At 46.0% G+C, this 144,179-nt stretch overlaps 1 protein-coding gene across 1 annotated transcript; it reads left to right on the top strand.

Annotated features, from left to right (window-relative positions):
- The first annotated feature begins 45,301 nt into the window (after nucleotides 1-45,301).
- CST7 (cystatin F) lies at nucleotides 45,302-111,705 on the top strand. Its single transcript, XM_063919793.1, has 4 exons — nucleotides 45,302-45,433; nucleotides 82,963-83,123; nucleotides 83,210-83,326; nucleotides 111,495-111,705. The coding sequence occupies exons 1-4, from the start codon at nucleotides 45,364-45,366 to the stop codon at nucleotides 111,615-111,617; spliced, it is 471 nt and encodes a 156-aa protein (XP_063775863.1). The 5' UTR covers nucleotides 45,302-45,363; the 3' UTR covers nucleotides 111,618-111,705.
- Nucleotides 111,706-144,179: the final 32,474 nt, after the last annotated feature.

Genomic DNA, 144,179 nt, shown 5'->3' with positions numbered 1-144,179 from the left:
CATGAAATTTCTGAGCCGCCATAGCGCTCCGAAATCATGTACTACCCCGAAGGCGTATCTGGAATCGGTGTAGATATTGGCAGACTTACCCTTAGCCAATTCACATGCTCTGGTTAGGGCGACCAGTTCAGCAACCTGGGCTGAGTGAGGTGGGCCTAGCGGTTCCGCTTCTATGGTGTCTTGGTCATCTACGACTGCGTATCCAGTACACAAGTCTCCCGAGTCTGACTGTCTGTGACAACTACCGTCCGTGTAGAACGTGAGTTCTGCATCTTCCAGTGGATTGTCACTGATGTCAGGCCTTGCGGTAAAATTTTGGGTCAAATATTCCATACAATCATGTGTATCTTCCTTTGCATTAAATCCTCCTTCCCCATCACTCTCACCTTCCACCCTTTGTGTCTGACCAGGCACACCTGGGAGAAATGTTGCAGGGTTTAATGCACTGCATCTCCTTATGGTGATGTTTACTGGGGCCATTAATGCCAATTCCCATCTCGTAAACCTTGCTGATGAGACGTGTCTGGTTTGGGCAGAATTCAATAAGGCAGATACCGCATGCGGTGTATGGATTGTGAGGTTGTGGCCTAGCACGACATCTTCGCTTTTTGTCACTAGCAATGCTATCGCCGCAACGCTACGCAAGCATGTGGGGAGGGATCGCGCTACCGTATCTAGCTGAGCGCTGTAATATGCAACTGGCCTGCTGGCATCACCGTGTTTTTGTGTTAGTACACCTGCTGCGCACCCAGCACTTTCTGTTCCGTATAGTTCAAAGGGTTTCCCATAGTCTGGCATACCTAGTGCTGGTGCCTGCGTTAGGCATTGCTTGAGTCTCTCAAATGCTGTTTCAGATTCGTCTGTATGCGAAATCCGATCAGGTTTGTTTGAAGAGACCATTTCCTGCAAAGGTAGCGCCAATATGGAAAACCCTGGGATCCAATTACGGCAATACCCACACATTCCTAGAAACGTCCTGATCTGTTGCTGGGTTTGTGGCAGTGTCATGTCTCTAATGGCTTGGATTCTATCAGCGGTCAGGTGTCTCAGTCCTTGTGTTAGACAGTGTCCCAAATATTTTACCTTAGCTTGGCATAATTGCAACTTGTCTTTGGAAACCTTGTGACCTGTGTCTGAAAGATGAAACAGGAGCTGTTTCGTATCCTTCAGGGATGCCTCCAATGAATCAGAACACAGTAGTAGATCATCCACGTACTGTATCAACACTGATCCACTCTCCGGTTGGAAAGACTGTAAACAATCATGCAAAGCCTGAGAAAATATACTTGGACTATCTATGAAACCTTGGGGTAACCGAGTCCATGTGTATTGGACTCCTCTGTATGTGAATGCAAACAAATATTGGCTGTCAGGGTGCAGAGGTACCGAAAAGAATGCGGAGCAGAGGTCAATAACAGTGAAAAATTTGGCAGTGGGAGGAATTTGCATTAGGATGACAGCTGGATTAGGCACTACGGGGAACTGACTCTCAACTATTTTGTTAATCCCCCTTAGATCTTGCACTAGCCTGTAACCCCTCCCCCCACTCTTTTTAACAGGGAAGATGGGACTATTTGCTGTGCTGGACGTTCTTACTAGAATGCCCTGTTGTAGCAAGCGCTCTATTACTGGGAAAACTCCTAACTCCACCTCTGGCTTCAGAGGATACTGTGGGATTTTTGGAGCTATCCTACCATCTTTTACTTGTACAACTACTGGAGCTACGTTTGCCATTAATCCAGTGTCCTGTCCATCTTTTGTCCAAAGTGACTCTGGTATCTGAGATGTCATCTCTTCTACTTGGGATGGATTCCTATTTGTCATAATGGAATGTGACATTAATTTTGATGGGGAGTCTAACATGTCTCGTACTTCCTGAGCGTGATTCTCAGGGATGTCCAAGAATACACCTTCAGGAGTACAATAAATGACGCAACCCATTTTACATAGTAAGTCTCTACCCAGGAGATTAGTTGGTGCCGATGCAGCCAGCAAAAAGGAATGCTTGGTATGCAAAGGCCCTATTGTAATCTCGGCTGGTTTGCTAACAGGGTAGTGCTGGACTACTCCTGTTACTCCCATGGCTGGAATTGTCCTACCAGTGGTTCTCATGCCCACTGTCGAATTTATCACTGACTTGGCCGCCCCTGTGTCTACAAGAAAGTTTAAAGTTTTACCAGCTACATTGATTGCAATTTCTGGTTCGCTTCCAAGACTAGCAATCAACTTAACTGGGTGCAGATTACAGGTATGGCCACACCCCTATTGGGTATGCTGACCTCCCTGAATCCCGTTGGCAGCAACTACTTGTGAGGGGGTTAGCTGGGAACTACCAGAGGCATGCCAATCTCTGTTCGGGGGATATCTTTTTGTTTCCCCTGTATGTGGCTCAAAACTCCGCCTCTGTGGACCCTGCTCCCAATGTCGTGTGTTGTGTTGTTGTCTAGGGGGTTGAAAAGATCTTTGTACATTCTTTGTTCTACATTCTCGTGCAAAGTGTCCCGGTCTGTTACAAGAAAAACATGTTATTACACTTGCCTTACCCACAGGATTCGGTGGTACATACGCAGGCTGCCTTGTGGTCAGCGCCTGTATACTTACGGACATCAACTTATCACTTTGCGATTCCCTGTGCCTAGTGATATTTCTGTCGTGATCAATAGCAGCCTCTCTCAATGTGGACACTGACAGACCTCGCCAACATGGCTGCGTGGTCTGTACCCTAGCTTTTAATGTTTCTTTCAAACCATCCATCAGTACAGATACTGCTACTTCTCGATGGTTTGGGTTGGTCTTAATGTCTTCTATACCAGTGTACTTTGCCATTTCTAATAGTGCCCGGTGAAAATATTCTGTTGCCGTTTCGGACTCCTTTTGCTTAATGGAAAATATTTTATTCCATTTAACAACGGCAGGGAAATACTCCTTTAGCTGTAAATTTATCCTTTTTACATTATCCTTGTTGTACACGTCTGTAAGCGGTACATCTTTATCCAATGCACAGTCAGCTAAAAATTGAGTTGCGTCAACATTGGAAGGTAAACAAGCTCTTAGCAGTATCTGCCAATCCTTGTTGTTGGGTTCTACAGTGTTACCTAGATCCCTGATGTATTTTTGGCTAGCAACTAAGTCCTTTCTGGGGTCAGGAAATTCGGACACTATTGTTCTTAATTCCATTCTGGAAAATGGAGTGTACATGGCAATGTTCCTTATGGGAGTGGCTCCAGACACATCTGTTTTTCCATTGGGAACTGCTATTACCCTTACAGGAGCAATTCTAACAGCCTCTTCCTGTGTAGATTCTACAGCTTGTTGTGATACAATTGTTTCAGTGTAGTGCATGGTGCCGTACTTACCCGTTGACACGACCTCACCTATCCCTCCGCTAGGGGCTTTCACTAATCTCGTGGGTGTCGCTGTGCCTACTGTGGTCTCTGCTATGGTGGCTGCAAGAGAGAGAGCTGAAATTGTTGCTGAATCGTCTTCTTGATCACACTCCTGAGGAAGGTTCAAAACAGGGTACATCTTGCACGGGTTAATACTTGCATGAGTTATTTGGTTAACATCATTAACATTTACAGGGTTACTAAGAGTTTGTGTTTTACAACCCAGTGCGTTTCTCTCCGCAATCAACTTCTCTCCTGCAATGTATGGTGGAGGAGGAGCTGTGGCTATCAGCTTCCTGACTGCCCCAGATCCTGCCGCCAGAGCCAAACCTCTCTGTATCTCACCTTCCTGGTGCCATAACTGTAAATAATCATGATGTTGAATTCGTCTCTTTGCTGATTTTACGAGACATATCCTCCTCCTTAAATTTTGTAACACTTCTGGACTAAAGCTACCTATTCTTGGGAATTTGTCCCTGTCTTGTACAGTCATTCTCTCCCATTCATCACATAAAGATTCGGTGTGACTTCCATATTTTTCACACATTACATATCGTGCCGACCCAACTGGTCGGTTCACAGAATCAACCTGAACCAAGGTTGATCGCCCCCTACCTGAGCAACTGGCCCCCATAGTCTGCAGGTGTTGCTTAGTCCTCCTTGGATCTCTGTATCAAGGTTTTCAGCAAGCCTTTACAGACAACCAAATTACTCCCCAGTAGGCCGGCGGTGGCGGTTTACCGAGTACCCCACTCACTCGCCCACCTCGACCAATACGACCTGATCACACCGACGTGGTGCTGGCGTACTCGATACAGGGCCCCTATGGAACCTTCAGTTTACTGGAACATATGAGGGTTACCCGCAGGACACTTACTCTTTCCAGTAAAGTTGGGGTTGTTAGATAGTTCCTGAGTGACCAGCGAACTTCCCTTCCAAAAATAAAAAATTACACAAATCACGTCAGAATGTACAAATAGCGTTTGTGACCACTTTACTCTAATGGTATTAGGTCAGATTACTAACTACTGCACACAATTACGTGCGGTCCAATCGTTCAGTACACAAGCACTACTTGTTATGTACTGAAAGATCAATGGAATCGATGTTTCCGGCCGCGATTCCTTCAGCAAGAGCTTGTATGGCCTATATGGGTTCTGCACCAACACCCCAGGCGTTGTGCCACTGGACTTTTATAGCGGACCTTTTACCTTACGACCTCCTGGTCTTGTTACCTTATGGTCCGCTATACTCTAATGCTCAAATATTATTTAACCAGGGATGCCTCCCTAGCCACCGTATATGTCACTTACACGTATGTCCCTTGACGAGTACCCGGCTTTCCTTTTGGTTCCACCTTAAAGTTGTATAAACTTATGTATACAAAACCACACTCACTCAACACATGTACACTTTGTTTCTATATCTATTTCTGCGCAGAAATTGTCTTCAGTCCAACAGTGTTACCAATTAGGAGCAGGATCTGTTAAACTAAATTTCAGATTTTTTTTTTCCAAAAATAGATTTGCGTTATTTACCGCTTCGCGTTATCTACCGCTGTGCGTTACTTATCGCCTTTGCGCTAATTCTCGCTTTGCGCTAATTCACCTTTTTCGTGACTTGAGCTACGTGAGCGTAACCAGACGCTACGTTGCGTAATGTACGCTGCGTGCGTCTGCCTTTTGGATTGCGTACGCTAGTCTTTGTTAGCGACACGTGTACGCAATGCAAAGATCCACCGTAACACAATATATACTTTTATCAATGTAAATGATCCCTGATCATCTACCGCAATCCACACTGACTGCCTTGTATCTCAGACAAATCGTGTGTTGTTCTATACTTTAACTATTACCTCTATTATGAAATAACAGCAAATCTCTTTTTAGCACTTTCTATCAACTATAAAAATTGGCAAACAGGAATAGTGATATACGAAATTGAAAAAGAAATGCAGATAAATGTATGCGTGCGTGTATACGCAAGACAGAAGAGAAATAAAACAGTTTTTAAAAGACACAAGCGTTTTGTTCTTACTTCCGGTTCCCGGATTCCTTCAGCACTCTTTATCTAAGCGAAGCAGACGCTTATCCCGTCAGCACTGGGAGACAACCTCCCACCCTTTGCTGGGGGATAATGTCTGCTGATCTACCTGGTGCAGATATGAGAAGGATAGGACGAGTCCCCAATTGACAATTCTAAATTCCGTTGTCGTATAAACAACCCTTTATGAAGTCTAAGAACACTGTACGCTGTTTGCTTAAGAAGTACCGTAATGGTACGCTAGTTGCGTAACGATCGCTCAGCCGTAGGCGAGACGCTCAAGCGTCACGTTCGCTCACGGCCCAGTGATCACAGGACACGTTATTGGTTATGACTAGAGTAATGATTCGCTATGGCGTAGCATACGCTCGAGACCACGAGGAGGTCACCAGCGGCGCTGATGCTCACAACGCTATACCTTTATGTATAAACCTTATACCAATGAAATACACAGAATACCTTAATGTGATTACAGGGTGTAAGTGCAACCTTGTGTAACCTGACTAACTACAAGGCTGCTTGAGCGTCACCGACGCTCAAGTGAACACTTAATACTATAGAAAATACACAGATACTGGTTTAGGTTCCAAAGCCTATTAACTGTATTATATCTAATGTATTTGAAAAAGGGGATAACAGTACAAATGATACACTACAATATAACAGAGACTTCCTAACCACAGAACTAAACAATAAATACAAAAAGACAATACTACACTGACCTAAATGCAATACAATACAATACTATCTAATACAATACAATACAATACTAGCCTAGTCTAGGGGAGATATGAGAGAACAGAACAGAGAGAGAGAGAGAGAGAGAGATGAGAGAAATTGGCTCACAGAAAGACAATGATTACGGAGAGAAACTTACGCACAAAGGGTATGATCGCCTGCGCCTCGATATCCAGCTCCCGGCTATCAGCAGATAACCGTTGATGAGAGAGTGAGAGCTGGATGTGGTCGGCCTGCCTATTTATGCCCCACACACAATGCAATCTCATGGTCCTACAATCCCATTGTCCATTGGCCGAAGGAATTCGGCCCTGCATCATAACAAAAGGTCATAGGGTGATTCATACAGGTGGGCTGTGACGATTTCCAACAGCTCAGGTGGGTGGGAAACTGGGTTTCCCGCCGCATACCTGAGTATGTGTAAATAATAGAAATGGACATAAACTTCTTATGTCCATAACTATTCGCACGAGCGATTAATACGCTCCAAACCAACACCGGAATATTACTAATTAAATACTCTTCCGATGGGTACCAAACACTGCTGTATGATTCCTGTCAGACCCTTCGTACAATACAAAGAGGGATTCCTTTAAACAGGGACCTTCTATTTTAACCAGACTTTCAGAATCTATCAAGGTGACCATGATCTACAAACTACATTAATTGTGAACATTTGTAACGAATGAGTCGCACGCTACGACTACATAAACTCTACCGTAAATACGCATACCGCGCCTGCGAGTGCACGCTATTGCGGGTATGCGCCTTCACGGGAGAGCGTACGCATGCGCAGCGCGGACCAGTGTGCGGTGCAAATATGGCAACGTGCATAGAGACATTTTTCTGACTTTGACAAAGGGCTGAGCATGAAATCTCCCGTACTGCAGAGCCTCGTAAGAGGCCACCATCTTCCCCAGAAGGCGAATGCACAGATGGACCGAAACCCGGGCTAGCTTCAGGACATCCCGGACCATTGTTTTTCCTCCAGAAGTAACACCCTCTGCACTTCTGTGTCGAGGATCATTCCCAGAAACCTCCTGGTCAGCTCCAAATGTAACTTTGGAAGATTCAGGATCCAACCGTGTTCCCTGAGGAGACAAGTCATGAGAACAATGGACTGCAACAGCTTCTCTTTGGACGATACCTTTATTAGCAGATCGTCCAGATACAGAATTATATTCACCCCCTGTCTGCGGAGGAGAACCATCATCTCTGCCATCACCTTGGTGAACACCCTCGGTGCCGTGGAGATGCCGAATTGCAGTGCCTGGAACCATAGGCGTGCGCAGGGGGGGTGCCTGGTGCGCACAGGCACCCCCTAATGTCTGGCACCCCAATCTCACATGCCTGATGCAGCGATCGCCGAGCAGACTGATTACTGTCCCCTCTGTGCTGCACCCTGTCAGGACCGCATTACTGACCGGACGCCCGGTTAATCAAGGGTGCCACTGCCAATGGCTTTCAAACTCCCGGCTCCACCTCCATGTACAGAAACAGCATAATGTGAGTGATGACGTCATGCTGCGCGCACGCCCACCCGCCAGCCTCTCTTCTTCTATGCCATTGCAATCCCAGCCGCTGATGAGGAGTAGCATGCAGCCAGCGTTCCTCTCAGGAAGACATATTCAATACTGGCAGGCGGTCGGCAGCAGCAGTGACACGTCACTTGTTTTTCCAGCAGCAGCAGTACTAGTCTGCACTGTCAGTGAGTGACTGACTTGTAACTTGTAAGTAAGCTGCTGCAGCCTGTAGGGGAAAGAGAGGGGGACCCAGACCAGGATGAGGAGGAGCACTGTTATTACAATGGGGGTAATTCAGACCTGATCCCAGCAGCAAATTGTTAGCAGTTGGGCAAAACCATGGGGGTAATTCTGAGTTGATCGCAGCAACAAGTTTGTTAGCAATTGGGCAAAACCATGTGGGGGGGGGCAGATATAACATGTGCAGAGAGAGTTAGATTTGGGTGGATTATTTTGTTTCTGTGCAGGGTAAATACTGGCTGCTTTATTTTTACACTGCAATTTAGATTTCAGTTTGAATACACCCCCCCAAATCTAACTCTCTCTACACATGTTATATCTGCCCCTCCTGCAGTGCACATGGTTTTGCCCAACTGCTAACAAAATTGCTGCTGCGATCAACTCAGAATTAGGCCCCATGTGGACTGCAGGTGGGGCAGATGTAACATGTGCAGAGAGAGTTAGATTTGGGTGGGTTATATTGTTTCTGTTCAGGGTAAATACTGGCTGCTTTATTGTTACACTGCAACTTAGATTTCAGTTTGCACACACCCCGCCCAAATCTAACTCTCTGCACATGTTACATCTGCTCCACCTGCAATGCACATGGTTTTGCTCAACTACTAACAAATTAGCCGCTGCGATCAGGTCTGAATTACGCCCCCTGTATCTGCATTATTAGGATTGGTACAAGTGTGGATATTTTATAGTGCGCTGACCGTCAGTAGATGGTGCTAGACACGCCAAAAAGGAGGTGCTAGACACGCCCAATAGGTGGTGCTAGACACACCCCTCTGATGGTGCACCCCCTAATAAAATGTGCTGCGCACGCCTATGCCTGGAACTAAAAATGACTGTCTAACAGTGCGAATCGGAGAAAAACCTTATGCGGTGGCCAAATCAGAATGTGGAGGTATGCATCCTTGATATCGAGGGATACCAGGAATTCCCCCTTCTCCAGACCTGATATCACCGCCCTCAGGGACTCCATTTTGAACTTGAACTCCCTCAGAAAGGGGTTTAGTGATTTTGAGTTCCGAATGGGCCTGACCGAACCATCCGGTTTTGGTACCACAAAAAGGTTCGAATAGTAACCTCTGTTTTGCAGATTTGGAGGAACTGGTACAATGACCTGTGACTCTTCCAACTTTTGAATGGCTTCCTGTAGGGGGTTCACTACGGCTGGCCGGCGGTCGGGCTCCCGGCGACCAGCATCCCGGCGCCGGGAGCCCGACCGCCGGCTTACCGACAGCTTGGCGAGCGCAAATGAGCCCCTTGCGGGCTCGCTGCGCTCGCCACGCTACGGGCACGGTGGCGCGCTACGCGCGCCACACTATTTTATTCTCCCTCTATGGGGGTCGTGGACCCCCACGAGGGAAAATAATTGTCGGTATGCCGGCTGTCGGGCTCCCGGCGCCGGTATACTGAGCGCCGGGAGCCCGACCGGCGGCAAACAGAAGACCACCCCCTGTAGGACAGCTCTGTCTGCCAGCAAAACTGGCAAGCCTGATTTGAAGAATCGGTGAGGTGGGAGATCTTGAAACTCCAGCCTGTACCCCAGGGACACAATATCCTGAACCCATGGGTCCAGGCTCTAGGGATATTTATACCACTAATGGCTATCATTTATACCACTAATGGCTATCAGCTGTTCATTTGATCCTTCATCATACATGAATTAAACCATAAAACAAATAAAAACATATGTAATGTTAACCTCAATATGTTTCTAAAAAAGACTCAAGTCAAGCAATCATGATAATACCTAAGGCTAATACATAGTAAAAGACTCAAGTCATAATTAAAAGTTAATACTAATACAATAATGCCCTGTTTCGATATATTATTAAATTCAGTTGATATAAATTCTATCTAATAGCAAACCATAGAGAACGAAACACTTAGATAATTTAGTTATAACTCAAATATAAAGATGGACTTTTTAGATTATACTACAAAGTATTTTTTATACATGCGTAAATCAATTAATACCATAACATTTATTATTAGTAATTATTGGGCTATTTTCACTTCCCTTCTGATGATAAATAAATAAATAACTTCTTCCCTCCATATGATTGGGTGGGTATTTATATTGATTGATAGTAACATGAAGGAGAAAACGTTGATATATACCCTACCTAAAATGTCGATAACCAGATTAACTCATGAAAAAGGGGGGGGGGGGCAGACGGGGAGGAGAGGGAGGGAAGGGGGGATAAGACACAATTCTCGAAAAAAAAGCAGGGGGTTGAAGGAGAGAGGATTTATTAGATGGAACTCTTAGAAAAACTCTAATTGATTGTAGACTAAATGACAGTATTGAGCTCTAGTGACTCATTCAATCTTTCTGGAAAGATGCTGTTCATCTGAAACATCCAAAACACCTCTTGTCTACAGAGTTTCTTAAATCTATCCCCTCCCCGTAAAGTTTGTGAAATAAATTCTAAACCCAATAACTTTAAACATCTGGGATCCCCATTATGAAAAGTGTCATAGTGTTTAGACATGCTATGCATCTGAACTCATTTTAGTATGTTTCTCCGATGTTCTAAGAAACATATTTAATTTTTCAGAGCCCGAGTGGTGCGACCTATATACAGTATTGCTGGTCGCAACCACATACTAGCATATAGATCACATAAGATGTATCGCAATTAATAAAACTCTTAATTTCAATCACTTTTTCTGTTTTATCTAAAGAAATTTTCTGAGACCGAATTAATATGAAATTACATGTTAAACATTTATTCTTTCCACATTTATAACAACCTTTAAGCTTTTGTTGATGTTGTCTTAACCACACTGTGTTATTTGATGTATCAGTGTTTGATACTTTAACAGATCTCATGGCCGTTCCCATCACCTGAAGATAAAAAGTGTCCAAAAACAAAAAACGGCCATGGGAACCAGATTCGCGCCCAGCTATGCCTACCTCTACATGGGCGAGGTCAAAGACCAGCTTGTGGGGGGGGGCTTTGATGCAAATCTGGTTCTCTATGGCCGTTATATTGATGATCTTTTTATTATTTGGGATGGGGATGTCACTTCAGCTACATCTTTTGTCACTCACCTTAATTCGAATTCTTATAATCTGTTTTCACTCACTCCTATCATTCCCACAGCACTACTGTCTTAGATATCTCACTAGAGATAAAGGATAATAAGATTTTTACTACCAACTATACCAAGGAAGTTGGGACGGATGCATATTTACATTTTATAAGTGATCATTATATGCCATGGAAAAGAAGCATCCCTAAAAGTCAACTGCTACGTATTAGACGTAACTGTTCGGATCTTGAATCTTTCAATATCAATGCAAAGAAATGACTTACTCCTTCATCTCTAGGGGTTATCCAAAGTTACTCATTCAGAAGGCATTAGCAGAGGTTAGAAATACTGAAAGAGATGTCTTGTTGGTTTCCAAATAGAAAGACGATGACACCACAAGCCAAAGAGAGGAAATAGCTTTCATCTCCACATTCAATAATTGTCATTCAGAAATTAGAAATATTGTTTCAAAAAATTATCATATTTTGAAACAGGATCCTTTACTTCTCCCTTCTTTAACACAGGAACCCCGATTTATATTATGGAAAAATAAGTCACTCAAGAACCTTCTGGCCCCTAGCCATTTGAGATCTGTTAAATAATCAAACACTGATACTGTACATCAAATAACACAGTGTGGTTAAGACAACATCAACAAAAGCTTAAAGGTTGTTATAAATGTGGAAAGAATATATATTTAACATGTAATTTCATACTAAATCGGACTCATGATTGATAATGATTGAAATTAAGAGTTTTATTAATTGCGATACATCTTATATGATCTATATGTTAGTATGTGGTTGCGACAAGAGATATTTAGGTCGCACCACTCGGGTTCTTAAAACACGTTTCTTAGAACATCGGAGAAACATACTAAAACGAGTTCAGTTGCATAGCGTGTCTAAACACTATGACACTTTTCATAATGGGGATCCCAGATGTTTAAAGTTATTGGGTTTAGAATTTATTTCACAAACTTTACAGGGAGGGGATAGATTTAAGAAACTCTGTAGACAAGAGGTGTTTTGGATGTTTCAGATGAACAGCATCTTTCCAGAAGGATTGAATGAGTCGGTAGAGCTCAATACTGTCATTTAGTCTACAATCAATGAGAGTTTTTCTAAGAGTTCCATCTAATAAATCCTCTCTCCTTTCCCTCCCCCCCTGCTTTTTTTTCGAGAATTGTGTCTTATCCCCCCTTCCCTCCCTCTCCTCCCCCTCTCCCCCCCTTTTACATGGGTTAATCTGGTCCTCGACATTTTAGATAGGGTATATATCAACTTTCATCTCCCTCATGTTACTATCAATCAATATAAATACCTCCCCAATCATATGGAGGGAAGAAGTTATTTATTTATTTATCATCAGAAGGGAAGTGAAAATAGCCCAATAATTACTAATAATAAATGTTATGGTATTAATTGAATTATGCATGTATAAAAAATACTTTGTAGTATAATCTAAAAAGTCCAGCTTTATATTTGAGTTATAACTAAATTATCTAAGTGTTTAGTTCTCTATGGTCTGCTATTAGATAGAATTTATATCAACTGAATTTAATAATCTATCGAAACAGGGCATTATTGTATTAGTATTAACTTTTAATTAGAGATGAGCGGGTTCGGTTTGTAGAGATCCGAAACCCCCCCCCCCCCCCCCCCCCCCCCGAACTTCACCAATTTTACACGGTTCCGAGGCAGCCTCGGAACTTCCCGCCTTGCTCGGTTAATCCGAAAGCGGCCGAACGTCATCATCCCGCTGTCGGATTCTCGCGAGATTCGTATTCTATATAAAGAGCCGCGCGTCGCCGCCATTTTCACTCGTGCATTGGAGATTGAACGGAGAGGACGTGGCTACGTTCTCTGCCTGAAAAGCTCCATATCTGTGAACATTGTGCTGCAAATATCTGAGCTCAGTGTGCTGCAAATATCTGTGCTCAGTGTGCTGCAAATATCTACGTTCTCTGCCTGAAAAGCTCCATATCTCTGCTCAGTGTGCTGCAAATATCTGTGCTCAGTGTGCTGCATTTTGATGACCAACAGTATATAGTTGTACAGTAGGCCATTGCTGTATCTTGCAGCTCTGTGTCACTGCAAGTATCCATTCCATATCTGTGCTGCATTTTTGTGAGCAGTATATATAGTAGTACAGTGCAGTATTTTGGTGACCAACGGTATATAGTTGTACAGTACAGTAGGCCATTGCTGTATCTTGCAGCTCCGTGTCACTGCAAGTATCCATTCCATATCTGTGCTGCATTTTTGTGAGCAGTATATATAGTAGTACAGTGCAGAACTTTGGTGACCAACAGCAGAGGCGTAACAAGGGTAGGGCGAGTGGGGCACGTGCCCTGGGTGCCTTGGCAGGCCCAGGAGAGGGGGGGCGCTGCCAGCGGCCCGGGCATCATGACCCACTTGCCCCCATCACGCCGAAATGTGAGGGGAGGAGAGCACAGCGTCTCTCCCTCCCCTCACCGCCGCTGCCAGCACTAGCAGTGCTGCCAGCAGCACTACGTGTGTCCGGTCTCCGGCGGCGTTAGCCAATCAGAGCTTGTGGACCGGCTCCTGATTGGCTGCCGGTCCGCGAGCTCTGATTGGCTAGCGATCCGGTGCCACACAGCCGCCGGAGACCTGGAACGGTGAGGGGAAGGAGAGGCGCTGCGCTATCCTCCCCTCACATATCAACAAGCGGTGAGTGACCGGGGGGGGGGGGGGCCACAGTGGGGCATGTATCTGGCACTGAGTGGGGCATGTATCTGGCACAGTGGGGCATGTATCTGGCACTGAGTAGGGCATGTAACTGGCACAGTGGGGCATGTATCTGGCACAGTGGGGCATGTATCTGGCAATGAGTGGGGCATGTAACTGGCACTGTGGGGCATGTAACTGGCACTGTGGGGCAATGTAACTGGCACAGTGGGGCATGTATCTGGCACTGAGTGGGGCATGTATCTGGCACTGAGTGGGGCAATGTAACTGGCACTGTGGGGCAATGTAACTGGCACTGTGGGGCAATGTAACTGGCACAGTGGGGCATGTATCTGGCACAGTGGGGCATGTATCTGGCACTGAGTGGGGCATGTAACTGGCACTGTGGGGCAATGTAACTGGCACTGTGGGGCATGAATCTGGCACTGTGGGGAAATGTAACGCACTGTGGGGCATGTGTCTGACACTGTGGGGCATGTATCTGGCACTGTGGGGCATGTAACTGACACTGTGGGGCAATGTAACTGGCACTGTGGGGCAATGTAACTGGCACTGTGGGGCAATGTATCTGGCACTGTGCGGCAATGTATCTGGCACTGTGAGGCAATGTATCCGGCACTGTGGGGCATTTATCCGGCACTGTGGGGCGTTGTATCTGGCACTGTAGGGTATGTATCTGGCACTGTAGGGCATGTATCTGGCACTGTGGGGCAATGTAACTGGCACTGTGGGGCAATGTAACTGGCACTGTGGGGCATGTATCTGGCACTGTGGGGCATGTATCTGGCACTGTGGGGCAATGTAACTGGCACTGTGGGCAATTTTCAGTGGCCACACCCCTTCTGGTGCGTGGCCACACCCCTTCTGGTGTGTGGTCATGCCCATTTTTTCATTGCTGTATCTTGCAGCTCTGTGTCACTGTAAGTATCCATTCCATATCTGTGCTGCATTTTTGTGAGCAGTATATATAGTAGTACAGTGCAGCATTTTGGTGACCAACAGTATATAGTTGTACAGTACAGTAGGCCATTGCTGTATCTTGCAGCTCTGTGTCACTGCAAGTATCCATTTCATATCTGTGCTGCATTTTTGTGAGCAGTATATATAGTAGTACAGTGCAGCATTTTGGTGACCAACAGTATATAGTTGTACAGTACAGTAGGCCATTGCTGTATCTTGCAGCTCCGTGTCACTGTAAGTATCCATTCCATATCTGTGCTGCATTTTTGTGAGCAGTATATATAGTAGTACAGTACAGATGAAATGCCATCAACGTCGTCAGCCAAGGCCGATGCCCAATGTCATAGTAGAGAGCATGTAAAATACAAAAAACAAAAGTTCAGTAAAATGACCCAAAAATCTAAATTAAAAGCATCTGAGGAGAAGCGTATACTTGCCAATATGCCATTTACGACACGGAGTGGCAAGGAACGGCTGAGGCCCTGGCCTATGTTCATGGCTAGTGGTTCAGCTTCACATGAGGATGGAAGCACTCATCTTCCCGCTAGAAAACTGAAAAGAGTTAAGATGGCAAAAGCACAGAAAAGAACTGTGCGTTCTTCTAAATCGCAAATCCCCAAGGAGAGTCCAATTGTGTCGGTTGCGATGCCTGACCTTCCCAACACTGGACAGGAAGAGGTGGCTCCTTCCTCCATTTGCACGCCCCCTGGAAGTGCTGGACGGAGCACCCACAGTCCAGTTCCTGATAGTCAAATTGAAGATGTCACTGTTGAAGTACACCAGGATGAGGATATGGGTGTTGCTGGCGCTGGGGAGGAAATTGACAAGGAGGATTCTGATGGTGAGGTGGTTTGTTTAAGTCAGGCACCCGGGGAGACACCTGTTGTCCGTGGGATGAATATGGCCATTGACATGCCTGGTCAAATTAAAAAAAAAATCACCTCTTCGGTGTGGAATTATTTTAACAGAAATGCGGACAACAGGTGTCAAGCTGTGTGTTGCCTTTGTCAAGCTGTAATATGTAGGGGTAAGGACGTTAACCACCTAGGAACATCCTCCCTTATACGCCACGTGGAGCGCATTCTTTAGAAGTCATTGACAAGTTCAGAAACTTTAGGTGACAGCGGAAGGAGTCCACTGACAACTAAATCCCTTCCTCTTGTACCCAAGCTCATGCAAACCACATCACCAACTCCCTCAGTGTCAATTTCCTCCTTAGACAGGAACGCCAATAGTCCTGAAGGCCATGTCACTGGCAAGTCTGACGAGTCCTCTTCTGACTGGGATTCCTCAGATGGATCCTTGAGTCTAATGCCTACTGCTGCTGGCGCTGCTGTTGTTGCTGCTGGGAGTCGATCATCATCCCAGAGGGGAAGTCGGAAGACCACTTGTACTGCTTCCAGTAAGCAATTAACTGTCCAACAGTCCTTTGCGAGGAAGATGAAATATCACAGCAGTCATCCTGTTGCAAAGCGGATAACTCAGGCCTTGGCAGCTGTGTTGGTGTTAGACGTGCTTCCGGTATCCGGCGTTAGTTCACAGTGACTTCGAGAATTTCTTGAGGTAGTGTGTCCCCGGTACCAAATACCATCTAGGTTCCACTTCTCTAGGCAGGCGATACAGAAAATGTACACAGACATCAGAAAAAGACTCACCATTATCCTAAAAAATGCAGTTGTACCCAATGTCCACTTAACCACGGACATGTAGACAAGTGGAGCAGGGCAGACTCAGGACTATATGACTGTGACAGCCCACTGGGTAGATGTATTGCCTTCCGCAGCAACACCAGCAGCGGCGGCACCAGTAGCAGCATCTCGCAAATGCCAACTCGTCCTAGGCAGGCTACGCTTTGTATCACCGCTTTCCATAAGAGGCACACAGCTGCCAACCTCTTACGGAAACTGAGGAACATCATCGCAGAATGGCTGACCCCAATTGGACTCTCCTGTGGATTTGTGACATCGGACAACGCCACCAATATTGTGCGTGCATTACATGCAGGCAAATTCCAGCACGTCCCATGTCTTGCACATACATTGAATTTGGTGGTGCAGAATTTTTTTTAAAATGATAGGGGTGTGTAAGAGATGCTGTCGGTGGCCCGAAGAATTGCGGGCCACTTTCGGCATTCAGCCACCGCGTGCCGAAGACTGGAGAACCAGCAAACACTCCTGAACCTGCCCCGCCATCATCTGAAGCAAGAGGTGGTACTGGTAACGAGGTGGAATTCAACCTTCTATATGCTTCAGAGGATGGAGGAGCAGCAAAAGGCCATTCAGGCCTATACATCTGCTTACGATATAGGCAAAGGAGGGGGAATGCACCTGACTCAAGCGCAGTGGAGAATGATTTCAACGTTGTGCAAGGTTCTGCAACCCTTTGAACTTGCCACACGTGAAGTCAGTTCAGACACTGCCAGCCTGAGTCAGGTCATTCCCCTCATTAGGCTTTTGTAGAAGCAACTGGAGAGATTGAAGGAGAAACTAAAACAGAGCGATTCCGTTAGGCATGTGGGACTTGAGGATGGAGCCCTTCATTCTCTTAACCAGGATTCATGGGTGGTCAATCTGTTGAAATCAGAGCACTACATTTTGGACACCGTGCTCGATCCTAGGTTTAAAGCCTATGTTGTATCTCTCTTTCCGGCAGACACAAGTCTGCAGAGGTTCAAAGACCTGTTGGTGAGACACTTGTCAAGTCAAGCGGAACGTGACCCGTCAACAGCTCCTCCTTCACATTCTCCCGCAACTGGGGCTGCGAGGAAAAGGCTAAGAATTCCGAGCCCACCCGCTGGCGGTGATGCAGGGCAGTCTGGAGGGAGTGCTGACATCTGGTCCGGACTGAAGGACCTGCCAATGATTACTGACATGTCGTCTACTGTCACTGCATATGATTCTGTCACCATTGAAAGTATGGTGGAGGATTATATGAGTGACAGCATCCAAGTAGGCACGTCAGTACGTATACTGGCGGGAAAAAGAGGCAATTTGGAGGCCCTTGCACAAAATGGCTTTATTTTACCTAAGTTGCCCCCCTCCAGTGTGTACTCCGAAAGAGTGTTTAGTGCAGCCGGTCACCTTGTCAGCGATCGGCGTACGAGGTTACTTCCACAAAATGTGGAGAAGATGATATTCATCAAAATGAATTATAAACAATTCCTCCGTGGAGACATTCACCATCAATTGCCTCCAGGAAGTATACAGGGACCTGAGATGGTGGATTCCAGTGGGGACGAATTAATACTCTGTGAGGAGGTGGATGTACACAGTGAAAGGGGTAAGGAATTGGAGGATGATGATGAGGTGGACATCTTGCCTCTGTAGAGCCAGTTTGAGCAAGGAGAGATTGATTGCTTTTCTTTTTGGTGGGGGCCCAAACCAACCAGTCATTTCAGTCACAGTCGTGTGGCAGACCCTTTCGCTGAAATGATGGGTTTGTTAAAGTGTGCATGTCCTGTTTATACAACATAAGGGTGGGTGGGACAATTCCATCTTGCACCTCTTTTTTTTATTTTATTTATCTTTGCATCATGTGATGTTTGGGGCCAATTTTTTTAAGTGCCATCCTGTCTGACACTGCAGTGCCACTCCTAGATGGGTGTGCCGCCCACTTGGGTCGCTTAGATTAGTCATCCAGCGACCTCGGTGCAAATTTTAGGACTAAAAATAATATTCTGAGGTGTGAGGTGTTCAGAATAGACTGGAAATGAGTGGAAATTATGGTTAGTGAGGTTAATAATACTATATGATCAAAATCACCTCCAAATTCTATGATTTAAGCTGTTTTTGAGGGGGGTTTGAAAAAAAAAACACCCGAACCCAAAACACACCCGAATCCGACAAAAAAATTTCAGGGCGGTTTTGCCAAAACGCGCCCGAATCCAAAACACGGCCGCGGAACCGAATCCAAAACCAAAACCCGAAAAATTTCCGATGCACATCTCTACTTTTAATTATGACTTGTGTCTTTTACTATGTATTACCCTTAGTATGTGCTCTTTGTTCCTTTGGTTACGTGATAACACATGCTCTAACTACGCTGCGGTTCAGAGCCAGGAAGCTGCTGAAGATGCGTGTCACAGATTCCCCGCCTGTTGATTACGAGCAGCTAATCATGTGACTGCATTAACATTACAATTAGGAACGAATTGCGTTCCAAAAACCCGGAAATTATTTGTCAATACATACCAAGAAAACGATGTCACGTGTTCCGGGTAACAACTATGACCCGGAAACAATCTGTATGCTGTGTAAATAAAAGTCTCCTTTCCATTATTAAATTTGATATCGCTCATTAATTTACGAGCAGGTAACAATATGACAACATTGCCTTCATGATTTGAGGACGAATCATGACCTCTAATTGAGTAATTAATGGAAATATTTAAACACTGAAAGTAAGTCATGTGACTGCACGTGACACGGTGAACCCGGAAGTGATTCACTGATAGATCGTGAATAAATGTTTTATTTTATAAATGGTAGGTATTATCATGATTGCTTGACTTGAATCTTTTTTAGAAACCCATTGAGGTTAACATTGCATATGTTTTTATTTGTTTTATGGTTTAATTCATGTATGATGAAGGATCAAATGAACAGCTAGCTGTAGGCTAATTGATAGCCATTAGGGGTATAAATATAAGAAAGAAAAGAATAAGAGTGCGCTGTCAACGGCAGCCAGTAAAAGGGGGGGGGGGGTCAACCCCTAAAAATTATACCAATAGTAAAGAAATGTATACTGGCGCCGGCTGTAAAACCAATAAGGGACGGTAAGATATTAGAATAAAAAAATCACATAATTTTAATAGACATTGAACCATTAAAATCGTGAGAATAAACACAATTTTTTATGTGTTCCCAAGTCAGGGGATTAGGACCACTTGGATCTCACCTATAAAATATATTGTGTGTACAGTCTCCGGTTGTGTCTCACTCCTCAATAAACTTTGGTTCACTTTAGTAGTTACCCAGTCCTTATGGATGTAGTCCCCATGGATCTCAATTTTGCAGATAAAGATCCAATTGGCAGCAGGGGTGATTCCAAGTTCCAGTGGGCTGATAATGTCCAAATGGAAGCAAGAGAGTCCAGTTAATACCGGAGATAGCAGGTGGATCCAGTACTGGTGGTCAGTGTCCTTGGCTCAACGCGTTTCGCTGGTCAAATGACTACCAGCTTCCTCAGGAGCATCTATCACACTGGCTGCCCTTTGGGGTTTATATACTCCCTTCATTATACTGGGAGTAGGAGCACCTGATTCACTTCCTAATGCAATTTGTAAAACGTCCCAAAAAAAGAATAACATTCTTATACAGAAGGCAATCCTATTCTACAGCCCATACAATAGAAGTTCTATATCCAAAAAACGAGTGTTTTAAGTACCTGTTTGATATAAAATACCAAGTGACACTTCCTGGTCACATGACCGTGTCCGGCCACATGATCCGGATATCCTATCAGTGTTAGATATTACTCAGAATTCCTTGTTTGTTCTGACCACGTGATCGTTTCCGGTCACGTGATCGGCATGTTATCTCCCATTACAGCCGCATCATGGAGCTCACTATCATGTGCTGTAGTCACATGATTCGAAAGTGACCTATCCTATCGCGCTCCATGTTTACTAACAATGGCACTGCGTTCCACGGGCTATTTTTGCGTTCCAGACCAGCCCGGTCCCAGGAAGTGTCACTCTGCATTGAGAGTGTATGTCACAATCATATAATATTACCATATTTTGGTTTACAAATGCTAAAACTATCCACAATTAGCAGTTAGCATATATTATTAGGGATAACATATGTAGAAATTAGACAAAAGATATATACAGAGATTAGACAGAAAAATATAGTGATGGAGATAATACTAAAAGTTGCATATTGAGAAAATTCATCATTATAATAAAGATCCAGACGGTCCACATCTGACTAGTACTTGAAGGTTATTATAATCATTCACATTACATTCACAAAGTCTAATGTTGATAAGAAAAACCAAAATTAATCCTTAAAAAAACCCATTCATAATGGCATTTCATAATAAATAGAAAACAGCATAGCATGTATAAATTATCAATCAGTGGGTGCCTGATGATATATAATATATATTTTAGTTTATTTTACTTATTAGTCCACACAAGTGTGCATGTAGCACACCACTCGATACTGTGCACATGCACACATGTGTAGAACACATGTATTTCTTATCACTTAATCGGGCAACCTCTTAATATCCTATTCACTATCCTAATAGAACTACCTATAACTACGAGAAAAAATTAAAGTCATAGAGGAAAAGAAGGGGGGGGGGGACAGTCAAGTACATTCAACAATACAGATATTTATTAGTAGTATATTGATGTTTTATATCTTCTACTGTGTTTATATTTATATTGACTAATGTATCTGACTAGGAGAGAGGTATATCGGATTACAATTATCCGCATATCTTAAGGGATGGTATTAAGCTCCATGTTTTCATTTAATCCATCTGGATGGAGGGAATTAAATTTAAGCATCCAATATATCTCTCTACAACACAGTCTATTGAATCGATCACCTCCCCTTGGTGTCGATGTGATGTGTTCAATGCAGACTATTGATAAGCTTCTTGGGTCCCCTGCATGAACCTGACTAAAGTGACGGGAAACACTGTGCTGAGAATATAGCTTTATGATGTTCCGTCGATGTTCCATGAACCTCACATGTATTGGTCTTGTGGTCCTCCCCACATACTTGAGGCCACAGCCACAGGTAAGTAAATAGACTACGTATTTAGTATCACAATTCATAAATGATCTACGGTAATGTTGTTCTTTGGTATCTGCTAGTGTTAGTACAGTGGTATTTTTTAGCATATGTGTGCAGGTTATACATCGAGATTTCCCGCATCTATAGTATTCCATTGGTTTGGTAGGTAACCATTCAAGGCCTGTAGATATAGATCTTTTTTCCTTTCTCTCTTCTCCCAGATGACTGGGCGCTAGTATGGATTTTAAAGATCTATTCTTTTTATATACAATTTGTGGCTGAGAGGGCAGAATCTCACTTATTCTAAGTGAGATTCTGCCCTCTCAGCCACAAATCTCTTAGACAATGTAAATATCCTGACAAACTCTTGCAACAAGCATTTAAAGATGTAAGCTGTATGGACAGGGCTAAACTACTATCAACTAAAATTAAGACCACTGAGAACCAGAAAGAGAAAAAAGACGAGAGACTATTTGCTTTTGTCTGTAAATACAATAAATGTGCCAGTGAAATAAAAACCATAATTGTTTAAGGATTCTATAATTTCTTGAAATTATGGTTTTTATTTCTCTGGCACATTTATTGTATTTACAGACAAAAGCAAATAGTTTCTCGTTGTCTTTTTTCTCTTTCTGGTTCTCAGTGGTCTTAATTTTAGTTGATAGTAGTTTAGCCCTGTCCATACAGCTACATCTTTAAATGCTTGTTGCAAGAGTTTGTCAGGATATTTACGTTGTCTCGAGAGTCCATTAATTCATTCGCCTGTATGGTGAATGTCTCAAGGTCAGAACAGATGCGTCTCAGGCGCATTAGTTGGCCTTTCGGTATATTGTGCTTCCAGGGTGCATAGTGTGCACTCTCATAGTGCAAGTATGAATTGGTGTTAACTGGTTTAGTAAAATTTGAAGTGACAATTTTATTATTAGATATTTCGAGGGTCACATCCAGGAAGTCTATCCGTTCACTGTTAGAGGTGTGAGTGAAAACTAAATTATAAGTGTTAGAGTTTAGATGAGTGATAAAAGAAGAAATAGAAGATCCCCATCCCAAATAATAAATAGATCATCAATGTAACGGCCATAGAAGACCAGACTCGCCTCCCAGCTGCTGCCCCACACCATTGAGTCCTCATAGTGACCCATGTATAGGTTAGCATAACTGGGGGCGAATCTGATCCCCATGGCCGTTCCCATCACCTGAAGATAATACTGCTGGAGAAACAAAAAATAATTATGTGAAAGTATAAAAGAAATAGAGTCTACAATAAAAGCTTGGTGGTCCATGCTGAGATCGCCATTCCGGATAATTTTTTGGAAATCACATCAATTCCAACTTGATGTGGAATGTGTGTGTACAACACCTGTACATCTAATGTTAGAAAATAGTAGGGTATGAATATCCCTAGAGCACACTGGTCTAATCACCTTTAAAAAAGCTGCAGTGCTTGCAGCGAAACGCGTTAGGTGGCATCTTGGGTCACCCTCACAATATTGTCTGCTGCTCCTATGTGCCCGGACCATCACTGGACCTCTACAACTTTGCAGAAAAATCTGGAGGAAACTTTGCTTTGGAGTCTAAACATTGTCCCTCTACAAGGAAAACACCGCATTCTGGCGAGGACCCCGATTTTGGACACCACTGTTATACAGAAGGGACGTTCACAAAGGGACTACACCTCCAGCGGTGCCAGTTTGGTAAAGTTACTCTAATGGGACTGCAACATCAGCTCCTTGATTACTTTTTTCCACCCATCTGCAGTCCAATTCAATTATTAATAGGAACGGGCACCCATTATCATTGTGACCCAATTTTACTCTAATTTGTTTTTATTGTGTATGTGCTTATTAAATGTGCAACTGTTTAATTGAACCTTTTAAATTGATTTATTTTGAAGCAGTAGGGCTGCTACCCTCCTTTTTTTGGTATTGTGTACAAAGTCCTCTGCGAGCCGAGACAGACATGGAAGATATCCCTGCAGCCATCAAACTCAGGTCTTTCATGGATTCTACCATAAATCCTGCAGAATCCTAAATGTTCCGCAAAAATAATTCAACGTCACTTTTATCCAATGTATTTGAATCTTCAAGTAACGTGCCTAATCACTTTACTATATATTTAGAAATCCACGCACAGGCAATAGTAGGACGTAATATCGCCCCTGAAGCAGTGTATATGGATTTGAGCGTAGTGACAATTTTGTGATCAGCCAGTTCTTTTAATGCGGTAGATCCTGGAACAGGTAAAACCACCTTTTTAGACAGTCTGGAGACAGACGCGTCAACAATGGGCGGGTTTTCCTATTTTTCCTATCCTCCTCAGGAAAGGGAAAAGTAACCAGAACCTTTCTAGGGATCTGAATTTTTTTCCGGGTTTTCCCAGGATTTCTCAAATATAGCGTTTAATTCCTTAGATGCAGGGAAGGTTAGCGAGGTTTTCTTATTGTCAGTGAAGAAAGCCTCCTCAACCTGCTCAGGTGTTGTATCTGCAAAATTCAACACATCTCTAATGGTCTCATTCATCAACTGCACCCCTTTCGCAAGAGATGCCGCCCCCCGCAGCACATCCCCATCACCGTCTGCCATGTCAGAATCAGTATCTGTGTCATCCTGCATAATCTGGGCAAGAGCACGTTTATGAGAGTGTACGCTAGGGGGCCCTGAGGTAACAGAACCGGACCAAACTGCCATAGAGTTCTGTAAGACCTGAGTTGCAGTTTCATTTTGTGCAACCCTAGTAGAAATCTGAGAAATCATACTTTTGATAGAGGGTAACCACTCAGGCTCCCTTGCAGGGACCTGCGCTAAAACAGTACAATCCTGATCACATGGAATGGGCTCATCCTGAGAGGAATTATCCTCTGCAGCATATGACACAGAGTCCTTGGACATAATTTTATGGAGACAACAAACACTCCACACACACACAGGGAAGGGCAGACAGGGTTTTCCCCCTAAGAATGGCAAGAGAGACACAGAGATTGGAGCCAACCCACACACAGCGCTTCAGGATATAGGGAGACCCTTATTCAGTGCTTACTGTGCACCTTAATAGGTTACACAGTATAGATATACAGCCCCCCCTGCCCCCCTTCTACAACCCCCTGATACCGTACAAGGCAGCTGGAGTTGATCTGGAGAGACAGCTCTCCCTGACAGCGCTTCTGCAGGCAGGTAAATGGCGCTGAATGCTGCTGTGTGCGCCCTGAGAAGCTCCGCCCCCTTTCATGGCACTGCTTCCCGCTCTTCTGAAGATTATACTGGCCTGAGGAATTGTGCTGGCAGCGATCCTGGCAGGCTTGCTGGACAGTGTACGGTGTAGGCGCTGGCTCAGGGCGCCCCTCACAGCGCCGCACCATGTACCACTGAGCCCCAGAGCACAGTAAGTACTGCGATCCCTACCCTGTTGCTGCCATCCTCACAACGGCTCCCCGCTTGCTAGGGGGGGCAGTGATTAACTCGCCACTGTTCTGGCTCTGTAAGGGGGTTGTGGCATGCTGCTGGGGTGAGCGATACCCTGTGGCAGCAAATGTTTGATCCCCTCAGGAGCTCAGTGTCCTGTCAGCGGGGATAGTGGCTCAGACCCCGCAGGGTGGACACTACCCCCCCTTAGTCCCTCGAAGCAGGGAGGCTGTTGCCAGCAGCCTCCCTGTGCCTAAACTCTAACAAAAATAGTAAAACTAAAAGAACTCCTATGGGGCTCCCCTAGCTGTGACCGGCTCCTCCGGGCACATTTTCTAAACTGAGTCTGGTAGGAAGGGCATAGAGGGAGGAGCCAGCCCACACTCTCAAACTTTTACAGTGCCAGTGGCTCCTAGTGGACCCATCTATACCACATGGTACTAATGTGAACCCCAGCATCGTCTAGGACGTAAGAGAAACAGCAACTTACAGTTGACGACAATATAGGACAAGTACAGGGTAAACAAACAGCTACATCAGCAGATGACACTGGAATAAGTATCAGGTGGCAGAATGCTGCATTTGGTGCAGTTGAAGATTATTACAGTAAGAAAAAGGATAAGCACATGAGGGAAGAGGGCCGTACTCATGAGAGCTTACATTCTAAATGGGAGGGGTAGACAGACAAGGGTGACACAGACGGGGTACATAGAGAGCGTGGAACAGAGGGTTAGGATGAGATATGGCTGGGTTTGGTGATGTGGTAGAGAATATAGAGTGTAAGGTCCATTGGTGAAGAAACGGATGGGATTGACTGAAATATTCTCTGTAGAGCGCTGAGAAATATGTATGCACTATATAAATAACAAGATACTATATGTAATAAACAAGTGGAAATGGATGAGGCAGGTAAACCATACTGTCCTACTTTTAAAAATAATTTGAGGGAGATGATAAATTGAATGTGCTGTGCGTTGTGCCTGAGGGAAGGCGTCCTGCTCCACACAAGCAGCGATTCTAGTCACATCTGGAACTTAAAACAGCATGAAAAGTGATGTAAGGTTTCGAACACAGACTGATTTATCAAAAGGTGAAAAGCTGCTTTGCTGGCATGGCTGGACCGCGTGGGGGCGGGCCGCAGCGGCTGCGTGATGTCACACGCAGTCGCTGCGACCAGTGGCAGCGACAGGGGGGGGGGGGGGGCGGACAGAGATGCAGGGCAGGCTAGCCCTGTGCTGGGCGTCCCCCCGCATGTCTGGGAACATGATCGTGGCTGTGCTAAATTTAGCACAGCTACGATCAACTCGGAATGACCCCCGTTACATCCCCCACTATAGTGCACTGTTATTTCAGAGTTCATAAATTATCTTCTGCATGCTATGGCTTGGAGAAAACTGTACTTTAAAGGGTTCCAAATGGCACTTTCAGCAACGCTGTTACTTGTAGTTCCACAAACTAAATCGTGATGAAATCACACACTTTGTTAGCTAATAATTGTCAGTCTTTAGAAACATAACACTGTAAACTGTTACTTATCTCACATGCCTCCAAAGTGTGCGTCCCTCTGCAAACTCTCCTCTCCAGGGGTCAAAAAGGAAGGTTTGAAATGCATTTTCCTCTTTGGGCTACTAAAATCCATCAGACTGGGGTTCTTCCTTTCAGTGGGGCTCTTTCTGTGCAGACACTTTGATTTCTTCCCCAGTATTCTCCAGTCATTGTCAGCTGCATCTTAGCTATATTCAAAGCATGGCTCCTTCTTTTCTCTCTCCTGGCCCATCTCCCCCTCCACTCCTCTGGACAAAAGCATTCCATTCTCCCAGTGTCGGACTGGAGCATGAAGGGCCCACCGGGGGTATGCAGTGGTAGGGGCCCATGATTAGAGGTGTGGCCAGCCTCCAAAGAGGGAGTGGCCAGCCACCGCAGAGGTTTGGCTAACCCTTATAGAGTACCTGGTCTGGACTCCTTGATAATTTATATAGTAATTAATGCTAGTGCATGCATGATAGTGTGCCAGATTAATGACAGCAATGTATTGTAGAGAATACATCATAATCCTATGCAGTATAAGGTAACATGTATAATATATAATTCAAGTGCACAGTCTAGAACCTGATCCCTAGAGGAGGAGGGCCACCTAGGCAGTGGGGCCTACGGGTGGTTTCCCCTGTACCCCTGTGGGCCAGTCCGAGCCTGCATTCTCCACTCCCACTCTCCATGCCCTGTTTCCCCACCCCCGACAGCCTCTTTGTGTCTCTCTGTATATCCTCTGAAACCCAAGGCTGTCTGGGAGATGTAGTCTCTAAACACAAAATGGCCGGTGTCAAATTTCACATCTGCTGCCTGTCATAAGCGCTGGGCGCTACATAAGAAATATGACTCTGAAAACACTCTGGATCACAATACTGACAAATAGAGAGGCCAATCCCGGGATCGTCACGATCCCGGAATTCTGGCCCAAAATCACTGGGATTTTAATCCCAGGATTGGCGCTTCCACTCCCGGGATTCATGCTATTACACTGCACATGCGCAGATTCCCACCTCTCTTTCCCCGGCAGCTTCTCTCCTCCGGCAGCGCTAAGCTCCCGGCTCAGACGCTGCCTTCTGAAGCTGGGCAGCATCACCTCCTTCCCCCGCTGCAGTCTCTCTCCCCAGGCAGCGCTGAGCACCCGACTCAGACACTGCCTTCTGAAGCCAGGAGCACCATGTTGATTGGATTATCAGCATGGACATGGACACTCCCGCTATGCAGAGTGCGGCCATCACCTGCCTCCTCCATGCCTGGATTACAAAACAATAACACAACGCACAGGATACTGGGCAGAGAGCACTGAAGTCTTCTGTGAGCAGGTACTCCGTAAACACCTGACTGCAGCAAAACCCAGATGCCTCTGCATAACCCTGCTGATCTTATCACTGCCCCTCTGTCTCTGCAGTCTGCATGTCTCCTGTCTTCTGCCCAGCAGTTTTCTCTGATTCTGGGCTACAGACAGGTCTGTCCAGTTATTTTGTGGGGCACTAAAGGGGCACGTGTAGGGGCCAATCTCTGTTCCAGGCAGTAAGGGACTATCACTGCCTGACGCTACCTCGGGACCTTGGGGACCCCTCTACTCATTAGTGAGTAGGTTATTTATTTATTTTTACTTGAAACCCACCTGACCCCCTTCCCCACATACATAAATTGAAAGAGGACAGGTCAATCATGGGATCCCAGAGAAAGCCCATGCGATAGATAGATAGATAGATAGATAGATAGATAGATAGATAGATAGATAGATAGATAGATAGATACACACTTGAACTTGAGAGCTTGTTGTTATAATACCCTTTATTAAATAACACATTTCAATATCCTGCTATACCTGCTATACCCAGAATTCAAACCTATCACCTGTTGAATTCTAATGAAACACCCTACTCATTGAGCTATTTGATCATGCGTAAAAACTATGGCCCTCATTCCGAGTTGTTCGCTCGGTAAAAATCTTCGCATCGCAGCGATTTTCCGCTTAATGCGCATGCGCAATGTCCGCACTGCGACTGCACCAAGTAAATTTGCTATGCACTTAGTAATTTTACTCACGGCTTTTTCATCGGTCTGGCGATCGTAATGTGATTGACAGGAAATGGGTGTTTCTGGGCGGAAACAGGCCGTTTTATGGGCGTGTGGGAAAAAACGCTACCGTTTCCGGAAAAAACGCAGGAGTGGCCGGAGAAACGGAGGAGTGTCTGGGCGAACGCTGGGAGTGTTTGTGACGTCAAACCAGGAACGACAAGCACTGAACTGATCGCAGATGCCGAGTAAGTCTGAAGCTACTCAGAAACTGCTACGAGGTGTGTAATCGCAATATTGCGATTACTTCGTTCGCAATTTTAAGATGCTAAGATTCACTCCCAGTAGGCGGCGGCTTAGCGTGAGCAACTCTGCTAAAATCGCCTTGCGAGCGAACAACTCGGAATGACCTCCTATGAACACTATATGAAGCTACTGGTACTTTGTAAAAAAAATGTATCAGCATTACAATTGAGCAGATCTATGTGTACAGTCACACATCCAATCCCTTCAGCCACACATTACATAGATCTGCTCAGCTGCATTTTTTCACAAAGTACAAGGTAAGCTTCAAATAAATTCTGTAGCTTAAAATTATCTACCTTTCTATGCAATAGCTCAATGAATAGTTTATCTGACTGCAATGCCACAGGCAATGGGTTCGAATACCGGGTATGTCAGCACCTTGAAATGTAATAAAGGACAGTGTGACTGAATAACAAAGAAATCTCAAGTTGAGTTCATGAATGTTGCTGATAAAGCTAAATATTTATCTTATATAAAACCCTTTATGAGGTCTAAGAACACTGTACGCTATTTACGTATGAAGTACCGTAAGGGTACGCTCGTTGCGTAACAATCGCTTAGCCGTGGTCGAGACGCTCAAGCGTCACGTTCACTCACGGCCAAGAGATCACAGGCAGGCACGCTATTGGCTGCTGACTAACGTAATGGTTCACTATAGCGTAACGGGCGCTGTATCGGGAGCGGGCTGCTCGAGCGATACAGATGCTCACGAGAATACGCTGTTGATATCGGGCACACTTATAGGTGAGCGACTACCGTAATGCTACGCTATCAGCGTAGCAGACGCTCGAGACCACGAGGAGATCACGAGCGGCGCAGACGCTCACAATGTTAAACCTTTATATCTAAACCATAAACAATGAAATATGCTGTAAAACCTTAGTGTAGAGATAGGGTGTAGATGCAACACAGTGTAACCTTATTAACTTAAAAGCTGTTTGAGCATCACCGACGCTCTGAGAATACTTAACACTATATGAAATACACAGATACCGTGCTTAGGGTCCAACGCCTAATATATATATTATGAATGCTATACTTGCAAAAGAATTAATACAATACAAGTCATACACTACAATATAACATAGACTACCTAACCAGATAACTACACATGAAATACAATACAATACTATAACGTTTAAGGGATTACGAGAGAAAGAGGAGAAGAGAGAGAGAGAGAGAGAGATATGGCCCATAACAACAAGGAAAGACAATATGATTGCGGAGAAAACTTACGCACAAAGGAAACGATCGCATGCGCCTCTGGACATCCAGCTCCCGATTTTCAGCAATGATAACCGTTGAAGAGTGAGAGCTGGATGTGATCGGCTTGTCTATTTATGCCCCACACACAATACAATTCAATGGTCCCTACAATCTCATTGTTCATTGGACACAGGAATTCCTCCTCGCATTATAACAAAAGGTCATAGGTTGATTCATACAGGTGGGCCGTGACTATTTCCAACAGCTCAGGTGGGAGGGAAACTGGGTTTCCCGCCGCATGGATAAGTAAGTGCAAATACAGTAAATGTTCATAAACTTCTTATGTCCATAACTATTCGCACGAGCGATTAATCCGCTTCAAACCAACACCGGAATATTGCTAATTAAAAACTCTTCCGATGGATACTAAACACCACTGTATTACTCCTGTCTGACCCTTCGTATCAAACAAAGGGGGATTTCTCTGTTCATGAACATTCTACATTAACCAAACTTTCAGAATCTATCAAAGGGACCATGATCTACAAAATACATTATATAGTGAAAATATGTAACGATTGAGTCGCACGCTACGAACACATGAACCCCACCGTAAATGCACATACCGCGCGCCCGCGGGTGCCCGCAACAGCGAGTATGCGCACGCACGGGAGAGTGCACGCATGCGCAGCGCAGACCTGTGTGAGGTGCAAATATGGCAGTGTGCATCGTGATATTTTTTCTGACTTTGACAGTCCACCCTTTGGCAGTCAACAATAACTGCCACCTTCTAAAACATTTCAAAAAGAGAAAAATATATGTCAGGGGGTAATACATTTACATGGTTGGGTAGGGGAGGAGAGGAGAAGGTAGGAAAAAGGTATGACCTAGTGAAATAGCAGAAGCATGTGTGTATGAATCCGTGCTTGGGGGTCATGTATCATCGTGCCATACGTGTTTTAAATCAAGCTTCGAGGTATTGCGAAGTATACATTTGAATTCCTTCTTATCCCGTGGTACGGGTCTGTGGATGGGCTGTCAAACTTTACCGAGCTCTTTTCGGATTTTGGTTGCAACAAAATGGGGAGCACATTTTAGTTGATGATACATGAATGGGGGAATATGTGATTGCTGATATCTGTGCCTGTATTCCCTATACTATGTGTGTAATTACCTGAAGGTTGTAGAGATGAAGAAAAGACATAATTACGGTAAATGCAGTGGTATTCTATGTCAGGTAAATGAACATTTGTCGGTTGAAGTCTTGTTCGGTGTCTGTTGAATGCAGTCTTCTTTGTGCTTTTGCCCATAAGGTGCGAGCAAAAGCTTTGTCAATGTCCATAGATTTACAAAAGTGTTGGGCTAGCGTAATTTTAAAATTTCTAGGGAAACTGGGGATCTATGGCAAAGTTCATCAAAAATCTGTGTATCAGGTTGTCAAAACTTCTTCTTTAATCCATCCGTTGTCTGTATATTGGCTCATCAAATTCCTCGTCCAAGTGGGTCTTTTTACCTTGGAGAAAACGGAAAAACAGGTGAAAGAAACGGACCGTATAATCGCATTTTCATTACATCATTGTTTCTACCGTCGGGTCATAAATCAGATCCATGGGAATTACAGTTTCCTCACTCCTTAAACTCATCACCCTGGTACTTCGTTTGCACTTCGTTAAAGCCTGACCGCATCTAAATATCAAGCCAATCGTTATGATAACACCTAAGATACATAGGAGAAACTTCCCTACATCCATTATGATTCCTTGAGCCCATTCTCCCAAACCGGAGAACCAATTTCGCGGGTTCAACCATGACACCCAACTAGTCAGCTCATTACCCACAGCAGCAAGGGTGAGATTGTGTCTCCTGCGAAATTCCCACTTCAATTGGAGAATATCGTCCATCTTTTGGTCTATGACCTCGACCGGGTCCTCGGTACTATTTGTAATATATGTGCAACATTTCACGCCGTACTGCGTTGCCAGTGTGACACAATATCCACCTGTTACTGCCGTGAGATAATTGAGAATCATTCTATGCTGAACTAGTTCTGTTTTATAAGCTTGAAGTTCTCTTCCAGTATACCTAAACGTGTCATCATACATTTCTGTGATATTGTCTAACAAATTTGCGAGCGCAGATATGTATTTATAATTCAACACTCCTCTGGCGGTGCGAGTGAAATCTAACGCGATTAGAACCTGAATCCCGGTGGATTCATGGATCATGTCAGAGGCCGGATGCTCTGTTCTTTCTATCAGGTGCCGTTTAACTACGTGCTCGTAATGGGTGTGAGTATAAGGAGCTTGGGCAACACGGTGTATATCTTTCATTTTGGCATGTGATACAGTCATTACTTCAGGCAGTACTTTTCCAATATAACACAATCCTTCAGAGTTTGGGGCAAGCCACTTATACGCCTTCCTCCCGCATATGAAATATGCATCATCGGGGAGTGCATATGGGACGGAGTAGGACATAACCATATTACACATCTTCCATGTGAAATCTCCTAACCCTAATTCTCCCATCTGTCTAGTACACGTATCAGCTTGTACGATATGTGCACAGTATCCTGGTGATACCTCTCCAACTCTCGTAATCCTATTTCCTAGGGTATACCTATATCGGAAAGATTTTCCTCTACTGGCTATGTGGCGTATAAGCTCTGTATCTGTCGGCATTCTATCTGCTCTATATGAAAAGGTCATGGTTTGGTTACTCCATGACACTTCCCAATTTCCCGGCTTTCGGGGATTGGAAATGTTAAAACATATGAGGGATCTATCCACATGATATTGGTGGAGCTTCAAACTAGGAGGACTGGAGATATTAAACCTCCTGTCCACCGGCCTCCCACCACTTAGCTCAAGTACCTCCCCTATCGTTAAAGGAAATGGTACTAGTCCTGATTTGCTATGACCTTGAGGTACTTGAGAGCATACCCAACAATCTGTTTGATTTAACACACTACCCACTAAGGAGTGATAGTCACTCAATGGATGCCGGTCCATGTGGATATTAAAACTGGATTGGCATTTCTTGATGCACCCATCCTCAACTACGTTGTCACAGAGCCTACAGATACAGTTTTCTTCAGCTAACAATCCTTCACAATTCCTTCTATGGTCAATGCTATCGGATCGTTTTCTGATACTCGCCTTTGCTTGTTGATTATGTTGTTCTCGGAAAACTATGCCTCCATCTCTGTCATCAGAACCCATTCCAGAACCTCTCTCGACCTCCATGGTACTCTCGCCGGAACAGACTGCTCTGGTCAACATCATGGTCAACAGGAAAATCCGGATCACAGTCTCTTGGGGCAAGTCCATCTTATAGGAGGAAACGAAGAAGAATGAGAAGGGGGAAAAAAATAATTTGAGGGAGAGGGGATGGGAAGTGGAGAAAAACAATAAAAGGGAGCAGGGAATCGACAACTGCTTTTGATCTTGTGATTTTCAATGCTCAGGTGCCGCCTCAGTCCTCCTGGAACAGACACTCCAGTGATACAACTTCCTCTACCGTCTGTTCCTTATCACGGGACCTCTCTGGATCAGCAACCTTCTTACAGTGGGACGAATGAACCCAAGTCTCTCTCTCAGCAACCTTCAGTGCTGTAGTGCTAGTCAATAAGACTTGGTATGGTCCTTCCCATCTGTCAATAAGGCAACCTGAGCGTAGAAAATTCCGTATCATTACATAATCCCCAGGTTCAATGTCATGACAATTACTATCTGGTAAATCAGGAATCACTAACTTCAAATTATCATTTTGATTCCTTAGCTGTTTACTCATGTTAATCAAGTACTTTACAGTCACTTCATTGTTACACTTCAAATCATCCTGAGGGTTAATCATAACATGCGGTTGTCGACCAAACAAGATTTCAAAGGGAGACAGATTAAGAGGGGACCTGGGAGTGGTTCTGATGCTGTACAGTACAATGGGTAAAGCTTCTGGCCATGTCAATCCTGTTTCTGCCATAACTTTGCTCAGTTTATTTTTAATAGTGCTGTTCACTCTTTCTACCTTCGCACTCGCCTGTGGACGGTATGGAGTGTGCAGCTTGCTATCAATTCCCATCAACTTACACATTCCTTGAAAGACATCACCTGTAAAATGGGTACCCCTATCACTTTCAATTATTCTAGGGATACCATATCTACATACAAATTCCTGCACAATTTTCTTAGCAGTAAACATAGCGGTATTTGTAGCCGCAGGAAATGCTTCGACCCAATTTGAAAAAACATCTATACAAACAAGTACATATTTCAAATTTCGACAAGGGGGTAATTGAATGAAGTCAATCTGTATTACCTGGAAAGGGCCGCCTGCAGGTGGGATATGAGATGGTTCTGTTGGTATTGCTTTTCCGATGTTCTTTCTCAAACAGGTAAGGCATGACATTGCTCTCTTACCTGCATGAGATGAAAATCCTGGGGCGGACCAATATGCTCTTACCAATTTGCACATTCCTTCCTTGCCCAGATGAGTCAGCCCGTGAGCTGCCTCAGCTAAACATGGAAGATATGCTCTGGGGGCCACCGGTTTACCTTGTCCATCCGTCCAGAGTCCTGAGGACTCCTGGCCATATCCCTTTGCCTTCCAGACTGCCTTTTCCTGTGTGGAACACAAATTTTGCATCTCACACAACTTCTGTGTGTTGATGGTATTAAATACCATCAGTTGTGTGGTGTCTGTCTGTCTGGGGGTACCAGCTGCTAACTTAGCTGCTTCGTCTGCTCGGCTGTTACCAAGTGATACTGGGTCCTGGCTATATGTGTGTGCTTTACACTTGATAACAGCCACTCTGTCGGGTTCCTGTATCGCTGTTAGAAGCCTTTTGATGTGAGCTGCATGCGCTACCGGTGTACCAGCTGCTGTCATGAAATTTCTGAGGCGCCATAGGGCTCCGAAATCATGGACTACCCCGAATGCGTATCTAGAATCGGTGTAGATATTGGCTGATTTGCCCTTAGCCAATTCACATGCTCTGGTTAGGGCGACCAGTTCAGCAACCTGGGCTGAGTGAGGTGGGCCTAGCGGTTCCGCTTCTATGGTGCCTTGGTCATCTACGACTGCGTATCCAGTACACAAGTCTCCCGAGTCTGACTGTCTATGACAACTACCGTCCGTGTAGAAAGTTAGATCTACATCTTCCAGTGGGTTGTCACTGATGTCAGGCCTTGCGGTAAAATTTTGGGTCAAATATTCCATACAATCATGTGTGTCTTCCTTTGTGTTAAATTCTCCTTCCCCACCACTCTCATCCTGTCCAGGCACACCTGGGAGATATGTTGCAGGATTTAATGCACTGCATCTCCTTATGGTGATGTTTACGGGGACCATTAGTGCCAATTCCCATCTTGTAAACCGCGCTGATGAGACGTGCCTGGTTTGGGCAGAATTTAGCAAGGCTGACACTGCATGTGGTGTATGAATTGTGAGGTTGTGACCTAGCACTACGTCTTCGCTTTTCGTTACTAGCAATGCTATCGCAGCAACGCTTCACAAGCATGTGGGGAGGGATCGCGCTACCGTATCTAGCTGAGCGCTGTAGTATGCTACTGGCCTGCTGGCATCACCGTGCTTTTGGGTTAAGACGCCTGCCGCGCAACCCGCACTTTCTGTTCCGTACAGCTCAAAGGGTTTCCCATAGTCTGGCATACCTAATGCTGGTGCCTGCGTTAGGCACTGTTTAAGTCTCTCAAATGCCATCTCGGACTCGTCTGTATGCGAAATCCGATCAGGTTTGTTTGAGGAAACCATCTCCTGCAAAGGTAATGCTAGAATGGAAAATCCTGGGATCCAGTTACGGCAATACCCACACATTCCTAAAAATGTTCTGATTTGTTGCTGGGTTTGTGGCAGAGTCATGTCTCTAATTGCTTGAATTCTATCAGCGGTCAGGTGTCTCAGTCCTTGTGTTAGACAGTGTCCCAAGTATTTTACCCTAGTTTGGCATAATTGCAACTTGTCTTTGGAAACCTTGTGTCCTGTGTCTGAAAGATGAAACAGGAGCTGTTTCGTATCCTTCAGGGATGCTTCCAATGAATCAGAACACAGTAGTAGATCATCCACGTACTGTATTAATACTGATCCACTCTCTGGTTGGAAAGACTGTAAACAATCATGCAAAGCCTGGGAAAAGATACTTGGACTGTCTATGAAACCTTGTGGTAATCGAGTCCATGTGTATTGGACTCCTCTGTATGTGAATGCAAACAAATATTGACTGTCAGGGTGCAGAGGTACCGAAAAGAAAGCGGAGCACAGGTCAATAACAGTGAAAAATTTCGCAGTGGGAGGGATTTGCATAAGGATGACAGCTGGATTTGGCACTACGGGGAACTGACTCTCAACTATTTTGTTAATCCCCCTTAGATCCTGCACTAGCCGGTAACCCCTCCCCCCACTCTTTTTAACAGGGAAGATGGGACTATTGGCAGTGCTGGACGTTCTTACCAGAATGCCCTGTTGTAGCAAGCGCTCTATTACGGGATACACTCCTAACTCCACCTCTGGCTTCAGAGGGTACTGTGGGATTTTTGGAGCTATCCTACCATCTTTTACTTGTACAACTACCGGAGCTACGTTTGCCATTAATCCAGTGTCCTGTCCATCTTTAGTCCAAAGTGACTCTGGTATCTGGGATGTCATTTCCTCTACTTGGGATGGAGTCCTATTTGTCATAATGGTATGTGACATTAATTTTGACGGGGAGTCTAACATGTCTCGCACTTCCTGAGCGTGATTCTCAGGTATGTCCAAGAATACACCTTCAGGAGTACAATAAATGACGCACCCCATTTTGCACAATAAGTCTCTTCCCAGGAGATTAGTCGGTGCCGATGCAGCCAGCAAAAAGGAATGCTTGGTATGTAACGGCCCTACTGTAATCTCGGCTGGTTTGCTAACAGGGTAGTGCTGGACTACTCCTGTTACTCCTATGGCTGGAATTGTCTTACCAGTGGTTCTCATGCCCACTGTCGAATTTATCACTGATTTGGCCGCCCCTGTGTCTACAAGAAAGTTTAATGATTTACCAGCTACATTGATTGCAATTTCAGGTTCACTCCCAAGACTTGCAATCAATTTTACTGGCTGCAGATTACAGGTATGGCCACACCCCTATTGGGTATGGTGACCTCCCTGAATCCCGCTGGCAGCAACTGCTTGTGAAGGGGTTAAATGGGAACTACCAGTGGCTTGCCAGTCTCTGTTCGGGGGGTATCTTTTTGTTTCCCCTGTATGTGGCTCATAACTCCGTCTCTGCGGACCCTGCTCCCAATGTCGTGTGTCGTGTCGTTGTCTAGGGGGTTGATATGAGTTTTGTGAATTTTTCACTCTACAGTCTCGTGCCATGTGTCCCTGTCTATGACAAGAAAAACAAGTTACCACATTTGACTTACCCACAGGGTTTGGTGATTTATACAAAGGCTGCCTTGTGGTCAGGGCCTGTATACTTACGGCCATTAACTTATCACCTTGTGACTCCCTGTGTAGGGTGATATTCCGGTCGTGATCAATAGCAGCCTCTCTCAAAGTAGCCACCGACAGACCTCGCCAACATGGTTGCGTGGTCTGCACTCTTGTCTTTAATGTCTCTTTTAAACCATCCATTAGTACAGATACTGCTACTTCTCGATGGTTTATGTTTGTTTTAATGTCCTCTATACCTGTGTACTTTGCCATTTCTAGTAATGCCCTGTGAAAATATTCTGCAGCAGTTTCTGACTCTTTCTGTCTAATGGAGAAAATCTTGTTCCACTTAACTACCGCTGGGAAATACTCCTTCAACTGTAAACTTATTCTTTTTACGTTATCTTTGTTGTACACATCTGTAAGAGGTACATCCTGATCTAATCCACAGTCAGCCAAAAATTGAGCTGCGTCGACATTTGAGGGTAAACATGCCCTCAGCAATACCTGCCAGTCTTTGTTATTGGGCTCTAAAGTGTTTCCTAGGTCTCTGATGTATTTCTGGCTGGCAACTAAGTCTTTCCTAGGGTCAGGGAACTCAGACACTATGGTTCTTAATTCCATTCGGGTAAATGGGCTGTACATGGCAATGTTCCTAACAGGAGTGATTCCTGTCGTGTCAGTTTTCCCATTTGGCACTGCTATTACCCTAACAGGATTAAGTCTACTAACATCACTCTGTGTAGGTTCTACAGCCTGTGGTGAAATGGTTTCAGCATAGTGTATGGTGCCGTACTTACCTGTAGATACGACCTCACCTATCCCTCCGCTAGGGGCTTTTGTTACTAATCTCGTGGGTGGAGCCGTGCCTACTGTTGTCTCTGCTATGGTGGCTGCTAGAGAGAGCGCCGATATTGTTGCCGATTCGTCTTCTTGATCACACTCCTGGGGAAAGTTCAAAACAGGGTACAACTTGCACGGGTTAATACTTGCATTGGTTAACTTATTAACATTTACACAGTTGCTAAGTGTTTGTTTGTTACACCCTAATGCGTCATTCTCCGCAACCAATTTCTCTCCCGATATGTATGGTGGCGGCGGGGCTGTCGCTATCAATTTCTTGATAGGATTAGATCCCGCCGCCAGAGCCAATCCTCTCTGTATTTCACCTTCCTGTTGCCATAACTGCAAATAATCATAATGTTGGATTCGTCTCTTTGATGATTTAATGAGACATATCCTCCTCCTTAAATTTTGCAACACTTCTGGGCTAAAGCTACCTACTCTTGGGAATTTCTCCCCGTCATGCACTGTCATTCTCTCCCATTCATCACATAAAATCTCTGTATGTGAACCATATTTTTCACACATTACGTACCTTGCCGACCCGACTGGTCGGTTTACTGAATCAACCCGAACCGAGGTTGATCGCCCCCTTCCTGAACAATTGGCCCCCATAACTTGCAGGCGTTGCTTTCACCACCTCTGACCTTATTTCAGGGTCTTCAGCGAACCCTTACAAAAACCAAAATGTTCACGATAGGCTGACGGTGGCGGTTTACTGAGTACCCCACTCACTCGCCCACGCCGACCAATACGACCCACACACTGCCTTAGTGCTGGCGTACTCGACCCAGGGCCCCTATGAGCCTCTATTTACTGGAACATGCGAGGGATATCCGCAGAACACTTACTCTTTCCAGTAACTATTGGTTGTTGGACAATTCCTGAGTGACCAGCGAACTTCCCTTCAGAAAATAAAAAATTACATAAATCACATCAGAGTGTACAAATAGTTTTACGACCGGGTTTGTACACAAATGGTACTGGTCAGATTAACTAATGTACACAATTACGTGCGGTACAATCGTTCAGCACATAAGCAACTAATCTTATGTGCTGAGCGACCAGTGGAATCGAAAATTTCGGCTGCGAATTCCTTCAGCCAGAGCTTTATTGGCCTATATGGGTTTTGCACCAACCCCCTGGGTTGTGCCCTTTTTCTCTTTTATGGCAGACTTCTTAGTCTGCTGTACCTGGACCTCCCGGTCTGTAGTATGACCTCCTGGTCTACTATACTCTACTGCTCAAATTTTATGTTTAACCAGAGATGCCTCCCTAGCCACCATGCACTTCACTTACATGTATGTACCTCTGCGAGAACTCGACTTCTTGTGGTTCAACCTGTAAAATTGTATAAACTTATATATACAAAACACTCACTCACCACACGTACACTTTTGCTTCTATTTCTATTTCTGCGCAGAAATTTTCTTTAGACCAGATGTGTTGTGAATTTGGAGAAGGATCTGTTAATCTAAATTTCGGATTTAAAATAGATTTGCGCTATTTATCGCCTGATGTGCTACTTATCGCCTGTTGCGCTATTTATCGCCTGTTGCGCTACTTAAAAATCAACCCTGTCGTGTGACCTGAGTTACGTGGGCGTACCCAGACGCTCCGTTGCGTAATTTACGCTGCGTGCGTCGGCCTTGCGTACGCGAGTCTCAGCCCTTTGTTAGAGACACGTGTATACAAAACCAATGTCCACCGTAACACAACTAACACTTTTATCAATGTAGATGATCCTCGATCGTCTACCGCGCAACACACCAATCTCTCCTTTTACCTTAGGTAGAGTTGCGTGTGGGTTTTACACTTTAACTATGAAATAGCGACAAATCTCTCTTAGCACGTTTTATCAATTATAAAATGGCAAACAGGAGAGTGATATATGAAAATACACGAATGAAAAAGAAATGCAGATATGTGCGTGTGTACGCAAGACAGAAATAAACAGTTTTAAAAGACACTAGCGTGTTGTTCTTACCTCCGGTTCCGGATTCCTTCAGCACCCTTTACTAAGCGAAGCAGACGCTTATCCCGTCAGCACTGCGAAGAATATGATCTCCCGCCCTTTGCTGATGGATAATGTCTGCTGAAATTACCTAGCAGAGATATGTGAAGGACAGGACGAGCCGCCAATTGATAAAGCTAAATATTTATCTTATATAAAACCCTTTATGAGGTCTAAGAACACTGTACGCTATTTACGTATGACGTACCGTAAGGGTACGCTCGTTGCGTAACAATCGCTTAGCCGTGGTCGAGACGCTCAAGCGTCACGTTCGCTCACGGCCAAGAGATCACAGGCAGGCACGCTATTGGCTGCTGACTAACGTAATGGTTCACTATAGCGTAACGGGCGCTGTATCGGGAGCGGGCTGCTCGAGCGATACAGACGCTCACGAGAATACGCTGTTGATATCGGGCACACTTATAGGTGAGCGACTACCGTAATGCTACGCTATCAGCGTAGCGGACGCTCGAGACCACGAGGAGATCACGAGCGGCGCAGACGCTCACAATGTTAAACCTTTATATCTAAACCATAAACAATGAAATATGCTGTAAAACCTTAGTGTAGAGATAGGGTGTAGATGCAACACAGTGTAACCTTATTAACTTAAAAGCTGTTTGAGCGTCACCGACGCTCTGAGAATACTTAACACTATATGAAATACACAGATACCGTGCTTAGGGTCCAACGCCTAATATATATATTATGAATGCTATACTTGCAAAAGAATTAATACAATACAAGTCATACACTACAATATAACATAGACTACCTAACCAGATAACTACACATGAAATACAATACAATACTATTACGTTTAAGGGATTACGAGAGAAAGAGGAGAAGAGAGAGAGAGAGAGAGAGAGAGAGAGATATGGCCCATAACAACAAGGAAAGACAATATGATTGCGGAGAAAACTTATGCACAAAGGAAACGATCGCATGCGCCTCTGGACATCCAGCTCCCGATTTTCAGCATTGATAACCGTTGAAGAGTGAGAGCTGGATGTGATCGGCTTGTCTATTTATGCCCCACACACAATACAATTCAATGGTCCCTACAATCTCATTGTTCATTGGACACAGGAATTCCTCCTCGCATTATAACAAAAGGTCATAGGTTGATTCATACAGGTGGGCCGTGACTATTTCCAACAGCTCAGGTGGGAGGGAAACTGGGTTTCCCGCCGCATGGATAAGTAAGTGCAAATACAGTAAATGTTCATAAACTTCTTATGTCCATAACTATTCGCACGAGCGATTAATCCGCTTCAAACCAACACCGGAATATTGCTAATTAAAAACTCTTCCGATGGATACTAAACACCACTGTATTACTCCTGTCTGACCCTTCGTATCAAACAAAGGGGGATTTCTCTGTTCATGAACATTCTACATTAACCAAACTTTCAGAATCTATCAAAGGGACCATGATCTACAAAATACATTATATAGTGAAAATATGTAACGATTGAGTCGCACGCTACGAACACATGAAACCCACCGTAAATGCACATACCGCGCGCCCGCGGGTGCCCGCAACAGCGAGTATGCGCACGCACGGGAGAGTGCACGCATGCGCAGCGCAGACCTGTGTGAGGTGCAAATATGGCAGTGTGCATCGTGATATTTTTCTGACTTTGACATTGCACAGGTATTAGCGACAGAACGGGTCAGGGTAGGCGGCCAGCAGATGCTGGGCGTCAAAGAGGGAAAAAGCTGCAAGTAAAAGTAATCAAAACAGTGCCGCCAACAGCGCCCCCTACCCTGCAGCGATATGTGCGGTGCCTCTCCCACACACACCTAGTTATGGCCCTGATGGCGATGTAGCGTCCCAGACAACTTACTATAAGAAGACACAAGGAAAGCAGATTGTGAGAGCTGGGACCAAGAGCCCACAGAAAAACACAGAGAACAATAGTCTAGAGCAGTGATGGCTAACCTTGACACTCCAGCTGTTGTTGAACTACACATCCCAGCATGCCCTGCATCAGTTTTGCTATTTGGCTAAAACTGATGCAGGCCATGCTGGGATGTGTAGTTCAACAACAGCTAGAGTGTAGTAACTGACGCAGACTTCACATAATGAACTGGCACCAGGAACGTGTGAAGCAGATATAAATAAGAGCGCTCAGGTGCTGCTCACAGCTGCTGCATCACCTGATTACCACAAACTGTTGGGATACAGGGGGTCATTCCGAGTTGATCGCTCGCTAGCTACTTTTTGCAGCCGTGCAAACGCATAGTCGCCGCCCACTGGGGAGTGTATATTTGCTGTGCAAGGGTGCGATCGCATGTGCAGTCGAGTGGTACAAAAATAGTTTGTGCAGTTTCTGAGTACCTCAGAACTTACTCAGCCCTTGTGATCACTTCAGCCTGTCCAGTCCCGGAATTGACGTCAGACACTCGCCCTGCAAACGCTTGGACACTCCCAGTGGTGCAAGTAGAAAAAATGTCTTACGGGTACTGTGTGCGAAAAAATGGGTGTGGCCAAATGCCACATGGGGCGTGGCCAATGGAAATGGGGGCGTGATACACATATGGGGGAGGGGCAGATACACGTATGACCCCAATAGTGCCAGATACACGTTGCCCCACAGTGCCAGATATACATTGCCCCACAGTGCCAGATACACATTGCCCCACAGTGACAGATATACATTGCCCCACAGTGCCAGATACACATTGACTAACAGTGCCAGATACACATTGCCCCACAGTGCCAGATACAGAAATGCCCCCAGAGTGCCAGATATACATTGCCTCGCAGTGTCAGATACACGTTGCCCCACAGTGCCAGATATACATTGCCCCACAGTGCCAGATACACATTGCCCCACAGTGCCAGATACAGAAATGCCCCCAGAGTGCCAGATATACATTGCCTCGCAGTGTCAGATACACATTGCCCCACAGTGACAGATATACATTGCCCCACAGTGCCAGATACACATTGACTAACAGTGCCAGATACACATTGCCCCACAGTGCCAGATACAGAAATGCCCCCAGAGTGCCAGATATACATTGCCTCGCAGTGTCAGATACACGTTGCCCCACAGTGCCAGATATACATTGCCCCACAGTGCCAGATACACATTGCCCCACAGTGCCAGATACACAAATGCCCCCACTGTGTCAGATATACATTGCCCCCCGTGCCAGATACAGAAATGCCCCTACAGTGCCAGATATGCCCCCAGTGCCAGATATCCCCCAGTGCCAGGTATACATGCCCCCCCAGTGCCAGATATCCCCCAGTGCCAGGTATACATGCCCCCCTGTGCCAGATATCCCCCAGTGCCAGGTATACATGCCCCCCTGTGCCAGATATCCCCCAGTGCCAGGTATATATGCCCCCCAGTGCCAGATATCCCCCAGTGCCAGGTATATATGCCCCCCAGTGCCAGGTATATATGCCCCCCAGTGCCAGATATCCCCCAGTGCCAGATATCCCCCAGTGCCAGGTATATATGCCTCCCAGTGCCAGATATCCCCCAGTGCCAGGTATATATGCCCCCCAGTGCCAGATATCCCCCAGTGCCAGGTATATATGCCCCCCAGTGCCAGATATCCCCCAGTGCCAGGTATATATGCCCCCCAGTGCCAGGTATATATGCCCCCCAGTGCCAGATATCCCCCAGTGCCAGATAGAAATGCCCCCCCAGTGCCAGATATCCCCCAGTGCCAGGTATAACATGCCCCCCCCTCCCCCTCCCCCCCCCTTCCCTGCTCCCCGCTGCTGCTGGCCGCTGCCGTCCTGTGTGAGGGAAGGAGAGCGCAGCCTGTGCCTCTCCTTCCCCTCAGTCTCCGGCGGGTGTCTCACAGTTTAATTCAGCGCCGATCCGTGAGCCAATCAGAGCTCGCACCGCGAGCTCTGATTGGCTCACGGATCGGCGCTGAATTAAACTATGACAGCCGCCGGAGACTGAGGGGAAGGAGAGGCACAGGCTGCGCTCTCCTTCCCTCACATCAGCGGCGGTGCGAGGAGCGGCGGCCCGTCGGTGTGGGTACGGCGTACCCACGGCTAAATTCTTACGGGTACGCCGTACCCACCCGTACCCGCCCACTTGCACCACTGGACACTCCTGACTTTTCCAAACACTCACAGAAAACAGTCAGTTGACACCCACAAACGCCCTCTTTCTGTCAATCTCCTTGCGATCGGCTGGGCAAATGGATTCTTCGTTAAATCCATCGCACAGCAACGATCTGCTTTGTACCTGTACGTCGCGCCTGCGCATTGCGGTGCATACGCATGCGCAGTAGTGGCCTGATCGCTGCACTGCGAAAGACGGCAACGTGCAATCAGGTCGGAATGACCCCCACAGACCAGAGTGTGCTAAAAGCACCAGAGCAGAGAGTGACACGGGGAAGAGTGACTGCACTGGTTGTGACACAGCTGAAAAGCAGCTTTCCCTGTTATCCCTAACACAGCTATTGAAGTAACAGTGATAGCTGACATTCAGCGCATGTGTGACCTGAGATCATGGCCACAGGGCACGAGTTGGGATGGTGACAGAGAGATCCAACCAGATGCCTCTTTGCACCCTGGCCCTTCTTCCCATAGGAAGGAGCAGAGCTCCGGGAACCAATGCCATCTGAAGATGTAATGTGTAGTGTCAGCCTGGGGGCAAACTTTTTACACTTATTGGCCAACTTTCCAACCCAAGTAAACCTCCCGCCTCGTTATAAAGCAAAATCGGCCTGAAAAAGAGCACAGCAGCAACGAGCACTCTGTATTTCATGCTCACTTCTAGGTGGCAGGGGACACAGGGAACCCCTTATAATGCACATGGCACTGTGTAGGTATGCAACACGGTGACATTGGAGATCTTGGTGACAGATCTTCAGTGCTTTTTTCTTTTTTCAGTCAGCACAAATAATATCTAGAGTGTGCAAGTTATTATTTATTATTATTATTATTATTATTAACCGAGGGATTACAAAAAAAGCGTAAAATGACCCTTTTATTTAAAGTCTTCTGGAAAGTCTAGATTTATGGTTTATTTGATAAAGGTATGTTTAGTGCAAATGTGCCTTTTGCAGCCTGTATTAGTGGTCTGAGCGGTTAGCAGGGCTGGTGATTGATAGCAACAGGAAGAGTACAGTAGAGATCTCTCACTAGCCAGAAAGTTTCCACACACTAGTATACTCATCTTCCTGTAAGAGACTGTATAAGTGACTCCCATGAGTGCAACATTCTCATCATCCTCTTCTCTAAGAAGACAACATGTCTACTCCATGGCAGTTTGTGATCCTGTTACTCTTAGGCATGAGCTGTCATGCTGGGACCATCGGTGGTAAGCTTATTACTATGCTATTATACATCTGTAATAGATCACACTCTTATTTGCCTCTATAGATACATAAGCCACAGTATTTACAGGTTGTTTGCTAAAACATACTTCCCAACTGTCCAGTTTTTTGTTGTCCCTCAGTGGGGAGAACAGTTGGGGGGGCTCCTGAGCGGCAGTGAATAGATGCTGTGCACATGCGCACAGTGTCTGTTCATAGAAGACAGAGGTACAGGGGGCATGCAAGCAGGGTCGGACTGGTCCACAGGGGTACCAGGGAAACCACCGGTGGGCCCCACAGCCTGAGTGCCCACTCCTTCCTCTAGGGATCAGGTTCCAGACTGTGCACTTGTATTATACATGGTAGATATGTTGCATTACACTGCAATAGACTATTGTGTATATCAAGCCTCTGTGGAGGCTGGCCCCACCCCCTTTGTAGGCTGGCCACACCCTTAAGTATGGGCCCCTATCATTGCATTCCCCCGGTGGGCCCTTCATGCCCCAGTCCGACACTGCATGCAAGCAGCTCACAGAGTGCTAGGTATGCCCCCTTAGTGATTAAAAAAAAAGGAGGCATGGATTACGATCGCAGCACTCCTGCAAAGCCATGCCCCCTTTTTCATAGGCCATGCCGCCTATGCGGTTCGTGCGGCAGAGTAATCCCTCTTTGCAGACACTTGATGTTGGGAAGTATGGCTAAAGAACTGCAAAGTCAGCTGTAAATACTTGTTCACTAAGTTTTACGGTGGCAAACATCATGTTTTAATTTTGGTTTTACTTTATTGCAATGTGATAGAATTACTTAAAAATCATATATATTAGTCAAGGCAAAATATGTTTGTAAAGAGCCTGAACATAGGAAAAGTTTTATATGAGACTAGTTGTAGGACCCGGCGCTGTCCGGGCATGTTCACGACCAAGCATTGGTCGAAGGGAATTTTGTATGCGGACATCTGTAATATTCTGAAAAACAAGATTAATCATAGTGAAAATCACCTTTTTACTGTGAAGATTTGAATGAGGTTTAAAGGGCTATGCCTAAATTGGCATGTGTCATCACTGTACACTTGCATGTGAATAGCTGCTTGGCTGTCAGCACTACAGATCTTCTGCTCTACGAGGATGGGTCCGAGACGTGTATGCACAATGGAGTTGGTACACTGTTACCGCTAATACCTAATGTGAACAGCGAGCCTCGATGACAGAATATTGGGTCTAATTCAGAGTTAATTGCAGCAGCAAATTTGTTAGCAGTTGGACAAAACCATGGTGGTCATTCCGAGTTGTTCGCTCGCTGCTATTTCTAGCAGAATTGCTAATAGGCTAAAATCCAGCAGTTCTGCGCATGCGTATGCACAGCAGGGTGCACGCGCTAAGCAATTTTACACAAAACTATGCTATTTTACTCACAGGCGAACAAAGCTTTTCAGTCGCTCTGTTGATCGGAGAATGATTGACAGGAAGTGGGTGTTTCTGGGTGGTAACTGAGCGTTTTCCGGGAGTGTGTTAAAAAACGCAGGCGTGCCAGCAGAAAATGCAGGAGTGGCTAGAGAAACGGGGGAGTGGCTGGCTGGGCGTGTTTGTGACGTCAAACCAGGAACTAAAAGGACTGAGGTGATCGCAATCTAGGAGTAGGTCTGGAGCTACTCAGAAACTGCAAGGAAATACTTAATAGCAGAATTGCTAATCTTTCGTTATCCCCATCGTGCAGTGCACATGATTTTGACCAACTGATAACAAATTTGCCTAGAAGTAATCTGCCAGATAGCAGAGCTAAGGAGCTCAATGGCCCTCATTCCGAGTTGTTCGCTCGCTAGCTGCTTTTAGCAGCATTGTACACGCTAGGCAGCCGCCCTCTGGGAGTGTATCTTAGCATAGCAGAATTGCGAACGAAAGATTAGCAGATTTGCGAATAGAAAATTCTTAGCAGTTTCTGAGTAGCTCCAGACTTACTCAGCCATTGCGATCAGTTCAGTCAGTTTCGTTCCTGGTTTGACGTCACAAACACACCCAGCGTTCGCCCAGACACTCCCCCGTTTCTTCAGACACTCCCGCATTTTTCCCAGAAACGCCGGCGTTTTTTCGCACACTCCCATAAAATGGCCAGTTTCCGCCCAGAAACACCCACTTCCTGTCAATCACACTCCGATCACCAGAACGATAAAAAATCCTCGTTATGCCGTGAGTAAAATACCTAACTTTTGAGTAAAATAACTAAGCGCATGCGCTCTGCGAACATTGCGCATGCGCAGTAAGCGACTAATCGCAATATAGCGAAACTCGGCAACGAGCAAACAACTCGGAATGAGGGCCAATGTACCAGAACTGAATCAAGTTTTTCTAAAACAGATCCCCACATCTCCTATAGATTTCTTTGTAATGTGGAGCTGCTTTCAAGTTATCTGCATTATGCGGTCTTGCAGCTATTATGAATTGCAGTTTTGTACAGTATTTTGTTGTTAATTGGCTGCAAACTATAAGCAACAGCAATCAGTAGACATTACATGTTTTTTGTAGCAGACTCCTGACCAAATATTCTGACATAGTAAAATCCACAATGTTTGTAGCTTATAGTATGTGCTAGAGATGAGCGGGTTCGGTTTCTCTGAATCCGAACCCGCCAGAACTTCATGTTTTTTTTCACGGGTCCGAGCGACTCGGATCTTCCCGCCTTGCTCGGTTAACCCGAGCGCGCCCGAACGTCATCATGACGCTGTCGGATTCTCGCGAGGCTCGGATTCTATCGCGAGACTCGGATTCTATATAAGGAGCCGCGCGTCGCCGCCATTTTCACACGTGCATTGAGATTGATAGGGAGAGGACGTGGCTGGCGTCCTCTCCATTTAGATTATAAGAGACTGAGAGAGATTTACTGGAGCTGACTAGGAGGAGTACTGTTACTGTAGAAGTGTAGAGACTGAGTGGAGAGAGTTTACTAGTGAGGACAGTGCAGTTTACTTTATAATCCGTTCTCTGCCTGATAAAAGCGATACACAGCACACAGTGACTCAGTCACATACCATATCTGTGTGCACTGCTCAGGCTCAGGCCAGTGTGCTGCATCATCTATTATCTATATATAATATTATATATATCTGTCTGACTGCTCAGCTCACACAGCTTATAATTGTGGGGGAGACTGGGGAGCACTACTGCAGTGCCAGTTATAGGTTATAGCAGGAGCCAGGAGTACATAATATATTATATAGTGAGTGACCACCAGACACACAGTGCAGTTTATTTAATATATCCGTTCTCTGCCTGAAAAAAGCGATACACACAGTGACTCAGTCAGTCACATACCATATCTGTGTGCACTGCTCAGGCTCAGGCCAGTGTGCTGCATCATCTATATATATTGTATATCTGTCTGACTGCTCAGCTCACACAGCTTATAATTGTGGGGGAGACTGGGGAGCACTACTGCAGTGCCAGTTATAGGTTATAGCAGGAGCCAGGAGTACATAATATTATATTAAAATTAAACAGTGCACACTTTTGCTGCAGGAGTGCCACTGCCAGTGTGACTAGTGACCAGTGACCTGACCACCAGTATATATAATATTAGTAGTATACTATCTCTTTATCAACCAGTCTATATTAGCAGCAGACACAGTACAGTGCGGTAGTTCACGGCTGTGGCTACCTCTGTGTCGGCACTCGGCAGCCCGTCCATAATTGTATATACCACCTAACCGTGGTTTTTTTTTCTTTCTTTATACATACATACTAGTTACGAGTATACTATCTCTTTATCAACCAGTCTATATATTAGCAGCAGACACAGTACAGTGCGGTAGTTCACGGCTGTGGCTACCTCTGTGTCGGCACTCGGCAGCCCGTCCATAATTGTATATACCACCTAACCGTGGTTTTTTTTTCTTTCTTTATACATACATACTAGTTACGAGTATACTATCTCTTTATCAACCAGTCTATATTAGCAGCAGACACAGTACAGTGCGGTAGTTCACGGCTGTGGCTACCTCTGTGTCGGCACTCGGCAGCCCGTCCATAATTGTATATACCACCTAACCGTGGTTTTTTTTTCTTTCTTTATACATACATACTAGTTACGAGTATACTATCTCTTTATCAACCAGTCTATATATTAGCAGCAGACACAGTACAGTGCGGTAGTTCACGGCTGTGGCTACCTCTGTGTCGGCACTCGGCAGCCCGTCCATAATTGTATATACCACCTAACCGTGTTTTTTTTTTCTTTCTTTATACATACATACTAGTTACGAGTATACTATCTCTTTATCAACCAGTCTATATTAGCAGCAGACACAGTACAGTGCGGTAGTTCACGGCTGTGGCTACCTCTGTGTCGGCACTCGGCAGCCCGTCCATAATTGTATATACCACCTAACCGTGGTTTTTTTTTCTTTCTTTATACATACATACTAGTTACGAGTATACTATCTCTTTATCAACCAGTCTATATATTAGCAGCAGACACAGTACAGTGCGGTAGTTCACGGCTGTGGCTACCTCTGTGTCGGCACTCGGCAGCCCGTCCATAATTGTATATACCACCTAACCGTGGTTTTTTTTTCTTTCTTTATACATACATACTAGTTACGAGTATACTATCTCTTTATCAACCAGTCTATATATTAGCAGCAGACACAGTACAGTGCGGTAGTTCACGGCTGTGGCTACCTCTGTGTCGGCACTCGGCAGCCCGTCCATAATTGTATATACCACCTAACCGTGGTTTTTTTTTCTTTCTTTATACATACATACTAGTTACGAGTATACTATCTCTTTATCAACCAGTCTATATTAGCAGCAGACACAGTACAGTGCGGTAGTTCACGGCTGTGGCTACCTCTGTGTCGGCACTCGGCAGCCCGTCCATAATTGTATATACCACCTAACCGTGGTTTTTTTTTCTTTCTTTATACATACATACTAGTTACGAGTATACTATCTCTTTATCAACCAGTCTATATATTAGCAGCAGACACAGTACAGTGCGGTAGTTCACGGCTGTGGCTACCTCTGTGTCGGCACTCGGCAGCCCGTCCATAATTGTATATACCACCTAACCGTGGTTTTTTTTTCTTTCTTTATACATACATACTAGTTACGAGTATACTATCTCTTTATCAACCAGTCTATATATTAGCAGCAGACACAGTACAGTGCGGTAGTTCACGGCTGTGGCTACCTCTGTACGGCACTCGGCAGCCCGTCCATAATTGTATACTAGTATCCAATCCATCCATCTCCATTGTTTACCTGAGGTGCCTTTTAGTTGTGCCTATTAAAATATGGAGAACAAAAATGTTGAGGTTCCAAAATTAGGGAAAGATCAAGATCCACTTCCACCTCGTGCTGAAGCTGCTGCCACTAGTCATGGCCGAGACGATGAAATGCCAGCAACGTCGTCTGCCAAGGCCGATGCCCAATGTCATAGTACAGAGCATGTCAAATCCAAAACACCAAATATCAGTAAAAAAAGGACTCCAAAACCTAAAATAAAATTGTCGGAGGAGAAGCGTAAACTTGCCAATATGCCATTTACCACACGGAGTGGCAAGGAACGGCTGAGGCCCTGGCCTATGTTCATGGCTAGTGGTTCAGCTTCACATGAGGATGGAAGCACTCAGCCTCTCGCTAGAAAAATGAAAAGACTCAAGCTGGCAAAAGCAGCACAGCAAAGAACTGTGCATTATTCGAAATCCCAAATCCACAAGGAGAGTCCAATTGTGTCGGTTGCCTTGCCTGACCTTCCCAACACTGGACGTGAAGAGCATGCGCCTTCCACCATTTGCACGCCCCCTGCAAGTGCTGGAAGGAGCACCCGCAGTCCAGTTCCTGATAGTCAGATTGAAGATGTCAGTGTTGAAGTACACCAGGATGAGGAGGATATGGGTGTTGCTGGCGCTGGGGAGGAAATTGACCAGGAGGATTCTGATGGTGAGGTGGTTTGTTTAAGTCAGGCACCCGGGGAGACACCTGTTGTCCGTGGGAGGAATATGGCCGTTGACATGCCAGGTGAAAATACCAAAAAAATCAGCTCTTCGGTGTGGAGGTATTTCACCAGAAATGCGGACAACAGGTGTCAAGCCGTGTGTTCCCTTTGTCAAGCTGTAATAAGTAGGGGTAAGGACGTTAACCACCTCGGAACATCCTCCCTTATACGTCACCTGCAGCGCATTCATAATAAGTCAGTGACAAGTTCAAAAACTTTGGGTGACAGCGGAAGCAGTCCACTGACCAGTAAATCCCTTCCTCTTGTAACCAAGCTCACGCAAACCACCCCACCAACTCCCTCAGTGTCAATTTCCTCCTTCCCCAGGAATGCCAATAGTCCTGCAGGCCATGTCACTGGCAATTCTGACGAGTCCTCTCCTGCCTGGGATTCCTCCGATGCATCCTTGCGTGTAACGCCTACTGCTGCTGGCGCTGCTGTTGTTGCCGCTGGGAGTCGATGGTCATCCCAGAGGGGAAGTCGTAAGCCCACTTGTACTACTTCCAGTAAGCAATTGACTGTTCAACAGTCCTTTGCCAGGAAGATGAAATATCACAGCAGTCATCCTACTGCAAAGCGGATAACTGAGTCCTTGACAACTATGTTGGTGTTAGACGTGCGTCCGGTATCCGCCGTTAGTTCACAGGGAACTAGACAATTTATTGAGGCAGTGTGCCCCCGTTACCAAATACCATCTAGGTTCCACTTCTCTAGGCAGGCGATACCGAGAATGTACACGGACGTCAGAAAAAGACTCACCAGTGTCCTAAAAAATGCAGTTGTACCCAATGTCCACTTAACCACGGACATGTGGACAAGTGGAGCAGGGCAGGGTCAGGACTATATGACTGTGACAGCCCACTGGGTAGATGTATGGACTCCCGCCGCAAGAACAGCAGCGGCGGCACCAGTAGCAGCATCTCGCAAACGCCAACTCTTTCCTAGGCAGGCTACGCTTTGTATCACCGCTTTCCAGAATACGCACACAGCTGAAAACCTCTTACGGCAACTGAGGAAGATCATCGCGGAATGGCTTACCCCAATTGGACTCTCCTGTGGATTTGTGGCATCGGACAACGCCAGCAATATTGTGTGTGCATTAAATATGGGCAAATTCCAGCACGTCCCATGTTTTGCACATACCTTGAATTTGGTGGTGCAGAATTTTTTAAAAAACGACAGGGGCGTGCAAGAGATGCTGTCGGTGGCCAGAAAAATTGCGGGACACTTTCGGCGTACAGGCACCACGTACAGAAGACTGGAGCACCACCAAAAACTACTGAACCTGCCCTGCCATCATCTGAAGCAAGAAGTGGTAACGAGGTGGAATTCAACCCTCTATATGCTTCAGAGGTTGGAGGAGCAGCAAAAGGCCATTCAAGCCTATACAATTGAGCACGATATAGGAGGTGGAATGCACCTGTCTCAAGTGCAGTGGAGAATGATTTCAACGTTGTGCAAGGTTCTGATGCCCTTTGAACTTGCCACACGTGAAGTCAGTTCAGACACTGCCAGCCTGAGTCAGGTCATTCCCCTCATCAGGCTTTTGCAGAAGAAGCTGGAGGCATTGAAGAAGGAGCTAAAAGGGAGCGATTCCGCTAGGCATGTGGGACTTGTGGATGCAGCCCTTAATTCGCTTAACAAGGATTCACGGGTGGTCAATCTGTTGAAATCAGAGCACTACATTTTGGCCACCGTGCTCGATCCTAGATTTAAAGCCTACCTTGGATCTCTCTTTCCGGCAGACACAGGTCTGCTGGGGTTGAAAGACCTGCTGGTGACAAAATTGTCAAGTCAAGCGGAACGCGACCTGTCAACATCTCCTCCTTCACATTCTCCCGCAACTGGGGGTGCGAGGAAAAGGCTCAGAATTCCGAGCCCACCCGCTGGCGGTGATGCAGGGCAGTCTGGAGCGACTGCTGATGCTGACATCTGGTCCGGACTGAAGGACCTGACAACGATTACGGACATGTCGTCTACTGTCACTGCATATGATTCTCTCAACATTGATAGAATGGTGGAGGATTATATGAGTGACCGCATCCAAGTAGGCACGTCACACAGTCCGTACTTATACTGGCAGGAAAAAGAGGCAATTTGGAGGCCCTTGCACAAACTGGCTTTATTCTACCTAAGTTGCCCTCCCACAAGTGTGTACTCCGAAAGAGTGTTTAGTGCCGCCGCTCACCTTGTCAGCAATCGGCGTACGAGGTTACATCCAGAAAATGTGGAGAAGATGATGTTCATTAAAATGAATTATAATCAATTCCTCCGCGGAGACATTGACCAGCAGCAATTGCCTCCACAAAGTACACAGGGAGCTGAGATGGTGGATTCCAGTGGGGACGAATTGATAATCTGTGAGGAGGGGGATGTACACGGTGATATATCGGAGGGTGAAGATGAGGTGGACATCTTGCCTCTGTAGAGCCAGTTTGTGCAAGGAGAGATTAATTGCTTCTTTTTTGGGGGGGGTCCAAACCAACCCGTCATATCAGTCACAGTCGTGTGGCAGACCCTGTCACTGAAATGATGGGTTGGTTAAAGTGTGCATGTCCTGTTTTGTTTATACAACATAAGGGTGGGTGGGAGGGCCCAAGGACAATTCCATCTTGCACCTCTTTTTTCTTTTCTTTTTCTTTGCATCATGTGCTGATTGGGGAGGGTTTTTTGGAAGGGACATCCTGCGTGACACTGCAGTGCCACTCCTAGATGGGCCCGGTGTTTGTGTCGGCCACTAGGGTCGCTAATCTTACTCACACAGCTACCTCATTGCGCCTCTTTTTTTCTTTGCGTCATGTGCTGTTTGGGGAGGGTTTTTTGGAAGGGACATCCTGCGTGACACTGCAGTGCCACTCCTAGATGGGCCCGGTGTTTGTGTCGGCCACTAGGGTCGCTAATCTTACTCACACAGCTACCTCATTGCGCCTCTTTTTTTCTTTGCGTCATGTGCTGTTTGGGGAGGGTTTTTTGGAAGGGCCATCCTGCGTGACACTGCAGTGCCACTCCTAGATGGGCCCGGTGTTTGTGTCGGCCACTAGGGTCGCTAATCTTACTCACACAGCTACCTCATTGCGCCTCTTTTTTTCTTTGCGTCATGTGCTGTTTGGGGAGGGTTTTTTGGAAGGGACATCCTGCGTGACACTGCAGTGCCACTCCTAGATGGGCCCGGTGTTTGTGTCGGCCACTAGGGTCGCTTATCTTACTCACACAGCGACCTCGGTGCAAATTTTAGGACTAAAAATAATATTGTGAGGTATTCAGAATAGACTGAAAATGAGTGTAAATTATGGTTTTTGAGGTTAATAATACTTTGGGATCAAAATGACCCCCAAATTCTATGATTTAAGCTGTTTTTTAGTGTTTTTTGAAAAAAACACCCGAATCCAAAACACACCCGAATCCGACAAAAAAAATTCGGTGAGGTTTTGCCAAAACGCGTTCGAACCCAAAACACGGCCGCGGAACCGAACACAAAACCAAAACACAAAACCCGAAAAATTTCAGGCGCACATCTCTAGTATGTGCAACTACTCCATTCTGAAGTTCTGTGGTAAGCAATTTCAGACATATTGCTGTGCATCACATGGCCTGTAATCTGAGTATTTGTTTTGTATATATTTTACTTATGCTTAGAATGTCTCTGGAAGGGGTTGTACCTGGATTAGCTATGATGCTATTGTGCTGGATGACTAAAAGAAGTCCTCTTGTCAGTGTTATGCTATATATGTCAGAATCCGTTTGGATTTCCCATTTTGAGAACATATTAGCAGGGACTGATGTTCACGGTATAATAGTAAGTTTAATAAAGCAGTGTACAACTGTAAACAATAAATATCAACCAGGAATAACCAGAGAACACAAAAAGAAAGGGAGAACTGAGGGGGACATGGGATGCCAGGAGACTGAGTACTTGAAAACGGTGTAGATTGTGGAAATACTAGAGACACTGTGGACTGTGAAGGCACTTTGCAATAGGATTGTTCAGTAGTGGATATTGCACCATAGCAGGATGCACTGTAGTTGGATCACAGGATAGCACTGGTAGAATATGCACTGTAGCAGGATGACAGGATTGCACTGTGGTAGAGTATGCACGTACCAGGATTGCACTGTAGTTGGATCACAGGATAGCACTGGTAGAATATGCACTGTAGCAGGATGACAGGATTGCACTGTGGTAGAGTATGCACGTACCAGGATTGCACTGTAGTTGGATCACAGGATAGCACTGGTAGAATATGCACTGTAGCAAGATGACAGGATTGCACTGTGGTAGAGTATGCACGTACCAGGATTGCACTGTAGCAGGATGACAGGATTGCACTGTGGTAGAGTCTGGCAGTTCTATGGACGATTTAGTAGTAGAGACCAGCATAACCAGGACCAGGAGCTGAAACAACTTTGACACGATGAACTGGCAACAGGGAGCCTGTGTGGCTGGCCTAAGTAGTGAGTTCAGGTGCTGCTCACAGCTGTGGTAACAGCTAATTACCAAGCTGCAGATACAGAGCAGAGAGTGCTGAGCACCAGAGCAGAGAGCGCCACCGCAGGCATGGAGGAGAAACTGCATGGATTGTGACAATATATCTTTATAAGGTACCAGAGAGTATATCTAAATGGTCGGTCCACTGAAGAAATGCTCTTAACAGAACCATTTTCATGGGGGTGGGGGAGAACAGGGGCGCATTGGCGTATCTATAATGGGTGCAGTGTGTGCGGCATACTTGCCTGCCTGACCCTCTCCATGAGGGAGAAAATGCTCCGTTCCTGAACTTTCCTGGTAATGTATGATTGGCATCACCTGTGGTGAAACACCTTTCTTATCAATTAACTAGCTCACCACAGGTGATGGCAATCATACATTACCAGGAAAGTCCAGGAACGGAGCATTTTCTCCCTCATGGAGAGGGTCAGGTAGGCAAGTATGGTGTGCGGTGCACACGGGCCCCTGAGTCCAGAGGGAGCCCCCACCGCACACACTGCACCCATTTTTTAAATACTCAACCCTCTGGAGTCCTGCGCTGGCATCCTCGCTGGTGTTAAACACCGTGAAAATGGTGCAGTGGCCATTTTCACAGAGTTCTGAGAATGTGCAGTACAAAAATCACTGGGAAAATGGCAGCCGCACCATTTTCCCTGAGATCTGCGCAGTAGAGTCTTAGTGTTCTAGTGCTCAAACTCTCAGCGCTGCCAGGCAGAGAGGAGGGGGCCCGAACGGAGGAGGCTGCACCCGGGCCTCCTCTTCTCTTAAAGTGCCCCTGCTGGGGCGTCTATCTTTCCAACTTGGCTCCCCAGCCTCTAAAATCTAGTTTTGCCACTTAAAGCCAAGTCATGCACATTTCAAACGATACAGACCAGATGCCATATAAGAAGTATGAAGATGAGAACTAAAGATACTTGTGTAAATTAAACTAGGCCACAGTCTGCTATTCATGTTCCGAGGTTGTGGATCATTGGGTAGACCAGTATTAGATTGACAGTCAAAAGGTCAGCCCCATATAGTCGACATGCAACTGGTTTACAGGGTCAATAGGTCGACATGTATAAGATAGACACTTGAAAAGGTCCACAGGTACAAAAGGTTGACACAGAAGGTCGACATGGAAATTGTCAACACAAAAAGATTGACACAAGTTTTTTTTTTGTTTTATGGGCGTCATTTTAAACATTAAACCACACGTAACCCCAGTTAGTATACCGTGTCCCTTCGCGTGGTTCGCTTTACTTGCCTTGCTCGCTGCGCTGTTACTATTCCTAATTGTAGTCCACATGGATGGTGAAGGATGAAAAGGTTGAAAAAATGAAGAAGAAAAAAACTTGTGTCAACTATTTGAACATGTTGATCTTTTGTACTTGTCAACCTTTTACCTGTTAACCTTTTGACCATGTTAATCTGAAATAAAATCTGTAAACCTATAATAACATTTGATTATCTATATGGGTACAGAGCACGCAGTACATTCGTGACCTTGGGTCCAGAGGGAACCATATCACACACCCAACACCTGTTCCAGTTACTGGAAGCACGTACTGCTTACATGAGAAGCAGTGTTCAGTCATATACAGAGACTAGCATAGTGAAAAAAGCAATGAGGTTCCGTATTATACAAATTTATAGTTGGATTAAACTCAATTCAGTTGAGAGAAAATGTGTACACTTTATATAAACAAGCACAAAGCATATATACACTGCTCAAAAAAATAAAGGGAACACTTAACACAATGTAACTCCAAGTCAATCACACTTCTGTGAAATCAAACTGTCCACTTAGGAAGCAACACTGATTGACAATCAATTTCACATGCTGTTGTGCAAATGGAATAGACAACAGGTGGAAATTATAGGCAATTAGCAAGACACAAGGAGTTGTTCTGCAGGTGGTGACCACAGACCACTTCTCAGCTCCTATGCTTTCTGGCTGATGTTTTGGTCACTTTTAAAAGCTGGCGGTGCTTTCACTCTAGTGGTAGCATGAGACTGAGTCTACAACCCACACAAGTGGCTCAGGTAGTGCAGCTCATCCAGGATGGCACATCAATGCGAGCTGTGGCAAGAAGGTTTGCTGTGTCTGTCAGCGTAGTGTCCAGAGCATGGAGGCTCTACCAGGAGACAGGCCAGTACATCAGGAGACGTGGAGGAGGCCGTAGGAGGGCAACAACCCAGCAGCAGGACAGCTACCTCCGCCTTTGTGCGAGGAGGAACAGGAGGAGCACTGCCAGAGCCCTGCAAAATGACCTCCAGCAAGCCACAAATGTGCATGTGTCTACTCAAACGATCAGAAACAGACTTCATGAGGGTGGTATGAGGGCCCGACGTCCACAGGTGGGGGTTGTGCTTACAGCCCAACACCGTGCAGGACGTTTGGCATTTGCCAGAGAACACCAAGATTGGCAAATTCGCCACTGGCGCCCTGTGCTCTTCACAGATGAAAGCAGGTTCTCACGGAGCACATGTGACAGACGTGACAGAGTCTGGAGACGCCAAGGAGAACATTCTGCTGCCTGCAACATACTCCGGCATGACCGGTTTGGCAGTGGGTCAGTAATGGTGTGGGGTGGCATTTCTTTGGGGGGCAGCACAGCCCTCCATGTGCTCGCCAGAAGTAGCCTGACTGCCATTAGGTACCGAGATGAGATCCTCAGACCCCTTGTGAGACCATATGCTGGTGCGGTTGGCCCTGGGTTTCTCCTAATGCAAGACAATGCTAGACCTCATGTGGCTGGAGTGTGTCAGCAGTTCCTGCCCGTTCCCCAGTTCCTGCCCGTTCCCCAGACCTGAATCCAATTGGGCACATCTGGGACATCATGTCTCGCTCCATCCACCAACGCCACGTTGCACCACAGACTGTCCAGGAGTTGGCGGATGCTTTAGTCCAGGTCTGGGAGGAGATCCCTCAGGAGACCATCCGCCACCTCATCAGGAGCATGCCCAGGCGTTGTAGGGAGGTCATGCAGGCTCGTGGAGGCCACACACACTACTGAGCCTCATTTTGAGTTGTTTTAAGGACATTACATCAAAGTTGAATCAGCCTGTAGTGTGTTTTTCCACATTAATTTTGAGTGTGACTCCAAATCCAGACCTCCATGGGTTAATAAATTTGATTTCCATTGATAATTTTTGTGTGATTTTGTTGTCAGCACATTCAACTATGTAAAGAACAAAGTATTTAATAATAATATTTCATTCATTCAGATTTAGGATGTGTTATTTTAGTGTTCCCTTTATTTTTTTGAGCAATATATATATATATATATATATATATATATATATAATTTATTTATTAACAGTTTCTTATATAGCGCAGCAAATTCCGTTGTGCTTTACAATTGGAAATAACAATGATATAACAAACTGGTTGATAACAAACAGTCATAGAGGTAGGAAGGCCCTGCTTGCAAGCTTACAATCTATATATATATATATATATATATATATATATATATATTGCAGAATTCCGGCGGCACTCAAGCAGTCTGGACTGATATAAGTGAATGCAAAGATCTTTATTAGCATTCACTTATATCAGTCCAGACTGCTTGAGTGCCGCCGGAATTCTGCAACATATGGAGTGGTAGCATGCCACTCACGGAGGGCACCGCAGCAACTTTTATTCATCTATCCACTAAGGAGTGCCGGGTGAACATTGATTGAGATATATATATATATATATATATATATATATATATATTGATATCCTTATCCCAGAGCTTGGGATGGCGGCGGTCAGAATACCAACAGCGACATCCCAGCACACAGGATCCCTGTGGGGTAAGTATCCTAACCCTCCTTGTCTACTCCCTAACCCTCCCTTCCCGCAGCCTCATGCTAACTGTCCTATCAGTCTAAAGCCCCCCCCCCCCCCTCCCCTCCATCCCCACACTAAGGAGCCCCGGCATACTAACGTTCGGGATGCTGGCAAAAGGGATTCCGGCATCGTCCTTTTGATTCATGTTGGGATTCCGGCGTCTGCATCCCGACCAGTACCAGGATTCCTACTTCGGAATTCCGAATGCTGGCATCCTGAACTCCAGTATGCTGACTGGATCCCCTGTATATAAATCAGGGACTAACCTTTCTCTGCAAAGCTGTTGCTGGGATACCTTTTTTAGAACAACTCTTAGTTGTCAGCAGTGCCGTAACTAGACATTCTAGCGCTGTGTGCAAGAAACAGCATCGGTGCCCCCCCCCCACCCCCTTATTTAAAATAGGGGCAGTACACGCCGTAGGCGCGCGCCAACAATAGAGTGGTGTGGCTTCATGGTGAAGGGGTGTGGCCACAAAATAATACCAGTTCATATTACGCTGCACAGTAGTCTCCATTATTCAAATTATGCCACACAGTAGCACCACTACACCAGGTAGAGCCCCTGTCAGACATTACGGCAGGCAGAGTTCCCTTTTTATACATTACGGCAGGCAGAGTCCCCCTTTTTTACACATTACAGCAGGCAGAGTCCCCTTTTACACAGTGCGGCAGACAGCGTCCCCCATTTACACAGTACGGCAGACAGCGTCCCCATTTACACAGTACGGCAGGCACAGTTCCCCTTTTACACAGTACGGTAGGCAGAGTCCCCTTTTTACACATTACGGCAGGCAGAGTCCCCTTTTTACATAGTACGGCAGGCAGAGTCCCCTTTTTACACAGTATGGCAGACCTCCTAACATGACCCCCTCCAGGAGGGACACAATGCTCTGCTTCTGCACTTTTCTCTTAATTTATGATTGTCGGCACCTGTTTTAAACAGGGTAATGGATAAGAAAGGTGTTTCAGCACAGGCGATGGCACTCATAAATGAAGATGGAAATCCAGGAGCAGAGCATTCTGTCCCTCCTGGAGAGGGTCATGTTGGGAGGTGTGCATATATAGTTATCAGCCACATATACAATCTCTCTCTCTTTTTCTCTCTCTCTCTCTCTATATATCTTTCTCTCTCTCTCTGTCCCTCGGCTCACCTTCTCATGCAGCTGCCACTGCCAGACCTGCCTCTGTGTGTGGGAGCCAGAGTGTGGGTGCATGATCCGTGCACTTCAGGGGTCATAAAGCCTGCCTCTGTGTGCGGGAGCCGGGCAGCCTGCATGTGGAGCCTGGCAGCCGGAGGTCAGGAGACAGGGGCCGGGCAACAGAGCTCAGGAGACGGGAGCCAGCAGCGGGGGTCAGGAGACAGGAGCCGGGCAGCGGAGCTCAGGAGGTGGGAGCCGGCAGCGGGGGTCAGGAGACAGGAGCCGGGCGGCGAAGCTCAGGAGGCGGGAGCCGGCAGCGGGAGACAGGAGCTCAGGTGGCGGGAGCCGGCAGCGGGGGTCGTGAGCCGGCAGCGGGGGTCAGGGGGTGGGAACTGGCAGCCGGACTGTGGGGGCGGGAGACCGGCAGCAGGTTCAGAAGGCGGGCACACTGTCATCAAACATTACCTCCTCTTTCAATGCTCGCTCCAGCGGCAGCACAGAGGCGGCTTGTAATGAGTCAGTCTGACTCATTACAATGCCGCAGAATTTGGGTCCCCTGAATGGTGATGTGGGCAGTTGCTCCCTCAGGGCGACTGCGCTGTGTGCCAGGCACACCTGACTCACACATAGTTACGGTCCTGGTTGTCAGTAGCAGAGTAGGTATAGTTCGGTAATAAATTGTCCTATTATGTGTATAGCCGATATTAATATTAATTCCACTTACTGCATTTTACAGAAAGACTAGAGAAAATAAAATTGTAACTAGACCAACAAAAAAAACAGCTTTTGACACTTGTGAGTTTGTTATTGGTAATATGTCTTGTAACATAGTGTGGTTTCCTCTGTGGTCAGGGGTCCTCTATTACTAGTGTGACACAAAGTATGAGTGTTAATTCCTTGAATTACCACTTTCTTGCAGCACATGGCAGTAGATGGGGAAGGAGAATAGCAGTAGTTAGATTCAAGTTCAAGTCATTCATTTGTTGGCATATAGGAGTGACTTCCCCATCACTGGCAATTGGCAAATAGCATCAGAAGCTACAGTACACTGGAAGGACAGTAGGTGGTGCTGTTTCATAAATTTGTCTATGCCAGAGGTTCTCAAACACGGTCCTCAAGACACCCCTATGGTCCAGGTTTAGGGGTCTATTTATTAACATTATTTTTACTAAAATAATGTGAAAAGGTGTTTTCACACCCTTTTCACGTTATTTTAGTATCACCTGAATGTATTAAAGGGCATTTAGAGCAGTTTTCATGAACAACTGCTCCAAACCCTTTCATTCACTTTTTTTTTAGTAACCCACATCGCATTCCCCATACTAATAATGGGAAATGTGATGTGGCCAAATTTACTAAAAAAAAATGTGAAAAAATACAGCAGTGTGCCCTGTGATAATCTCGCCAGCTCAGGCTGGCGAGTTCACAGGGCAGCACTGCAATAATGTGGCATTTGCCCAGCTTTCTTTGCCCCTGGCAGAGAAAGCTGAGCGGGGACCCCGCAGAGTGATCAGCTATGTGTGCCCGATGGGTCGAACAGGCGGCGGTGGTAGCGGCGATGTCGGTGGGGGCGGCGCATGCGCAGCAAGACATCGGGGTATTTTTTCCCAAAAATACCCAGATGATGCTGCGGAGTATCATTGCAGGGACAGAGCTTGAGCGCAAGCTCTGTCCCTGCACGCGATAATTGATACATCCCTGCGATGTAATAAATTATCGCAGTGCGAGTCTGGATGATTTTATCACCTGTCATCCGCATCCTGGATGCGGATGGAAAAAGGCCCCTTAAAGTTTATCCATGCTTGGCCAAAGGTGACTTAATTAGTACCTCAGTCAATTTGAATTAACCATCTGTGCATAACCATGGCTATCCCTAAAATCTGGACCGCTGTAGTGCCATGGACCGCGTTTGAGAACCTCTGGTCTATGCTATTGTACAAACCTGTAATCCTCCATGCTACTGTATGCCATGTTATGAATTTTATCTATTCTGGTTACAATAGTTTTATCCTACCCCTTCGACAATACTACATTAGGGATGGGAGATCGAACTCCTAACATGTAACAGGATGTTACTGTCAATGTTGCCATCAACTGATGACCATTGATTGCAAATATGTTGATGTTTTGGCCTTAAACACAGATGATTGAGGGGTCTATGTACTAAGCCCTGGAAAGCGATAAAGTGGATGCAGATAAAATGGTCTATTTGTAAAGGGGGGTACGCACGAAGCGATCGCTGCTTAAAATCTAAGCAGTCTGACTAGGTTGCTTAGATTTTAAGCAGCGATCACTCCATGTGTACCCCCCACAGTGATAGCGATGCGAAGCCCTGCACATTGCTATTGCTGGTGCTAGATTGGCCTGCATGCAGGCCAATCTAGCAGGTCGCTCACTTCACCCGCTGGGTGAAATGAGCGCCCCCCCCCCCGTCTCCCCCCGCACGCTCAGCACACATCGCGCTGTGCTGAGCAGGGGGAGAGATGTGTGCTGAGTGAACCCCAAATCAGCCCGTGAATACGGCCCCTAAGCCTTGGATGGAGATAGTGAGGCCAATCCCGGGATCGGCAGGATCCCAGGATTCTGGCCCCAAAACACCAGGATTTGAATCCTGGGGTTGGCGCTTCCAATCCCGGGATTGAGGGGATTACACTGCGCATGTGCAGTTCCTCGCCTCTCTTTCCCTGGCAGTTTCTTCCCTCGGGCAGCGCTGAGCTCCCGACTCAGATGTTGCCTTCTGAAGCTGGGCAGCATCACCTCCTTCCCCCGCGGCAGTCTCTCTCCCTGGGCAGCGTTGAGCACCCGACTCAGACACTGCCTTCTGAAGCCAGGAGCACCATGTTGATTGGATTATCAGCATGGACATGTACACTCCCGCTATGCAGAGTGCAGCCATCACCTGCCTCCTCCATGCCTGGATTCCAAACCAGTAACACAACACACAGGGGACTGGGCAGAGAGCCCTGAAGTCTGCTGTGAGCAGGTACTCCATAAACACCTGATTGCAGCAAAAAATTGGCTGGTACTTTATCTCCGTCAACTTTATTTCTTTCCAAGGCTTAGTAAGTAGACCCCTTTATCTCCATCCACTTTATCTGCGTCCAAGGCTTAGTAAATATACCCCAAAGTACCAGCCAATCAGCTCCCAACTGCCATGTTACAGACTGTGGGGTCTGTTTACTAAGCCTTAGATGGAGATAAAGGGGACGGAGACAAAGTACCAGCCAACCAACTCCTGTCATTTTTCAAACACAGCTTGTGACATGGCATTTAGGAACTTATTGGCTGGTCCTTTATCTCCGTCCACTTTATCTCCATCCAAGGCATAGTAAATAGCCCCCTATGTTTGAAAAAATGACAGGAGCAGATTGGCTGGTACTTATCTCTGTCCAATTTCTCTCTCTCCAAGGCTTAATACATAGGTGGTCATTCCGAGCTGGTCGCTCGCTAGCAGTTTTTAGCAGCCGTGTAAACGCATTGTTGCCACCCACCGGGGAGTGTATTTTCGCTTTGCAGAAGTGCAAACGCCAGAGCGCCTGCAAACGCCAGTGCGCCTGCAAAAAACATTTTGTGCAAAACAAGACCAGCCCTGTAGTTACTCTTCGTGTGCGTTGATTCTACCGTTGGTGGGTTGGCTTTTGATGTCACACACCCGCCCAGCATTCTCCCAGCCACGCCTGCGTTTTCCCTGGCATGCCTGCGTTTTTCTAAGCACTCCCTGAAAACGGTCAGTTGACACCCAGAAATGCCCCCTTCCTGTCAATCTTCTTGCGGCCGCCAGTGCGAATGAAAACGTTGCTAAAACCTGTGCAAAACCACAAAGGACTTTGTACCCGTACGTCGCACGTGCGCATTGCGGTCCATACGCATGCGCAGAAATGACCATTTTTAGCCTGATCGCTGCGCTGTGAACAACAGCAGCTAGCGATCAACTCGGAATGACCCCCATAGACCTGTGGCTGAAAACATTGGTGTCGTTATAAAATATATGAATACATCAAACCTTCTAAAGAGGTGACAACTGGAGTAGTTGCCCATAACAACCATTCCGTTAACCACTAATCCTTTTATAGGCTATTCTTGATAAATGTTAGCATGCAGCTGAGTGGTTGCCATGGGCAACTTCTCCACTTATTAACTCTTTAGAAGGCTACATCAACCCCCACAGACTTCTAACCAGAGTCAACCTTGGGTATAGGACACATTGGCAAATGCTTAGGGTGCCATTTCTCCAAGAGGCACCTAGCAGGCACAGCAGCCCGCTCCCACATCACCCAGCACATACTGATAGGATAAGCCGCTAGCAGATGTGACCTCTCAGCAGTGGTGCTACATTCCTTTCTCCAGCATTGCCGACAGGGCCGTCTTAACAGCAGTGTAGGCCCCTGGGCACAGCAATGCACTGGGCCCCCTACCCATCCTCCAGCGGTAGGGGTGTGTGTGGGGGTAGGTGCTATCAGCGGCAGCTTTGATGTCCCGTAGGCGGTAGGGGGTGTTCTATCTTAAGCTCAGCATGTAGGGCCTTGAGCAGTAATCAGCTATTTACTCCTTCACTGCTCAGATAGGGCTAAACTGAAGAAGGGGGCATTGGGCTGAATGAAGAAGCCCTGGTACATGACTTCCAGGGTGGTAGGGGGTGTTTTTATATGTAAGGGAGGGGTGGATAGTGGAGTGAGCTTAATATTTATAATTTTCCGGTGGGAGGGCAGCTTGTTGACTGCAGATATCTGAAGTTCCTGAAAATATATTTCTTAGCTTTGAATGGGATAAAAAAAACTAGAGAGTCCCACCTTTCAGAGGTTCTGGAGACTTGGGGATCAGAGTTCAGGAGCCAGAGCAATCCACCAATGAAAATATAAAACTGCATATTAGGCATGTGGAGCTAGAGCAGGGACCAGCTGCTTGAAGGCTGATATCTCTGGTTCTGGGCATAGTACGGACAAGCGGCCAGTATCCACAAAAAGGGGAGAGTCACAGCTTTTGGATTATATACTCAGAAAAACTCAGTCAGACAGAACCCGAGATATCTGGCTGGGAAGAGCAATTAACAGGCTTGGATGGGGACCACTGCTTTCAAGTCGGATATCTCCGTTTCCCCAGGGCCGATTTAAAAAAATCTTGTACCCCTGGAAAGAGGGGACCCTCAGCTATCAGCCTAGGGCCCTTATACTCCTGGGGCCCTTGGGCAAGAGCCCATTGAGCCCATATGAAAAGACGGCCCTGATTGCCGACAAAGCACTGACTGTAGCTCTGCTGCTAGGAGAGATCACATCTGCGGCAGCTTCTCTGTGCATCTTTCCAGCACATCAGCACCAGTGAGGAGATGGATGGAAGAACTGCTAGGAGACCACATGACTTCTTCCAGCATTGTGTCCACTTCACGCCAGCCACTAGTAAGGAAGGGGCATTAGTCAGTGGCATATTAATGTGCACTGGGGGCTGTCATGTTGAACAATCATGTGAACTGGGACAACTAATGTGTGGCATAACAATATGAACTGGGGGCATGGGCTCTACTTTGTGCCATAATCAGGTGAACTGCGGCAGGAATAGCTATTCTTTCTTAAGGTAAACACTTTTTATTTTGGGCCAGGATTTATTGTAAGAGTCACATGATGTCATATTATATTTATATTTCCGTGTTTACGTCCTTGATATTTATATTATAGTGTTAGTTCTGTTGTTTGGGCATTTAGCACTTCTTCCCATCATTGTTTTCTATACATTGTTCGATTTCCATCCCTAGCCTGCTTGTTGATGCTTAAATCAATTGCTGACTGGGGTTTACCTCCTTTGATCATTTGGCCATTGTGGTCAGGTGTACTATATCTTTATATTTAGTGAGTTGTAGTCATGGTGTAAAGGACAGAGTGTGATTACTGATTAGTAAAAGAAAACAAATACCAAACACTGAGCAACATCACCAAACAGGTAATTTCAACTTTAAACTTGTCATTTTTTTTGTACTTTCTTGAGATGGCTACTAATAACAGATGCACAGGCAAAATTCTTAAAGCAATGTGTGCAAATGCTAGGAGCTTAGGAGACAAAATTCCAGAGCTAATTGCAATAATGACAAGGGATAACCTGGATATTGTGGTAATTACAGAGTCAAGGTGCAATAAGATTCATGACTGGGACATAGCTATACCAGGATACAATTTATTTAGGACGGATAGAATGGGAAGAATAGAAGGAGGGGTAGCAATGTATGTGAAAAAAAAACATAAATGCTACTTTAACACAAAATATTGAAGATAAAACTGAGGCCCTTTGGGTCACCACCGAAACTGGGAAGAAGGATATTGTACGCATTGGGGTGATCTATAGACCACCAGGCCAGGGGCAGGATTTGGACAGAAACCTATTGTTGGACATCACTAAAATGGCTTTAAAGGGAGAAGTCATAATCATGGGAGACTTTAATTTACCTGATGTAAATTGGAAGGGGTCTTTTGCAAGTTCAGCTACAAGTGGCAAATTTCTAAATTCCTTACAGGGAGCATCTCTCAAGCAATTGGTGAGGGAGCCCACTCATAAAGACTCAATATTAGATTTAATTCTCACAAATGGTGACAGGATATCACCATATGTGGGTGAGCACCTGGGATCCAGTGATCATCAAGCAGTCTGGTTCAGTATAAAGACAGGATCCAACTCCTGTCACACAAACAAAGGTGTTGGATTTTAGGAATGCTGACTTTGCAAAAATGGGGAGATGTTTAAGTGATTCATTGGCGGACTGGAGGAACTTGGAAGGAGTGCAGGAGAGGTGGGAAAAACTAAAAAGGGCAATACTAAGGGCAACAGACCTCTGTATCAAAAGGGTTAGGAAAAGCACCAGGAAAAGGAAGCCAGTGTGGTTCACAAAAGAAGTATCAACTAGTGTGAAAGCAAAAAAGATGGCTTTTAGTTAATACAAACAGACTCAAAATAATAACGACAAAGAGGTGAATCTTGACAGACGGAAGGATGCTAAGAAAGTGATCAGATGTGCAAAAGCAGAAGCTGAGGAGAAAATGGCCCAGTCAGTAGATATAGGGGGCAAAACTTTTTTTAAGTATATAAATGAAAGGAGAAAATCAAATGGAGGAATAATAAGACTTAAGACAGAGAGTGAGAATTTGGAGAGAGACAAGGCAATAGCAGATCACCTAAATCATTATTTTTGTTCAGTATTTACTACAGAAGGGAAGGGAAGGGGCCACAGTTAAGCTGCAAGGACATTCATAGAAATAAGGCAGATGAAACTACATTTACAGAGGAGAAGGTCCTAACAGAACTATCAAAACTAAAAGTGGATAAATCAATGGGGCCAGATGGGATGCACCCAAGGATACTAAAAGAGCTAAAAGATGTGCTGGTGGCACCATTAACAGAATTATTTAACCAGTCACTAAATACGGGTGTAGTATGTTATGCCGGCGGTCGGGCTCCCGGCGGCCAGCATACCAAAGCCGGAATCCCGACTGCCGGCATACTGACAGCTGGGCAATCGTAACCGAGCCCCATGCGGGCACAGTAGTGCGCTACATGTGCCAGAATATCTATTCTCCCTCCAGGGGGGTCGTGGACCCCCAAGAGGGAGAAAAGCTGTCGGTATGCCAGCAGTCAGGATGCCAGCGCCGGTATGCTGGTCGTCGGGAGCCCGGCCGCTGGCAAACTGAAGACCACCCCTAAATACAGGTGCCATTCCAGAGGACTGGAAAAGAGTGAATGTAGTTCCACTGTACAAAAGTGGAAGCAAGTAACTACAGACCAGTAAGCCTTACATCAGTAGTAGGGAAAATAATGGAAAAACTATTAAAAGAAAGAGTGGTGGAATATCTTAAATCAAACAACTTACCGGATCCAAAACAGCATGGATTTACTGGTGAGAGATCATGCCAAACAAATCTTATTGACTTTTTTGACTCTGTGATGAAAATAGTAGATCAAGGGGGAGCTGTAGATGTAGCATATCTAGACTTTAGTAAGGCATTTGACACTGTCCCACATCACAGACTGCTAAATAAACTTGAAAGCATGGGGGTGGATTATAAAAAACAGTTAAATGGATAAGAACCTGGTTGCAGGATAAGAAACAGACAGTTGTAGTAAATGGAGTGCAATCTTTGGAAGGAAATGTTACCACTGGAGTACCCCAGGGATCTGTACTTGGACCAGTTCTCTTTAATATCTTTGTTGGTGACATTGCAAATGGTATTAAAGAGAAAGAATGCCTTTTTGCAGATGATACAAATATTTGCAACAGGGTAGACACACCGGGAGGGGTAAAACAAATGATTGATGACCTAGTTAGGCTTGAGAAATGGTCAAGAATGTGGCAAGTACAGTTTAATGCTAAAAAATGCAAAATCATGCACTTTGGTCTCAAAAACCCAACGGCTAAATATAGTATCAAGGGTACTATAATGGAAACTACTGAGGAGGAAAGGGATTTAGGAGTCACTATTTTCAAGTGACTTAAAGGCAGGAAAGCAATGCAACAAAGCAATGAGAAAGGCAAGTCAGATGCTTGGTTGCATAGCGAGAGGAATCAGTAGCCGGAAACATAAGTAATAATGCCACTGTATAGGTCATTGGTACGGCCTCATCTTGAATACTGTGTCCAGTTCTAGAGACCATATCTCCAGAAGGATATAAATACATTATAGAGTGTACAAAGAAGGGCAACTAAAATGGTGCATGGCCTACATCACAAAACTTACTCGGAAAGGCTAAAAGATCTTAACATGTATAGTTTGGAGGAGAGTTGGGAAAGGGGGGACATGATAGAAACGTTCAAATATACCAAGGGTTTTAACAAAGTTCAGGAGGAAAACATTCTTCAAAGGAAGAGGAGTATTAGAATTCAGGGACATACACTGAAACTGGAGGGAGGCAGGTTCAGGGGAAATTTAAGGAAAAATTACTTCACAGAAAGGGTAGTGGACAAGTGGAATAGCCTCCCTTCAGAGTTGGTAGAGGATAAGCAATTTAAACATGCTTGGGATAGGCATATGAATATCCTTACAAAGAATTAAGGTTCAAAAAGGGTTGAGATTACCTAAAGGTTAAAAAGGGGCAGACTAGATGGGCCAAGTGGTTCTTATCTGCCGTCAAATTCTATGTTTCTAAGAACTATGGGGCAGATTTATCAAAGCTAGGAAAGACATAAAGAAGAGAGATAAATCACCAACCAATCAGCTGTAATTTTAAAGGCTGTGTTTGTAAATTGACAGGAGCTGATTGGTTGGTAAATTACCTCTGTCCTCGTTATCTCTCTCCAAGCTTTGATAAATCTGCCCCCATATTCTGCAGCACAAATAATCCAGCAAGAGACTCACTTCTCTTTATGAAATGTTCAGGGACACATACAGACATAGGTATGAGGCATAATCATCAAGAAGCATAAATATCCATAACTGCACATATTTGAATACAGTAGCATGGCTGGAAGCTATAGTGCTCATTACTTAAAAGTAAATGTACATACTAATAGACTGTAGCAGTACAATGCCATCAAGTGACTCAATTATCATGAAGCATAAGTTGAATGTATAATTCTGTTTCAAATAGGGTGTTTGACACAAGAATTTCCCAGCAATGGTTTTGATCACATCACTAGCACTGTGTTGTTTATGTGTAGATGCAGATTGGTTGCATGCTGATTTCCCTTATCCCTCTTCAATCTTGCACACAAATGTTGGTTGAGCTGAAATAGTCTCTGCTACTGTGCTGTTAACATTTTATTACTGATTGACCGCAGATTGATCTACTCACAGAGATATTGTACCAACCAATCAGCTTCTAACTTTCATTTTTAAACACAGCCAGTAAAATGACAGTGAGACGCAAATTTGTTGGTACTTTATCTCTCTCCACTTTATTTCCCTCCAAGGTTTGATATATCACCCCCATATGTCCCTTGTTTGGAAAAACAAAGTCAATAGACAAGCGTTCATTATTAAGGGGCATATTCATCAACACTTAAATTCTACAATAGTAGGTGAAAATTAACATGTAGAATGTAAGTCTTGGGGCCATTCATCATGAAGGTAAGCAGGATATATCACAAATATCTCCTGCTTACCTTTCTCTCCCGAGCTGGCCCGGCATTCATCAAGCTCCGTAAACACAATATTTTCAGAGCTTGACTGCAGGAACATTTTGCCATCTTCAGATGGCGAATGCTCCCTCACCCCCACTACCTACCTATGGGAAACAGGTCGGGCTTGTGATCAGGCATCCTCGTGTATCCCTCTGCCACTGTCCTTCTTCTGCCAGACGGCGGGGGCTTGTGCGCTACGCAGGCGCACTATTGCTAGCACTGACTGATTTTTTTTCACTGCTACAAAAGCAGCAGTGAAAAAAAAATTGTGGAGACAGCTGATTTACGCATGTGCCAGAGCAATGATTAATTGCTCCAGTGCTTGCGACGAGTCAGAATGTTAATTATCGGGTGCCGGCCAGTGCCCGATAATTAATATATGAATAATATGCTAATAAGCAACAACTTTTAATGAGGCTTCTCTCACACAGTTTATTACTAACAAAAAAAGAAGCTGAAGCAAGCAACATTATTTCAAAATAAGTCTATGAAAACCTTATTTTAAAGTAGTTATGATTTAAAATGTCATAAATTGCATGCTTTGTTTAATGCACACTAAAATCTTCTTTCCATCGCCAGGACAGTTCTTTGCTTGTTTCCCATGATACTGTAGTTTCTTTGATGTTAGACGTTTGATTATTCTTCCTATGCATTTAGAAATACAGGCCACAGTGCTGAGAGATAGTTGCATAATCAGGCATTCAGTTACAGAGATAGCAGTGTGACAGTCTGACAAACCGTCACTGTATGCTTAGCCATGGCACAGCATCTGAAAAGTTATCTCCGTTTTCATATTCTTGCAGAGAACATAATTACTTTTTTCATTTACTACATGTCATAAATGTGATAAGTTTCAGAGCTGTGCTAGTTATTTTGTTTTTTTCCTGTTCTGTTTCAATACACTTACTGACTCAGGAATGTATTAGGAGAGACACTGCACAAAGCTATACTTATTACTAGAGATGTGCGGCGGGCACTTTTTGTGTTTTGGTTCTAATTCCACTTTCGTGTTTTGGTTTTGGCTTGGTTTTGCCAAAACCACCCTTTCGTGTTTTGGTTTTGGATCTGGATGATTTTTGGAAAAAAAACATAAAAACAGCTAAAATCACAGAATTTGGGGGTCATTTTGCTCCTACGGTATTATTAACCTCAATAACATTCATTTCCACTCATTTCCAGTCTATTCTGAACACCTCACACCTCACAATATTGTTTTTAGGCCTAAAAGTTGCACCGAGGTGGCTGTATAACTAAGCTAAGCGACACAAGTGTGCGGCACAAACACCTGGCCTATCTAGGAGTGGCACTACAGTTGCAGACAAGATGGCACTATTCAAAAACTAGTCCCAAAACAACACATGATGCAAAGAAGAAAAAGAGGTGCAATTAGGTAGCTGGATGGCCAAGCTAAATGACACAAGTGTGTGGCACAAACACCTGGCCCATCTAGGAGTGGCACTGCAGTTACAGACAGGATGGCACAAAAAAAATAGTCCCCTAACAGCACATGATGCAAAGAAGAAAAAGAGGTGCAATGAGGTAGCTGGATGGCCAAGCTAAGCGACACAAGTGTGCAGCACAAACACCTGGCCCATCTGCAGTTACAGACAGGATGGCACAAAAAAATACTAGCCCCCAAACAGCACATGATGCAAAGAAGAAAAAGAGGTGCAAAATGGAATTGTCCTTGGGCCCTCCCACCGACCCTTATGTTGTATAAACAGGACATGCACACTTTAACAAACCAATCACTTCAGCAACAGGGTCTGCCACACGACTGTGGCTGAAATGACTGGTTTGTTTGGGCCCCCATCAAAAAAGAAGCAATCAATCTCTCCTTGCACAAACTGGCTCTACAAAGGCAAGATGTCCACCTCATCCTCCGATTCCTCACCCCTTTCACTGTGTACATCCTCCTCACAGAGTATTAATTCATCCCCACTGGAATCCACCATCACAGGTCCCTGTGTACTTTCTGGAGGCAATTGCTGGTAAAGGTCTTCCCGGAGGAATTTATAATTCATTTTGATGAACATCATCTTCTCCACATTTAGTGGAAGTAACCTCCCACGCCGATCGCTGACAAGGTTACCGGCTGCACTAAACACTCTTTCAGAGTACACACTGGAGAGGGGGCAACTTAGGTAAAATAAAGCCAGTTTGTGTAAGGGCCTCCAAATTGCCTCTTCCTGCTCGTATACATATGGACTGTCTGACATGCCTACTTGGATGCTGTCACTCATTCTTTCAATGGTGACAGAATCATATGCAGTGACAGTAGACATATCATTAATCGTTGGCAGGTCCTTCAGTCCGGACCAGATGTCAGCTTTCGCTCCTGACTGCCCTGCATCACCGCCAGCGGGTGGGCTAGGAAATCTTATCCTTTTCCTTGCAGCCCCAGTGGTGGGAGAAATTGAAGGACGAGCTGTTGACGGGTCACGTTCCGCTTGAGTTGACAATTTACTAACCAGCAGTCTTTGCTTCTCCGCACACTTGTGTCTGCTGGAAAGAGAGATACAATTAGGCTTTAAATCTAGGATTGAGCACGGTGGCCAAAATGTAGTACTCTGATTTCAACAGATTAACCACCCTTGAATCCTGGCAAAGCGAATGAAGGGCTCCATCCACAAGTCCCACATACTTTGCGGAATCGCTCCATCTTATCTCCTCCTTCAATTTCTCCAGCTGCTTCTGCAAAAGCCTGATGAAGGGATTGACCTGACTCAAGCTGGCAGTGTCTGAACTGACTTCACGGGTGGCAAGTTCGAAGGGTTGGAGAACCTTGCACAAGATGGAAATCATTCTCCACTGTGCTTGAGTCAGATGCATTACTCCTCCTTTGCCTATATCATAGGTGGATGTATAGTCTTGAATGGCCTTTTGCTGCTCCTCCATCCTCTGAAGCATATAGAGTGTTGAATTCCACCTCGTTACCACCTCTTGCTTCAGTTGATGACGTGGCAGGTTCAGGAGTATTTGCTGGCACTCCAGTCTTCGGCACACAGTTGCAGAATGCCAAAAGTGGCCCGCAATTTTTCGGGCCACCGACAGCATCTCCTGCACACCCCTGTAATTTTTCAACAAATTCTGCACCACCAAATGAATTGTATGTGCAAAACATGGGACATGCTGGAATTTGCCCACATGTAATGCACGCACAATATTGGTGTCGTTGTCCGATATCACAAATCCCCAGGAGAGTCCAATTGGGGTAAGTAATTCTGCGATGATGTTCCTCAGTTTCCATAAGAGGTTGTCAGTTGTGTGCCTCTTATGGAAATCGGTGATACATAGCGCATCCTGCCTAGGAACGAGTTGGGGTTTGCGAGATGCTGCTACTGGTGCCACTGCTGTTGTTGTTGCCGGAGGCAATACATCTACCCAGTGGGCTGTCACAGTCATATAGTCCTTAGTCTGCCCTGTTTCACTTGTCCACATGTCCGTGGTTAAGTGGACACTGGATACAACCGCATTTTGTAGGACACTGGTGACTCTTTTTCTGACGTCTGTGTACATTCTCGGTATCGCCTGCCTAGAGAAGTGGAACCTAGATGGGATTTGATACCGGGGACACAGTACCTCAAACAAATCTCTAAGTCCCACTGAACTAATGGCGGATACCGGACGCATGTCTAACACCAACATAGCTGTCAAGGCCTCACTTATCCGCTTTGCAAAAGGATGACTGCTGTCATATTTCATCTTCCTCACAAAGGACTGTTGGACAGTCAATTGCTTACTGGAAGTAGTACAAGTCGTCTTCCGACTTCCCCTCTGGGATGACGATTGACTCCCAGCAACAACAACAGCGGCAGCAACAGCAGGCATACCACTCAAGGATCCTCCGGAGGAATCACGGTTAGGAGAGGACTCCTCAGTCTTGACAGTGACATGGCCTGCAGGACTACTGACGTTCCTGACTGAGGAGGGAGTTGACGTTGAAGGAGTTGGTGGTGTGGCTTGCAGGAGCTTGGGTACAGGAGGAAAAAGGGATTTAGGTGTCAGTGGACTGCTTACGCTCTTACCCAAAGTTTCACAACTTGACACTGAGTTCTGATGAATGCGCAGCAGGTGACGTATAAGGGAGGACTTTCCTAGGTGGTTAACATCCTTACCCCTACTTATTACAGATTGACAGATGCAACAGATGGCTAGACACCTGTTGTCCGGATTTGTGGAGGAATAATTCCACACCGAAGAGGTGGCTTTTTTGGTAGTTTGCCCAGGCATGACAATGGGCTTCTTCATCTCACGGACAACAGGTGTCTCCCCCGGTGCCTGACTTAAACAAACCACATCACCATCAGAATTCTTATCGTCAACTTCCTCCTCAGCGCCAGCAACATTCATAGACTCATCCTGGTGTACTTCAACAGTGACATCTTCAATTTCAATATCAGAACATAGGCCAGGGCCTCAGCCGTTCCATGCCACTCCATGTCGTAAATGGCATATTGGCAAGTTTACGTTTCTCCTCAGACCATTTAAATTTATTTTTTGGGGTCTTTTTACTGAACTTTGGCTTTTTGGATTTTAGATGCCCTCTGCTATCACATTGGGCATCGGCCTTGGCAGACGACGTTGATGGCATTTCATCGTCTATGTCATGGCTAGTGGCAGCAGCTTCAGCACTAGGAGGAAGTGGTTCTTGATCTTTTCCTATTTTATCCTCCAAATTTTTGTTCTCCATTATTTTTTGGGAGTTATATAAGACAATATGCGGCACTGGAATGACTGATGGCCAGGACACTACCACTGGTCTGATGAAGCACAACACAGCAACACTGTAAGGGTCTTGCTGTTGTTGTTGTTGTTGTTGTTGTTGTTGTTATTATTATTATATGGCAGCAGTGGACATATAGCAGCAGCATATACCACTGTGACTGCCTCGTCACTGGCATGACTGATGGACAGGACACTACCACTGGTCTGATGCAGCACAACACAACAACACTGTAAGGGACTTGTGGTTGTTATTATTATTATTATAATACTGTAGTAGTGGACATAGAGCAGCAGCGTATATCGTCACTGGAATGAATGATGGACAGGACACTACCACTGGTCTGATGCAGCACAACACAACAACACTGTAATGGACTTGTGGTTGTTATTATTATTATAATACTGTAGCAGTGGACATATAGCAGCAGCGTATATCGTCACTGGAATGACTGATGGACAGGACACTACCACTGGTCTGATGGCGCACAACATAACAACATTGTAAGGGACTTGTGGTTGTTGCTATAATTATTATAATACTGTAGCAGTGGACATATAGCAGCAGCACAACACAACACCACTTTATACAGCTACACTGGATATATGGCAGAAGAGGACACCAACACTGTGACTGGCTGGACAGATGCAGCACAATACACTGACTACACTGGACTGGACAGCACAACACAGCACCACTTTATACTGCGAACACTGGATATATGGCAGCAGAGGACACCAACACTGTGACTGGCTGGACTGATGCAGCACAATTGATGCAAGGGACGAGAGTATTATACTCCCATTATTTAAATCACTAGTGAGGCCATATCTTGAATACTGTGTGCAATTTTGGGCACCATATTACAGAAAGGATATCTTGGAGCTAGAAAAGGTTCAGAGGCGGGCGACCAAACTAATCAACGGCATGGAGACGCTGGAATATGAGGAAAGGCTTGCAAGGCTAGACAAGTTTACATTGGAAAAGAGGAGACTAAGAGGGGACATGATCAACATCTATACATATATAAGGGGTCAATACACAGAGCTCGGGAGGGTCCTGTTTTCTATAATATCAGCACAGAAGACACGTGGTCACTCACTTAGGTTAGTGGAGAGGAGTTTCCGCACATTGAGGTGAAAAGGTTTTTCACAGTAAGGACAATATGTGTTTGGAATTCCCTGCCTGAGAGAGTAGTAACAGCGAACTCAGTCAACACCTTTAAGAATGGGTTAGATAAATTCCTATTGGATAAAGATATTCAGGGTTATGGTGCGTAGGCACGCATTACAGTTACTATAACTACTACTAACGTAAAAATAACTGGTCTTATAATAAGACTACATAGGAGACCACAAATAGGTTGAACTCGATGGACAATTGTCTTTTTTCAACCTTAGTTACTGAGAAATTGCTGACAAGTTCTGAGTTCAGCTCTATCCTCATGAAAAATCAAATAGGGGTTCTTGTGAGACAAGGCCCCCAATTCCGAAACACGCCGTGCCAAAGCCAAGGCCAATAGTGTGACGGTTTTCCATGTAAGAAACTTTACATCCACCTCCTGTAAAGGCTCAAACCAATCCGATTGCAGAAAATGCAACACCACGTTAAGATCCCAAGGTGCTATGGGAGGCACAAAGGGTGGTTGGATGTGCAGAACTCCTTACAAGAAGGTCTGAACCTCAGGAAGGGATGACAACGGTTTCTGGAAGAAAATGGACAAGGCCGAAATCTGGACCTTTATGGAGTCCAGACGCAGACCCACATCCATACCAGACTGCAGAAAAAGCAGAAGATGACCCAGCTGAAATTCTACCGCAGGAAATTTCCTGTTCTCACACCAAGAGACGTATTTTCTCCAAATCCGGTGGCAATGTTTAGACGTTACCCTTTTCCTGGCTTGGATCAAGGTAGGAATTACCTTGTCCGGAATCCCTTTCCGGGCTATAATTTGACGCTCAACCTCCATGCTGTCAAACACAGCCGAGGTAAGTCTTGATAGATGAATGGCCCCTGTTGTAGAAGATCCTCCCAAAGAGGCAGAGGCCACAGGTCCTCCAGAAGTAGTTCCAGTAGATCTGCATACCAAGCCTTTCTTGGCCAATCCGGAGCAATGAGAATTGCTTGAACCCTTTCCCTTTTTATTCTTTTCAGAATTCTTGGGATCAACGGAAGTGGTTGAAAGACATACACCATCTGGTAGACCCACGGAGTCACCAGAGCATCCACCGCCACCGCCTGTGGGTCTCTTGACCTGGAGAAATACCGCTGGAGCTTCTTGTTGAGATGAGAAGCCATCATGTCAAGGGGCATAGAGGGAGGAGCCAGTGCACACTATTGATTTCTTAAAGTGCCCAAGGCTCCTAGTGGACCCGTCTATACCCCATGGTACTAATGTGGACCCCAGTATCCTCTAGGACGTAAGAGAAAAAATTGTGCAATGAGAATTTTTAGTTTTCAATTGCAATGCATTTTCATGACTCATCATGCCACCTGGAGAAAATGATCACTTATGAAAAACTGGGCTTTTAGGGAAAGCAGTTTTTCGGAAAGTGATAACTTTCCCCTCTGAAGCCGGTGTACCCCCTGCTGTATGGCTGCAGCACCCAACCCCAATCCTCTCCCGCCACACCGTTCAAATCCCCCACCGCCACCTGTGTCCCCCTGGCCGTGTAACCCCACCCCAAAACCAGGGTCGCACTTCCCCCGCGAGCACCTGTGTGGTCTGTGCCCACGGCCGCACTTCCCCCACCATCAGATGTGTCTGTCTCCCGGCTTCAGCCACCCCCTCTGCCGGCACCTATGTTGTCACCTGGCTGCAGCCGCATCTCCCCCGCCGGCATCTTTTGTGTGTCCAGGTACAGCAGCGCTCCCCAGTGCAGCGGCTGCAGAAGGGATCACTGCAGCCGCTGCACAAATATCAAGTACCCGGGCAGCCTGGCTGGTAGTATCCCTGCAGTCGTGTACACTGACACTCCCCCCCCCCTCCTACTCATCATATTGCCAGGTCTGCACTCACTGCAGCCGCGGTGCTCCCCCCCCCCTCCCCTCTGCATAAGCTGTTCACTATCTCAGGATGGCTAACGGTTTCCCTTTCAAACTCCAAAAAAAAAAATGGTGTGACCTGCTGTTCTGTGCCTACTCCCTACATATTTGGAAGACTTCGACCTGGACCAAGTCCCCATTGACATTTTGCCTTTGGACCCTCTCTAAGGAGAGATTTCTTCACACCGTGGAAGTTTCATTGCTTCACCAATCGAGGAAAAGCCATTTGCGTACGCAGATCCACTTAAATACCTTGAGAGACGCTGGTGGTAACTATTATTCACGGTTGTGACTTGCTTGGGCCCCTAGGGACCGAGGGGACTGTTTATCGGGACAGGTTTACTTAACTTTTCTTCCATTATGACCATAGAAAATTGGGAGGATCACTACTCACTTCATGCATTAATGTTTTTTTAATTTATTTTATTAGTGTGCAATGCATACAGTTTTTACATTTTGCTCAATTTTATCTCATTAAATTGTGATTCATTGTGACCTACCTTCTCATTTGTGACCTACAAGTGCTTTACTTTTCTGTTTTCCCATTTTTGTTTGGGGTCTGACCAACCCCTATTTGTATACAGCTGCTGTGGTGAACCACCTCATCTAGCGCCAGGAGTAAAATTACCTCAGGGTAATTTTTTTCTTTTATCTACTTTTGCATTACGAAAAAAAATGCTTTTCCGGAGTTTGATGAATGTCACAATTTCTACATCTCCTGTGGAGTGTAGAAATTGTGACTTTTAAAGGATAATGAATATGCCCCATAATCTCCAATTTATCACTTTTTAAGGCTTAATACATTTGGGCCCTTCTCCTGTGAGGTCAGCAGATGACCACATCCTCATGCAGATAATGATCATCTGCCATAAAGATTTCTGAGTGCAATCGAAAATAATTAAACTAATTTGGAACAGCTATTCCTTGGGCATGATTACCAGTGGCGGATTTTACCTATGGGCTGCATTAAAATCTGCATGCGCAAACCCTGGCTTTTATGGACTGCAGCCGATACAGTCCTTAGAAGTCAGGGCTTTGCGCATGCACAGGCAAGCCACCGCTTGACTGCACATGTGGGGACCTGGAACCTGGCCAGCAGCAGCCTCCTCCTCCTTAACCACTTAACTGATGATTTTTCCCTTCAAAAGTATTAACAACATTATTTTTTAAAATGTATTTTATTTAATAAAGTTGAAAAAGTATTTTTTAAAATATTTAAACATTATATTATGCACATCTGCAGAACGGATCTCCTCGTCAAAAACCGGGGGACAGGGTGGGACAGCGCAGCCGCATGAAATCTGACCATGCCAGTTAAGTGGTTTTTAAAGGTAGGAGCTACCGCTGATGCTTACCATTTAGGATGGGAGGCGTGACATGCTAATATCAGTATTCTCACAATGAAGCCAATATTACTGATTGCGTGTCCAGCTTTCATCTGGTTAAATGTCAAGGAAGTAGCTACCATAGGTGCAGGCAGTGCAGCTGCTATGGGGCCCAGAGCTGAAAGGGTCCCATCTTTCCTGTCAGTTACATGTGTTATATACATCTTTTGACATTGGGTGGTACGCAGGGCCGGCGCTACCATTAGGCAGCTGCCTAGGAGCGCCGGCCGCTGGAGGGCGGCACTTAGTCAGCAGCACAACATGAGCAATGAGCGGCCGCCACTGTCCCCCTTCCCCGCAACCCACAACACCAGTTTTGTTTTTGTGTTTCTGCGGGTTCCGGAGGGGCGGGAGGATTGAGGATAAGCGCCGGCTATTAATTAGAGGCAGCAGCCGCCCGCCCCTCAACCATCACTGCCGCCCGCCAGCAGCAGCAACGGGAGCAGTGCCTCCCCGCCAGAAGCAGCAGCCAAGCAATGTAAACCGGACGTCCGGACGTCATGAGCCGGGAGATGACAGCAGCGGGGAGAAGTAATCCCTCCACTACTTCCTTGCCAGCGGTAAAATGCAGCCGCCCCTTTGATGCAGCTGACCCTGCCTGGAGTCACACCCCGGGGAAGAGGTAATGACCAAAGTCTGCCGACCTGGATGGGGGAGGAGAGGGATTGGATTTATGTATGGAGACCGTGTAAATATGGATGTATGTATATATGGAGGAAGTGTATGTGTGGGTGGAGATAGATATATATTTTATATATATATATATATATATATAGGCAGAGTGTAGCTGTATGTATGTAGGCAGTGTATGGATGTATATATGTGCGTATGTATGGAGGCAGTGTATGGATGGATGTGTTAATGTACGGAGACAGTGTATGTACGTACGTACGTACGTACGTACGTACGTACGTACGTACGGAGGCAGTGTATGGATGTATATATGTACGTCTGTACGGAGGCAGTGTATGGATGTATATATGTACGTATGAACGGAGGCAGTGTATGGATGTATATATGTATGTATGAACGGAGGCAGTGTATGGATGTATATATGTATGTATGTGTGGAGGCAGTGTATTGATGTATGTTTGTATGTATGAGAGAGGCAGTGTATGGATGTATATACTGTATGCAATGCATGTATGAAAGCATCAGTGTATGGCTGTATCTATGTATGAAAGGGGCAGTGTATGCATGTATATATGCATGTATGTATGTATGTATGAGAAAGGCAGTGTATGTACAGTATGTATGCATGTATGTATGACAGGGGCAGTGCATGGATGTATATACAGTATGAGAGAGGCAGTGTATGTATGAGAGAGGCAGTGTATGTATGTATGTAGGTATGAGAGGCAGATTACGGATGTATATATGTATGAAAGGGGAAGTGTATGTATGAGAGAGGCAGTGTATGGATATACGGTATATGTATGAAAGGGGCTATGTATGTATGTATGTATGTATGTATGTATGCATGAGAGAGGCTATGTATGTATGTATGTATGTATGAGAGACAGAATGAAATAGAAAGAGATAGGCTGCTGGGTAGGGTGCCAGGATCTAGAAGGGGGTGCCACTGAGTGTACCCATCAAATAATTTAGGCTGTCTTTGAGCGATACATCTTGTCATACTCAATGCAGTCAGACGGCTGGGAAACGTATAAGACACCGCCTCTGCGCTTTCACCTTACTGACTGGGAAAGTGGTAATTGATGGTGAGATGAGGGCCACTAGGCAGAAGTTTTGCCTAGGGTGACAAGAAACCTTGCACCGGCCCTGGTGGTACGTAGAGGTCCTTTCAAACTTTTTCCTTGGGGCCTGCAATATATCTAGGTATGCCCCTGGACCTGCTCATTGTAGTATGGTATAAAATGAACTGGAGGGCATTTTAATGTTATATAATATGAACCGGGGCACTGTAATGAGGCACAATATGAACGGGGAGCACTATATATCATAATGTGGATTGGGGGTACTTTGCAGCATAATGTGTACTGGCAGCTCTGAAATGTGACATAGGGTGAACTTAAGCACTACTGCGATTCATAAAAGAAACTAGGGCACTGCTATGGGGCATAACATTAAATAAGGTTCTACTATGGTTCAGAAAATGAACTAGGGCACTATTATAGGGCATAAAACTAACAACTGCTGCAGAGAAGTGTCTCTCTAGAAGCATTGGGACGGGGGACCCTTCAAAATGTTGTTATGGGGCCCACAAAGTTCTGGCTATGCCCCTGTTAAATGCTGTAGGTAACTGCGCTACTTTAGGGAAGCCCACGTCTCTAAAACCATGAGATGCAGATGACGGGTTCCAAACTACACTCTGTACTTACAATATGCAAATTAGCTACTCCCACAGGAAATTACATTTCTAAGAAACTCCAAATAATTGGCAAACTTTTCAGTCACTGCCCCATCCACTGGCATTTAGTGAATGACTAGTTCAGCCAGTCAAAATGATGGAAAATATAACAGTAATGTTCGCGCCTGAATGGGACAACACTTGGAATACTCGGTCAGGCGTCATCTAGTGGCTGCCGCTGCGATAAACATTTTAATCCCCCCATAGAGGTGATGAGCAGCGTTAGCTTTTTATTATATAAGATAAGGGTTTGGGTGACACACAGCACCCACATATAGACCTACGGTCTCACTCAGCAATGGACACAGGAATATTTTGAAGCACCAGTTCTTATGGACAGCATGCAAATGAGCCACTCAGAGTGGGTAGTGATATTTAGATTACCCAGAAATCTATTCTGCTCTTGAAGTAACTTACTCGCATTGAAGCTGCTAAGTATCTCTTCTGCATTTTCTAAAATATTTTATTCACGTTCTAGGCATTCGTGCTTCCACTGCAGACCCGGGATTTCCCAAGAACGCCAGCACTAATGACCCTGAAGTAAAGAAAGCAGCGAGGACAACTGTCTATGCTTATAACAACATGTCCAATGATAGTTTTCTGTTCAAAGAGCTGGAGATAGAGAAAGCCATGATACAGGTGAGAACTTGGTGTTGCTATCCCAGTCTATTGCTTGATATAAAAAAAAGTCAAACAACATCACATAGGTAAATATATATTTTTAGGTTGTAAAAGGAATAAAATACCTACTAAGAACAAGAATAGCAAGAACAGTCTGTAAGAAAAACATGAAGGACATCTTGGATGAATGTGACTTCCAACAAAGAAAGCCCCTGAAACAGGTATTAGGTGCTGTATATTTATCATTGGAGGGGAGATGTATCAAGCCTTGGATAAGGTGAAGTAGTTGCCCAAAACAACTAAACAGCTTCTAACTATCATTTCACTGACTGCCAGATAAATGACAGATGCTCTCAAAAGATAGCACTTAAGCTATTGGGATAGTATTTTATATAAGGTTTATTGTGTGTTGAGTTATGATGCTTTGTTCACATTAGTGGTAACAGTTGTATGATCATAGGCATTTCTATAATGGGTGCAGTGTACACTGCGCCCATAGAGTATACCTACCCCTCCAGAGTCCCGCGGCAACGGCTCTGCAGTGCGGGCACAAATCACTTGGAAAATGGGCACTGCAGCCATTTCCGAGTAATTTGCGCATGCGCACTGGAGGTGTCCCCAGGAACAAGACGTGGGCGCCATGTTCCCGGAGACCTGCATAGACGCAGTAGGCTCTGGCTTTAAGCCAGTCTACTAGCTGCCAGAGAGCAGGGGGCCCGCAATGGAGACTGCACGCGGGTTTCATCCTCTCTTAAAATGCCCCTGTGTATAATGAACAGAGTTAATCACTGTAAAAAGGAGATTCCATTACTGGTGGAATTACCCTTATCAGGTGATGCAGAATGGGGCTGGATGTGCAGAATGGAGCTGCTGCACATACCCAGTGGCAGTAGATTTCCTTACCAAGGGCCTAACTCAGCATGGATCGCAAAATCAAAATCTTTCTCTAATGGGCAAAACCATGTGCACTGCAGGTGGGGCACATGTAACATGTGCAGGGAGAGTTAGATTTGGGTGGGTTACATTGTTTCTGCACAGGATAAATACTGGCTGCTTTATTTTTACGCTGCAATTTAGATTTCAGTTTGAACACACCCCACCCAAATTTATAGTAACACTCTCTGCACATGTTACATCTGCCCCACTTGCAGTGCAACATGGTTTGCCCATTAGAAAAAGATTTTGCTTTTGCGATCCATGCTGAATTAGGCCCCAAGTCTGTTGTGTGTGTCTCTGTGGATCTGAGTGCTCAATCATCGCACCAGAGAGAAAATCTGGTAAGTGGCTTACCGTGATCATTAGGCCTGCATACAGTATCTCTGAAGAGTAGTCTTATTTTTTTTAAATGAGTCATTTCTAAACATTCTTAAAGGATATAACAACACAAAGAAAAAATAATAATAAAAAAAACAAATGCAGCAGAGACAGAAAAACAAATGTGTCTTAAATAGTGACATTAGGCAGTGCAAATAAATAAAGTAATGGTCATAATAAGCAAAACAGGATATACAACAAACCCCATGGTAAATAAATAGAATATGCCATGAATCCGAAGTCGTGTTTGCGGAGACTGAAGATAAATAGGGGTATAAGAGGCACTCAAACCGAGTTAAAAAATAGTTTACATACCCTGCAAGTACTGTATATATTCTGAATTAGATAACTGCACAACGGAGCAGAAACAATACAAAAATTTAGAACATCCACATCTGCTATAATATAAAATAATCAAATGCACCCAAAGCATCCCCATAACCCATACTTGCCTACTCTCCCGGAATGGCCGGGAGGCTCCCGAAAAACGGGTGACCCTCCCGGCCCCCCGGAAGAGCAGGCAAGTCTCCCGATATCCGCGGGTCACCCCCTGCCCGCCGCCCACTTAACGAGTAAAGTGGGCGGCCCGGGCAGGCGATGACGCGATTCTTGTTGAATCGCGTCATCGTAACCACGCCCCCTGCTGTATAATGCCGGTAATCGCGGCATTACACAGTGGGGGCGTGGCTTAAATGACGCAGTCCAGAAGCCACGCCCCGTTCCGCCTCTGGCCCGCCGCCCTGTCACGTCACCTCACTGCCCGCCCCCCCTGCTGAGCCGACGGGCTGCTCTCTCCCGGAGAGAGCAGCCCAGAAGTCGGCAACTATGCCATAACACCACCCCACACCCCCAGACACACACACACCCTGTATATCCTAACTACAACCTAGGTATACTTGGATCTATCATCCCTGACGACACTAAACTACAGTACCTAAGAACCCCTTTACACTCAGTTTAAATAAAGGATGGTAAAACGATATAAATGACGAGGGCAGTAATCTGATTCCTAGGCTAGGCAAGGCCCAGTTCTCTGGCACAATAAGAAAGTGGAGTTCCTCCCACATGAAACACTTGGCATTGCACTGAGAAAAATCATAAAAGAAAACAGAATGTACAAATACAAATCAGTAAGTAAAATTAAAAAAAGAGAATAGAAAAAGCATTTAAACAATGAGACAGAACGATTGGCTTCAGAGAACTAATCCGGCCAGGCCTCAGCCTCTTGCAAGGATGTAAATAAATGAACAGTCCTATCCCAGCCCACACGAGGATTAGCAGTGAAGAACAAGGAGTACTGTAACAACAAATCCTGGAGCTCCAACATATCCAATATAATTGGAGAACGGATCCTAGGAATCGAAACTCCCAGGAAGAGAATAGCTGTCAAACTCAGATATAATATAACACCTATTGGGAAGGATACATTCAAAATAGAGATGAGCGCCTGAAATTTTTCGGGTTTTGTGTTTTGGTTTTGGGTTCGGTTCCGCGGCCGTGTTTTGGGTTCGAACGCGTTTTGGCAAAACCTCACCGAATTTTTTTTGTCGGATTCGGGTGTGTTTTGGATTCGGGTGTTTTTTTCAAAAAACACTAAAAAACAGCTTAAATCATAGAATTTGGGGGTCATTTTGATCCCAAAGTATTATTAACCTCAAAAACCATAATTTACACTCATTTTCAGTCTATTCTGAATACCTCACACCTCACAATATTATTTTTAGTCCTAAAATTTGCACCGAGGTCGCTGTGTGAGTAAGATAAGCGACCCTAGTGGCCGACACAAACACCGGGCCCATCTAGGAGTGGCACTGCAGTGTCACGCAGGATGTCCCTTCCAAAAAACCCTCCCCAAACAGCACATGACGCAAAGAAAAAAAGAGGCGCAATGAGGTAGCTGTGTGAGTAAGATTAGCGACCCTAGTGGCCGACACAAACACCGGGCCCATCTAGGAGTGGCACTGCAGTGTCACGCAGGATGGCCCTTCCAAAAAACCCTCCCCAAACAGCACATGACGCAAAGAAAAAAAGAGGCGCAATGAGGTAGCTGTGTGAGTAAGATTAGCGACCCTAGTGGCCGACACAAACACCGGGCCCATCTAGGAGTGGCACTGCAGTGTCACGCAGGATGTCCCTTCCAAAAAACCCTCCCCAAACAGCACATGACGCAAAGAAAAAAAGAGGCGCAATGAGGTAGCTGTGTGAGTAAGATTAGCGACCCTAGTGGCCGACACAAACACCGGGCCCATCTAGGAGTGGCACTGCAGTGTCACGCAGGATGTCCCTTCCAAAAAACCCTCCCCAAACAGCACATGACGCAAAGAAAAAAAGAGGCGCAATGAGGTAGCTGACTGTGTGAGTAAGATTAGCGACCCTAGTGGCCGACACAAACACCGGGCCCATTTAGGAGTGGCACTGCAGTGTCACGCAGGATGTCCCTTCCAAAAAACCCTCCCCAATCAGCACATGATGCAAAGAAAAAGAAAAGAAAAAAGAGGTGCAAGATGGAATTGTCCTTGGGCCCTCCCACCCACCCTTATGTTGTATAAACAAAACAGGACATGCACACTTTAACCAACCCATCATTTCAGTGACAGGGTCTGCCACACGACTGTGACTGATATGACGGGTTGGTTTGGACCCCCCCCAAAAAAGAAGCAATTAATCTCTCCTTGCACAAACTGGCTCTACAGAGGCAAGATGTCCACCTCATCATCCCCCTCCGATATATCACCGTGTACATCCCCCTCCTCACAGATTATCAATTCGTCCCCACTGGAATCCACCATCTCAGCTCCCTGTGTACTTTGTGGAGGCAATTGCTGCTGGTCAATGTCTCCGCGGAGGAATTGATTATAATTCATTTTAATGAACATCATCTTCTCCACATTTTCTGGATGTAACCTCGTACGCCGATTGCTGACAAGGTGAGCGGCGGCACTAAACACTCTTTCGGAGTACACACTTGTGGGAGGGCAACTTAGGTAGAATAAAGCCAGTTTGTGCAAGGGCCTCCAAATTGCCTCTTTTTCCTGCCAGTATAAGTACGGACTGTGTGACGTGCCTACTTGGATGCGGTCACTCATATAATCCTCCACCATTCTATCAATGTTGAGAGAATCATATGCAGTGACAGTAGACGACATGTCCGTAATCGTTGTCAGGTCCTTCAGTCCGGACCAGATGTCAGCATCAGCAGTCGCTCCAGACTGCCCTGCATCACCGCCAGCGGGTGGGCTCGGAATTCTGAGCCTTTTCCTCGCACCCCCAGTTGCGGGAGAATGTGAAGGAGGAGATGTTGACAGGTCGCGTTCCGCTTGACTTGACAATTTTGTCACCAGCAGGTCTTTCAACCCCAGCAGACTTGTGTCTGCCGGAAAGAGAGATCCAAGGTAGGCTTTAAATCTAGGATCGAGCACGGTGGCCAAAATGTAGTGCTCTGATTTCAACAGATTGACCACCCGTGAATCCTTGTTAAGCGAATTAAGGGCTCCATCCACAAGTCCCACATGCCTAGCGGAATCGCTCCGTGTTAGCTCCTCCTTCAATGTCTCCAGCTTCTTCTGCAAAAGCCTGATGAGGGGAATGACCTGACTCAGGCTGGCAGTGTCTGAACTGACTTCACGTGTGGCAAGTTCAAAGGGCATCAGAACCTTGCACAACGTTGAAATCATTCTCCACTGCGCTTGAGACAGGTGCATTCCACCTACTATATCGTGCTCAATTGTATAGGCTTGAATGGCCTTTTGCTGCTCCTCCAACCTCTGAAGCATATAGAGGGTTGAATTCCACCTCGTTACCACTTCTTGCTTCAGATGATGGCAGGGCAGGTTCAGTAGTTTTTGGTGGTGCTCCAGTCTTCTGTACGTGGTGCCTGTACGCCGAAAGTGTCCCGCAATTCTTCTGGCCACCGACAGCATCTCTTGCACGCCCCTGTCGTTTTTTAAAAAATTCTGCACCACCAAATTCAAGGTATGTGCAAAACATGGGACGTGCTGGAATTTGCCCATATTTAATGCACACACAATATTGCTGGCGTTGTCCGATGCCACAAATCCACAGGAGAGTCCAATTGGGGTAAGCCATTCCGCGATGATCTTCCTCAGTTGCCGTAAGAGGTTTTCAGCTGTGTGCGTATTCTGGAAAGCGGTGATACAAAGCGTAGCCTGCCTAGGAAAGAGTTGGCGTTTGCGAGATGCTGCTACTGGTGCCGCCGCTGCTGTTCTTGCGGCGGGAGTCCATACATCTACCCAGTGGGCTGTCACAGTCATATAGTCCTGACCCTGCCCTGCTCCACTTGTCCACATGTCCGTGGTTAAGTGGACATTGGGTACAGCTGCATTTTTTAGGACACTGGTGACTCTTTTTCTGAGGTCTGTGTACATTTTCGGTATCGCCTGCCTAGAGAAATGGAACCTAGATGGTATTTGGTACCGGGGACACAGTACCTCCAACAAGTCTCTAGTTGGCTCTGCAGTAATGATGGATACCGGAACCACGTTTCTCACCACCCAGGATGCCAAGGCCTCAGTTATCCGCTTTGCAGTAGGATGACTGCTGTGATATTTCATCTTCCTCGCAAAGGACTGTTGGACAGTCAATTGCTTGGTGGAAGTAGTAAAAGTGGTCTTACGACTTCCCCTCTGGGATGACCATCGACTCCCAGCAGCAACAACAGCAGCGCCAGCAGCAGTAGGCGTTACACGCAAGGATGCATCGGAGGAATCCCAGGCAGGAGAGGAATCGTCAGAATTGCCAGTGACATGGCCTGCTGGACTATTGGCATTCCTGGGGAAGGAGGAAATTGACACTGAGGGAGTTGGTGGGGTGGTTTGCGTGAGCTTGGTTACAAGAGGAAGGGATTTACTGGTCAGTGGACTGCTTCCGCTGTCACCCAAAGTTTTTGAACTTGTCACTGACTTATTATGAATGCGCTGCAGGTGACGTATAAGGGAGGATGTTCCGAGGTGGTTAACGTCCTTACCCCTACTTATTACAGCTTGACAAAGGGAACACACGGCTTGACACCTGTTGTCCGCATTTCTGGTGAAATACCTCCACACCGAAGAGCTGATTTTTTTGGTATTTTCACCAGGCATGTCAACGGCCATATTCCTCCCACGGACAACAGGTGTCTCCCCGGGTGCCTGACTTAAACAAACCACCTCACCATCAGAATCCTCCTGGTCAATTTCCTCCCCAGCGCCAGCAACACCCATATCCTCCTCATCCTGGTGTACTTCAACACTGACATCTTCAATCTGACTATCAGGAACTGGACTGCGGGTGCTCCTTCCAGCACTTGCAGGGGGCGTGCAAATGGTGGAAGGCGCATGCTCTTCACGTCCAGTGTTGGGAAGGTCAGGCATCGCAACCGACACAATTGGACTCTCCTTGTGGATTTGGGATTTCGAAGAATGCACAGTTCTTTGCTGTGCTGCTTTTGCCAGCTTGAGTCTTTTCATTTTTCTAGCGAGAGGCTGAGTGCTTCCATCCTCATGTGAAGCTGAACCACTAGCCATGAACATAGGCCAGGGCCTCAGCCGTTCCTTGCCACTCCGTGTGGTAAATGGCATATTGGCAAGTTTACGCTTCTCCTCCGACAATTTTATTTTAGGTTTTGGAGTCCTTTTTTTACTGATATTTGGTGTTTTGGATTTGACATGCTCTGTACTATGACATTGGGCATCGGCCTTGGCAGACGACGTTGCTGGCATTTCATCGTCTCGGCCATGACTAGTGGCAGCAGCTTCAGCACGAGGTGGAAGTGGATCTTGATCTTTCCCTAATTTTGGAACCTCAACATTTTTGTTCTCCATATTTTAATAGGCACAACTAAAAGGCACCTCAGGTAAACAATGGAGATGGATACTAGTATACAATTATGGACTGCCTGCCGAGTGCAGACACAGAGGTAGCCACAGCCGTGAACTACCGTACTGTACTGTGTCTGCTGCTAATATAGACTGGTTGATAAAGAGATGTCTATGTAACTATGTATGTATAAAGAAGAAAGAAAAAAAAACCACGGTTAGGTGGTATACAATTATGGACGGACTGCCTGCCGAGTGCAGACACAGAGGTAGCCACAGCCGTGAACTACCGTACTGTACTGTGTCTGCTGCTAATATAGACTGGTTGATAAAGAGATGTCTATGTAACTATGTATGTATAAAGAAGAAAGAAAAAAAAAACCACGGTTAGGTGGTATACAATTATGGACGGACTGCCTGCCGAGTGCAGACACAGAGGTAGCCACAGCCGTGAACTACCGTACTGTACTGTGTCTGCTGCTAATATAGACTGGTTGATAAAGAGATGTCTATGTAACTATGTATGTATAAAGAAGAAAGAAAAAAAAACCACGGTTAGGTGGTATACAATTATGGACGGACTGCCTGCCGAGTGCAGACACAGAGGTAGCCACAGCCGTGAACTACCGTACTGTACTGTGTCTGCTGCTAATATAGACTGGTTGATAAAGAGATGTCTATGTAACTATGTATGTATAAAGAAGAAAGAAAAAAAAACCACGGTTAGGTGGTATACAATTATGGACGGACTGCCTGCCGAGTGCAGACACAGAGGTAGCCACAGCCGTGAACTACCGTACTGTACTGTGTCTGCTGCTAATATAGACTGGTTGATAAAGAGATGTCTATGTAACTATGTATGTATTAAGAAGAAAGAAAAAAAAACCACGGTTAGGTGGTATACAATTATGGACGGACTGCCTGCCGAGTGCAGACACAGAGGTAGCCACAGCCGTGAACTACCGTACTGTACTGTGTCTGCTGCTAATATAGACTGGTTGATAAAGAGATGTCGTAGTAGTATGTATGTATAAAGAAGAAAAAAAAACCACGGTTAGGTGGTATACAATTATGGACGGACTGCCTGCCGAGTGCAGACACAGAGGTAGCCACAGCCGTGAACTACCGTACTGTGTCTGCTGCGACTGGATGATAAATGATATAAAAAATATATATATATCACTACTGCAGCCGGACAGGTATATATTATATATTATATAGGAGGAAATTGACACTGAGGGAGTTGGTGGGGTGGTTTGCGTGAGCTTGGTTACAAGAGGAAGGGATTTACTGGTCAGTGGACTGCTTCCGCTGTCACCCAAAGTTTTTGAACTTGTCACTGACTTATTATGAATGCGCTGCAGGTGACGTATAAGGGAGGATGTTCCGAGGTGGTTAACGTCCTTACCCCTACTTATTACAGCTTGACAAAGGGAACACACGGCTTGACACCTGTTGTCCGCATTTCTGGTGAAATACCTCCACACCGAAGAGCTGATTTTTTTGGTATTTTCACCAGGCATGTCAACGGCCATATTCCTCCCACGGACAACAGGTGTCTCCCCGGGTGCCTGACTTAAACAAACCACCTCACCATCAGAATCCTCCTGGTCAATTTCCTCCCCAGCGCCAGCAACACCCATATCCTCCTCATCCTGGTGTACTTCAACACTGACATCTTCAATCTGACTATCAGGAACTGGACTGCGGGTGCTCCTTCCAGCACTTGCAGGGGGCGTGCAAATGGTGGAAGGCGCATGCTCTTCACGTCCAGTGTTGGGAAGGTCAGGCATCGCAACCGACACAATTGGACTCTCCTTGTGGATTTGGGATTTCGAAGAATGCACAGTTCTTTGCTGTGCTGCTTTTGCCAGCTTGAGTCTTTTCAGTTTTCTAGCGAGAGGCTGAGTGCTTCCATCCTCATGTGAAGCTGAACCACTAGCCATGAACATAGGCCAGGGCCTCAGCCATTCCTTGCCACTCCGTGTGGTAAATGGCATATTGGCAAGTTTACGCTTCTCCTCCGACAATTTTATTTTAGGTTTTGGAGTCCTTTTTTTACTGATATTTGGTGTTTTGGATTTGACATGCTCTGTACTATGACATTGGGCATCGGCCTTGGCAGACGACGTTGCTGGCATTTCATCGTCTCGGCCATGACTAGTGGCAGCAGCTTCAGCACGAGGTGGAAGTGGATCTTGATCTTTCCCTAATTTTGGAACCTCAACATTTTTGTTCTCCATATTTTAATAGGCACAACTAAAAGGCACCTCAGGTAAACAATGGAGATGGATACTAGTATACAATTATGGACTGCCTGCCGAGTGCAGACACAGAGGTAGCCACAGCCGTGAACTACCGTACTGTACTGTGTCTGCTGCTAATATAGACTGGTTGATAAAGAGATGTCTATGTAACTATGTATGTATAAAGAAGAAAGAAAAAAAAACCACGGTTAGGTGGTATACAATTATGGACGGACTGCCTGCCGAGTGCAGACACAGAGGTAGCCACAGCCGTGAACTACCGTACTGTACTGTGTCTGCTGCTAATAATATAGACTGGTTGATAAAGAGATGTCGTAGTAGTATGTATGTATAAAGAAGAAAGAAAAAAAAACCACGGTTAGGTGGTATACAATTATGGACGGACTGCCTGCCGAGTGCAGACACAGAGGTAGCCACAGCCGTGAACTACCGTACTGTACTGTGTCTGCTGCTAATATAGACTGGTTGATAAAGAGATGTCTATGTAACTATGTATGTATAAAGAAGAAAGAAAAAAAAACCACGGTTAGGTGGTATACAATTATGGACGGACTGCCTGCCGAGTGCAGACACAGAGGTAGCCACAGCCGTGAACTACCGTACTGTACTGTGTCTGCTGCTAATATAGACTGGTTGATAAAGAGATGTCTATGTAACTATGTATGTATAAAGAAGAAAGAAAAAAAAACCACGGTTAGGTGGTATACAATTATGGACGGACTGCCTGCCGAGTGCAGACACAGAGGTAGCCACAGCCGTGAACTACCGTACTGTACTGTGTCTGCTGCTAATATAGACTGGTTGATAAAGAGATGTCTATGTAACTATGTATGTATAAAGAAGAAAGAAAAAAAAACCACGGTTAGGTGGTATACAATTATGGACGGACTGCCAGCCGAGTGCAGACACAGAGGTAGCCACAGCCGTGAACTACCGTACTGTACTGTGTCTGCTGCTAATATAGACTGGTTGATAAAGAGATGTCTATGTAACTATGTATGTATAAAGAAGAAAGAAAAAAAAACCACGGTTAGGTGGTATACAATTATGGACGGACTGCCTGCCGAGTGCAGACACAGAGGTAGCCACAGCCGTGAACTACCGTACTGTACTGTGTCTGCTGCTAATATAGACTGGTTGATAAAGAGATGTCTATGTAACTATGTATGTATAAAGAAGAAAGAAAAAAAAACCACGGTTAGGTGGTATACAATTATGGACGGACTGCCTGCCGAGTGCAGACACAGAGGTAGCCACAGCCGTGAACTACCGTACTGTACTGTGTCTGCTGCTAATATAGACTGGTTGATAAAGAGATGTCGTAGTAGTATGTATGTATAAAGAAGAAAAAAAAACCACGGTTAGGTGGTATACAATTATGGACGGACTGCCTGCCGAGTGCAGACACAGAGGTAGCCACAGCCGTGAACTACCGTACTGTGTCTGCTGCGACTGGATGATAAATGATATAAAAAATATATATATATCACTACTGCAGCCGGACAGGTATATATTATATATTATATAATGACGGACCTGCTGGACACTGTCTGTCAGCAGAATGAGTTTTATTTTTATAGAATAAAAAAAAAAAAAACACACAAGTGAAGTCACACGACGAGTGTTTAACTTTTTCAGGCAATCACAATATAAGTATACTACTAACTATACTGGTGGTCAGTGTGGTCAGGTCACTGGTCAGTCACACTGGCAGTGGCACTCCTGCAGCAAAAGTGTGCACTGTTTAATTTTAATATAATATTATGTACTCCTGGCTCCTGCTATAACCTATAACTGGCACTGCAGTGCTCCCCAGTCTCCCCCACAATTATAAGCTGTGTGAGCTGAGCAGTCAGACAGATATATAATATATATAGATGATGCAGCACACTGGGCTGAGCCTGAGCAGTGCACACAGATATGGTATGTGACTGAGTCACTGTGTGTATCGCTTTTTTCAGGCAGAGAACGGATATATTAAATAAACTGCACTGTCTGGTGGTCACTCACTATATAATATTATGTACTCCTGGCTCCTGCTATAACCTATAACTGGCACTGCAGTGCTCCCCAGTCTCCCCCACAATTATAAGCTGTGTGAGCTGAGCAGTCAGACAGATATATAATATATATAGATGATGCAGCACACTGGGCTGAGCCTGAGCAGTGCACACAGATATGGTATGTGACTGAGTCACTGTGTGTATCGCTTTTTTCAGGCAGAGAACGGATATATTAAATAAACTGCACTGTCTGGTGGTCACTCACTAGTAAACTCTCTGCACTCTCTACACTTCTACAGTACTCCTCCTAGTCCTAAACTCCAGTAAATCTCTCTCTCTTATAATCTAAATGGAGAGGACGCCAGCCACGTCCTCTCCCTATCAATCTCAATGCACGTGTGAAAATGGCGGCGACGCGCGGCTCCTTATATAGAATCCGAGTCTCGCGATAGAATCCGAGCCTCGCGAGAATCCGACAGCGTCATGATGACGTTCGGGCGCGCTCGGGTTAACCGAGCAAGGCGGGAAGATCCGAGTCGCTCGGACCCGTGAAAAAAAACATGAAGTTCGGGCGGGTTCGGATTCAGAGAAACCGAACCCGCTCATCTCTAATTCAAAACCTGATATTTTGTAGAAAACGTGAGAACTGCTGATTTAGAAATTGGAAGCACAGCCACCTCCACCTCTTACCCAATCTTCTGAGGGATAGAGCAGGGAGAAAAGGATATCAACACATACCTCCCAACATGACCCTCTCCAGGAGGGACACAATGCTCTGCTCCTGGACTTCCCTCTTCATGTATGATTGCCATCACCTGTGCTGAAACACCTTTCTTATCCGTTATCCTGTTTAAAACAGGTGCCGGCAATCACAGAGAAAGAAAAAAAGTCCAGAAGCAGAGCATTCTGTCCCTCCTGGAGAGGGTCATGTTGGGAGGTATGTCAACATGCAGGTCTCCAAACATGTTGAGAAGCCTCTGGACAGAGGCATTACTAGACTGAAGGATCTGCTGCAGGGAGCTATACATACTTGCTTGGATTATACTAGAGATGAGCATGTTCGGTTCTCTGAGAACCGGTCCCCCCCCCCCCCCACGAACTTCACCCACTGAGTCCGGATCCAAGTCTGGCTCAGGTTTTCACGCCAGACTCGGAAAGCAGATCGAGGCAAAACGTCATCATCCCACTGTAGGATTCTCGCAGGTTTTGGATTCCAAATAAGGAGCCGCGCGTCGTCGCCATTTTCACTACAGTCCTGGAAAGTGTAGTGAGAGGACGTGTCTCCTCAGTGTCTGTGGGTGGCGACCTGCTCTTTTGTGTCATTCCAGTGGTGCTGTGTTGTGCTGCATCAGTCCAGTGGTGGTGTCTTGTGCTGCATCAGTCCAGTCACAGTGGTGGTGTCCTCTGCTGCCATAAGTCCAGTGCTGCTGTATAAATCCAGTCCAGTGGTGCTGTCTTGTGCTGCATCAGTCCAATGGTGGTGTCCTGTGCTGCCATAAGTCCAGTGGTGGTGTCCTGTGCTGCCATAAGTCCAGCGGTGCTGTCGTATAAGTCCAGTGGTGCTGTCGTACAAGTCCAGCGGTACTGCGGTAGAACATTCGCTGCCTGCCTTCCCAGTCAAGCAACGCACCTGCGCATTGCGGCCGCAGCGCATGTGCATTCCGGACCCGAACGCGCGGCAGCAAAAAATTGCAACGTGCAATCAGGTCGGAATTACCCCCTTAGACTTTCTTGGGGATTTGTGATATCGGACAACGCCACCAATATTGTGCGTGCATTACACCTGGGCAAATTCCAGCACGTCCCATGTTTTGCACATACAATTAATTTGGTGGTGCAGAATTTTTTTTTTTTAAATGACAGGGGCGTATCCGAAAAATTGTGGGCCACTTTCGACATTCAGCCACTGCACTGCCACTCCTAGATGGGCCAGGTGTTTGTGCCGCCCACATGGCTCGCTTAGCTTAGTCATACAGCTACCTCATTGCACCTCTTTTTCTTATTTGCATTATGTGCTGTTTGGGGCCTAGTTTTTAAAAGTGCCATCCTGTCTTACACTGCAGTGCCACTCTTAGATGGGCCAGGTGTTTGTGCCGCCTACTTGGGTCGCTTAGCTTAGTCATCCAGCTACCTCATTGCACCTCATTTTCTTCTTTGCATTATGTGTTATTTGGGGTATAGTTTTTAAAAGTGCCCATAGGCAAACGCAGGGGGGGTTTCCGGTTGCCCAGAAACCCCCTCCTCTTGGCAAGTGCCAAATTATGACAACAATACCATTGGTATATAATACAATTACTAAAGTCACTGCCGCATCATGCCCAGTGGTAGCAGTTTTTTCTATTAAGTTTGCTGTGTGTGTGGTTCTGAGCCCTCATTTAGTGCACTGGACCAAAGAGTAGCTGCCAGTAAGAAGAGACAGGTGCCTTACCATGAGGTTGGAGAATGTGTGTTTAGAAAGTGCAGTACTGGTTCTATAATGTTTGTGCATTTATTTATTATAGTATGTTTAACCTTTTCCTGACCACTTATCTTATTTATTTTATTGAAATATATTTGATTCAGCCGATACTATAGATCATTTATACTGTATTACATATTCCGCAGAGTGGAATATTTGCAGATTGCATTAGGAAACCCCCCACTAGAAATCCTGCGTTTGCCACTGGTGCCATCCTGTCTGACACTGCAGTGCCACTCCTAGATGGGCCAGGTGTTTGTGCCGCACACTTGGGTCGCTTAGCTTAGTCATCCAGCTACCTCATTGCACCTCATTTTCTGCTTTGCATCATGTGCTGTTTGGGGCCTAGTTTTTAAAAGTGCCATCCTGTCTGACACTGCAGTGCCACTGCTAGATGGGCCAGGTGTTTGTGCCGCCCACTTGGGTCACTTAGCTTAGTCATCCAGCGACCTCACTGAACCTCTTTTTTTCTTCTTTGCACTATGTGCTGTTAGGGGCCTAGTGCCACTCCTAGATGGGCCAGGTGTTTGTGCCGCCCACTTGGGTCGTTTAGCTTAGTCATCCAGCGACCTCCGTGCAACCTTTTGGCCTAAAAACAATATTGTGAGGTGTGAGGTGTTCAGAATAGACTGGAAATGAGTGAAAATTAATGTTATTGGAGTTAATAATACTGTAGGATCAAAATTACTCCAAAATTCTGTGATTTTAGCTGTGTGTTTTGTTTTTTTTTTTTTTAAATCATCCAGATCCAGATCCAAAACCAAAACACGAAAGGGTGGTTTTGGCAAATCCAATTCAGATCCAAAACACGAGCGGTTATCCAGATCCAAAACCAAAGCACAAAACCCGAAAAGTGCCCGCCGCACATCTAGATTATACAGTCACAGACAGATATGTAAGCACCAGGAAGTTGGAACAGATGTAGTATTTGGAATCTCCAGGATATACTGTATAATAGCAGGATAATGAGAATGGCTGCAAACACTTGAAGATGTCCTCGGGAAACTGAGGTCGGCAGAGGGTCACAGCTGGAGCAGAGGACAACACAGGAGCAGATGAGCAAAAAGACCACCTGGAGGGGAGGCCAGACGGCCAAGAGAACTGTTGAAGCAGGAGACAATGGAGCAGTACAGCCAGAGTACCACACTGACGCTATGAAAACAGGGAGAGCACCAGCCGTGAAGCAGCTCAGCAGCAAGACGGCGGTGGCTAACACAGCACCAGAGCTCACTAGCATAGGTTACATGAAGCTGGATAACACCACGTCATGCACGGTATCAAAATGGCTGCTCTCACCGTGTGCCACCCTTGGGAAAAGGAAGCCAGCAAGGAAGTCCCATCAAGAAGCAACCGGCGAGCAGGACTAGTGCCAGAACTGAAGAGCACATCAAGGAGGGAGTCCCCAGCTGCAGGAGCACAGAACCACAATGGAACGCAGAGACGCAGACACCGAGAAGAATTCCAAAATGGTGGTCATCTACAGCCTGCACTTCTCAAGTGGGTGGACATGGCAGTGGAGAGGCTGGCTGGGCCCAGGTACTTTTCAGGGGGCGTGGTCTAATCACAGGAGGTGCAGTCATGCCCCCTTAGAAAATAATACAGAAAAAAATTTATTTGAAGCACATCCCTGGTCACACTGCAGCTGCTACTGCCAGGTAATGGGGGACCTAGGCCCCTCCATTAGACCTGGGCACAGGTAATTAGTAGTGATGAGCGGATTCGAAGATTCGGTTTTGAGAACCGAGTAAAACCGAGTAAAACCGAATCCGCTCATCACTAGTAATTAGTACCCTCTCCACCGCCCCCCTTCTCGGTGCCACTGGGGGTGGACAGAAGTTAGAGTGTGGGTGAATAGCCGGCAACAGACCCAGGGCACCAGAGGCTACAGTTGGAGACTAGCAGGTAAGTTGTACTCCTCTGTACATCCACAGTAGCTAAGGACGGAGGCGTAAAAACCAGGCTACAGTAAGGAGGGAGACCCAGACACAGAACTTGTGAGTTTACACAAGGAAACACTGCTTAAAGAGCCCACTGCAGGGTAGCAGAGGTGACAGGAGGAGATACCCCAACAAATTATTTAGGCAGGTGAAGGAGTATCCAGATGAACAGAAGAGATTACAGGATAGCTGGCAAATGCTCCCTATGCCATGCTGCTCCAGGCCACGCCCCATCTGAAGTACTGTATTATATAAACTGCAGTTTGTTTGGGTCAAGCTATAGCTTGTTACTTGCTAATTATGTATCCTTCATGTGCTGGAGACAATCGTTCTAAAATCAAACATTTGGAAACCCCTCTTCAGAAATCTTGCATTTGGTCCTTAAAATAATATAATACATTGTGGTTTACTTTAATGGTGTACTAGGAAGACAAGAAGCCCATGGCTTTATGGATGCTAGGCTCATCTGACCAAGGTATTCCTACAGTCACCGGGGTCAAATAAAAAATAGGATTTTGATACCTACCGGTAAATCCTTTTCTCCTAGTCTGTAGAGGATGCTGGGGTCCACTTCAAGACCATGGGGTATAGACAGTTACGCAGGAGCCATGGGCACTCTTAAGACTTTTCAATGGGTATGAACTGGCTCCTCCCTCTATGCCCCTCCTACAGACCTCAGTTATAGGAACTGTGCCCAGGAAGACGGACATTTTGAGGAAAGGATTTACTTTAATACTAATGGTGAGATACATACCAGCTCACAACTCAACCATGCCGCACAACATGGCATTCAACATAACACACACCAACAGGCATGAACCAAGTACAGCAACATGCTGAAACTGATATAACACAACATGTGTAATTCCAATAAACCAAACTGCAGGTAAAGTACGCACTGGGACGGGCGCCCAGCATCCTCTATGGACTTGGAGAAAATGATTTACCGGTAGGTATCAAAATCCTATTTTCTCATACGTCCTAGAGGATGCTGGGGTCCACTTCAAAACCATGGGGTTTATACCAAAGCTCCAGTATGGGCGGGAGAGTGCGGATGATCCTGCAGCACCGATTGACCGAACTTGAGGTCTTCATCGGCCAAGGTGTCAAACTTGTAGAACTAAGCAAATGTGTTTGACCCTGACCAAGTAGCTGCTCAGCAAAGTTGTAATGCCGAGACCCCCCGGGCAGCCGCCCAGGATGAGCCCACCTTCCTAGTAGAATGGGCCTTCACTGATGTAGGTAACGGCAATCCAGCCGTAGAATGTGCATGCTGAATCATACCTCTGATCCAGCGCGCAATAGTCTGCTTGGAAGCAGGACACCCAGTTTTGTTGGAAGCATACAGGACAAACAAAGCCTCTGTTTTCTGTATCCTAGCTGTTCTGGTGACATAAATCTTCAAAGCCCTAACCACATCTAGAGACTTTGACTCAGTGAACGTGTCAGTAACTACTGGCACCACAATAGGTTGGTTTATGTGGAAAGAAGAAACCACCTTTGGAAGAAAATGTGGTCGAGTGCTCAACTCTGCCCTATCTTCATGGAAGATCAGGTAAGGGCTCTTGTAAGACAAGGCCCCCAATCCAGACACCCGCCGTGCGGATGCCAATGCCAAAAGCATCACCACTTTCCAAGTGAGAAACTTCAACTCTATCTCTTGTAGAGGCTCAAACCAATCTGATTGCAGGAACTGCAACACCACATTAAGGTCCCATGGTGCCACTGGAGGCACAAATGGAGGCTGGATGTGCAGAACCCCTTTCACGAAGGTCTGAACCTCTGGAAGAGTGGCCAATTGTTTTTGGAATAAAATTGACAAGGCCGAAATCTGGACCTTGATTGACCCCAATCGAAGGCCCGCCTCCACACCAGCCTGGAGAAAATGGAGAAAACGTCCCAACTGAAACTCTTCCGTAGGAGCCTTCTTGGATTCACACCAAGACACATATTTGATCCAAATACGGTGGTAATGTTTCGACGTTACTCCTTTCCTGGTTTGATAAAGTGTGGGAATGATTTACTTGGGAATACCCTTTTGGATTAGGATCCGGCGCTCAACAGCCATGCCGTCAAACGTAGCCGCGGTAAGTCTTGATACACGCACAGCCCCTGCTACAGCAGGTCCTCGTGAAGAGGAAGAGGCCGAGGATCTTTTATGAGCAACTCCTGAAGATCTGGGTACCAAGCCCTCCATGGCCAGTCTAGGGCAATGAAGATTGCTCAAACTCTTTTTCTTCTTATGAGCCTGAGAACTTTTGGGATCAGCGGAAGTGGAGGGAAGACATACACTGACCGGAATACCCACTGGGTTACTAGCGCATCCACTGCTATTGCTTGAGGGTCTCTCGACCTGCAACAATATTTCTGAAGCTTCTTGTTGAGACGAGATGCCATCATGTCTACTTGAGGAACTCCCCAAAAACTTGTCACCTCTGCGAAGACTTCTTGGTGGAGGCCCCACTCTCCTGGATGGAGAACGTGTCTGCTGAGGAAGTCTGCTTCCCAGTTGTCTACTCCCGGAATGAAAATTGCCAACAGAACCTTTACATGTCTTTCTGCCCAGAGGAGGATCTTCCTCACCTCTGCCATTGCCGCTCTGCTTTTAATTCCGCCCTGCCTGTTTATGTACGCGACTGCTGTTACATTGTCCGACTGGATCTGCACGGGATGATCTTGAAGAAGATGTACCGCTTGTTGAAGGCTGTTGTAAATGACTCTCAATTCCAGCACGTTTTATGTGGAGGCAGGCTTCCTGACTTGACCATTTTCCTTGGAAGCTTTCCCCCTGAGTGACAGCTCCCCAGCCTCGGAGACTTGCATCCGCGGTTACCAGGACCCAGTCCTGAATCCCGAACCTGCGTCCCTCTAGTAGGTGCGAACTGTGTAGCCACCACAGGAGCGAAATCCTTGCTTTTGACCACAGGACTATCTTCCGGTGCATGTGTAGGTGGAATCCCAACCACTTGTCCAACAGGTCCCACTGGAATACTCTGGCATGGAACCTGCCAAACTGTATGGCCTCGTAAGCCGCCACCATTTTCCCCAACAACCGAATGCACTGATGGATCGACACCATTGATGGTTTCAATATCTGTTTTACCATTTTTTGGATTTAAAGAGCCTTTTACACCGAAAGAAAAACTCTCTGAACTTCTGTGTCCAGAATCATCCCGAGAAAAGACAATCTTGTCGTCGGTTCCAACTGTGACTTTGGAAAATTTATGATCCAACCGTGTAGTTGGAGTATGGACAGGGAGAGTGTGATGTTCTGTAGCAACTGCTCCCTGGATCTCGCCTTTATCAGCAGATCATCCAGATAAGGAATTATATTGACTCCTTTTTTACGAAGGAAGACCATCATCTCTGCCATCACCTTGGTGAATACCCTCGAAGCCGTGGAGAGACCAAAAGGCAACGTCTGGAACTGGTAATGGCAATCCTGAACCGCGAATCTCAGATAAGCCTGGTGAAGAGGATAAATGGGAACATGCAGGTAAGCATCCTTTATGTCTACTAACACCATGTAATCCCCCTCCTCCAGACTAGAAATCACTGCCCTGAGCGATTCCATCTTGAACTTGATCCGTTTCAAGTAAAGATTCAGATCTTTTAGGTTTAGGATCGGTCTGACCGAGCCGTCCGGCTTCGGAACTACAAAGAGGCTTGAATAAAACCCCTCCTCTTGTTGTGACAAAGGTACCAGGACTATGACCTGATCCTGACATAATCTTTGAATTGCCGCTGTTACTGCCTCTCGTTCTGGAAGAGAAGCTGGCAAGGTCGATTTGAAAAATCGGCATGGGGGAACGTATTGAAACTCCAGCTTGTACCCCTGGGACACTATCTGCAAAACCCAGGGGTCCAGACCAGACTAAATCCAACCTTGGCTGAACAGTTTCAGATGTGCCCCCACCCGAGCGGCCCACTGCCCCAGCGTCATGCTGTAGATTTGGCAGTAGGGGTTGACTTCTGCTCCTGGGATCCCAAAGCCGCTGTGGGCTTCTTTCCCCTTCCCCTACCTTCAAAGAAGGGGGAACCTTTTGCCTTTTTGTATTTATTGGGCCGAAAGGACTGCATTTGAGAGTGATATGTCTTTTTTGCCAGTGCAGGAGCATAAGGCAAAACAGTCGACTTACCTGCGGTAGCCGCCGAGACTAACGCATCCAGTCCATCACCAAATAAGGCCTCTCCTTTATATGGGAGAGCCTCCATATTCCATTTGGAATCTGCATCCGCGTTCCACTGGCGAATCCACAACGCCCGACGAGCCGAAACTGCCATGGTAGCGGCTTGTGAACTCAAGAGTCCAATATCTTTCATCGCCTCTAGCATGTATGCGGCAGCATCTTTGATATTCCCTAATTTAAGGAGTATCTCATCTTTATCAATAGTGTCGATTTCCGATGACAGGCTTTCTGACCATTTTTCAATAGCGTGACTCACCCACGCGCAAGCAATTGTGGGCCTGAGCAGCGTACCATTGGCAACATAAATGGATTTCAATGGTGTCTCCATTTTGCGGTCTGCTGGCTCCTTTAGTGAAGCCGTGCCAGGTGCAGGGAGAATTACCTTCTTTGTCAACCTGGACGGTGCACTGTCTAACACAGGGGGTGACTCTCATTTTTTTCTGTCCTCTACAGGGAAAGGATAAGCTATCTGAATCCTCTTGGGAATACGAAATTTCTTTTCCGTATTTACCCACACCCCTTCAAAGAGTATTCAGCTCGTGGGAAGGAGGGAAAGTGACCTTAGATTTATTTTCTTTATAGAAATAGGCCTTTTCCTGAGGTACAGGAGTGGCTTCCGTGACTTCCAGAACTTCCCTTATAGCCACAATCATATATTGTATACTTTTTGCCAATTTATGATCTATTTCCCTGGAGTCACTATCGTCGACACAGGAATCAGTGTCCGTGTCGGTATCAGTATTCACAATATTTGCAAACAGTCTCTTATGTGACCCAGAGGGGTCGCCTGCGGATGGAAGAACAGAACCCTGAAAAATCACATCTTCCACAGATTTTCTCCAGCATTCTGCATGAGATTCAGACTTATCTAATCTCCTATTGATATGATGCATACTATCACGTATTTCTTTCACCCATGCAGGCTCTTGGTGTGTCGGCAGCGCCACCACATTACAACTATGTGTCCCTAAAATGGTTTCCTCCGGGGAAGAACTCCCTGCCTCAGACATGTCACACTCGTGTACAATACCCACACAGACACACTGGGACTTATAGGGGACAGACCCACAGTAAAATCTGTCAGAGGGACATAGTTTAGGAGCAGCCAGTTCACAACCCCAGTGCCAGTATCTAATGCCTGTGAACACAAAATGCCCACTGACATGCAGCGCTGTTTTACACAGTAAACACACTTGTAAAGCACCAAATTCGCTTGTGCCCCTCCCCCCCCCCCCCCGTTTTGCACCCTGATACTTGTAGTCAGAAGTGGAGGAGGACCAGTGATGTGTCTGCAGCCTGAGGAGAGAGAGAAAATGGCGCTGAGCAGTGTGCTGGCTGCCCGAGGAAGAAGCTCCGCCCCCGCAATGGCACGTTTTTACCTCAGAGAGTTTACATAATATTTATACTGGTGGGGGTAGGGCTGTGCCTGGGCATCTTATGCCCCCTTTTAGCCAGTTTATATAGGTATTTTGCTGCCCAGGGCGCCCCCGCGCCCTGCAGTGCCTGTGTGTGTGTGGGCAGCAATGTTGCGCTGCGCTCCCGCCAGCCGCGCGGTACCTCAGCCATCACTTTACTTGATTGAAGATCTATCTTCTTACACTCACCTGTCTTCTGACTTCTGGCTCTGTGAGGGGGGTGACAGCGTGCTGTGGGAGTGAGCATCTAGGCACGGCTAGCATTCAGTTCCCTTCAGGAGCTAATGGCGTCCTGTCAGCCAGAAGCAGAGCCATGAAACTCTTCAGGAAGTTGGTTCCTACTTCTGCCCCCTCAGTCCCACGAAGCAGGGAGACTGTTGCCAGCAGTTCTCCCTGAAAATAAAAAAACCTAAGTCTTTTCAGAGAAACTCAGTAGAGCTCCCCTGGAATGCATCCAGTCTGTCTGGGCACAATTCTAAAACTGATGTCTGGAGGAGAGGCATAGAGGGAGGAGCCAGTTCACACCCATTGAAAAGTCTTAAGAGTGCCCATGGCTCCTGCGGAACCGTCTATACCCCATGGTCTTGAAGTGGACCGCAGCATCCTCTAGGACGTATGAGAAATAGAGTAAAACAGTAATGAACTGGAATTTCATCTACAGTAAATTACAATTCTTACATACAGTAGCACTGATATTAATCTAAATCCTAACTCTGAATTTACTCCAAGTTTTAACCTTCCCATTCCTAATCAAAGCACATGTGCAAACCATAAACCTTATATGACTAAGGGCCTAATTCAGACCTGGTTGCGTGCAGGCTATCTTTTACACTGCCGCAACCAGGTAATCGCCACCCACAGGGGGGAGGGGGGGGGGGATTTGCTGTGCAGGGCTGCAAAGAGTTTGCGCAGTCTCTGCACAGCTCAGGACTTACCCGCTGCGAAGATCTTTGCTGGAGCTGACGTCAGGATCCCTCCCCTGGAAAGGGCCGGGCACGCCTGCGTTTTCCTCGCCACTCCTCGAAAACGGTGAGTTGACACCCCGGATGGCCTCTTCCTGTCAATTCTTCTTGCATTCGCAAGAAACAACATTTCTTCGTTGTTTTCATCGCTGACCGGCGACAGCAAGCGCCTGCGCATTGCGGCCCCCACGCATGCGCTGTTCAGACCCGATCGCACGGCTGCAAAAAAATAAGAATTTACTTACCGATAATTCTATTTCTCGTAGTCCGTAGTGGATGCTGGGGACTCCGTCAGGACCATGGGGAATAGCGGCTCCGCAGGAGACAGGGCACAAAAGTAAAAGCTTTAGGATCAGGTGGTGTGCACTGGCTCCTCCCCCTATGACCCTCCTCCAAGCCTCAGTTAGGATACTGTGCCCGGACGAGCGTACACAATAAGGAAGGATTTTGAATCCCGGGTAAGACTCATACCAGCCACACCAATCACACTGTACAACTTGTGATCTGAACCCAGTTAACAGCATGATAACAGCGGAGCCTCTGAAAAGATGGCTCACAACAATAATAACCCGATTTTTGTAACAATAACTATGTACAAGTATTGCAGACAATCCGCACTTGGGATGGGCGCCCAGCATCCACTACGGACTACGAGAAATAGAATTATCGGTAAGTAAATTCTTATTTTCTCTGACGTCCTAAGTGGATGCTGGGAACTCCGTCAGGACCATGGGGATTATACCAAAGCTCCCAAACGGGCGGGAGAGTGCGGATGACTCTGCAGCACCGAATGAGAGAACTCCAGGTCCTCCTCAGCCAGGGTGTGCCCCTGACCAAGTAGCAGCTCGGCAAAGTTGTAAAGCCGAGACCCCTCGGGCAGCCGCCCAAGATGAGCCCACCTTCCTTGTGGAATGGGCATTTACATATTTTGGCTGTGGCAGTGCTGCCACAGAATGTGCAAGCTGAATTGTACTACACATCCAACTAGCAATCGTCTGCTTAGAAGCAAGAGCACCCAGATTTTTGGGTGCCTACAGGATAACAGCAAGTCAGTTTTCCTGACTCCAGCCGTCCTGGAAACCTATATTTTCAGGGTCCTGACAAAATCTAGCAACTTGGAGTCCTCCAAGTCCCTAGTAGCCGCAGGTACCACAATAAACTGGTGCAGGTGAAACGCTGACACCACCTTAGGGAGAAACTGGGGACAAGTCCGCAACTCTGCCCCGTCCGAATGGACAATCAGATATGGGCTTTGTGAGACAAAGCCGCCAATTCTGACACTCGCCTGGCCGAGGCCAGGGCCAACAGCATGGTCACTTTTCATGTGAGATATTTCAAATCCACAGATTTGAGCGGTTTAAACCAATGTGATTTGAGGAATCCCAGAACTACGTTGAGATCCCACAGTGCCACTGGAGGCACAAAAGGGGGTTGTATATGCAGTACTCCCTTGACAAACTTCTGGACTTCAGGAACTGAAGCCAATTCTTTCTGGAAGAAAATTGACAGGGCCGAAATTTGAACCTTAATGGACCCCAATTTGAGGCCCATAGACACTCCTGTTTTCAGGAAATGCAGGAATCGACCGAGTTGAAATTTCTTCGTGGGGCCTTCCTGGCCTCACACCACGCAACATATTTTCGCCACATGTGGTGATAATGTTGTGCGGTCACCTCCTTCCTGGCTTTGACCAGGGTAGGAATGACCTCTTCCGGAATGCCTTTTTCCCTTAGGATCCGGCGTTCCACCGCCATGCCGTCAAACGCAGCCGCGGTAAGTCTTGGAAACAGACATGGTACTTGCTGAAGCAAGTCCCTTCTTAGCGGCAGAGGCCATGAGTCCTCTGTGAGCATTTCTTGAAGTTCCGGGTACCAAGTCCTTCTTGGCCAATCCGGAGCCACGAGTATAGTTCTTACTCCTCTACATCTTATAATTCTCAGTACCTTGAGTATGAGAAGCAGAGGAGGGAACACATACACCGACTGGTACACCCACGGTGTTACCAGAAACGTCCACAGCTATTGCCTGAGGGTCTCTTGACCTGGCGCAATACCTGTCCAGTTTTTTGTTCAGGCGGGACGCCATCATGTCCACCTTTGGTCTTTCCCAACGGTTCACAATCATGTGGAAGACTTCCCGATGAAGTCCCCACTCTCCCGGGTGGAGGTCGTGCCTGCTGAGGAAGTTTGCTTCCCAGTTGTCCACTCCCGGAATGAACACTGCTGACAGTGCTATCACATGATTTTCCGCCCAGCGAAGAATCCTTGCAGTTTCTGCCATTGCCCTCCTGCTTCTTGTGCCGCCCTGTCTGTTTACGTGGGCGACTGCCGTGATGTTGTCCCACTGGATCAATACCGGCTGACCTTGAAGCAGAGGTCTTGCTAAGCTTAGAGCATTGTAAATTGTCCTTAGCTCCAGTATATTTATGTGGAGAGAAGTCTCCAGACTTGATCACACTCCCTGGAAATTTTTTCCCTGTGTGACTGCTCCCCAGCCTCTCAGGCTGGCATCCGTGGTTACCAGGACCCAGTCCTGAATGCCAAATCTGCGGCCCTTTAGTAGATGAGCACTCTGCAGCCACCGCAGAAGAAACACCCTTGTCCTTGGAGACAGGGTTATCCGCTGATGCATCTGAAGATGCGATCCGGACCATTTTTCCAGCAGATCCCACTGAAAAGTTCTTGCGTGAAATCTGCCGAATGGAATCGCTTCGTAAGAAGCCACCATTTTTCCCAGGACCCTTGTGCAATGATGCACTGACACTTTTCCTGGTTTTAGGAGGTTCCTGACTAGCTCGGATAACTCCCTGGCTTTCTTCTCCGGGAGAAACACCCTTTTCTGGACTGTGTCCAGAATCATCCCTAGGAACAGCAGACGTGTCGTCGGAAACAGCTGCGATTTTGGAATATTTAGAATCCACCCGTGCTGTCGTAGAACTACTTGAGATAGTGCTACTCCGACCTCCAACTGTTCTCTGGACCTTGCCCTTATCAGGCGATCGTCCATTTTCTTTGAAGAAGAATCATCATTTCGGCCATTACCTTGGTAAAGACCCGGGGTGCCGTGGACAATCCAAACGGCAGCGTCTGAAACTGATAGTGACAGTTCTGTACCACGAACCTGAGGTACCCTTGGTGAGAAGGGCAAATTGGGACATGGAGGTAAGCATCCCTGATGTCCAGGGACACCATATAGTCCCCTTCTTCCTGGTTCGCTATCACTGCTCTGAGTGACTCCATCTTGATTTGAACCTTTGTATGTAAGTGTTCAAATATTTCAGATTTAGAATAGGTCTCACCGAGCCGTCTGGCTTCAGTACCACAATATAGTGTGGAATAATACCCCTTTCCTTGTTGTAGGAGGGGTACTTTGATTATCACCTGCTGGGAATACAGCTTGTGAAATGTTTCCAATACTGCCTCCCTGTCGGAGGGAGACGTTGGTAAAGCAAACTTCAGGAACCTGCGAGGGGGAGACGTCTCGAATTTCCAATCTGTACCCCTGGGATACTACTTGTAGGATCCAGGGGTCCACTTGCGAGTGAGCCCACTGCGTGCTGAAACTCTTGAGAGGACCCCCCACCGCACCTGTTTGTACAGCCCCAGCGTCATGCTGAGGACTTGGCAGAAGCGGTGGAGGGCTTCTGTTCCTGGGAATGGGCTGCCTGCTGCAGTCTTCTTCCCTTTCCTCTATCCCTGGGCAGATATGACTGGCCTTTTGCCCGCTTGCCCTTATGGGGACGAAAGGACTGAGGCTGAAAAGACGATGTCTTTTTCTGCTGAGATGTGACTTGGGGTAAAAAAGGTGGATTTTCCAGCTGTTGCCGTGGCCACCAGGTCCGATGGACCGACCCCAAATAACTCCTCCCCTTTATACGGCAATACTTCCATGTGCCGTTTGGAATCTGCATCACCTGACAACTACAACTGTCGTGTCCATAAACATCTTCTGGCAGATATGGACATCGCACTTACTCTTGATGCCAGAGTGCAAATATCCCTCTGTGCATCTCGCATATATAGAAATGCATCCTTTAAATGATCTATAGTCAATAAAATACTGTCCCTGTCAAGGGTATCAATATTTTCAGTCAGGGAATCCGACCAAGCCACCCCAGCGCTGCCCATCCAGGCTGAGGCGATCGCTGGTCGCAGTATAACACCAGTATGTGTGTATATACTTTTTAGGATATTTTCCAGCCTCCTATCAGTTGGCTCCTTGAGGGCGGCCGTATCTGGAGACGGTAACGCCACTTGTTTTGATAAGCGTGTGAGCGCCTTATCCACCCTAAGGGGTGTTTCCCAACGCGCCATAACTTCTGGCGGGAAAGGGTATACCGCCAATAATTTTCTATCGGGGGAAACCCACGCATCATCACACACTTCATTTAATTTATCTGATTCAGGAAAAACCACAGGTTGTTTTTTCACACCCCACATAATACCCTTTTTTGTGGTACTTGTAGTATCAGAAATATGTAACACCTCCTTCATTGCCCTTAACATGTAACGTGTGGCCCTAAAGGAAAATACGTTTGTTTCTTCACCGTCGACACTGGAGTCAGTGTCTGTGTCTGTGTCGACCGACTGAGGTAAATGGGCGTTTTAAAGCCCCTGACGGTGTTTGAGACGCCTGGACGGGTACTAATTTGTTTGCCGGCCGTCTCATGTCGTCAACCGACCTTGCAGCGTGTTGACATTATCACGTAATTCCTTAAATAAGCCATCCATTCCGGTGTCGACTCCCTAGAGAGTGACATCACCATTACAGGCAATTGCTCCGCCTCCTCACCAACATCGTCCTCATACATGTCGACACACACGTACCGACACACAGCACACACACAGGGAATGCTCTGATAGAGGACAGGACCCCACTAGCCCTTTGGGGAGACAGAGGGAGAGTTTGCCAGCACACACCAAAACGCTATAATTATACAGGGACAACCTTTATATAAGTGTTTTCCCTTATAGCATCTTAATATATAATCATATCGCCAAATAAGTGCCCCCCCTCTCTGTTTTAACCCTGTTTCTGTAGTGCAGTGCAGGGGAGAGCCTGGGAGCCTTCCCACCAGCAGTTCTGTGAGGGAAAATGGCGCTGTGTGCTGAGGAGAATAGGCCCCGCCCCCTTTTCGGCGGGCTTCTTCTCCCGTTTTTCTGACAACCTGGCAGGGGTTAAATACATCCATATAGCCCCAGAGGCTATATGTGATGTATTTTTAGCCAGTATAGGTACTTTCATTGCTGCCCAGGGCGCCCCCCCCCAGCGCCCTGCACCCTCAGTGACCGTTGGTGTGAAGTGTGCTGAGAGCAATGGCGCACAGCTGCAGTGCTGTGCGCTACCTCATGAAGACTGAGAAGTCTTCAGCCGCCGATTTCTGGACCTCTTCTCTCTTCAGCATCTGCAAGGGGGTCGGCGGCGCGGCTCCGGTGACCCATCCAGGCTGTACCTGTGATCGTCCCTCTGGAGCTAGTGTCCAGTAGCCTAAGAAGCCAATCCATCCTGCACGCAGGTGAGTTCACTTCTTCTCCCCTAAGTCCCTCGTTGCAGTGAGCCTGTTGCCAGCAGGACTCACTGAAAATAAAAAACCTAATAAAACTTTTACTCTAAGCAGCTCTTTAGGAGAGCCACCTAGATTGCACCCTTCTCGGCCGGGCACAAAAACCTAACTGAGGCTTGGAGGAGGGTCATAGGGGGAGGAGCCAGTGCACACCACCTGATCCTAAAGCTTTTACTTTTGTGCCCTGTCTCCTGCGGAGCCGCTATTCCCCATGGTCCTGACGGAGTCCCCAGCATCCACTTAGGACGTCAGAGAAACTGCAGCGTGCGATCGGGTCTGAATGACCCCCTAAGTTGGCTGTTTACAGCAAACATCAGAGTAAGTGGCATTCCTGAATGCATGGGAAACAAAATAGCAACTGTGGCAATAGTGAGAGTAAAACCTATCCTAGTCATAAGCCATGGCTGAGATTGTAATCCATATCTTGTATAATGCAACATTACATGTCATTGTCTTTCTCTTTGCAGATATTCACCTGTTACTCAGAAGTGTGGAAAATAAGCTGGCTGCATATCGAGGCAGTGTCTGTGCTAGAGTGCACTCAGGGTCTAGGTATCCAAAGACTTCAAGGCCCCAGACGTTCGCTTTAGTGCTGTCGGATTATTCTGTCACCTGCTTAAAGAGATCTTGGAGAGGACGGATGTAAATCTTTTTTTAATAAAGTTTGCATAAATGACATGCATAACAATATATACAGTATTATGGGAAAAAGCAAATACATATGAACATATATAATATACTGTAAAGTATATACCAGAGGCATCTGCACAGGTGATAGAGATTTTGAGGCATCTATTCTGCACAGGTGATGGAGATTTTGAGGCATCTGCACAGGTGATAGAGATTTTGAGGCATCTGCACAGGTGATAGAGATTTTGAGGCATCTGCACAGGTGATGGAGATTCTGGTTCCTGTGGTAACTGAAGCCATAAAGCAGGATCGCCTAACTTCCCACACCCCAACCTTGTGTTTATACAAGATAGACAGTCAAATGTAATCATAGGCCTCCTCCTGCAACATTACATTGATGTTAAATATGTTTTGTAAGTACTGTAAGAGTTCATACGATTAAATTATTACAGCGGTGTAGATATGGTCCATAATTATGGGGTTTAAGTTATGAAACAGGTGACAGCATTGAAACCATAACTAAACACCCATTTCCAAGGGAACCTTCCCGATAGGCCCACTTGTAGACATAGAGGAGTGTAGACAAATGCATCAATAGCAAACTTTAGGTAAATACCCATCGACCCGCCTGTGAAATCTTCAACTGGTAAGTGTGCTGTGATAGGCAGAGTTGTTCATAGCAACACAGGGGCTGATTCAGACCTGATTGCTGTGCTGCTAATGTTGCTGACCTGCGATCAGATAGTCGCCACCCAAGGGGGAGTGGAAATTCGCCCATGCAAATGTGCGATCGCATTCGGGCAGCTGCAAATCCGTTTGCACCTCACTCAGTGTGTGCAGTCTCTGCGCAGCCCAGGATTTACTCCTCCAGTGCGATCAGAAGAGGCTGATCGGGCCGGAGCTGCTGTTAGACACCCTCCCTGAAAACGCTTGGGAATGCCTGTGTTTTTCCAGACACTCCCAGTAAACGGTCAGTTACCACCCACAAATGGCCTCTTCCTGTCAATCACCTTGGGAATGCCCGTGCAAATAAAATTTTCTAACCATCCTGTCGCTGACAGTTGATGCCCATTGTTGCTGTCCGATGCGAGTGCGCATTGCGGTGCATACGCATGCGCAGTTAAGACCTAATAGCCTGCTGTGCGAAAACGCACAGCAGCGATCAGGTCTGAATCAGGCCCACAACCTTTGCAGCAGGTACCTGTGTTTGTCATACATATTATCTTACTATTGACTCACTTACATCAGGCATGTTTCCCAAAGACTGGTTTATAGCGGAAGTAGTGCCGATATTCAAAAAGGGAAGTAAAGCTGAACCGGGTAATTATAGACCAGTAGGTCTTACATCCATAGTGGGGAAAGTACTGAAAGGTATTCTAAGGGATAGTATACAGCAGTTCCTTGAAGCCAATAAGGTTATTAATAGGAACCAACATGTATTTGTGAAGGATAGATTATGTCAAACAAACTTACTAGGCTTTTATGAAACAGTTAGTGCAAACCTTGATCAGGGTAAGGAGGTGGATGTAAAGCTTTCGACACAGTACTGCACATGAGACTTATCTATAAGTTACAAGAACTAGGGCTAGGGAGCACAATATGCACTTGGGTTAGAAATTGGCTAGATAATAGGGAGCAGCGTGTTGTGGTAAATGGAACTTTTTCAAATTGGACTGAAGTACTAAGTGGGGTGCCACGAGAGTCTGTACTTGGACCACTATTGTTCAACATTTTCATTAACGATCTAGCAGTAGATCTAGAGACCATGGTATCAATTTTTGCAGACGACACCAATTTGTGTAAGGTTAGAAATACGGAGGGTGATGCGGACTCTCTTCAGAACGACTTAGGGATGAGAGTATTATACTCCCATTATATAAATCACTAGTGAGGCCATATCTTGAATACTCTGCACAATATTGGGCATCATACTACAAAAAGGATTTCTTGGAACTAGAAAAGATTCAGAGGCGGGCGACCAAACTAATTAAGGGGATAGAGGCGCTGTAATACGAGGAAAGGCTTGCAAGGCTAGGCATGTTTACATTGGAAAAGAGGAGACTAAGGGGTATATTTACTAAGGTCCCGATTTTGACCGAGATGCCGTTTTTTCTTCAAAGTGTCATCTCGGTAATTTACTAAACTCAAATCACGGCAGTGATGAGGGCATTCGTATTTTTTGGGTAGTCCATGAAAATAATTACGAATGAATACACCATCGGTCAAAACGCGGCTGTTTAAGTATGAATCTCGGTCATTTACTAAGAAGTGCAAAGCAAAAAAAAATAAAACACTGCCGTGAAAAATTACAACTCGTAAAAAAGTGCTAAAAAAAAACAGACCTGCTTTTTTAATCCGTGATTGTATAGGCATGCAGGGATCCATGAGATCCGTGCATGTATATCAGTGGGAAGGGGTGGGAAAGTGGTTATTTTCTAAAAAAAAATTGCGTGGGGTCCCCCCTCCTAAGCATAACCAGCCTCGGGCTCTTTGAGCCGATCCTGGTTGCAGAAATATGGGGGAAAAATTGACAGGGGTTCCCCCATAATTAAGCAACCAGCATCGGGCTCTGCGCCTGGTCCTGGTTCCAAAAATACGGGGGACAAAAAGAGTAGGGGTCCCCCGTATTTTTAAAACCAGCACCGGGCTCCACTAGCTGGACAGATAATGCCACAGCCGGGGGTCACTTTTATATAGTGCCCTGCGGCCGTGGCATCAAATATCCAACTAGTCACCCCTGGCCGGGGTGGGAACTTTCTGCTCAGCGGTGAGGTCACTTTCGGTCAACCGCAGGGCAGAAAGTTCCCACCATTGGTTACAATGGAGCACATAGGCGCTACATTGTAACACTGCCGCGTGCTGCCTGTCAGTCAGTACAGGAGCACACAGCCGATCAGGAGGGTGCTACAACGTGGCGCTCCCTGATTGGCTGAAGAAACCCACTTAGACAGAAGTCAGAGTGGGTTTCTGGCAGTCGGGGAAAGGGGACCCATGTGCAAACATGGGTCCCCTTTCAGTGCGTGGCTCGGGTGTCCGTTTTTTTATTTTATTCAAGTACGTGGATTACAAATGGATGCTACGAGGAGCCTGGGACCCTGGAGCTGGTGAGTATAATTTATTCAACAGGTACCCCTTGGATTCTACTGGAGAAGAGGACCGACCTGCGTGGGGCCATAGGTAAGTATGTTTGTATGTTTGTGTGGATGTATGTAATAAATCTTTACTTTCAAGGTGTGTGTGTCTTGTCTTTTTTTGGGTATTTTTTTAGTAGTAGTACTACAGGTACCAGCGGGCCCGTTTTTCCGCCGCATGCTGGTACTTGTGGTTCTCCAAGTACCAGCATGCGGGGGAGGCTTGCTGGGCCTTGTAGTACTGCTACTAAAAACAATATCTTTTCATTTTCACAAAAGGCTATCAGCCCCCCATCCGCAGCCAATTGGATGGGGGGGACAGCCTCGGGCTTCACCCCTGGCCCTTGGGTGGCTGGGGGGGGGGGAGCCCTTGATTGAAGGGGTCCCCACTCCCCCAGGGTACCCCGGCCAGGGGTGACTAGTTGGATTTTTGATGCCACGGCCGCAGGGCACTATATAAAAGTGACCCCCGGCTGTGGCATTATCTGTCCAGCTAGTGGAGCCCGGTGCTGGTTTTAGAAATACGGGGGACCCCTACTCTTTTTGTCCCCCGTATTTTTGGAACCAGGACCAGGCGCAGAGCCCGATGCTGGTTGCTTAAATATGGGGGAACCCCTGTCATTTTTTCCCCCATATTTCTGCAACCAGGGTCGGCACAAAGAGCCCGAGGCTGGTTATGCTTAGGAGGGGGGACCCCACGCATTTTTTTCTCCGTTTTACAGTGTTTATTTAAAAAAAAAAAAAAAATGAACCCCAGCACGGATCACACAGATCCGGCCGAGATTCATTTTGAAAAAGTCGGCAGTGTTTTGCTAATCACTGCCGTAAAAAAGGTTAAAAAAAACACGAATGACATCGACATCGGAACAAATGAAAAATCCGAATACGACAGCTTAGTAAATTAGTCGTAATAAATTCAAAAAGTTGCAGTTTTACACTTTCGATGTCATTCGTGATTGAACTTTGACCTTTTTCCGAAAATTACGAATGTTAGTAAATATACCCCTAAGAGGGGACATGATCAACATTTACAAATATATAAGGGGACAGTACACAGAGCTTGCGGGGGATCTGTTTTTGGTAAGATCAACACAGAGGACAAGTGGACACCCGCTTAGGTTAGAGGAGAGGAGATTTTTTCCACTCAGAGACTAAAAGGTTTATTCACAGTAAGGACAATACGTGTTTGGATTTCCCTGCCTGAGAGAGTAGTAATGGCGGACTCGGTCAACACTTTTAAGAATGAGCTAGATAAATTCCTAATGGATAAGGATATACAGGGTTATGGTGCGTAGTCATACACTATAGTTATGCAAAAAAAGAGGAACGCAAACTCAGCGGCAGACATTAGTAACAGACAAAATTAGTCCTAAAAATAATACAGCATAGGAGACCACAAATAGGTTGAACTCGATGGACAGTTGTCTTTTTTTAACCTCAGGTACTATGGGCCTAATAAAACAAACATACAGGGATAATATAGTAACATAGTAACATAGCGGGTAATTCAGACCTGATCGTAGCTGCAAATTTTTTAGCAGATGGGTAAAACAATGGCCCTCATTCCGAGTTGTTCGCTCGGTATTTTTCATCGCATCGCAGTGAAAATCCGCTTAGTACGCATGCGCAATGTTCGCACTGCGACTGCGCCAAGTAACTTTACTATGAAGAAAGTAATTTTACTCACGGCTTTTTCATCGCTCCGGCGATCGTAATGTGATTGACAGGAAATGGGTGTTACTGGGCGGAAACACGGCGTTTCAGGGGCGTGTGGCTGAAAACGCTACCGTTTCCGGAAAAAACGCAGGAGTGGCCGGGGAAACGGTGGGAGTGCCTGGGCGAACGCTGGGTGTGTTTGTGACGTCAACCAGGAACGACAAGCACTGAACTGATCGCACAGGCAGAGTAAGTCTGGAGCTACTCTGAAACTGCTAAGTAGTTAGTAATCGCAATATTGCGAATACATCGGTCGCAATTTTAAGAAGCTAAGATTCACTCCCAGTAGGCGGCGGCTTAGCGTGTGTAACTCTGCTAAATTCGCCTTGCGACCGATCAACTCAGAATGAGGGCCAATGTGCACTGCAGGGGGGGGGGCAGATATATAGACGTTATGGTAAGAACTTACCGTTGATAACGCGATTTCTCTTATGTCCACAGGTATCCCCAGGATAACATTGGTATATGGTTGAGCGACAGCGGAAATGGCACCAACACGGTCACGAGCTTTCTGGCCTCCCAGGATGCATCGGGGCCTTCACCATATAGTCCCGCCCACTGACTCAGTCAAATCAGTTCTTTCCACAGCGATTTAGGCAGGAGCATCAGGTAGAGACCTGTTTAGGCGATAAGAACACACATGCACACCCTTCCATACAAGAAGGAAGAGGTTTAGGTATCCCTGTGGATACCTGTGGACATAAGAGAAATCACGTTATCAACGGTAAGTTCTTACCATAACGTCTATTTCTCTGGCTGGGTCCACAGGATTATCCACAGGATAACATTGGGATTCCCAAAGCCAATTCTAGTGGTGGGGACGCTCCTGATTACACAGGAGGACCTTTCGCCTGAAGTCTGCGTCATGAGAGGCAAAAGTATCCAAGGCATAATGTCTGATGTATGTGTTTATGGAAGACCATGTGGCTGCCTTACATATCTGTTCTGCTGAAGCACCCTGTTGTGCTGCCCATGAAGGACCTACCTTATGTGTAGAGTGTGCAGAGACATTAGCCGGAGTAGAGAGATCTGCATGAGAATAAGCTTCTGATATTACCATTCGGAGCCATCTCGCCAGCGTCTGTTTACTAGCAGGCCATCCTCTTCTATGGAATCCGTAGAGGATGAAGAGAGAATCTGTTTTCCTGATGGCACTAGTATGATCTATGTAGATTCTTAAAGCTCGGACTACGTCCAGCGACGCTTCTCCCACAGATAGTCCCGATACCTGAAAAGATGGGACTACAATCTCTTCATTCAGGTGAAACTTTTAAACCACCTTTGGAAGATAACCAGATCTCGTTCTGAGAACTGCTCTGTCTGGAAAAAAACTTAGGAAAGGAGACTTACATGATAACGCTCCTAAATCTGACACTCTTCTGGCTGACGCCATTGCCAGTAGAAAAAGTACTTTAGCCGTTAACCATTTAAGATCTGCTCTCTTAAGCGGTTCAAACGGAGGACCCTGGAGGAATTTTAGAACTAAATTCAAATCCCAGGGAGCCATAGGAGGAACAAATGGAGGTTGAATATGTACAACTCCCTGAAAGAAAGTACGTACATCTTGTAAATCAGCAATCTTTCGCTGAAACCATACAGTTAATGCTGATACTTGAACTCTCAAGGAAGCAACCTTCAAACCCTTATCCAATCCTGCTTGAAGGAAATCCAAAACCCTGGATACTTTTAAAAGATCTTGGATTCAAATTTTTTCCAGTTCACCAATGAATATAGGCTTGCCATATTCTATGATACACCCGAGCTGAAGAAGGCTTTCTTGCTCTAAGCATAGTCTGGATTACTTGTTTCGAAAATCCTCTTGCTTCTAAGATAGTGGTTTCAACAGCCACGCTGTCAAAGACAGGCGATCCAGATGACTGTGGTAACAAGGACCCTGTATTAACAGATCTGGACGTTGAGGGAGCAGTATCGGTGCTTCCACGGATATTCTTAGCAGATCTGTGTACCAATACCTTCTTGGCCAAGCTGGAGTTATTAGAATTATCGCTCCCTTTTGCTTGCTTTATTTTTCTCACTACTCTGGGTAACAGAGATATTGGAGGGAACAGATATGCCAGATGAAATTTCCATTCTACTGACAGTGCGTCTACAAGGACCGCTCCTGGGTCCCTTGTTCTCGATCCGTACCTTGGAACTTTGTTGTTTAGACGAGATGCCATGAGGTCTATCTCTGGTAGACCCCATCTGTTCACTAGTGTCTGAAACACTTCTGGATGCAATGCCCAGTCGGTTTCCTGAATGGTGTGTCGACTGAGAAAATCCGCTTCCCACTTCAGAACACCTGGGACAAACACTGCTGACAATGCTGGGAGATGGAGTTCTGCCCATCTTAGAATGGGAGTCACTTCCTCCATCAATCTTTTGCTGTGAGTTCCTCCTTGATGATTGAGGTACGCTACTGCTGTCGCATTGTCTGAGCGGATCTGGACCTGTCTTCCTCGCAGACTGTCCTTTGCCTGAACTAGAGCTGATTCATCTTACTGTTTGAGCGCCAATGCATGCTGCACATTTTTCTAGCTTTTGAACTAGAGCCCTGTAAATGGCCCTTATTTCCAACAGATTTATTGGCAGGTAACTTTCCCTTGCGGCCCATTTTCCCTGGAACCACAGGCTTCCGAGTACCGCACCCCAGCCTTGCAGGCTGGCATCTGTTGTCAGGACTTGCCACTCTTTTTTATCCAAAAGGGTCACCCCTTGTTTAAATTGTCTTTCTGTAGCCACAACGCTAGAGACCTTTTTATCTTTACTGGAAACTTTATCATCTGCTTTTTTATCGTCTGATGATTTCCGTTCCATTTGGTCAGAATAAGGTGCTGCAATGGTCTGGAGTGGAATTGCGCATATTCCACCATGTCGAAGGTTGATACCATCAGACCCAACAGTCGCATTGCTGCATGGACTGACATTGTCTGGGTGTGCAACGCTTCCTGAGCCATGACCTGCACCTTGACTATCTTTTTCTCTGGTAAGAGAACTTTCTGTAGGTCTGAATCCAATATGGTCCCCAAATGAACCATCCGCTGTGACGGATTCAGGGACGACGTCTCCCAATTTATGAGCCACCCGTGTCTCTGTAGACAAACTATTGTCTGTTGAAGATGTCTCAAAAGTAAATCTTGCGAATGTGCTAAGATTAACAGGTCGTCGAGGTATGGGAATATTCTTATCCCCTGTTTGCGCAGACAAGCTGCCATAACCACCATGATCTTGGTAAACACGCTGGGTGCTGTTGCTAGCCCGAAGGGCAGAACTTGGAACTGAAAATGTTCCTGGAGGATGGCAAACCCGAGGTAACACTGATGAGACAGTGCTATAGGCACATGTAGGTAAGCATCCCGTACATCCAGAGATACCATGTGATCTCCCGGTTCCATGGCCAACATTATGGAGCGTAGCGTCTCCATGTGGAACTTCGGGATCCAAATGTATTTGTTTAACATTTTTAGATTGAGAATTGGTCGATATGACCCATTTGGCTTCTGGATCAGAAATAGATTGGAGTAAAACCCCTGTCCCCTTTGTGATGGAGGTACTGGGACAATCACACCAGACTGCAGTAATTTTTGGACTGCTTCTTGCAGGGCATTGGCCTTCGACTCTATACGAGATGGGCTGGTGCAAAAAAATCTTTGAGGAGGCTGCCTCCTGAATGGGAACCCATACCCCTGAGATACCACCTTCTGCATCCAAGCATCTGTTGTTGACTGTTGCCATATGTGTGCAAAATGAAGGAGTCTGCCCCCAACCCTGGAATCCTCCAGGCGGAGGCCCGTCTCTTCAGGCTGATGGTTTCTGTTCAGGCTTGGAAGCTGGCTTTTTGCTAGCCCACTGCTTCCTACCCCTGGTTTTGAACTGGGGTTGCTTAGACTCCTCTTTAGCTTTCGCTTTGCTTTGCCAACGAAATGAGCGAAACTTTGAACCCTTGGACTTAGGGTTATAAATAGCCGGAAATCTGACCTTCTTTGATTCAGCCTCTGATTCTAGAATATCAGATAATGGTTTCCCAAACAATATATTACCAACGAAAAGCAATGCTTCCAATTCTTTCTTGGATTCCGCATCTGCTTTCCAGGTACATAGCCAAACTACTCTGCGAGCGGCTACTGTCAAGGCTGAAGCCTTAGAAGCAACTGTACCCATATCAATTGCTGCTTCTTCTAAGTATTGGGCAGATTGTCTTAAACGGCTTAAAAGGTACTCTTGCTCCGAAGTAGAAGAGATGTCATTTTCTAGTTCCTCTATCCATTCGCCCACTGCCTTTGCTGCCCAGGCCGAAGCCATAGCAGGTCTTACCACTGCTCCTACTAGATAAAATAAATTTTTCAAAAAACTATCTACCCTTCTGTCTGTGGCATTATTTAGCGAGGTAGATGACAGTGGTAAGGCAGATTTATGCACAAGTTGTAGAACATGTGCATCTACTTTTGGAGGAACTTCTCTTTTCGAACAATCCGCAGCCGGAAATGGATAATAAGAATTCCATCTTTTCGGAATCTTATATTTCTTACTGGGCGTCGCCCAAGACTCATCCATCATTTCCGTCAGTTCATCTGAAGCTGGGAATTCAGTTTTCACTGATTTTGTTCGTTTAAACACAGGTGCTTTAGATTTTAACACTGTTTTAGCTGGCTCTTCCAAAGACAGAACAGCCTTCACAGCATTAATAAGTTCAGCTACATCCTCTGAACTAAAACTCTGCGACTGATCATCATACGGAGTATTTGAATATACTGTATCATCATCTGTTGTATCATCTTGTGTAGTCTGCCACATAGACGCATCTGTCTTAGTCTTACCTGTCCCTTGGTTGCTTGTAGAGGCTACTGGAACCAAGCCGTAGGAAGGGAGCTGCATGTATTGGTTAATAGTGTAACCTAACCCTTGAGGTGGTGCTACCGGAGCTAACCTGTCCGCTATTGAAGATAGAGTCTTTGCGAACATATTCCATGGTGGCTCTGTTGGTGGTTGAACCACCTCCTGTTTTTTACTTTGCTGAAAAGCGAAACAGTTCGCACACAAGCCCTCATAAGTGATTAATCGATCCACATCAATTAACCCTGTCTTACAAGATAAGCATGTTAGGGATGTAGGAGTGCATGATAAATTCTCCTCGTCACTTTTGCCGCTCACAGACATGGTAATAATCTATTAATGACTACACAATTTGTGACTGAAAATCACCTATATATGAGTATATAGAAGTGAGATCAATCTGACCACAGTGCACCTGAATTGAGGGTCAGAACAGGACTGACATTACACAGAAAAGTCAGCACTCATACTAGCAGTCAGTCACATGTTAAAGCATTAGACATTGACATATGAGAATACAACCCCCATTCAACTTATAACTAAGTAGGAAAATTGTACTTCTGTTTTTAACTGGTTCTTTTTCAACATAACATGCAGATTAACAATTAACTAAAAATTAACAATTCATACTAACAAGTGGAGAGAATTTTTAGTACTGTATACCCTTCCTCTGGAGAGCGGGATACAGGGAGACTCACCACACGTCCATATCCAAGCAAATGCGCTCGTGAGACGCTGAGTGTATTCAGACGCTACCGATGTACACTACCGCTCTTGATAACTGATAACGGACACAGTCGCTCCTGCAGACACGGACGCTCAGCGATTTCCACGTGCATGCAGACGCTAAGGCCTGCGCCTCGGTCTAGGCGGGATCTCTAGTGTACACAACCGCAGCGTCTAAGCTGCGACCGAGTACCCTCGTGGTAGCGTCTGAGACGGAAGTGAGGTCATTCAGTTCATGGACGGGAGACGCACGGAAACTGGTCATGAACTCGGAGGAGGGGCGGCCAGGAGAGCGTCTAAATCCCCCTGTTGACTTAAACCCTAAGGATCGCGGCCTCTACCTAGTCCTGGCGCCTATGATCCCTAGAGCGTAGCGCTGTCGCACTCGAGATGTTCGGCGCATCAACACACTGTTTGTAGTCTCCACCAAATCAGTGTAGCTGTGTCTGGACCCCCCTAGTAAGAGGAAATCCATAGACTTACCGTCCCCCCATGCTCCGGCCACAGCCTGGTTACGTCTGCTGGACCTGCTAGAACATCCGACACAGATGCCCGTCGAGACAGCACTATTACCGCGAAGGTAAGCGTTGTTGCGACCCGGTGGGGAGTTGTTGTAGCGACTCTTTCCAGTATGCGTTTAAGACGCTGTTAAGAAAAGTCGCTCAAAAAAAATATAGTAAGTCTATAAAAATAAACTAATAAAAGCTTTAGGCTGCTTTATTCACAGCAGCCCTGTGACCATGCGGCTTCCTGCCGCACCTAGCAAAAACTGATTTGACTGAGTCAGTGGGCGGGACTATATGGTGAAGGAGTCAAGGAAATTTCTATTTGAGTCCACAGGCGCTCATGCAAAAAGAAAAGGAAAAATATACATAGTGTACTCTGTCTTAGATATATCCTTCAATAAAATGGATGGATGTAAATTCTCGTACCACAAGAACAGGTCTACCGTTTTTAAGAGTAGACAACCACACTTTTCATAGGGGCTGGATTACACCAGTCTGGACTTATTCCTATCAGGATCTCCTTACGGATTAGATCCCACCAAAAAGAGAAAAAAAGCCTCTAATAGTGCAACACTGTTTTATTCCATACATAAAAACAAACTGAGGGGATATAGATGGTCTCTCACTAATAGAAATGGTCCACCACAAGAGCGGACAAAACAGCATGGGTCAGATATTTATCACAGGCGTCCCTGGAACCCGCCGTCCAAGTCAAATGGTGAAGTCCCAAAAACGTCTCCCCTCATAAAATCCTCCTGCCGACGCGTTTCAACACTTCTTGTGTCTTGATAAAGACACAAGAAGTGTTGAAATGCGTCGAAGGGAGGATTTTATCTACGTTCTCTGCCTGAAAACGCTCCATATCTGTGCTGCATTGTAGTATATAGTAGGAGGACAGTGCAGAATTTTGCTGACCACCAGTATATATATATATATATATATATATATAAATATATATATATATATATATAGCAGTACGGTACAGTAGTCCATTGCTCTACCTCTGTGTCGTCAAGTATACTATCTATCCATATCTGTGCTGCATTGTAGTTGTGCGCAGTATATAGTAGGAGGACAGTGCAGAATTTTGCTGACCACCAGTATATATATAGCAGTACGGTACAGTAGTCCATTGCTCTACCTCTGTGTCGTCAAGTATACTATCCATCCATATCTGTGCTGCATTGTAGTTGTGCACAGTATATAATAGGAGGACAGTGCAGAATTTTGCTGACCACCAGTGTATATATATAGCAGTATGGTACAGTAGTCCATTGCTCTACCTCTGTGTCGCCAAGTATTCTATCTATCCATATCTGTGCTGCATTGTAGTTGTGCGCAGTATATAGTAGGAGGACAGTGCCGAATTTTGCTGACCACCAGTATATATATATAGCAGTACGGTACAGTAGTCCATTGCTCTACCTCTGTGTCGTCAAGTATACAATCCATACCTGTGCTGCATTGTAGTTGTGCGCAGTATATAGTAGGTGGACAGTGCAGAATTTTGCTGACCACCAGTATGTATGTATATATATATATATATATATATATATATATAGCAGTACGGTACAGTAGGCCATTGCTATTGATATATTACTGCCATATAATTCCACACATTAAAAAATGGAGAACAAAAATGTGGAGGGTAAAATAGGGAAAGATCAAGATCCACTTCCACCTCGTGCTGAAGCTGCTGCCACTAGTCATGGCCGAGACGATGAAATGCCATCAACGTCGTCTGCCAAGGCCGATGCCCAATGTCATAGTAGAGAGCATGTAAAATCCAAAAAACAAAAGTTCAGTAAAATGACCCAAAAATCAAAATTAAAAGAGTCTGATGAGAAGCGTAAACTTGCCAATATACCATTTACGACACGGAGTGGCAAGGAACGACTGAGGCCCTGGCCTATGTTCATGGCTAGTGGTTCAGCTTCACATGAGGATGGAAGCACTCATCCTCTCGCTAGAAAAATGAAAAGACTTAAGCTGTCAAAAGCACAGCAAAGAACTGTGCGTTCTTCTAAATCACAAATCCCCAAGGAGAGTCCAATTGTGTCGGTTGCGATGCCTGACCTTCCCAACACTGGACGGGAAGAGGTGGCGCCTTCCACCATTTGCACGCCCCCTGCAAGTGCAGTCCAGTTCCTGATAATCAAATTGAAGATGTCACTGTTGAAGTACACCAGGATGAGGATATGGGTGTTGCTGGCGCTGAGGAGGAAATTGACAAGGAGGATTCTAATGGTGAGGTGGTTTGTTTAAGTCAGACACCTGGGGATACACCTGTTGTCCGTGGGACGAATATGGCCATTGACATGCCTGGTCAAATTACAAAAAAAATCACCTCTTCGGTGTGGAATTATTTTAACAGAAATGCGGACAACAGGTGTCAAGCCATGTGTTGCCTTTGTCAAGCTGTAATAAGTAGGGGTAAGGACGTTAACCACCTAGGAACATCCTCCCTCATACATCACCTGGAGCGCATTCATCAGAAGTCATTGACAAGTTCAAAAACTTTGGGTGACAGCGGAAGCAGTCCACTGACAACTAAATCCCTTCCTCTTGTAACCAAGCTCCTGCAAACCACTCCACCAACTCCCTCAGTGTCCATTTCCTCCTTAGACAGGAAAGCCAATAGTCCTGCAGGCCATGTCACTGGCAAGTCTGACGAGTCCTCTCCTGCCTGGGATTCCTCTGATGCATCCTTGAGTGTAACGCCTACTGCTGCTGGTGCTGCTGTTGTTGCTGCTGGGAGTCAATCTTCATCCCAGAGGGGAAGTCGGAAGACCACTTGTACTACTTCCAGTAAGCAATTGACTGTCCAACAGTCCTTTGCGAGGAAGATGAAATATCACAGCAGTCATCCTGCTGCAAAGCGGATAACTCAGGTCTTGGCAGCTACGGTGGTGTTAAACGTTTGTCCAGTATCCACCGTTAATTCACAGGGAATTAGAGAATTGATTGAGGTACTGTGTCCCCGGTACCAAATGCCATCTAGGTTCCATTTCTCTAGGCAGGCGATACCAAGAATGTACACAGACCTCAGAAAAAGAGTCACCGGTGTCCTAAAAAATGCAGTTGTACCCAATGTCAACTTAACCACGGACATGTGGACAAGTGGAGCAGGGCAGACTCAGGACTATATGACTGTGACAGCCCACTGGGTAGATGTATTGCCTCCCGCAGCAAGAACAGCAGTGGTGGCACCAGTAGCAGCATCTCGCAAACGCCAACTCATTCCTAGGCAGGCTACGCTTTGTATCACCGCTTTCCATAAGAGGCACACAGCTGACAACCTCTTACGGAAACTGAGGAACATCATCGCAGAATGGCTTACCCCAATTGGACTCTCCTGGGGATTTGTGACATCGGACAACGCCACCAATATTGTGCGTGCATTACATGTGGGCAAATTCCAGCACGTCCCATGTTTTGCACATACATTGAATTTGGTGGTGCAGAATTTTTTAAAAAAAAACGACAGGGGCGTGCAAGAGATGCTGTCAGTGGCCCGAAGAATTGCGGGACACTTTCGGCTTTCAGCCACCGCGTGACGAATACTGGAGCACCAGAAAACATTACTGAACCTGCCCCGCCATCATCTGAAGCAAGAGGTGGTAACGAGGTGGAATTCAACCCTCTATATGCATCAGAGGATGGAGGAGCAGCAAAAGGCCATTCAAGCCTATACAGCTACCTACGATATAGGCAAAGGAGGGGGAATGCACCTGACTCAAGCGCAGTGGAGAATGATTTCAACGTTGTGCAAGGTTCTGCAACCCTTTGAACTTGCCACACGTGAATTCAGTTCAGACACTGCCAGCCTGAGTCAGGTCATTCCCCTCATCAGGCTTTTGCAGAAGAAGCTGGAGAGATAGAAGGAGGAGCTAAAACGGAGCGATTCCGCTAGGCATGTGGGACTTGTGGATGGAGCCCTTCATTCGCTTAAGCAGGATTCACGGGTGGTCAATCTGTTGAAATCAGAGCACTACATATTGGCCACCATGCTCGATCCTAGGTTTAAAGCCTACGTTGTATCTCTCTTACCGGCAGACACAAGTGTGCAGAGGTGCAAAGACCTGCTGGTGAGACACTTGTCAAGTCAGGCGGAACGTGACCCGTCAACAGCTCCTCCTTCACATTCTCCCGCAACTGGGGCTGCGAGGAAAAGGCTAAGAATTCCGAGCCCACCCGCTGGCGGTGATGCAGGGCAGTCTGGAGCGAGTGCTGACATCTGGTCCGGACTGAAGGACCTGCCAATGATTACTGACATGTCGTCTACTGTCACTGCATATGATTCTGTCACCATTGAAAGAATGGTGGAGGATTATATGAGTGACCGCATCCAAGTAGGCACGTCAGACAGTCCATATGTATACTGGCAGGAAAAAGAGGCAATTTGGAGGCCCTTGCACAAACTGGCTTTATTTTACCTAAGTTGCCCTCCCTCCAGTGTGTACTCTGAAAGAGTGTTTAGTGCAGCCGGTCACCTTGTCAGCAATCGGCGTACGAGGTTACTTCCAGAAAATGTGGAGAAGATGATGTTCATCAAAATTAATTATAATCAATTCCTCCGTGGAGACATTCACCAGCAATTGCCTCCAGAAAGTACACAGGGACCTGAGATGGAGGATTCCAGTGGGGACGAATTAATAATCTGTGAGGAGGGGGATGTACACAGTAAAAGGGGTGAGGAATCGGACGATGAGGAGGAGGTGGACATCTTGCCTCTGTAGAGCCAGTTTGTGCAAGGAGAGATTGATTGCTTCTTTTTTGGTGGTGGCCCAAACCAACCAGTCATTTCAGTCCCAGTCGTGTGGCAGACCCTGTCGCTGAAATGATGGGTTTGTTAAAGTGTGCATGTCCTGTTTATACAACATAAGGGTGGGTGGGAGGGCCCAAGGACAATTCCATCTTGCACCTCTTTTTTCTTTAATTTATCTTTGCATCATGTGATGTTTGGGGCCAATTTTTTTGAAGTGCCATCCTGTCTGACACTGCAGTGCCACTCCTAGATGGGCCAGGTGTTTGTGCTGGCCACTTAGGTCGCTTAGCTTAGTCATTTAGGGACCTCGGTGCAAATTTTAGGACTAAAAATAATATTGTGAGGTGTTCAGAATAGACTGGAAATGAGTGGAAATTATGGTTATTGAGGTTAATAATACTATGGGATCAAAATGACCCCCAAATTCTATGATTTAAGCTGTTTTTGAGGATTTTTTTGTAAAAAAACACCCGAATCCGACAAAAAAATTTCAGGGAGGTTTTGCCAAAACGCGTCCGAATCCAAAACACGGCCGCGGAACCGAATCCAAAACCAAAACACAAAACCCGAAAAATGTCCGGTGCACATCACTAGTTATATTGTTTCTGTGCAGGGTAAATACTGGCTGGTTTATTTTTACACTGCAATTTAGATTCAGTTTGAACACACCCCACCCAAATCGAACTCTCTCTGCACATGTTATATCTGCCCCCCTCCCCTGAGGTGCACATGGTTTTGCCCATCTGCTAACAAATTTTCAGCTACAATCAGGTCTGAATTACTCCCTATGTTACTATTTTACTATATTATCCCTGTATGTTTGTCTTACTATAGTAGGAGCAGTAAGTTAACTATGAGCTGACTAGTCAGGACCATTAGCTCTATAGGAGTCAGCAGCAGAACATATGACACTGCCCTGGGTGGCTGCACTAGGAGAATGATCTATAGCAGAGGAGCAAGAAGAAATACTACAGGGTGATTCAAATGTCGCAGTATACCCTTTTGTTTCAAAAACTGTGCAGGAAATGGGAAAACTGAATACTCCAGTAAGGTATGGGTGAGGTGGGCTATCTTTTAGGGTATGTACCGAACATGGGCGCCATCTTGAAATCGGCCATCTTGAATCTAAGTCAGTTTTTTCAAATGGAAAGGGTGTTGTGTAACATGTCAAACAATATCAGAATTTGTTGAAAAGTTTATTGCTGCAAACAGATTTGAAATAGCAGTTATGGTTCAAAAGTTACAACACTTTTTTTGTTGCAGGTAACTGAAGATGGCTTTGACAAAAAAGGGGAGAGGTCATTTTGATGTCTGGAGAATTCAGTTTCCATGTCATAGCTGCAGATTTTAACAACCGGCACCCAGAAAGACCTCAAATTTCACATAACACTGTCGGATGCCTAATTTCCATATTCCGAGAAATTGGGATTGTGGCTGACAAGTCACGAAGTGGTCGTCCAAAAAGTGCTACTGGTCTTTCTGGGTGCCGGTTGTTAAAATGTTACAGCATACAGGACAGGGCCAGTGTTGCTTTATATTAACAGCACCTCTGTATTTTTACAACACCCCTGTATTTTTACAGCATACAGGACAGGGCAAATGTTCCTTTATTTTTACAACACCCCTGTATTTTTACAGCATACAGGACAGGGCTAGTGTTCCTTTATTTTAACCGCACCCCTGTATTTTTACAACACCCCTGAAATTTTATAACATATAGGATAGGGCCAGCACCCAAGTATTTTTACAACACCCCTGTATTTTTACAGCATACAGGACAATGCCAGTGTTCCTTTATTTTTACAACACCACTGTATTTTTACAGCATCCAGGACAGGGCCAGCACCCCTGTATTTTAACAACAGTGCTGTATTTTTACAGCATACAAGACAGGGACACAGCACCCCTGTATTTTAACAACACTCCTGTATTTTTACAGCATACAGGACAGGGACACAGCACGCCTGTATTTTCACAGTACCACTGTATTTTAACAACACACCTGTATCTTTACAGCATAGAGGACAGGGCTATCACCCCTGTATTTTTACAGCATACAAGACAGGGACACAGTACCCCTGTATTTTCACAGCACCCCTGTATTTTTTTACAGCATGCAGGACAGGGCCAGCACCGCTGTATTTTAACAGCATACAAGACAAGGGCACAGTACCCCTGTATTTTCACAGCACCCCTGTATTTTAACAACACCCCTGTATTTTTACAGCATACAGTACAGGGCCAGCAGCCCTGTATTTTAACAACACCCCTGTATTTTTACAGCATACAGGACAGGGCCAGAGTACCTTTATTTTTACAACACCCCTGTATTTTTACAGCATACAGGACAATACCCCTGTACAGCACAGGACAGCAATACCCATGTACAGCACCCCTAACAGCACAGGGCACCCCTGTACAGCACCCCAAACAGCACAGGGCAGCACCCCTAAAGAGCACATCCTGACACCCCCCCACCCCCCCGACGCCACCACCCACAGAGAGACAGAGGTCTGTATCCCTCACTCTCCAAGTCGGAAGTGAAAATGGCGGCGACAAGCAGCTCCTTATATGGAATCCAAAACCCGTGAGAATCCGACAGCGGGATGATGACGTTTGCTTCGTTCTGGGATCAGAGTCTGACGGGAAGTACCTGGCCGGGATCTGATCCCGACTCGGATCGTGAACTCAGAATACACTATATTTTTATAGTTTGTTAGAATAAAATTTACTCTGCAGTAGAGATGAGCAGGTTCGGATCTCAGAGATCCAAACCCGCTCATCTCTACTGCAGAGTAAATCTTATCCTAACAAACTATAAAAATATTGTGTATTTTGATTTTAGATTTCAATTTTGCACACTACAATGAGATGCATAATATGCCATACTGCAGTATACCAATTTCATAATATACCACACAGTATTACTCCCAAATGATGTGTCTTAGCACTGCCACCCATTAATAATATAGTGTAATATCCCCAATTATGTGCCACATAGAGCCCCCTCAATCATGCCCCAGTCTTCTTTACCCTTGTATACCCTTATATTCAACCCCTTACCTTGCATTCACCACCAAAGAACAGTGTCACAATCTCTTTCTGCTTGGTTCCTTTGAGTCAGTCCATAGATTATTCAGACAGAACTGTCCAGGAGTAATGCCTCTTGGACAGGGGACACATTTAGCGTTGGCTATGCCACGTTTGGCCCACGGGTCATAGTTGGGCCGCCACTGTCCTGGGGTTTCATTAATTAGTTAACACACACTTAAAAGTAATCCAATGATGAAGATATGGAGCAGCCCCAGTCATGAAGAAACAACAAGGGTGTCTTGGGACACTTGCAGGGAGTGTTCTGAGTTGGTGGTCCAGGACCAATTTAAATTAATTAGTTATAGTCTATGTGATTGGCAGCCACAAGCACTGGTTTTGCCTAACATAACATACGTGGACAAACAGAAATTAATCCTAACATAACATAACTTACCCTAATGAAGGTATATAAATACAATTTACTTAATTTTACTTTTTTTTCTGAATTTCTGAGAAACTTTAAAGGGTGCTGTGAAAAAAATTATAATACTCTAGTGCGCGGCGATTAAAAAAAACGTTTTGGATCCACTGGGCTAAAGGATATTTCCATAAATATAAAGGTTCAAATTCTAAAGTGTGATTGGGCGAGGGGAATCCTTGTACATCCAAACATTCCCCTCACATTCCCAGTTAATTTGCCTCTATGCCCTCATCCCTGCGTTTTTCTAGATCACATGCTGCTTGTGCAGATGCCCTTTGAAGAAAATTATTAAATACAAAAAGAAACAATTTATAATTGTAATATTCTGTATTAAACTAAAATTATAACCAAAAATCAATTCCCCAAATTTGTATTCAGGCTCAAAGTTTCTGCATCATTTCAGAACTGAATCAGTTGCTGGATAAAAAAAACGGATTTTAATATCTATCGGTAAATCCTTTTCTCCTAGTCCGTAGAGGATGCTGGGGTCCACTTCAGTACCATGGGGGTATAGACGGTTCCGCAAGAGCCATGGGCACTTTAAGACTTTTCTAGAGTGTGAACTGGCTCCTCCCTCTATGCCCCTCCGCCAGACCTCAGTACGAGATGCCATCATGTCTATTTGAGGAATTCCCCAAAGACCTGTCAACTTTGCAAAGACTTCTTGGTGGAGGCCTCACTCCCCTGGATGGAGATCGTATCTGCTAAGGAAGTCTGCTTCCCAGTTGTCCACTCTCAGAACGAAAATTGGCGACAGAGCTTTTGCATGTCTTTCTGCCCAGAGGAGGATCTTTGACACCTCTGCCATTGCCGCTCTGCTTTTCACTCCGCCCTGACAGTTTATGTACGCGACTGCTGTTACATTGTCCGACTGGATCTGTAAGGGTTGATCTTGAAGAAGATGTACCGCTTGTTGAAGGCCGTTGTAAATGGCTCTCAACTCCAGAACGTTTATGTGAAGACATGCTTCTTGACTTGACCATCTTCCTTGGAAGCTCTCCCCCTGTGTGACTGCTCCCCAGCCTCGGAGACTTGCATCCGTGGTCACCAGGATCCAGTCTTGAAACCCGAACCTGCGTCCCTCTAGGAGGTGAGAACTGTGTAGCCACCACAGGAGCGAAATTCTAGCTTTGGATGACAGGATTATCCTCTGAAGCATGTGTAGATGGGATCCGGACCACTTTTCAAATAGGTCCCACTGGAATACTCTGGCATGGAATCGGCCAAACTGTATGGCCTCATAGGCCGCTACCATCTTCCCCAACAACCGAATGCATTGATGAATCGATACTCTTGTTGGTTTCAGAATTTGTTTGACCAATCTCTGGAGTTCCAGAAACTTTTCTATTGGAAGAAATACCCTCTGTACTTCTGTGTCCAGTATCATCCCCAGAAAGGACAATCTTGTCGTTGTTTCCAATTGTAACTGTGGAATAACTTATGATCCAACCGTGATGTTGAAGTACTGTCAGGGGGAGTGCCATGTTCTGCACCAACTTTTCCCTGGATCTTGCTTTTATCAGGAGATCTTCCAGGTCAGGAATTATATTGACTCCTTGCTGTCGAAGGAGGACCATCATCTCCTGCCATCACTTTGGTGAAAACTCTCGGTGCCGTGGAAGGTCCGAACAGCAACACCTGAAATTGGTAATGACAATTCTGTATTGCGAATCTCAGATAAGCTTGATGTGGAGGATAAATGGGAAAGTGTAAGTAGGCATCTTTTATGTCTACTGACACCATGAAGTCCCCCTCCTCCAGACTGGAAACCACTGCTCTCAGAGATTCCATCTTGAATTAGAACCTTTGCAGGTAGAGATTCAGAGTATACAGGTTTAGAATCGGTATAACCGAGCCGTCCGGCTTCGGAACCACGAATAGGGTTGCAATAAAACCCTTCTCCTTGTTGTTACAAGGGAACCAGGACAAAAACTTGATCCTTACATAATTTTTGTATTGCTGCTGCCACCACTTCCCTGTCTGGGATAGAAGCTGGTGAGGTCGATTTGAAAATACGGCCTGGGTAAATGTCTTGAAACTCCAGTTTGTACCCGTGGGACTATATTTGTATGACCCACGGGTCTAGGCCAGATTGAACCCAGAACTGACTGAAGAGTTTCAGATGTGCCCCCACCTAAGCGGACTCCCACAAGGGAGCCCCAGCGTCATGCTGAAGATTTGGCAGAAGCAGAGGTTGATTTCTGCTCCTGTGATCCTGGAGACACTGTGGGCTTTATTTCCTTTCCCCCACAAAGAAAGGGGAACCTTTACCCTTTTTTGTAATTTTTGGGCCGAAATGACTGCATCTGAGAGTGATGTGTCTTTTTCGCCGGCGTAGGAGCAATAGGCAAGAATGTCGACTTACCTGCGGTAGCTACAGAATCTAAAGCATCCAGCCCATCTCCAAATAAGGACTCACCTTAATACGGGAGAGCCTCCATATTCCTTTTGGAATCTGCGTCAGCATTCCATTGGTGAATCCACAACGCCCTGCGTGCTGAGATTGCCATGGTAGCGGCTCTTGATCCCAAGAGACCAATATCTTTCATGGTTTCTAGCATGTACGCAGCGTCTTTGATATGACCTAACATAAGGAGTATCTCGTCTCTATCTATTGTGTCAATGTCTGATGACAAGTTTTCTGACCACTTTTCAATAGCACCATTCACCCACGCACAGGCAATGGTAGGCCTGAGTAGTGTCCCATAGGCCACATCAATAGATTACAACGTAGTCTCAAACTTGCGGTCTGCCGGCTCCTTAAGTGAACCATCTCAGGCGCAGGGAGAGACACCTTTTTTCTTTAACCGTGACAGGGCACTGTCTAAAATGGGGGGTGACTCCCACCTTTTCCTGTCCTCGGCATGGAAAAAGCAAAGCTGCCTGACTTCTTTTGGGAATCTGAAAATTTATTTTCGGGTTAAACCAGACTCCCTCCAAGAGACTGTTCAGCTCATGAGGTGGAGGGAAAGTTACACTGCTTTACTAAAGTAAGCCTGCTCCTGTGGTAAAGGAGGAGGCCCCGTAACTTCTAATACCTCCTTTATAGCTAAAAACATGTTTTTAATGTTTTTCGCTAACTTAGGACCTATTCCCCTGGAATCACTATTGTCGACACAGGAATCAGCGTCCGTGTCGGTATCATTTCATACTACTTGTGCAAATATTTATGTGACCCAGAGGGGTCCCCTGTGGATGAAAGGTAGAGCTATTAAAAATCACATCTTCAACAGATTATTTTCAGTTTTCTGCATGAGACTCAGACTTATCCAATCTCTTACTGATATGATTCACACTATCACGTAAATCTTTCACCCAGTCAGGCTCTTGGTGTCACATTACAACTCTGTGTCCCTAACATGGCTCCCACAGAGGAAGAGCTCCCTGCCTCAGACATGTCACACACTTGCACAATCACACCACAGACACTCCGGGGCTTATAGGGGACAGACCCACAGTAAAATCTGTCAGAGGGACACAGAAAGGAATTGCCAGTCCACAAATCAGCGCTTAAATAAAAAATCCCTGTGTCATGTACTTTGTACACAGAGACTTCTCGCTCTATATATATTGTCAATAATACCACAATATACACTTTCCCCCCCTTTTTTCACTCTGATACTAAAATCATAAGTTGAGAGGAGGATCAGCGTTTCTTCCCTTGCTTTTGCTGGAAGAAAATGGCACTGAACAGTGTGCTGGCTGCCTGAGGAAGAAGTCCCGCCCCCTGCAATGGCGCCTTTTTCCTCAGCAAACATGAGGTAATATTTATACTGGCGGGGGTGTAGGATTGTGCCACGGCCCAATATGCTACCTTTTTGCCAGAGTAGGTTTTCATGCTTTCCAGGGCAGCCCCCCCACCGCGCCCTGCACCCTGCTGTGCGCTGTGTATGGATAGCATGTCCGCGCAGCGTTCCCGCTCGCTGCGCGGTACCTTGAGCCGTCACGATGACCGGAGGTCCCTCTTGCAGATCTCCGGTAATAATAATCACGCGTCTTCTGACTTCTGGCTCTGTTAGGGGGATGACGGCGTGCTGTGGGAGTGAGCACATAGCCACAGCTAGCATTCAGTTCCCTTCAGGAGCTAATGGTGTCTTGTCAGCAAGAAGCAGAGCCATGAAACTATTCAGGAAGTTGGTTCCTACTTCTTCCCCCTAAGTCCTATGAAGCAGGGAGACTGTTGCCAGCAGTCTCCCTGAAAATAAAAAACCTAACAAAGTCTTTCAGTGAAACTCAGTAGAGCTCCACTGGAGTGCGGCCAGTCTGCCTGGGCACATTTTCTAAACTGAGGTCTGAAGGAGGGGTATAGAGGGAGGAGCCAGTTCACACTCTAGAAAAGTCTTAAAGTGCCCATGGCTCCTGCAGAACCGTCTATACCCCCATGGTACTAAAGTGGACCCCAGCATCCTCTAGGATGTATGAGAAATATATATATATATATATATATATATATATAAATCAGTACTATATATGAAAACAACAGTAAGATTGTTTTCCCCAATAGGACATGTTACAGATGGTTTTTGATTGTTGTCAAGCTGTCTCAATCATTTTATCCCTATAGGAGAATGCCAGTAATGCCAAATGCTGTGCAAGACTCTTGTGTTAATACTGGCTACTGACATGGGGGATCATTCAGATCTGATCGTTGCTGTGTGTTTTCGCACAGCGGCCGATCAGATCCGAACTTTGCATGCGTCTGAGCCGCAATAGGCAGGTGCGTCGGACGGCTACAAAAGGCTTCGATGAGATGGTGCGAAGAATCCATTCGTACGGGCCTTCACAAGGTGATTGACAGGAAGAGGCCGGTTGAGGGTGGCAACTGACAGTTTTCAGGGAGTGTCTAGAAAAACGCAGGTGGGCTCAAGCGTTTTCAGGGAGGGTGTCTGACGTCAGCTCCGGCCCCTATCAGCGGGATTCAATCGCACTGGAAGAGCAAGTCCTGGGCTGCGCAGAGCCTGCACAAACTGATTTTGAGCAGCTCTGCTATACATAGTAATGCACACTTGCACAGCGAAAATACACTCCCCCTGTAAACGGCGAGTATCTGTTCTCAGGACAGCAAAAAATGCAGCCCAGCGAATAGATCTGAATTAGCCCCATGTAGCCAGTATTAATTACACACGTTGGGGTAAATTTACTAAGAATCGTATTATCCCATTTGAGGTCAAAGTTCAATCACGAATGACATCGAAAGTGTAAATATGCAACTTTTTGAATTGATTACGACTAATTTACTAAGCTGCCGTATTCTGCATTTTCGGTTTTTCCGATGTCGATGTCATTCATTTTTTTAGGCATTGTTTTACGTGAGTGACTTGTAAAACACTGCCGACTTTAATACAATGAATCTCGTCCGGATCTGAGAGATCCGTGCTGGGCTTCATTGTGCACCTTGTAAAAAAAATTTAAAATGTTTAAACTTAAAATAAATTGCGTGGGGTCCCCCCTCCTAAGCCAAACCAGCCTCGGGCTCTTTGAGCCGGTCCTGGTTGCAAAAATATGGGGAAAAAATTGACAGGGGTTCCCCCATATTTAAACAACCAGCACCGGGCTCTGCGCCTGGTCCTGGTTCCAAAAATACGGGGGACAAAAAGCGTAGGGGTCCCCCGTATTTTTGAAACCAGCACCGGGCTCCACTAGCTGGACAGATAATGCCACAGCCAGGGGTCACTTTTATACAGTGCCTTGTGGCCGTGGCATCAAATATCCAACTAGTCACCCCTGGCCGGGGTACCCTGGGGGAGTGGGGACCCCTTCAATCAAGGGGTCCCCCCCCCCAGCCACCCAAGGGCCAAGGGTGAAGCCCGAGGCTGTCCCCCCCATCCAATGGGCTGCGGATGGGGGGCTGATAGCCTTTGTTGAAAGTAATGGATATTGTTTTCAGTAGCAGTACTACAAGTCCCAGCAAGCCCCCCCCCCCCCCGCAAGCTGGTACTTGGAGAACCACAAGTACCAGCATGCGGCGGAAAACCAGGCCCGCTGGTACCTGTAGTACTACTACAAAAAAATACCCCAATAAAGACATTACACACACACCTTGAAAGTATAACTTTAATGCATACATACACACCACCATATACACATACTTACCTTATGTTCACACGAGGGTCGGTCCTCTTCTCCATGTAGAATCCAAGGTGTACCTGTTGAAAAAATCCTACTCACCAAATCCAGTGTAGAGGGCTCCTCGCGTAATCCATTTGTAATCCACGTACTTGTAAAAATAAAAAAACGGGACACCCGACCACGAACTGAAAGGGGTCCCATGTTTTCACATGGGACCCCTTTCCCCGAATGCCAGAAACCCCCTCTGACTAATGTCTAAGTGGGTTTCTTCAGCCAATCAGGGAGTGCCACGTTGTTGCACCCTCCTGATCGGCTGTGTGCTCCTGTACTGTCGGACAGGCAGCACACGGCAGTGTTACAATGTAGCGCCTATGCGCTCCATTATAACCAATGGTGGGAACTTTGTGGTCAGCGGTTGACCGAAAGTGACCTCACCGCTGACCACAAAGTTCCCACCATTGGTTACAATGGAGCGCATAGGCGCTACATTGTAACACTGCCGTGTGCCGCCTGTCAGACAGTACAGGAGCACACAGCCGATCAGGAGGGTGTCACAACGTGGCACTCCCTGATTGGCTGAAGAAACCCACTTAGAAATCAGTCAGAGGGGGTTTCTGGCATTCGGCAACATGGGGCCCCTTTCAGTTCGTGGTCGGGTGTGCCGTTTTTTTATTTTTACAAGTACGTGGATTACAAATGGATTATCCGAGGAGCCCTCTACACTGGATTTGGGGAGTAGAATTTTTTCAACAGGTACAAATTGGATTCTACATGGAGAAGAGGACCGACCCTCGTGTGAACATAAGGTAAGTATGTGTATATGGTGGTGTGTATGTATGCATTAAAGTTATACTTTCAAGGTGTGTGTGTAATGTCTTTATTGGGGTATTTTTTTAGTAGTAGTACTACAGGTACCAGCGGGCCCGGTTTTCCGTCGCATGCTGGTACTTGTGGTTCTCCAAGTACCAGCTTGCGGGGGAGGCTTGCTGGGACTTGTAGTACTGCTACTAAAAACAATATTCATAACTTTCAACAAAGGCTATCAGCCCCCCATCCGCAGCCCATTGGATGGGGGGGGGACAGCCTCGGGCTTCACCCTTGGCCCTTGGGTGGCTGGGGGGGGGGACCCCTTGATTGAAGGGGTCCCCACTCCCCCAGGGTACCCCGGCCAGGGGTGACTAGTTGGATATTTGATGCCACAGCCGCAAGGCACTGTATAAAAGTGACCCCCGGCTGTGGCATCATCTGTCCAGCTAGTGGAGCCCGGTGCTGGTTTCAAAAATACGGGGGACCCCTACGCTTTTTGTCCCCCGTATTTTTGGAACCAGGACCAGGCGCAGAGCCCGGTGCTGGTTGCTTAAATATGGGGGAACCCCTGTCAATTTTTTCCCCATATTTTTGCAACCAGGGCCGGCTCAAAGAGCTCGAGGCTGGTTTGGTTTAGGAGGGGGGACCCCACGCATTTTTTTTTATAAAAATTAAAACATTTCCCACCCCTTCCCACTGAAAAACATGCACGGATCTCATGGATCCGTGCATGCCTTTACAAACACGGGATAAAAAAGCAGGTCTGTTTTTTTTTTAGCACTTTTTCACGATTTGTATTTCATCACGGCAGTGTTTGGCTATTGTCGGCAGTGTTTGTGTTTTGCACTTTTTAGTAAATTCCTGATTTCTAGCAAATTGCAGGCGTATTTGACCGATGGTGTATTGATTCGTGATTTTTTCCTAGGACTTCCAAAATATTACGAATGCCCTCATCACTGCCGTGATTTTTGCTTAGTAAATTACCGAGATGACACTTTGAAGAAAAAACGGCATCTCGGTCAAAATCGGGACCTTAGTAAATATATATATAGAGAGAGAGAGAGAGAGAGAGAGAGAGTGTGTGTGTGTGTGTGTGTGTGTGTGTAATAGGGTGTGATAATCACAAAGTGAGAGATTTTGTGAGAGTTCTCCTGGGTTTTTTTTTTTTAAGTGGCAATCAGTTACATGTAAAACCAGGTTGATTTTGCCATGTAAATGATTGCCAGAGAGAACCCTCACAAAATCTCTCACTTTCTGATTCTCACACCCTATTACATTCCCCCAGTAATCTGCTAGCAGTATATATTTTTTAGAAACAGACAATTCAATCAAATGCAATTGGATTAATTGGAAGTACTATGTAACTTCCTCTGCGTCTGATTGGTTGAACGTTAACATGGGAGTCCCTGCTCAAACATCTTTCATGGGGTTTCAGCAAACCCTGCGGCTTTCCTTATCTATTACAGGGCTACACATGTAGTAAAAAGGACGCTGCAGCAGTTGGTGACTTGTACAACAATGTATGGGATGTAGAAGACAGTAGACCAGTGATGGGAGATTCTTTCAGGTGCTGGGTCACTTAAATTGCAGTTAATGGTCAAGGGACACACAAAATATGCCACCCGCATGCCCCTCTTGTGCCATCAATCTACTCCACATGCCTCTTGCAGACTCCTAAACACAGACAACAACAATTACATTAGTCTATGCTGTGAAGACACTCACAGAAAAGTTATTGGTAAGTCAGGAGAGGACAGATAGATTTCACAATAGAACCCCACACACACAAATTTCAGCCTCACAGAAACAACCCCTAACAAGCTATACCTCTTTGGACTACAGTTGTTTACCTGCTAGTATAGTGGACAGAGGTTTTCCATTGGTGGTTTATACAGCCAGGTGCCTCCGGCAGCATGTAGAGCTGACTGTCTGCTCCTCTAGGTATCGGCAACACTGGCTATTTCTGAGGCAGCAGTGTGTGACAGCAGTGAGTTGGGACTCTACAGTCCCCTGTATGTCGCTGGGCTGCTTAGTGCTTAGGGGGCCATCCTAGCACAATGGTGTAAGGCAGTGGGACGATCAAGATGGCCTCACAGCCCATATTTTGCCACCCCTGCTGCAGACAGACAGACAGACAGACAGACACACACACACACACACACACACACACACACACACACACACACACACACACACACACACACACGTTATGGGTGTGATGGAGGCGGTGGTTAGTAGATTTCTATCCATGAGGGCAAGAAGAGTAGTTACTTTATAATGACATATCGCTCTGACATTACGTATAGTCAGCGGCACTACAACCTTTTTGGTTGTAGGGGGCCCAAGAGATAATTTAATTATGGTGCCCTCAAGTCGCCACCTTAAGAACAGCTGGACTTCCCAGCCACACCACCTGATGACAGAGATGGGAAACAGGGAAAGTAATACTTTCAAGGAATACTTACTGTACATTTTATGGGTATCCCGATTTTTGTGGGCGATTTCCCACAAATTGTGTTTAATAAATATGCCCCAAAAACATAACTGTAATATGTGAGTGCCTTTATGTAGAAGCCGAAGAGACTGTATCCACTCGTAGCTCACCTTCCATGCACAGCCTCAGCCAGGGTGTAAGGAGACAGCTGAACCAGGTTGAAAAAATAAGAATTTACTCACCGGTAATCCTATTTCTCGTAGTCCGTAGTGGATGCTGGGAACTCCGTAAGGACCATGGGGAATAGCGGCTCCGCAGGAGTCTGGGCACAGCTAAAAGAAAGCTTTTAGACTACCTGGTGTGCACTGGCTCCTCCCACTATGACCCTCCTCCAAGCCTCAGTTAGGATACTGTGCCCGGAAGAGCTGACACAATAAGGAAGGATTTTGAATCCCGGGTAAGACTCATACCAGCCACACCAATCACACCGTATAACTCGTGATACCATATCCAGTTAACAGTATGAAATTTAACTGAGCCTCTCAACAGATGGCTCATAACAATAACCCTTTTGTGAACAACAACTATGTACAAGTATTGCAGACAATCCGCACTTGGGACGGGCGCCCAGCATCCACTACGGACTACGAGAAATAGAATTACCGGTGAGTAAATTCTTATTTTCTCTGACGTCCTAGTGGATGCTGGGAACTCCGTAAGGACCATGGGGATTATACCAAAGCTCCCAAACGGGCGGGAGAGTGCGGATGACTCTGCAGCACCGAATGAGAGAACTCAAGGTCCTCCTCAGCCAGGGTATCAAATTTGTAGAATTTAGCAAACGTGTTTGCCCCTGACCAAGTAGCAGCTCGGCAAAGTTGTAAAGCCTAGACCCCTCGGGCAGCCGCCCAAGATGAGCCCACCTTCCTTGTAGAATGGGCTTTTACTGATTTAGGATGCGGCAGTCCAGCCGCAGAATGCGCCAGCTGAATTGTGCTACAAATCCAGCGAGCAATAGTCTGCTTAGAAGCAGGAGCACCCAGTTTGTTGGGTGCATACAGGATAAATAGCGAGTCAGTTTTCCTGACTCCAGCCGTCCTGGAAACATACATTTTCAAGGCCCTGACAACGTCCAGTAACTTGGAATCCTCCAAGTCGCTAGTAGCCGCAGGCACTACAATAGGTTGGTTCAAGTGAAAAGCAGATACCACCTTAGGGAGAAACTGGGGACGAGTCCTCAATTCCGCCCTATCCATATGGAAAATCAGATAAGGACTTTTAAATGAAAAAGCCGCCAATTCTGATACACGCCTGGCCGAAGCCAAGGCCAATAACATGACCACTTTCCACGTGAGATATTTTAGATCCACGGTCTTTAGTGGCTCAAACCAATGTGATTTTAGGAAATTCAACACCACGTTGAGATCCCAGGGTGCCACTGGAGGCACAAAGGTGGGCTGAATATGCAGCACTCCTTTTACAAATATCTGAACTTCAGGTAGTGAAGCTAGTTCTTTTTGGAAGAAAATCGACAGAGCCGATATCTGTACCTTAATGGAGCCTAATTTTAGGCCCATAGTCACTCCTGCCTGTAGGAAGTGCAGAAATCGACCCAGCTGAAATTCCTCTGTTGGGGCCTTATTGGCCTCACACCAAGCAACATATTTCCGCCATATGCGGTGATAATGTTTTACCGTTACATCTTTCCTGGCTTTAATCAGCGTAGGAATGACATCCTCCGGAATGCCCTTTTCCTTTAGGATCCGGCGTTCAACCGCCATGCCGTCAAACGCAGCCGCGGTAAGTCTTGGAACAGACAGGGCCCCTGCTGCAGCAGGTCCTGTCTGAGCGGCAGAGGCCATGGGTCCTCTGAGATCATCTCTTGAAGTTCCGGGTACCAAGCTCTTCTTGGCCAATCCGGAACCACGAGTATTGTCCTTACTCCTCGTTTTCTTATTATTCTCAATACCTTTGGTATGAGAGGCAGAGGAGGGAACACATAAACTGACTGGTACACCCACGGTGTCACTAGAGCGTCCACCGCTATCGCCTGAGGGTCCCTTGACCTGGCGCAATATCTCTCCAGTTTTTTGTTTAGGCGGGACGCCATCATGTCCACCTGTGGCCGTACCCAACGATTTACAATCAGTGTGAAGACTTCTGGATGAAGTCCCCACTCTCCCGGGTGGAGGTCGTGCCTGCTGAGGAAGTCTGCTTCCCAGTTGTCCACTCCCGGAATGAACACTGCTGACAGTGCTAGCACGTGATTTTCCGCCCATCGGAGAATCCTTGTGGCTTCTGCCATTGCCGTCCTGCTTCTTGTGCCGCCCTGTCGGTTTACATGGGCGACCGCCGTGATGTTGTCTGACTGGATCAGTACCGGCTGGTGTAGAAGCAGGGGTTTTGCCTGACTTAGGGCACTGTAAATGGCCCTTAGTTCTAGAATATTTATGTGTAAGGAAGTCTCCTGACTCGACCATAGTCCTTGGAAGTTTCTTCCCTGTGTGACTGCCCCCCAGCCTCGAAGGCTGGCATCCGTGGTCACCCGGACCCAGTCCTGTATGCCGAATCTGCGGCCCTCTAGGAGATAAGCACTCTGCAGCCACCACAGCAGAGACACCCTGGTTCTTGGAGACAGGGTTATTAGCCGATGCATCTGAAGATGCGATCCGGACCATTGGTCCAACAGGTCCCACTGAAAGATTCTGGCATGGAACCTGCCGAAAGGAATTGCTTCGTAAGAAGCCACCATCTTTCCCAGGACTCGCGTGCAGTGATGCACCGACACCTGTTTTGGTTTCAGGAGGTCTCTGACTAGAGATGACAGCTCCTTGGCTTTCTCCGCCGGGAGAAACACTTTTTTCTGGACTGTGTCCAAAATCATTCCCAGGAACAGTAGACGTGTCGTCGGAACCAGCTGTGACTTTGGAATATTCAGAATCCAACCGTGCTGGTGTAGCACCTCCTGAGATAGTGCTACTCCTACCAACAACTGCTCCCTGGATCTCGCCTTTATTAGGAGATCGTCCAAGTACGGGATAATTAAAACTCCCTTTTTTCGAAGGAGTATCATCATTTCCGCCATTACCTTGGTAAACACCCTCGGTGCCGTGGACAGTCCAAACGGCAGCGTCTGGAATTGGTAATGGCAATTTTGTACCGCAAATCTGAGGTACTCCTGGTGAGGATGATAAATGGGGACATGCAGGTAAGCATCCTTGATGTCCAGGGATATCATGTAATCCCCCTCGTCCAGGCTTGCAATAACCGCCCTGAGCGATTCCATCTTGAACTTGAACTTTTTTATGTATGTGTTCAAGGATTTCAAATTTAAAATGGGTCTCACCGAACCGTCCGGTTTCGGTACCACAACAGTGTGGAATAGTAACCCCGTCCTTGTTGAAGTAGGGGCACCTTGACTATCACCTGCTGGGAATACAGCTTGTGAATTGCCTCTAGCACAGCCTCCCTGCCAGAGGGAGTTGTTGGCAAGGCAGATTTGAGGAAACGGCGGGGGGGAGACGCCTCGAATTCCAGTCTGTACCCCTGAGATACTACTTGCAAGATCCAGGGATCCACCTGTGAGCGAGCCCACTGATCGCTGAAATTTTTGAGGCGGCCCCCCACCGTACCTGGCTCCGCCTGTGGAGCCCCACCGTCATGCGGCGGACTTGGAAGAAGCGGGGGAGGACTTTTGCTCCTGGGAACCTGCTGTTTGTTGCAGCCTTTTTCCCCTACCTCTGCCTCTGGACAGAAAGGACCCGCCTTTTCCTCGCCTGTTTCTCTGGGTCCGAAAGGACTGTACTTGATAAAACGGCGCTTTTTTAGGCTGTGAGGGAACCTGGGGTAAAAATGCTGACTTCCCAGCTGTCGCTGTGGAAACTAGGTCCGAGAGACCATCCCCGAATAACTCCTCACCCTTATAAGGCAAAACTTCCATGTGCCTTTTGGAATCTGCATCCCCTGTCCACTGCCGAGTCCATAAGCCTCTCCTAGCAGAAATGGACAAGGCACTTAT

Source organism: Pseudophryne corroboree, chromosome 4, assembly GCF_028390025.1.
Source record: "Pseudophryne corroboree isolate aPseCor3 chromosome 4, aPseCor3.hap2, whole genome shotgun sequence".
NCBI classification, from domain to species: Eukaryota; Metazoa; Chordata; class Amphibia; order Anura; family Myobatrachidae; genus Pseudophryne; species Pseudophryne corroboree.
Note: the sequence above shows the minus strand (reverse complement) of the source record. Positions and strands in the feature narration are given on the sequence as shown.

Bases quoted from the DNA above. Each gene is read 5' to 3' on its own strand.
- CST7 (XM_063919793.1), top strand. From the start codon at position 45,364: ATGTCTACTCCATGGCAGTTTGTGATCCTGTTACTCTTAGGCATGAGC. The intron at 83,124-83,209 runs GTGAGAACTTGG...ATATATTTTTAG, and splicing joins TAGAGAAAGCCATGATACAG to GTTGTAAAAGGAATAAAATA. The intron at 83,327-111,494 runs GTATTAGGTGCT...TTCTCTTTGCAG, and splicing joins AAAGAAAGCCCCTGAAACAG to ATATTCACCTGTTACTCAGA.